General features: G+C 46.5%; 9 protein-coding genes and 1 pseudogene across 13 annotated transcripts in view; 5 read left to right on the top strand and 5 right to left on the bottom strand.

The window, feature by feature from the left end:
• The window catches only part of LOC131269740 (uncharacterized), a 7,277-nt gene extending 5,791 nt beyond the window's left edge, over positions 1–1,486 (bottom strand). Inside the window, exon 1 of the mRNA XM_058272247.1 lies at positions 1,325–1,486. Within this exon, the coding sequence (XP_058128230.1) occupies positions 1,325–1,486 (162 nt within the window). The remainder of the gene's footprint in view (positions 1–1,324) is intronic.
• A 15,569-nt stretch (positions 1,487–17,055) lies between these two features.
• Positions 17,056–24,985, top strand: LOC131268934 (uncharacterized). The gene is made up of 7 exons (XM_058271232.1): positions 17,056–17,427; positions 18,124–18,408; positions 20,069–20,344; positions 20,435–20,500; positions 20,578–20,652; positions 20,766–20,825; positions 24,677–24,985. The coding sequence occupies exons 1-7, from the start codon at positions 17,056–17,058 to the stop codon at positions 24,983–24,985; spliced, it is 1,443 nt and encodes a 480-aa protein (XP_058127215.1).
• Positions 24,986–50,658: 25,673 nt separating this feature from the next.
• On the top strand, positions 50,659–64,720 carry LOC131268933 (uncharacterized). The gene is made up of 7 exons (XM_058271231.1): positions 50,659–50,832; positions 55,039–55,143; positions 57,970–58,446; positions 60,245–60,453; positions 60,804–60,873; positions 63,473–63,643; positions 64,337–64,720. The coding sequence occupies exons 1-7, from the start codon at positions 50,659–50,661 to the stop codon at positions 64,718–64,720; spliced, it is 1,590 nt and encodes a 529-aa protein (XP_058127214.1).
• Positions 64,721–66,911: 2,191 nt separating this feature from the next.
• On the top strand, positions 66,912–68,319 carry LOC131269633 (mitochondrial amidoxime reducing component 2-like). Its single transcript, XM_058272097.1, has 3 exons — positions 66,912–67,053; positions 67,134–67,998; positions 68,080–68,319. Exons 1-3 carry the CDS (start codon positions 67,044–67,046, stop codon positions 68,183–68,185), a joined length of 981 nt encoding a protein of 326 aa, XP_058128080.1. The 5' UTR covers positions 66,912–67,043; the 3' UTR covers positions 68,186–68,319.
• A 190-nt stretch (positions 68,320–68,509) lies between these two features.
• On the bottom strand, positions 68,510–71,088 carry LOC131269632 (mitochondrial amidoxime reducing component 2-like). Of its 4 annotated transcripts, none has more exons than XM_058272094.1 (4): positions 70,810–71,088; positions 70,475–70,518; positions 69,445–70,300; positions 68,510–68,707 (listed from the first exon to the last, which is right to left on the bottom strand). In XM_058272094.1, exons 2-4 carry the CDS (start codon positions 70,482–70,484, stop codon positions 68,527–68,529), a joined length of 1,047 nt encoding a protein of 348 aa, XP_058128077.1. In that variant the 5' UTR covers positions 70,485–70,518; positions 70,810–71,088; the 3' UTR covers positions 68,510–68,526. The 4 variants fall into 4 exon arrangements, with proteins under 4 accessions (XP_058128077.1, XP_058128079.1, XP_058128075.1 ...); XM_058272096.1 differs by having other exon boundaries at positions 69,445–70,279; XM_058272092.1 differs by lacking the exon at positions 70,810–71,088 and having other exon boundaries at positions 70,475–70,553.
• An 11,134-nt stretch (positions 71,089–82,222) lies between these two features.
• Positions 82,223–84,670, bottom strand: LOC131268932 (protein takeout-like). The gene is made up of 5 exons (XM_058271230.1): positions 84,565–84,670; positions 84,377–84,469; positions 83,042–83,192; positions 82,842–82,975; positions 82,223–82,775 (listed from the first exon to the last, which is right to left on the bottom strand). The coding sequence occupies exons 1-5, from the start codon at positions 84,668–84,670 to the stop codon at positions 82,459–82,461; spliced, it is 801 nt and encodes a 266-aa protein (XP_058127213.1). The 3' UTR covers positions 82,223–82,458.
• A 3,779-nt stretch (positions 84,671–88,449) lies between these two features.
• LOC131268858 (muscle-specific protein 20) lies at positions 88,450–90,983 on the bottom strand. The gene is made up of 3 exons (XM_058271143.1): positions 90,799–90,983; positions 89,517–89,837; positions 88,450–89,425 (listed from the first exon to the last, which is right to left on the bottom strand). Exons 1-3 carry the CDS (start codon positions 90,802–90,804, stop codon positions 89,243–89,245), a joined length of 510 nt encoding a protein of 169 aa, XP_058127126.1. The 5' UTR covers positions 90,805–90,983; the 3' UTR covers positions 88,450–89,242.
• Positions 90,984–92,331: 1,348 nt separating this feature from the next.
• On the top strand, positions 92,332–98,125 carry LOC131268928 (muscle-specific protein 20-like; annotated as a pseudogene).
• An 815-nt stretch (positions 98,126–98,940) lies between these two features.
• On the bottom strand, positions 98,941–113,759 carry LOC131269130 (mitogen-activated protein kinase kinase kinase 15). 2 transcript variants are annotated; one of them, XM_058271454.1, is made up of 8 exons: positions 113,563–113,759; positions 111,199–112,218; positions 103,914–106,680; positions 103,655–103,843; positions 101,777–101,926; positions 101,385–101,490; positions 99,953–101,316; positions 98,941–99,527 (listed from the first exon to the last, which is right to left on the bottom strand). In XM_058271454.1, the coding sequence occupies exons 2-8, from the start codon at positions 111,209–111,211 to the stop codon at positions 99,305–99,307; spliced, it is 4,812 nt and encodes a 1,603-aa protein (XP_058127437.1). In that variant the 5' UTR covers positions 111,212–112,218; positions 113,563–113,759; the 3' UTR covers positions 98,941–99,304. The 2 variants fall into 2 exon arrangements, with proteins under 2 accessions (XP_058127437.1, XP_058127439.1); XM_058271456.1 differs by lacking the exon at positions 101,777–101,926.
• A 24,789-nt stretch (positions 113,760–138,548) lies between these two features.
• On the top strand, positions 138,549–140,324 carry LOC131269277 (uncharacterized; the record flags this gene model as incomplete). Its single annotated transcript, XM_058271624.1, has 1 exon — positions 138,549–140,324. A coding segment is annotated over one exon (1,776 nt), but the record flags the coding sequence as incomplete, so codon positions are not given.
• Between the last annotated feature and the right edge of the window lie 2,241 nt (positions 140,325–142,565).

Below are 142,565 nucleotides of genomic sequence, written 5' to 3'. Positions count from 1 at the left end.
TTCCAATTCCCCATTCCCCTGCACGGGGCGCCAACCTACCTCGCGTACTATGCTAAACCGGCTAGCGTGCGAGGGGTTCGGCGCCCCTTAGATCGGACATTAATTTTGCGTCTAAATTGACCCAATCTCCCCCACCGAGATGCGAGATGTGACAAGAGTGGCAAACCGGTTCTCCAGCGGCATTCGATTGCAACAAAATCGACGGTTCGGCACTCGAAGCGAGGCAGCAACACCGTTTGCCACAGATCCGATCTCCTGAGTCGCCCAGCAGGGGCTGACGGATGCTGAGGAGGGGCAGAAGAAACGAGAGGCTCTGGTGACCGTACGACACACCGTGTGTTGGTTGTTGAGCAACTCGATTCGATTCCTAAATCACCGTGGTTGGTCGTTGGTCCTGCTGCATCGAACTACGTTCCTCACGCATGCCTTGTCACCCGTTCCGCTCGGTGTAAGCTTTTTGTCACCTCACGCTGGAATCGTCTCTGGTGTTAGGATAGGTTATGACGATGACCTACTTATTATAAATAGAGGAGTTGTGTGGACATCACGCCTCGCCACGCCGGTTAGCTTCGGGTTGGGGCGATGGCAAAGGTTGGAGGAAGCGTGCTAGACCCCACATCCAGCAAAAGGTTACAGGTGACGCCCGCTTGGTCTTCCTCCAACATGGCTGCATATCAATCATCCATTCGACTAAACACACCACGCTTCGGAAGACAAAGGTCATTCCGGTGACGGTCAAGGGTACACACCCACACACACTCAGTGTCTGATAAGCATCAAAATATGCGCAGGTTGGATGCACCCCTCAGCTCTAAAAGGTGTGAGCCTTCCCAGGGTTCTACTGCCGGAGGTCTCGCGCATGCCTGAGACGCATCAACAATGAGGCAATTATCGCACCATATGGCTTGAAAGAGCCTCCGCCCGTGGGAGAGCCGTACGCACGCACGTACGTCAGAACCTTGCTGGCAAACCTGACCCTGGATTGAGAGTCAGGGTGCGGCCTCTGCAATTCTTGGCTCAATCGAACGTTTCGCCAGCGAGCACTAGGAAGTACCTGGTGCTCGGAGTCGTGTACCATGCACCGTATTAAACCGTATTTCTGATGCCCGCAAACGTTGCAGGTTCCGAACTCTTCAGTTTTTCGCAGTAGCACCAACACCTATTCCTAGTTATGTCGCAATGATACCACACTTCCAGTTCATTCACGTACACTGGCGTTGCACACGGTTCGAGTTCTGACAGATCGCGCACGCACTGGCACGCTTTGCTTCCTAGGGCAAAAATGGCGAATTGGTGAACCCTCCAGGGGACGGTGTGCACTAACCTGAGACTCGAGCGGGTTGACGGCAGACTCGGCGGCCGGGATCACCTCCACCGCATCATCGCCACGCTTGACGCGCGTGCTCGGTGCGGCCAGGGCAACGCCGGCGCACAGCACCAGGGCGACCAGTGTCGTCGCACTACTCCAACTGCTGAACGGCTTCATCGCGACTTCGGGCGCAGCGGGATTGATTGTAGAGGTTTGCGGCTCGCGTTCGTGCAGGCTTCGAATGGCAGATACCTGGACCTGTGCGTGGTACCATCCAGGGGGGATATGTGAAGAGACAGAAAGAGAGATATGGGGAACACGGACACACACGGGAAGGTATTAGAATTTTGGAATCTTTTGGACTAGAGGCGACTAAGTTCTAAGTTCTTGGGAAGTGCAGCTGTAGCTGTTCTATGGTGGATCTCCCTAACGATATCCCTAAAGGCAAAAACCACCCAACGCGTTACCCGGTCGTGGTTGCGTAGCCTGGCGTACTCTACGCGTGTCTGGTGGTCGCTTCTCTGCAGCGGGATGCAAGTGGCTCTAACAGCTCCAAACACTTAAATGATCACCGTTCGATTCGACGGCTGGTGTTTTGCTGGAGCGTTTGCACCGATCGGGGCCCGCTCGCGTCCACCGGGGCCAGGCGAGCCCGAACACGGAGCCCACCCAGCCCACATCACCCTCCCTCCCTCCCCTCCCCCCTCCGCCAACCCGTGGAGGGGGTGTACTTCGGCAGCTTCGGCAAGGGGACCCAGGCCGGGACCGCCGCTTCAGGGCTGCACGGGTATATCCACCACGCCGCGGGGTAGGGCGGTACGGGGGGGGGGGAAACACACACTCGCACACACGATCTCCGACAACCGAGAGGGTGAGAGTTACCAATCGCGCTTGCCCTGCCCCCCAAAAACGGGGAGTCGAGCTCGGGCAGTTCGCGCGCATTCGTGCGCTGTGAAAAGTGCAACCCCACCACGCGCGGGAAAGGGGAGGCTGGATAGGGGCAGAAAGAGACAGATAGCCCGAGTGGAGCGGCCGATGAAGAAAAGCTCCTCATCAAAAAACCGCCTCAGTGACTCCTAGAAAAAAAACAAAAAACAAAACCCGAACTCACGACATTTTCGTGAACCGAACATTTCCTTTCACTCACTCCAAAACCGATTGATCTCACTCACTCTCACTCGCTCCGTTTTCCTTCGCCCTCTCACTCACACTCCCCCTCCCCCTCAGTTCCCCTTTGAGCTACTACTCGCGAGATCCTTGAAGACTCTGCCAGCAGAGGGCGCTGCCTCACTTTGCAACGAGATTGATTTTCCACCCAAACACCCCCCGGACTCGTTCCCTCTTTCGCACCCATTACCCCCTCTCTAGTACTTTTTTCTCACTCAACAACTTCGCGTAACAGCGGTGTGTGTGTGTGTGCGGGTGTGTATGTTGCTAGAGGACTCACAGCTGGCGCTAATTCGATATTTCACCACGAAAATCACCACAAAATTTATCGGCAATCGGGGAGAGGTGGGAGGATTGGGGGAAATGAGTGTGTGGGATGAAAGTATTTTGCTTCCCCCTCCTCTCCCCCCCCCCCCCCCCCCTCCCTCCAACCGTTTTATCCGATGATAACGACTATGGAACTTACGGTGTTGTTCTTGCTTCTATTTCCAAAGAATTGGTTCTTGGTCGCGAATTTCCTCTCGCTGGTTGATTGCTTGAAGTATATGTTGTGTATGTGTGCGAGCGTCGCGCTAACCACTAACTGCAGGTTGTTCGCCGCTGCCGCCCGGACTGGTAAATGGTTACTCTACTAAAGGGGACGCCCGTATTTCTACTCTTTCTCGGCGCGCACAAACCCGCTTGCGATGCGCGATGTGCAAGAGCGGCAGGCATCATCGTGCGACACCGCGCCCGGTCCGGCATAGGGCCGTCCCGCTCGTCTCCTTTTTCCCGCTCCTTTGGCGTTAGGCTAACGATTTTCCCGCGCCGAACGGGGCTGTTAAAGGGGAGAAAAACACAAATTTTGCCGCCACCACCATGCCGATTCGAGAGCAAGTGGTGGCTTTTCCCTGACCAGGCGACAGCTGAGAGGGAAAGAGAGAGAGAGAGACAAGGTGCAGCTTCCGACGATCCGATCGATCTATTTTCGGAGCGATACGCGACGCCATACAGGTGTCGACATGTATTTTCGTCAGCACGTTTTTGTCACGATTGTTAAAGTTCGGCCTTTCGAACCAATTTGTAGCAAGTTGAATAAATTACAGATGCTCAAATATGCTACCTTCCTTATGTTAACTTAATGTTTTAAATCCGTTTTTCCACGAAAAGCTGTGTTTAGATTTCCGTCGTCCATAATTTCGGGGGAAAGGAAATAAGATTAGAAACTCCATCAAACGATCCGCTCAACCGTTTGGTGAAAATTGCATTATCTCTATCGATGTCGGCAAACCGTTGTTTCCTAGTCCGTTTCCTTCCTTTATCGACACCTCTTTGCACGCTGTTGTTTGCAGCAATTCATTTTCATCGTGGCGAACCGGTTTTTTTTCCCTTCTCATTTTCTAACGCATCAAACCCGGACCATTAGGAGCAGCAATTGGCTCGGTTGCTGCAACGCGCTACAATGTTCGGTGGGGGGGAGGGTGGAGGGTTCGGATCGGCCTTGACTACCTCAAGGAAACTTGCATCAAAGGGGCGACGCGCGGAAAGGGCGTCGGTGGCGGGGCGAGTCCAACGTCCGTGGATCAAGTGCTCGCGTACATGATCGCTTCGTACTGACGGGCTGGGTTTAAGATAATTTTCATATTTCCATCGCCAACCGAATGGAAAAAGGGATCGAAATTGAACGACTCAATAAAGAAAACCCTTATTCAATCGACAATAGAGAAAGGAAAAGCCATCCTAAAGCATGTCTGAGTCAGTATAACCTAAAACGGAGAAATACACATTTGCTTATTTTTGATACACTTGATCAAACCATCAAAACTTGATCAAAAACGAAGATAAATGTCCTCCAAATCGAACCGTGCAGATATAAAATTTATTCTGTTTGAAATAATTTGAGAATATACTCATGCATTTTTCATCTACATTTCAAAAATTGTTGAAATGCAGTTACCAAAGAGAAGAATTTGAAATAAGTTCTTGAAAAAATACAAATCGACAGCTTTGATGATGGAAATTTTCATAAGACCAACTTAAAGCTACGAAACGAGCGCAATAGCATAGTTAAATATAACAATAATATCATTTACTCCTTACTTAGCGTAAATAGGCAATTGAAAACAAGCTGACTAGAACAACAAACAAGTTGCGTGAGTAAGTTTCTGCTGGCGAAGTAAAAGATGACCAAAACATCGTAGGTTGGTTGCCTAAATTTAAATGAAAAATATGAAATAAACCAGAATGACAAGAACGAAATATGAAAAAAGTTCTTGAAACATACCCAACGACATATTTGGTGATGGAAACAGTAAAAGTATCTATGCTATGAAAAGAGCGCAAAAGCTGAGTAAAATATGACAATAGGATCATTTTTCGTTTCTAAGCATAAATGGGAAATCAAAAACTAGGCGAATAGAGTTTATAACAATACAAAAACAACATTGAAACCAACCCCAATAGTAAGCTTCTGCTTGCGGAATAAAATATGAACAAAACATCGTCTGCGTGATGCTAAACTTAAATGAAAAATTTGAAATAAAACTGAATAACTTAAACAAACAAATTAAAACTGCAATAAACCGTATAGTAACGATAAATGTTTTTAATTTTTAATTCGTTTAAAAAATTGTATCCGTTCAACAAGTGAAATATTTTGATATGAGGTGAACGTGTTATATAACGTCACTAGAGGCCCTCGGTTTTCTATGTTAAGCAATTTTCACCAACACACCAGGGTTATCTGGATGTCCCAAAATTAAATTACCTCAGTTTTTTTTTTGGTGTCATCAACTTTGGATCAGTTCAAATAGAAATTCATAGAAACTAGTGGGAGACCTAGTTCCCTTTTATAATGGAATGTCCACCCCGCCGTATACTTCCTTATAGCGAAGAGCTTCTTCTACCAACTCCCAGCACATCTGGCTGACGCTCTGCTGAGGCCTCTAACGGCCTCCTCGGGTACGTCAATCATCTCACCGCACTGCGTGTTTGAACGGCCCAAACAAAACAGTTCATGATCGGGCGGCTCAAGATCAGCACGCAACGCCGAAACGCTACTTGCAACACACTTAGCGGTTCCCAAGCGGATGGGCCAGCGCCGATTATGCGTTATGCAACCTCGGGCACCGGTGACATCACAACCGGGCTCCCCCCTCGCCCCCCGAAAGCAAACCCCGAACGACCGAGCGGTCGGATCGTCGAATTGACCGAGAAACCGCAAAAGCGCCTCTGATAAGAGGCACGGGAACGGGAACCGGCGGCCCTGACGTAATCCTGGGCTATCGTCCTCGGTTTCTCGGCACCGAAAAACCAAAGGAAGTCGAGTGCGGCTCCAAAGGAAACCGCATCGTTCGCCGACGCCACACAATGGCGACAATGGCTGCCAGTGCCTTCGTCAACCCATTCGTCATCCGGAGAGGCTTTTGTTGAGGCCGGCTCGTGATTTGTGGCCGACCCAACGCCAACTTCCCAGCTTCCGGCAGCCTAACGATTTCGCTTCTCCGCCATAAAGCACCAGCGTTTTTTTAACGACCGGAGGGATCTTTTGCATTACAGTTTGCGCAACCATTTAGAATCCTTCCGATAGCAACAATTTACATCGATTAGTACGACGTCAGCTTCACTCCAGGTGTGCGCTCCTACTCCGGAACGGATTTGAGAAATGCAACAACGAAAAAACGTCATTTATGTCAACACTTGTGCATAATTTCCGAACGAAAAATGACGTCTTAAGCGTTAACAAAGAGCTGTTTTGGCTTTGCATTGCAGTATCACAGGAAAAGATGTTCATTTTTCCGATCTCTTTGCTGCCACATGTTCATACTGATCATATTTAAACACTTCGGTTCGGCAGGGTTTATACAACACTTATTTACAGAACAAAATGTTATGATTTGTTTTCTCAATCGATATAAATTGTAAAGCATGGTTGGGAAAATTAAAAGTTGACCTTTTGTATTATTAAAATTGTTTATGATTTAATACATAAAAAAATCCAGCAGAACAATTAAAACTGAAAGAAATTACTACACTAATTCAATCTTAATATTCATGCAGAGTTGATGAAAGCTGTTTCAGTTATCTATTTTAAATCTATTTAGCTACTTTGAAAGTGCCTAATTGATTGTACACCGAAGCCATTCCTTGTTATTTAAAGTTGTCTCTGTTTGTTCTAAGCGATGTGAAAACGTTTTTATTTTATATTTAAAATTTTTTGATCTCGATGCAATCAGAGGCGGATCAAAGGGTAAGTGAACTAAGCTTACCTGCCCTAGTGTCTGTCCTTTTGTCCTATCTTTTTTTAAAAAATTCGACTAACTTTTGTTATTTAGTAGCAAAGTTGCTTGTTTCGATAAAAACATGATGCGGTTTTAGATTAAAATGTGAGATTCATGAACCCACGGAAATTAAATTAACGAAGAGAAAAAATCTCAGAACAGTTCAAGGATAATGGACAAAGATTAACAACAATAAAGTCCTGCACATTTTAAAATATAGTAATCTTTATTAGCATTATTTGTGCTTGTTCCTTTTAAAACATTGCACGATTGTCAATTTCAAATCACCTAAAAGAATATTCAATTAACAAGCCACTGAATAAATTGCTTGTCAATTTGGTTGATAGAAAATGATACTCGTGGAAAATGACTCTCTGTGCAAGTTAACTTAGTTAAATAAGTTAACTTATTTAACTTTATATTTGGCAAGTTGATAAATAAAGTAAATAATTATTTATCGTATCAGGCTTTTAATATTGAAAACTTTTCAATGGAATAACATTACGGAAACTTGTAGTTTAATTTAAATTTGATCCCTTATTAAAACTGTTTGGTTTGATCTGCGTTGAAATTTTATAAATTTGAAATGAAATATTGATTGGTGAATGTATTGAATGTTTTTGGGGCCTTCAACTTATAGCTGATTGGGGCCTTTAGAACGCTTAATCCGTCTCCGGATGCAATCCACAACGGATCACCATTTAAATCGACAGTCTGGTAAGCAAGTGATCAACCGTGGAACATATTTTCAAAACAATAGCATAAAGCGGCGCATATGCAAACGCTAACGCCGGGTTTTAGGCCAATGCCATCGGGCGGATCCAGCGTAATTTAATTGGATTCCGCCGAACAAGAGCCGAAAAGGACTAAACCGTTCTCAGGCCGTATCCCAAAACCCGCGCTCGAAGTGCATTAAATAAATCATTTTAAAATCATTATCGACATTGTGGTGGTGTTCCCAAAATGGGGGCGCTTTCGGGGACAAGGCAGTTAAGTTGGGGTCGGCCTTCGACCGTGGACCACGGCTCCACGAAAACCCCCGGCGAGCTGCGCGAGCGGAGAATGTCCGTGCGGGAAGAAACTAAACAAAACAAGCAAAGCGATCGCGCAAAAGGCGGGGAAAACGAACAGGAAAACGACGGGGCAAAGCTCAAGGATGCAAGGATGCATAGAACAATCGCCGTGGCGACGTGGCGTGGGGGGCCAAGGGGGCCGTTGCAATTACACGTGGCCGGGAAGTTTCCTTTCTCTTCCACGCGGCCGAGGTCAGGAAGTTTTTGGCTTTCTTTTGGGGGCTGCTCCGGTTTCCCTTTTTGCATGTTTCTTCCCTCCGCGCTTGCGATGCTAAGCGTCTTACCAGCTACCGCGACGCCCGGTGAAGGGTTTTCGGGTGGCTGTGGTCGTGTTTCATAATTTCTCAAGCGTGGAAACACCAAAAACTTCGGGGGGGAAAAGTGGCGACCATTTTGCATTGCGGGAAAGGGGGGCTGATGCGATGCAGAAAACGGGCGGATCGAAAGCCGGATTGTGACCAGACGAATGTGTCACCGAACGTTGTTGCGAACCGATTGGAAGCGTGACGTGGCCGTCCACAACCACTTTCGCTTTTCCTTTTCATCTCAACCCTAACGTTCTTAACTAAATGTTTTGAAGGACATTGACTAAATCATGAAAATATTTTAAACATGATAAGGAAAGCAAATAGTAAAACCAAACATTAAAAACTATTTCATAAACTCGATATAACCCGAAAAGAGAACATTATAAACAAGGAGTAATGTCTACAAACGAATCCTTTAGCTGTTTTAAATATACCATTAATTCCAGAATGAAGCTTCTAAGTGCACCATCGTTCAACAGGACATCAAAATGGACATAATTTTTTGTATTTCTTTTTAAAATGATTCAATTTTGTTCAAGTTGGAATGTCTTGTTCTTAGAGTTACTTTATTGTCAAGTCTTTTATCTTGTTTTCACGCATCAAAAAGGAAGAAATCGGTATCTTATAGGCAACATTTCGTAGCCTCCTCTTCATCTGCCCTCGTAACCGCCCTTTCAGCTCAATCTAATATCAATTTTTCGTCGTTGAAAAGCCGTTTTTCATTTTATTTTTCGGAACTTCCCCAAACCCCGTTCGCCGAAAGAGAAAATTGACTTCGATTACCTCGTGCACCTTTTTCCTTCGCACTCCACCTCGAAGAGTGCTGCCGCGTTGCTCCGGAAGCGGGTTACTAGGCGCGAAGGGCGCGGAATGTCTGCGTTCGTGCCGACTGGCCTCAAAAAACACTTTGCCACTATCACACGCACTACAACAAGCACACACACACACACACACAAACACTTAAAAGCCCGTAGCGCTAGTTAACAGTTCGTCAAATCAAATTAAAAGGGGCTGTTAATTAAAACAGTAAAAAAACAGAAGTAACAAAATATAATAAAACTGGCCAGTGGAATGGAACGGGACGAGAAGCGACCGATCGCAAACGGGCGGGAATGTAGGAAAGAAAAAAGGAGAAAAAAAACGAAGAAACAACTGAGAAATTTCCCCATCAAATAAAAATAACACGGAAGCACCGAAATGAAAAACAAAACAAAAAAAAACGACAACACAGAGAAAAACCCTGCCATATCAAATCGGTACCGAAACCGAACATAACCGTTTCGGGCCACATCGAAAAGAAGGAAAACAAAATATAAAACATGGAGGGCTGCACAACATAGACACATACACACACATGCATCCCCCTCCCAACCCCTGGCCACGTGTTTCGCTTACTTAAGCGTGGACATTTGGGAACTTGGTACTATTGCATCCTGTTACCATTTTTCGGTTTCATCCTTTTCTTTTCTCCTCAAACCCCGTCCCGTTCGCGCGCCTTTTCCGCTTGGCCAATGCGTTGTCCGTAAAATGTTTACTTGTTGGTGCGTTGGTGCGATTACGCAAATTCGAGCGAAGCCCGGAGGAAAACCGACGTCGCAGAAAAGCGTCTCTATACAGCGTTGATTACAGGAGATTGTTTTCCTTTCTTCTTTTAACTGTTTGTTTTAAGGGTTTGGTTTTCGGTTCGCGGTTCAGCTTAGGATGATTTCGGTGTATTTTTTTTTTACTTTTTGCTCGCGTATTCCTCTTCTCTTTTCCCCCTTTTGGTTGATTGATGGCGTCTGGTGGACGTTGCGCGGTGGCGAAAATTCCAAAACTCCCATCCAACAATCAACAAGCGAGACGTCTAACCTTTTGTTGTCGCTTTTTCGACTTCTAAAATCGCGCGAGCGAGGAAAATCACAACCGGACGAAAATGCGGACAACGGTCACGGACACGACTCGAACACGTCACAGTCCCGACGGACACTGATTACCGGGCGTGTGTCCGCTCGCTGCCGGACTCGTGCGCGGGTGCGCCGATGTGCGTCTCCCAGCCGTCTTTGGACCGTCCCGGATGTCCCTTTTTATTTTTCTTTCTTTCTTTCCTTCTTCCGCGCGGAGTAGAGCCGCGCGCGGGAAAGCATCCGGTGCATCGAGCTTTTTGTTCGTGTGTGTGTGTGTGTGTGAGGGAGAAAGCATACCCACGCGAGGGGAAAGGACAAGCAAAGCGCACGCAACAATAATAATAGTAACAATAATGTGTCCAGTGTGTGACACCGAGGCGTGAAAGTAGGAAAGAAGCTACATGCTGTAAACGGCGGCAGAAACGGGTCGGAGGTGTCGACCAGCGCCAGACGACACGCAGACGACAAGGGGCGGCCAACTCTGCCTCCTCGATAGAAAGCGCCAACGCAAACCTCCAAACCGCGAGTCGAGCATCGGAAAGGGTGAAACAAAAACCAACTCGAAGGAGAACGAGCGGGAAAGGGTGGAGGAGTGGATTCTTGGAACCCTGGTATGAATCATACGACTGTCCTCGCCGGAAATCTCCCGCCAGTGGAGATGCTGGATGACTGGTTTTAGCTCCAACGCTTGCAAACGCAACAGCAAGTGATGCAACACGAGATAACAGTGTTGAAAAACGTAAAGTAAAGTGTTGAAAAACGAATCAATTTACATTTGAACGAACAGAGCTGAAGATGTCAGCAATATATCGTAAAGAGGCTGTTTCTGTTGAAGTTGATCAAGTTGAAAAGAGGAGAAGTTTCATTTTTATTTCCTCTTACTGACGAGGAATAAAGTTTGTTGCAAAAACCGTTATTTTCCAAAAGTTCTAAAAATGGGTTTATTTTCCTTAACCTAAAAGTAAAATGGTAATTTATGTGCGAAAACAAAAAACGCAACCTATAGAAACGTTTGAAATATATATCATAGCAAAGAAAACTGTACGATTTTTCTAAAAACCGAACAATCTAAAATGTAAAATAAACAGCATTGTAAATAAATCACACTTACACAAATCTAAACAGTAATAAAATCAATAAACATGTAAAAAAATGCTACCCTCGTTCCCATTAGTGTCAATGCTGGAAGTAAAATGTAAAAGAAGCTAAATTAAAAATACTTTGATACAATTAATAAAAGAGAAAAAATAAATAAAAAAGACTTTGAATCGTGAAACTTCGTAAACATGCTTTAGTAATAACTGAGATGTTTTAGCTAAACATGAAAAGCTGAAAACAGAACCATAAAATAATAAGATTAGGTTAAAATAAAACCAGATACTATTAAAATTCAATTAAAGCAATTAAATTGCAAAGTCACGGCAAGTCCTTTACTTTAATGTAAAATAAGTAACCTAATGTCCAGAAAACATGTGTACATCAGGTACCCTCAAGTCAGTGCTGTAACGATCTTCCTTATGAATAAACAAAATGATTCGCTTTGAGATTGTTCTGTAGAGAATTAAAACAGGTAAAAAACAGGCTGCTCGATTGAGAGTAAGTAACAATTTACACAAGTACTTCACCTTAAAATTAATGGTTTTCCATATGGTAAAGGTAATGGAAACCACTAAAAGTAAAACAAACGCACTCTGCACGGTCATCGACGGGAATGCGCCGGACGATCGCTTTGGGTCGGAGGAAGGGGGTTAGCTCCAGCCAGACGGGAACTGAGAAAAGAGAAAGCTTCCAGCCCGCATGGATGGCGATCGGCTTTTTCAGGGTGACTTGCAACTCGCCCGCCGGTTCACGCCACACAGTCAAGGTTGCTCAAGACCCCCGGGTGGAACCATTTTTTTCTTTCTTTGTTTCGTTGGTTGTTTCCCTCTTCACTGTTTCCTTTTTTTAATTCCTCAGGCAAGGGACGCCTGACGCGGTTGCCCGAAAATAGATCTGGCTGGCGCACTTTTATGCGCACCACTTTTATGAGATTGATTGCGAGCCATTTGCAGAACGCGGTTTGGTGCCGACGAAAACCGAAAGTGCTCGAGCGGGATAAAATTTTAAGCGCGCAAACACAATTGCGCAAAGGTCGACACCCCGAAGGGTCATAAACGTTTACCGCGCGTTGACTCGAATGCATTCCCCCCCTGGAAGCGATTGCATCTGACATTTGCCGAACACGCTCGATAGAAAGCGGGGACGGGGGCGGAACGCGAGCAGGAGCTTCACTGGCTCCGATCGTAATGCCTTGATTCATGGGTCATTTATTTTATGTTTGAAATTATTAATCGCTACCCAACCGGGCAGCATAGTTTCTCGGGTGAACACCACTGCTTCTTTGTCCCGGATGAAAGATCGTTCTGGAAGGGTCGATACATTAGCGTTATAAGCGAGGAGAAAGTCGCCTCTCGACCATTTCAGCAGATTTGATAAATCACCCCCCATTAGAACCAGCATCGCAGGCTGCATAATCTAATTCAAAGAAGCAGAAAAACACCCACACGAAGATAAGCTGCCATATTAAGCAATCAACGAAAGTGAAAGCGAAGGTGAGAATCTTGAAACGTTGTCGGAATCGTTTCGGGGTGCATCTGAAGATCACGACCATAAAAAAAAACGGAACGGACCGTGAGCCGTGTTGCTCAAGTTCGTTGACCTTTTCTCAAGCCACTTTTGATCAACGTTAGCGGGCGTAGAAAAAAAAGGCCCAGAGAACAAGCTTTTTACGACAACTCTTGTGCATTTATTCTGCCTTTTTTTTCGGCTTCGCATACATTATTTCGACACAAACTGTTTAATATGGCTCACAATCTGTTGTTGTCCAGAAGTGGAGCAAACGCCGCACTCGGGTGCTATTTAGTTTGACATTTCTCTTGATAACGTTGAGATGTTTGTTTGTTTTGAAAGCGTATTTTAATACTTATGAGGAAATTTCTGTTTTCGTAACGAAATTTCTTTGATTTCCACACTACAAAGCAAAGGTACGGGAATATTCGTAGTTGGCGTATAATTTCTTACTTTTATTTAAATAAAGTGGGAGAGTTTAGAACATCATTTATTTTACAAAACGCAATCTCAATTCAACCAAAAATAATGATTAAAAAAGAAATTTAAAATTATTTTAAGAGCGATGGTGGAGGGGGGGGTGGAGGGGGAGGGGAGGGGGTAGAAGGGGAAAGGATGTAATTATTGGATCAGCATAGGAAATTTCGCGAACAATCTCCATTGATGCAAACGTCGCGTATCGGCCTTTGAAACGTACGACGAAACGAAAGACTTCAACGGGTGAGCAAAAGCGACGAACCCCGGATTGAATTCACGCGTGCGGTGTTTTTGTTCCGTTTTAAGCGTTAAGGAAAAGGCAGACTTATTCCATCGCAGCGTCTCCGTTGATGAAATCGATCCGAAAACATTTACTTAACGAATTTCGCACACCTGGAGGAAAGTGTTTGATGATCGGTGAAATACGAATCCCTAGTTTTGATTGCTTTATCGTACTCATTCTAGAGCAATTCACATCAGATCAAATGTTTCTCTTTCTTTACATCTTTTCGCTGACCAAACGAAGCAGAACAACGGTCGCGAGTGGCGTATGATCGTGCTGCACTCCAGTTAGAGTCCGGTTTCGGAAGCGAACCGGTTCGCGGGCTTAGCCTTTCCATTGGCTTTGGACCAGAACCAACCCACCGTAGCGGGTTTTCCACCACGTCCACCAGCCGGGAGATCGAGATCGGAACGGACGATTGTACGCGTCCCACGCACGTGAGTCAGTGGCATGTGTGAGCGTTGTCGGTGTTGTCACGCAACCCTCGGTCACTCATTACAGCATCGAACGGGGCGGGGTTGTTTTTTTCTTCGCCCCGATACCAAAATGTCCCGTCGATTCGGCGGCAGCAAAATTTGCAACAACTCGAGCGTGCATCGCGTTTGTAGCTGTTGGTTCTCCCATGGCAGAGACACCTTTACCCATTGAAGCCCGGTTCAGAGCTTACTAGCACACGGTCGGCAGCGTTTTGGGGCCAACGTATCTTTTCCTCCCTGCTGGGTTTTCAGCACATCGAACGTGGGGCGTTCCGATGACATCTCTTGGCCATCTCAACACCGTTATATCCACCAACATTCCCTAAGTGATGGATACGTGACATGATGAACACAAAATGAGGTAAACAAATTTGGATAAAGAGTTGAAAATAAATTAGATTCATTTTTGTGAAGATAAGAGAAGGCCCCTGTGTTTCGATGTGTTGGTAGCTTCTAGAGAAGACAACTTAATTGACATTTTAAAATTTGTCAAAATGAAGTCTCACCAGTATCACTCAAAGGTTTACATTTCATTTTGTATCAGTTTGACCTAAAACCTCTCTAAAACATCTTTCATCAAAGATGTAACACATACGCGATTAGATGGTAATCTTGTTAGTAAATAATTTGCATTCTACATACACAGTTTATATCTTCATAAATTGTTAAGATGTTTATCAGTTAAGAAGTCACCTTAAAACCAGCCATTTCGGAGTTTAATTTCTGGTTTAATACATATTATTGTCCTATCTGTTGTGGAATCTCATCAATACCATTAGATAAGTGGCAAGATTTTCAAATTTTTGGTACTAAATGATTGATTAAAACATGTTTAAATCAAACTAACGGATAGTTGGAACCATTACATCCCACTATCAAGTTTAACCAATACAACCTATTGTTTTAAGGATGTGCCATATTCTACTTCATTATTTGTTGACCAAGTTTCCGAAATGTAATGAAATATGTCAACATTTCCTTGGTTGTAATACATTATTTAGATTCAAAACTACATAAGATGCATAACCTGAGCATACCCATAAAACTATAGTTTTTTTTTTACTATTAATTTTTCTAAAAAAATCATTCTTTTCAAAATCAGCATATTCACTTCCAGGGAAACATGTTGCGGTACCATTTTGAAACAAAATATGGTTCACAACACTCAAAACTTATAAAAGCTGAGATGTTTTAATAACCGAGTCAGCGAAGTCAGAGAAACTTTGATACGGTAACATGATTTGAGTAAATGATTTAATTGAAATAAAATAAAATACATTTGTTTAAGGTACAGCAAACGAACAATATGCTGAAAAAGTTATGAGCCCCACGAAAATAGGTATCAAAATTAACGATGAGAAGTAAAACTGAAATATTTTATATTATGTTTGGGTTACTTTTCGGAAAAAAAAGAAACATTGATACTCCTTTTAGCATGTTGACTGCCAAGTGTCTTAGCACACTTATTTAGTACACTCTTTTTATATATAATTTGTTTATATACTGTATTAAACCGACGGTGTTCTAAGGCTCGGCAAAGACTTCTCAAAGAATCAATATTAAATATTAGTTTAATTTTTATGTTGCATTTTCATTTATTTATGCGACACAACCTTTTAAGAACTAATGACAGCTGGCTACCAAAAATGATAGCCATGGCAGACAACGTGTTAACCCTTTCACGACCGTAAGCTGTTCAAGCCTAAAATTGGCAACATTGACAACACAATATTTTGGCTATTTGGGGTGTAAAATAAGATAATGTCACCAAAAAACCCTAGCAGTATGTGTAGTGTTTTTATAATTTCATGGGAAATATTTTACCCCATAAACCATAAAAGTAAATAAATGACCAGTATGGTTATGAATCGGGAATTTCTTTTATTTGCTTTCCACTACAAATTACATAATAAAAATGCTAAAAAAAAGCCATTTCTATAAAAAAAATAATAAATTCATCAACTTGCCAAATACTAAGTTTTTGTTGTAGGTTGAACGCACGAATGGTTTGGTTTTTGGGCAATTAATTTTCATAGTTCTTTTTTGTTTATTCGTTCAGAAAGACATTTGAGGCCTTTAACATAATGTTTTCTTTGATGTTTCGTTTCAAAAGTATCGTTTTGATAATAGTTGAACAAACAGTAACGAGTTTTGTAAATGGGAAAAATATTTCCCTTGGTCGTGAAAGGGTTAAAAAGGGTTTGATATCACATTAGAAACATTACATCACATTAAAAACATTAAACGTCGTTTATAGCAGCTAATCCGAGGTTTTAGGTTCTTTTTCATCATGCTTGGGATATTTTCTCCAAATTTTCTGGCCTAAATGATTTTTTTAACAACGAGATTTTGCAAAGATGCAAAGAAAATAGGTATCAAAATTAATTATATTATGTTTGGGGTACTTTTCGGAGAAAAAAAAATTGGTACTCCTTTTAACATGTTGACTGCCAAGTGTTTTAGCACACTTATTTAGTACACTCTTTTTTTATATAATTTGTTTATATACTGTATTAAACCGACGGTGTTCTAAGGCTCAGAAAAGACCTCCCAAAGAATCAATTTTCAAAATTACTATAATTTGTATGTTGTATTTTCATTCATTCATGGGACAAAACCTTTTAAGAACTAATTTTAACAAAAATGATAGCCATGGCAGACAACGTGTTAAATCATATTAAAAACATTTAACGTCGTTTCTGGTAGCTGGCCCGCGGTTTTAAGTTCTTTTTCATCATGTTGCTCTGCTCTAGATACTTTTACAACGAGATTCTGATCGAAGATATCCGAGATCAAACGAAGAAAATCACACTTTATGTATGTTCACTTTTTCGTGATTTTCTTTTGGCAGCGGGAAAGACTTCAAAATCGTCGCAACCACTTCCAGCAGCAACAGTTTGATTATGCAAAATCGCTTTGCGCTTCGGGCTGCAAATGTTGTGCGATTTGCGAGCCCGCCCCGTTTCGATCGATCCCCCTTCGGAATGGGGCAACCGACGGGCGAAGATGTCACCGTGCGTTCGAAACCCATCAATCAGCGTTCCCGGGTGCGTTCAGGCCTATCGGAAAAAAACCCAATTGCGCCACGCCGAAGGGCTCAAGGGAGGGTTTTTGTGGTGGGACTTCGGCGCCGTAAAAAGTCCCCGGCACGGTCAGAACCCTCCGTAGTTCTTTGCCCGATCCGGTGCGGTTTCGATCGTCGAATCGAAGATGGTTTGTCTAGTGCTGGTGCTGCTGTGCGGTGTGCCGTACCTGGTCGCCCACCCGTCCACCGTCGCCTCCAATCAACCCGCGGTCAACCCGGAGCAAAGGCACCTGCTGAGGCAGATCGGTACGCTTGGGCTGCTCGTCGGTGCGGTGGAAGCGGAGGCCGCCATCGAGGCCCGTCTGGAGCAGCTCCTGCGAGAGTTCGAGCGGTCGCGCCCGCAGGATGTCACCCGCCGCCTGGCCAACATCGATCGGACGCTCGAGCGTGCCCAACTTTCGCTGGAAATCCTTGGAGCCGGGCTCGATCTAACGGCTGGCCTCATCCCGACGGCAGCCCCCGCTCAGCTGCGCCGCGAGCTGCAAAAACGTGCGCAGGTGAGGTAACTGCATTCTCCCCCCCCCCCCCCCCCCCCCCCTCCCCCCAAAACGATGGATCCGCACGCAGATCGAAGCTGGCGCGCCTGATGATGATTAATGAGCCGTGCGCTAAATTTTCGCTCAACAAAGCATCGTTGCGTTTTCGTTTGCACTGTTTTGTTGTGAGTGCGTGTGCGTGTGTGTGTGTGCATGTTGTGACAGATCGCACCCGGTTAATCTTCGCCTTGACGACATTGCACAAGCGCCGCGTGTTTCGCTTTTCTACCGTCCGTCCAAAGCCAATTGCAGCTCCCGGTGGTGAAATTCGATAAATCGATTTTCCAGCCAGCTTCATTAGCCGATCGCCGATGAGATTGTACGTTTTCCCTACCCCTAAAATGCTAGTGAAAGATTGCAAAAAAAAAGTGCGCCCGTTTGCGGGAGATTGGCTGGCTGAAGCAATCTCCCCCCTTTTTCAAACCCGGGGTTCGTCGCTTTTGCTTGCTCGCCCGATTGAAGTCTTTCGTTTTACGATTCAAAGCGCATTGTGATGAGCGCCTTTTCTGCGGGAATTCGATTTCGAGAACATGAATGGAAGTGTGTGCTGTTTTTGTATATGCCACTTATCCTCTCTTCCCCCCCCCCCCCCCCCCCTCACCACCTGTGAATGAATATTCGTTACCTTTCTTCCTCTTCGCTAACCGCACGTTGCAGCAAGCAGTCGGGCGGCGGTCCCGGGCCGTGGCTCGCGTCGGAAACGGAACGGCAACGCAGGTGAAGCGGCAGGTCGAGCGGCAGCTGGTGGAAATGCGTCGCCAGTTGGCCCCGCGCCTCGAGCGCACCGTTCGCCAGCTCGAGCGGCAAAAGCAGCAGCAGCCGGGCGGGCTGCAGCTCACCCTTACCGCCACCATCGGCACGGAGGCGGTCCAGCGCCTGCTCGCCCAAACTCTCCCGCAGGCCGGCGCACGCCTGTCGGAGCTGGTGCGCAACGGGCTGCAGGTATGTGCCCTCCTCCGCTATATGTCACTTTCTGCACCCTTGTCACCTGTTCGAATGCGAACGTTAACAAGTGTTATGGGAATGATTTAAATCGTTTTTTGACAGTGACAGCGCGTTGTTGTCTTACAGTCTTCATGTATGTTTGAAAAGATTGAAAACGCACTAACTTCACTGCTGAAGGGAAAGTGAAACAACCATTTTCCCCGAGTGGTGAAATAAGACGGAAAGAAAGCTAGGGAGAGTAAAACATTTTATTTCTAACTCCTAAAAGGTTTAATCAAATTTTGAGGTACCAAAGACCATTTAAATCCTCTTAAAGAAAGCTATAAAACTGATTTTTATAACTCAAATATTATCTTTAATTAACCGTTCCTTTAAGCCAAACAAATTGAATTCGTATTCAAACTATCTAGACCAAATATATGGCTAAATTCGGGCTCGTAAGAACATGTTTGAAGCAAAATATAAATCATTGATTTATTTCTCCATAAAACGGAGCGTTGACATTTTTGTAGAAGGTGTTCAATACCAGACGATATTTTAATATTTTGTTATTAGATTTTCTCGATCGCATTTTATCTTTGGTCATTTAAAAATTTCCCAGCTTCGTGGCAAAATAATATATTTACTTTGCGTTCACAATAACTACATTCAGAGAATACGTTTGTTGATAACTTTGGGAAACAAAATAAGGTTGGTAATATTCACATTTCCCAAAGGTCAGTTATTTAATTGACTGAGAGATCCCTAGTACAACCTGGAACTGCAAGCATTATAAAAGTAACTAGTTTAAATTATAGAGAACGTCCGATGTGTTGAAGAAGTAGAAAAGTCAACAAAAATAAATTGAAAAACTAATTGTTCAATGTCAAAATTTGAAATATTTTAGCTTACTCTTGTATAGTTGTTCAAGATATAAATACAATACTCCATCTAGCCCTCGAATTCGGGTTCTTTATCATCGTCCTTTCATCTAAAGAGCATGCAACAATGTTCAATATTATATCATTAGATGATGTAAATGTATAAAACAAAACTGAAGCATCAAATTCATCATAAAACGTGAAATAGTTTAGCAACATTTAAGAAGCTTGGTTGCCAAAAGTTTTTCAACATTCCTTTATAAGTTATTAAACAAAATCTATTTGTTTTTTGAGCTTTGGCTGTTGAGCTTTCATGTTGTGTTGTGAACGTCATGATAAAACTATTTACATTTGAGTAGTAACACACAGTGCTGAAAGGTTTGCAGGGGGTTTAACACTATTTATTTAATCCCAAACTAGCTGAAAGCATGGTACTGCAATATTTTTAGCAATTAACCTAATGGAATCCATATTTATTGACGTTATTATTCACATTTGTTTTAAGTATATGAAAACATATTGGTTTTGGAAATATTGCTTTGGAAGGTTTTCATCTTTAAATAATATTTTCTTTGTTTTAAATTCATTACAAGTTAATCAAAATTGGATTGTAATTAAACTCTATAAGCAGGTAACTTATATTACCGCAAACAAAAACTGTTAAAATGCAATCCAAGCCAATTGCCAACCATTTCAAATTCAAAACATGACAACACGCTAGAAAATAGATAATCTCCCTTGAAACTAATGAATCGTGGAATTTTCCGTTGATTGTCGAACCACCGCTGCTCGGCCAGACTCACCTCCGGCGAATCGTGCAACGTCGCCAGGGCGAAGAGGACGACGAGGGTGAAGACAGCGATCGGAAGGAAGGCGAAACGAACGAGCTCGCGGTGTCGGTGGACGGTCTCGGGGAGAAGTCCGAGTCGCAGGAATCGGAAGCGTCGGAGTCCTCGGAGGAAGGGCCCGGCGGGTTGGTGGGTCTGATCGCGGGGCTGAGCGGTGGTGACGAAGGGTCCGACGTCGGGGCCCTCATCGGGACGCTGTCCGGGCTGGTGACGAACCTGTTCGGCGTGAGTACAGAGCACGAGGGAGAGATAAAGAACAGCCAGAGCTGAAATTCTGCTTTCCTCTGTTTTTCCGCATGCCCCTTTTTTCTTCAGCCAGGCGGGCTGGACGTGCCGGGACTGCTCGGAACGGGTACGTCGCTGATCGCGGGCCTGCTCGGGGTAAGTGTCCTGTTTCCGCTACTGGAACCCCATGTACCTCTGCTTGCTTCATTCGCCCACCTTTGACCTTTCCGCAGGGTGATGACAATTTCGGCAAGGTGCTCGGCAGCTACGTTGGCATCGCGATCGAGGGCTTATCCGGTGGGGGCGCTGTACGTAAGACTCTTCAGCTTCTTCACCACCCTCAGCGTAACCCTTATCCATTTCTTTCTCTTGGCTCTCTTCTTTTTTCCACCTCTCCCTCCGTCCTTGTTCCCACGCGAAGGACATGAACGGTGCGTTCTTCGGTAACTTCCTCGGAGCGCTGATCGCTGCCCTCAGCTCGGTATGTACCTACCTTAACCTGCCTTAGAAGTGTTGCTCAACTGCTAAGCATGAGTTATATCAAGCCATGAATTCGATACCTCCGTATTTCTTCAACGAGTATCAGTTTTAGTCTTTGTTTTATGTTTTCATAGTAATACTAAACTCCTTCGAATGGAGTATCATTTTTCTACATAGAAAAATTACATAAAAGATACATAGGATAGTTAGAAACTTTATAGTTGAACATCATTTAACATTTTCGTTGAATTTTGGACTTTTTCAACACATAAATGTTGGTTTGTTGTAGCATGTTAATTTATTTACTTGTGCTTGAAATTAACTCTCAATTCAAAGTAAATTGCATTCTGTTGGTTTAACTGGCGTACTCTCAGTAATCAAAATAACTTAGCTTAGAGAAGTTTTCAATATTGTACTTTAGTTATTTTGGATGCAAAGTAAACGATTTACGATAGTGGGAAACTTAGGAACAATCAAAAATCCAAATACGATAGAATGAAGTAAAGCGAAAAGTATACTAGGAAGTCGCCTGGTAATGAACAACTGGGGAAAAATGGGAAAAATCAACCTTGATGTCGTGAAAATGTGCGATAAGAATTGAGATGGGTTTTTCGTGTGAAGCACTAGCACATTTTCTTAAGGGCCGGATAAAATAAGTCGGACTTTGGCGACCCCTGACGTTGACGATAAAAGATTTTAGACGTTTGTAAATCAAGCTACAATTTTTCAGATTGTTTCAACAACGCACAAAACCGTTTGGTCCAATGGTCCAAATGTAGTTTTTTTTGTTACAATCACTCTCAGTTGGGTTTTTAAAAATCCTTTATTATGTTGGTTTTGTTATGAGTAATATATATTTTTTTTTGTTTATTTTCCACTTTCCAAATATAAAATTCTAATATCCTGAAACGATAAGCCCTGACATACCGTTTGAGTGAATTTGACCTTGGCATGTTGACTCTTTACAATGTTATCTTCTAGATAAAATTGTTTTAACTTTCAAAGCGTGATTTAATCTTAAACTTATGTTCTTTCATTTGACTTATCAATCTGTATAACCAACCCATCGTTTGTGTAATAAACATTTAATCAAAGTGAGCTTGTTTTTCGACGATAACTCAACTCACTCCCGAAGAAAAACTTTTCGTCCCGGGAAATTTTTATTTTTTTTTTGACACGCATTGTTTTATTTCATGCTCGGGTTTGATTGCGATTTTTCGGTATCCGTTTCCACTTTCATGCTTCGTTCCACCGTTACGTGGAATGCGTAACTTGTCCAGTGGATTCCTTTTCTGTGAGCAAACTTTGCAAAACAAAAAAAAGCCTACAGTTGCGTCAGTAATTATCAAAAACATAGCATCTTTTCAAATGTTTAAATCATTTATTGTTAAAGTGTATTTATTGTTAAGTGTGTTTTGTATTATACAAAACGAGCTCAAAGTGTCAAATCAACCACTACTGAACTTCGTCAATTGAAAGCTAAACTGTTTTTAGATACTTCTAAAAACGCAAATGTTGGAACCTATGCTTGACCCCTTCCGTGCCGCAAAGCAATCGAGCGTTAGAGCACGCGGAGTGGAGAGGTAAACAATTGGTTGGCAGCACCCAGGAGGGGGGGGGGCATAAACTGTGCATATGCACGGCGCAAAACCTCCTCTAAGTGCTGAACCGAATCGGAAAAGTCCAATCGGCGAACAAAACCGATGCGATTTTCATTCGCCAAACCGAGTGTGGTAATTAAATTTTACCATATCAAACACTGGCCAGCGTTCGCGTTCGTGTGCGCAAATTGTGTGTTGTGTGACCGTGCGCCCCAAACAACCCCCGCCATCAGCAACGCCGATCACCGCCTTCATCATCATCATCATCAGCATTAGCCGCCATCAAACGTATCACCGTCCGTCGTCGACGTCTCGGTAGTGTTTGTGTGCCGCCTCTTCACTCATCAATCAAACCGTGCGCCTATGACCACACACGAGCGCACGCGTCACGGGTCGTCACCGGCGATTTCTGGCGTTTCATAATTCGCTAGCAAATTATATGCAGCCCGAACGTACACCGGGGGTGCGTTTTAACCGGCTGCAATCGGTGCAATCTTTGCAAAGTGGAGGTTGGGACGCCGATGGGGGGGCTGTGAGGGGAGTGCAAGTGCAATCTTAAAAGGCCACCAGGGTTAACAGAGAGAATAGAGGAGGATGGCGGGCTGGATCAGTAACCGAAATCGGCAAAACGATCATCCATTGCCGACGGAAGATTGCATGACAGCTTCTCACGTTCACGGAAGGCAGGAGCTGCAGGATGGGCTCGGTGGTGTGCGGGGTGTGGAGGGGGATAACGCTCAACAACAATGTTGTGCGCCTAGATGTCACGGGGTGCTGCAGGAGGATTATACCATCGAAAGCGACGAGTAACCAAGACCGAGTAGATACAAGAGTCCATGTTTGCCAACAGCAACCTTTGTCATCAGCGATTTGAGCTGCATGGAACACACTCCTCTACTCCTTCGCTTCGCTGTTAGCAGCAGTTTATTGGTTTGTTGCACAGATCGTAGAAGAAATTGCAATTGAGAGCGAGTTTAGTCAAAACTGACATGTTTTGATCCTTGCTTTGACGTGTTCCGAATTGGATTTGAAGGTTAAAAGTTAAAGATTTAAGTTTTAACTTTCATTTGTTCTAAGTTAGAAGCGTGATTATTGTTCTCGTTATGCAAGCTTGACTGTTTATTTTAATCTAACACTTTCTCTCTTGTTTCAACATTAAGAACCTTTGCTCTTAAAGCAGTTAACGCCATCATGTTGACTTGTGTTACAATACCAATATCGGGTAATTGGTTGTTGATTGAACCATTGATAGGAGTTCTCAATTGTGATAAAATGTGTTTTATCTCTTCTTCAAGTTTATCTTTAGAGTTAAGTTTTATTTTGTTTTTCTTTTGATAATTCGATATAACTTACATGTAATTAGATCGAGTTTGTGGTCAGGGGAACGCAAAATTTCCACATATTTCGTCTACTTTATTCGTCCATTTTACACGTACTCGTATTTTTTTGTTTTATATCAAAGGAATATGATTTAAATATCAAAGACTTAAAGTCTTTCTTTTCCTATTCTTTGAGTTTTCGTGGCTTTACTAGTTGAAGTAACAGTAGCATCGACGGGTGTAGGCCAAGATTTTGCATCTTGTTTGTGTCAAAATTTTCTGCTTCTTCTTCAAACAACTTCGAAAAGACTACATTGAGCTCGTTGGAAAAAGCAAACAGTTTTAATTAATTTCATCCTTTTCTCCACCTTTGTTTCCATCACACAACGGTTGTTAGTATTGCACACATTATTTTGGTCAACAAACAAGCTGTTTAGTGACGAAGAGGTTGTTACTTTTGGGTTTCCCATTTATTTAATGAAGATATTTTCTGGTTTTCAGAGAGCACTTGCACAGTTTTTAATAATGTTTAATTTTTTGTTCTCCGATTGCTTATTTTCAATTTAAAACAAAGTAAGAGTAAAGAGTAAAGAGAACTTTACTTTTGAAAAAGAAATGTATTTTTTCAATTGAGAGCTCAGAAAAAGGGTGTTTTTCTGGCACGTTTTACCGTTTTTCGAATTTTGACTGCAAAATACGCTCTTCAAGCGAGTTTTAATTGCAAGGAATTCAACGTACTTTCTTCGAGCGAAAACTTAACACGCATATAAAACAGAAAAAAGTCGTTTTAATTCATAAAAGGTAAGGTTGTGGTGTAATCGAGCAGTTTTACGGTGTTCCACGGCCCGATCGTGGCGGGCCGAAAAAGGCGCTACTTTTAATTAAGCTGTCTTGCCCTCCGCTCGCTTGCAACTTTCTTCCCGCACTTTCAGGATCCGGAGGATGAAAACCTTCCGCTCAAGCCGAAGCTGTTCGTGCAGAACTTCTTCAGCGGGCTGGAGGAGGCGAAGCGCAAGGAAGACCCGAACGCGGACGCCGAGCAGTGCTGCCAGAAGGGTTCCGATCTGTTCGCGTTCCTCGGCAACATCGTGTCGTCGGTGGTCGGTGGCGTCACGAGCCTGGTGCTGAACGCGTCCCTCGGCTCGTCGGGTGGCTCCTCGCAGGGTTCCGCCGACGCGTCCGGCGCGTCCTCCGCCGGTTCCAGCGGTGGCGGTGTCCATCCAACAGCTACCGCCCGCTAAGGGACCGTTTTCGTCACAGGCGGTAGAATTAAGAGCCCACACCAAACACGTAGCCTAGCCTTAGAAGCTCGCAGGAAAAAAAAAAGGCACAACGAATCGAAAATAAGCGCGAGAAAGAGAAAGTCAAGGTAGATCGGTTGGAGACGCCGCCCTGCTGCCTGCCAATGCCAAGAGCTTGGATCTCGGCTCAATCTCAGACGCCCGATTGCTCCTTGGGCAATATCGGACGGCGTGAATGTCCACCGCCGCCGCCGCCGCCGGGCGCATTTTTGCACGTTACGTGTTTTTAAACATTGTGTTTCCATTTTCATGCCGTTCGTGTCATTTTATTTCTTCCATTTTGCCCTGTTTGTGCCCACCCCTTTTTTTCACCGCCCCAAACCGGAGACCAACCGGATCGGAAGGCACACGAACCGACGGAGGGGTGCGGGGCGGGCGAGGATTAGAGGCTGCTAGAAGTGCTGGCCACTCCGTTGAAGTTGGGAGGTGAAAGCGCAGCGCCATCTACGGCAAGGGAAGGCGTGGACATCGGCAGGGAAAGCAAAAGGCCGCTACAGGGCCGGAAGGGGGAGAAGGAAGACACAACAGTAGCAAGAAAGACACAATACCTCTGAGGGGGAATCGCGTCGCGCATCGGTAACACACACCTGTGTCGAAAATCGCCCCTAAAGCTGCAAATATGCGGGCTTAGCGCAGGCTGGGGCCAACACGCTGTTGGATACCTTATCTCAAGCATAGCGAGCTTTTCTACAAACCAAAGAATTACTGTACCAGAAGATAAATGAAATAAAGTAGAGTTAGAAGCGAAAATGTTAGAAGTAGAAAATAAAGAAGAAAATAAAGTCGAGAACAAAGTAGCAAATAAAGTAGAAAATAAAGTAGGAAAAAAGTTTAATTTTAGTTTTCTTTTTATAAACAGAAGAAACAAAACATAACTCGCGAAAGAAATTGAAAAATGTCAATACATTGTCCTGACATAAATAGAAACAACGACGGAAAGAGGCAGCAACAAAGAACAAAAAAAAGGTAAAAACGTATTATTTCTATGCTCGAAGCTTACATAAACTACACGAAAGCAGTTTGAAAAGCTAGAAGCGTCATGTAACGCTTCAATGTTTTTGGTTTATTAAGCGAAAATAAAACGCTCTTTCAAAAAAATAACTTTTATAAACTCTTTCGTGGCAGTTTCTTGTTTTTTTTTCAATTATAGTTTAGTTTGAAACATATCAGCACAATAAAGTGATGGAAAACAAGAAGCCAGATATTACAGAATTCTGTTAGAAATAGTCGAAAATGAGTGTGACTGTGTATGATTATTATTACTTCCAGCAAAAAGAAGAGTCGTTTAGGTTACGTCTACTAAAAGGTTGGACAAATGTGATGTGTACTTTTAAACTAATGTCGTAACTTTTATCACGTCCTTTGTGCATAACTTCATTCCCTTTCCTACGCTCGAAATTAAAGTAAACTAGAATAAAATTGCATTCTTTTGTTTTCTACATCTCTTAATGTAACCAATGATAGTTTTGATGCTTACAGTTTCTTGTTTTACTGACAGGTGTATGATTTTACCCGTTCCGTTATCAGCATCATACTGAATGCACTACTTAACCCGTCATTACACTAGAGGTACACTTCGGGTTTGTTTGTTTTTTAAGGCATTATGTTAAGCGGCGTGTTGTTACCCAGCCAGGCGACCGGGTAGAGGCGGTTATGTGCTACCGTGTGTCATCGTTTAGCCGCGCGGAGTTTGTTGTTGCCTGACCGTTTTTCTTTTTTTTTGTTGTTGCTTTTCTTTTGTCGTTCACTGTGTTTTTTGGCGAATGTGTTGCGGCCGCACCGGGGCGATGCTGTTGATTTAATCGAATGACGTAAGATTGATGGGAATTTCTCGGCCGCTCTTCGCGCGCTCGTTTGGCGCTGTCATTAATTTAGCGCTGCTCGAGTTGCGGCGGTGTCCCGTAATGCTCCCCCCGCAGCCGCGATTGGATGAGACAATTGGTCCGGGCGACATGAGCCGCCCGATGGGCCAGCCCGGGTCATTAATGGACGCAAATGGGCGCAAACATGCAAACACCGCAACCGGGAAGGCATAGGTCGCGACCGAAAAGCTTTTAAGCTAACGCCCCGGCATACATCTCCACTCCTACTGCGGAGCCGGACCAGACGCTCCGTTTCGAGGCGGCCATTTTCGACATTCATTTGAATAACATAAACAAACATAAATGTCACCTACTTTCATACTAACTCAAGCCCACACTTTCCTCCCGCTCTCGCTCTCACACACCCTGGCTGATCGGTGCTTCATCCTTGTTCACTCATAATCACCTCCAGCTCCTCACAAACCCCACCCAAACGAGCAGGGGGAAGAAGAAAAAGACCACTCGCCGCTCGATGGAGGCCGCGCGCTGGAGACGGTTGCTGGAAAGGTGAACGGTAGGTCACTTAGAGTGTGTGTATGCTGCTGCCCGGTAATGATTATGATTAGAGCTGAGGCAAATACGCGCACGAGGCCTTACAGCTGCACGAATGGCCGCCGGTCGGCTCGCCACTCCACGTCACCAATGGCCACGAATCAAAGTTTTGCCGAAACGATTTGCTTCGCATGAAATCGAGTGAATCTTAGGTTGTTCTTTTATTTTTATTTTTTATTATTATTCTTATTATTATGTGTTTTGTTTACTATTTGTCTGGCGTAGGCAACCTTCACAACTTTAAAGTAACTCATGATTATTTTACCATTTTCACTCATTTAAACAAAAAGTTATGCTTAAAATGCGAAGCTGAACCTACTCCGAGAAGTTATTATTTATGATAACACTAAAACTGGTGGCTGTTGTAGAACAGAATTTCATCAGACTTTGTTGTTTTGACAACGATTTCTAAAGCATAGATAATCAAAGCAACCTACAACAACGGCAGAACCACAACAAAACAGATTCAACTAGAAGTTGAAAAGCTTAATAACAGAACGAAACTGATAAACACAGATATCAAATGTACCTAAAATGCTAGAAAACGGTCAAAAACACGCTAAAACAGACAGTTTTAAACAGTCAAAATCATTATGAAAAACTATTCCGGTATCATTTTCGATATTAACCTTTATTGTCTTATGTTTAAAACTAACAACAAACAACCCAAAAGCTATGAGAACTCAACTAAAATTATCAAAATTGCCAGATGAATACAGAATTAAACAAGTATCTTAAAAAGCGAAACAATTCGCCACCTTTTGTTTGATATAAATTGCAACAAAAAAAAATAAAAAATATTCGAAAACAAATTTAAAATAGGTAAAACAGGACAGAAGTACACAGAAGCAACAAATTGAAGCTAAAAAATGTAGTTAAATGTTAAATTGTACTTAACAAAACAATGCATGTGAATTTCACTATACATATCTAAAATGTCACACTAAAATGGCTTAACCTATGGAAAAAGAACGAAGTACTGATATGCATCTATCTATTGATGCAGTTTGTGATTAAAATGGATTCCTTTTTTCATGTTTCGATTAGAACGATTGTGGGAAAACATGTTTACATATTCCAAAGCAAAAAAATGCAAGACTCCAATCAATGAAGGAAAAGTCGGCTCACCTGCATGTGCATCGCATGCTGCACCGTGCGCGCTGTACGTGGCACAAACGCATCAAATCGCGCACGATGCACAATTAACCCCAATCCGTGTGAACACATGGCGCGCAAACCGTTAGCCTTTGCAGTTCCCCCTTGCATCTCCATGCACGTTTCACACGGGAAAAAGGGAAAAATAAATCTTATCTATCGCCGGCGCGCACCGAGCGCGTGTCGCAATCGCACCGCCGATTCGACCTTACACCCTGACCCTTGGCAGGCAGACCCTGGGCCGGCGGAAGCCTCCAAAACGGGCCACCGAGTGCGCCACGAGACGGGTGTCCCTCACCTTCAGCACGCCGGCGGGTGCGTGGGTCGAAGGTTGCCGGCCGGGCCCGGGTTCGGCATGAATGCACATTTGATGCACCGAAACCGCGGCTCCGAAGGCGGGCTGTTTCTGCAAACAACCAGAAAGAACGCAAGCTCGCTACAAACATCGTTATCTAGAAGGTCAATGAGCAGGAAAATAACTTCATTTGTTCTTACATGTTGTGTTGAGTTAATTATTTTGTTATCTTTTAGCATCAGTACACGCTAAAATCCCAGCACGTTGGTAGGAAAAATCTAGCAGTGGTTTCAAAGTCAATATTATTTGTACTGTAATATATCACAATCAAATATTTGTACTATAAATGTTTTTACCTTCTGAAGGCTCACCCTTAGTCCCATTCTAAGGCTCACTAGAGTGAAATATTTGGCATTTTATTTCACCAACAACATTCCTTTTTCCCTTTTTTTTTTATTTATTGGCCGAGAGATACGAAAGTTTACAATTTAAGTACTACTACTTATTTGAAATGAGTTGTGGGAGTTGTTTATAATAACTTGGTAGATGAGTATAATAAAGAAATTGAAAAAGTACTGGGAGTAATTGAAAAATGATTACGTGGAAAAAGGAATGAAAGAAAAACCCAACAGTGGTTGAACTTAAACCAATTAAATTTGAGAAAGAACTAAAACAAAATTCTCCTGACAAGAAACCAAGTTAGTAGAGAAAGAAAGCATCCTTTTTCGATACATTTGCTATGCACTGCTAAATCGTTCCTTGGTTCCTTGAAAAGAATTTTATATTCTTTTTAATTCTGTATTTAAATTATAAGTTTAACATGAATGTAGAAGTGGAATGAGACAAGACAAGTGCTGCGTAAGTTAGTATCGAGCTGACAAATGATATACTAGTATACAAGAGTATCTAACAAGAGTATCTAAAGCCACATTAAGCTTTGAGGTTTTGTTCTATAACAGAAAATGAATGAATTTCGACAATAATTCTTTTATCCAAGATAATTTCAAGATATTTTGCAATATTTACTCATGTCATGTTCTTTCCATCGAGTTTTTGTTTTGAAGATGAACATGGTTTAAAAGTTTGTCTTTTATGCCTGATTGTATAGGAAAGTTCCTCAGTGGGGTTTCTACTTTTTGTTATTAACTTTCTACTTTTTATTACTAAAGAAAATAGCTTACTGTCTTAAGATACTAGGCAACAACTCGGTTAGATGTTCTCGATGCCGTGGAAGCTGGTTTGTGCCGGTGCCGTTTGATAACTCCAGTAGTGATTGGACCCCGTCCGATGGACCGGAACCCAAGCCAGCTGACAACCTGCTACTGCTTATTTTCCCCCGCACTCACCTTCACTTACAGCGGTGTGTAATTACTGTGCTCGATGCGATTTTTATTATTGCTCTTTTTTTACCGCTTCCTCAATCTAGAGGCGTTTCGTTCTCGTTTTCTGCTCCGAACGCGGTCGCAATGCGAACGCACGATGACTCGGAGTAGAACAGATTGGCTTGATCCCGCGACGCCAGTCGGGGCACCGCCTAATTAGTCAACCGATCCCGCCATTTGCTAGGGTCGGGTGTTCATTAAGCGATATATTGCAGGACCTATTAACCGCCCGAGAACGTGCCGTAACGACCGTTCTGCGATCGAGCTAACGGAATACCGCTCGCGAACAGCTTACATTTACTGCACGACGTTAGATAACCCGTCCGGGGGACTCCTTCTATCAGGGGGGTGAGGGCTGTGGGGGAGGCGTAAAACGTCCCTTCTAGCTGCAGCTCGGAGTTTCGTTTTGCCCGGACGACCTTTTTCTCCGCCGCCGATTTCTAGGTCACGGCGAGTGTGACATATGACCTGCTGGAGTGACCACCTGTTGGCGACACCTTGAAGCAAGTCTCCAAATGTCAAACGCTGCGTAACGCTCTATGTTACGAACGTTACGTACGACGGGCCGAGGCAAGCTAAGCTCACTTCTTGCGGACTGCAAGATCGCCAATTGCAATTGCCTTTTTCTTCATCTCATTAACTGTTTGCTCCACAATTTTTCCCTGTGTACTATCGTTCTTCGTTACGTGCATCCGAATGTCAAATGCTTGACAAGTTGGGACTTTTTCTATGACATTTCTTTGACATAACATTTTTCAATATGTTTTTCAAAACTTTCAATTTTGATAAACTCGTTTTGACACATTCGTTTGTCCTGTCTCGAATGAGTTGTTTCCTTTTACGAAGCTATCTTAATTCTTTTTAATCGTTGATCCCACCGTTGGCTTCGTGAAACGAAGGAAACAATGTGATTTTACACAATGTAAAATTTTTGAAGTTTGTTCTTTATCTTATTAAATTTGTTTTAAAAAAACACCCCTCATGAGCTGGTGCTAGCTTATCTTTGTTTGTATGTGTTGTCTCAAATTCGAGGTCAATTGTGAAATGTTTTACTCCTTTTGTTGATCTATTATATCGTTAGTTGTATTAGTTTTTAATATTAAGCAGGTTATTTTTACTTTCTAAATCTATCTGTTTTGTTTGTTCTTTATCTAATGAAATTTGATAGAAAGGCTCTCAGGAGCTAATACTAACTTTGTTTGTATGTTTTGTCTCAAATTCAAGGTCAATTGTGAAATGTTTTATGCTTTTAGTTGACCTATCATAACAATAGTTGTATTAGTTGGTTTTCTAAATCTTTATGAGCTTCTTTTTACTTTCTATAAATGTTTTTGGACATGCGTGTTTCAGCCTTGTATGAACTGTACAATATTGTAAAGATTCAATTTTTCTTATTGGGAAAAGAATCTATTCTAATTAATTTTCAGTTCAAACAGGAGAAATTAGAATGTTTACGATTATGCGTATGAAAATGTATCTTCTTGATTCCTGTTTTATTATTTTGTTTTAACAGACTGCCGGGACTTACCTAAGTTAGCAAGAATGGTATGCACTCAAGTTTATTTTAAAGCAGTCAACTTGTCAAGTTGATTTCGATTAGAGAGAGTATTATTTTTAACGTTTTTCATCTCAAAGCTTTTGAATCTGCAGGATAAATATTTCCCGCGACTGTTGGTTCAAACACAATCGCAACCTGTTGTCGGTAGAATGTGTTTCGCCTCGAAAACAATCATCCTTTTGCCGAAGCAGGTACGCGAAAAGCCTAGGGGTTGCATAAACTGTAGTTAGGAGCAGAGAAAAACGAAACATAAAACACCCCAACACGTCGGGATTAGGCTGTAACACTTTTTAATGGCTAATTAGCGGTAATGTACGGGCACAACCATTGACAACAAACATCATACACACCGTCCGATACCTGTGCGCGCTTTTTCCCTTAGCGCTCCTTCGCGGGCTCGGGCCCGAATGCGTGCCAATTTGGTTACGATGTCGATCGTGCAAGAAAGGACAGGGTTCCACCGTTTCGTGTTGCGCACGGCGACGATCCCTGCTTGATTAGCGCTCGGCAAAACAATTCGCCCCGGTTGCAACCGATGATGATGAGCGCCCGACATAAAATTAACACGAAGCGTTTCGGAAGCGCCAAATTAGGTGGAGATAAACCGGGGGGGCCCCCAACTACACTTCTCCGGACGCGCGCGCGCGTGCAAATGAGCTTGCACATCGCACAAATTGCGCGACACTCACGCTCGATCGAGAGCATCGTGTGTCGAATCGAAGGCTGCCGAACGCCATTTTTTAAGCCACCTGTCGAATTTCGGGTACGATCAGATTTCCTTTTGCCCGCCAGACTTAATTTGAGCAGTACCGATTAGGCAAAGCAGATGACCTCCGATGCCCGAAAACACATATGGCCAGCCGGCCCGGTGAAAGTGAGTCAAGAGCGTGACGAGATGCGGCGGCCCAAACTCGGAATTACGAATTAGGCAGCCCAAAAAATTAAATTTGAACCGATTCGATCGATTTTTCGATTTTTTTCCCCCCATTCGCTCACTTCGCTTCACGGCTTCGGCTTCCTCGGCGTGCTCTTCTTCCCTCCCCTCCCACCCACCGTTTGTCTGGGCTTGCGGCCACTCTAGCACTCCACCGTGTCTGGTCGGACACACTGGCGGGCCATTGAACCGGGCCTGACCTTCGGCTGGCCAGCCCGCGGGCTTCCAAAAACCCGTCAAGAGTGCTTGTTTACTGGCGCGCGCGCGGCTCGTTTGAGCAATATGAAGTGCTGGGCAATCAATTAATCCACTCCGGAGCGGGAAATCGGGTGCCCGGGAGGCGCGTTTGCATTGTCTCTTTGTCTCCCAGCGGAGATGGAAAGTAAATACGCCCCGAACCGGTTACGCCTCACGCTGTACTTTCACCCGTGACGTCTTACGTCAGCGCGTCGCGTTTTGCAGACGGTTCCCGGTAACCTTGAGCGCAGCCTAGAATCTTCGCCTAACTCATCCTACACAGCGTCAGAGGCGGATGAAGCGTTCTAATGATGAGACGAAAGCCCCGAAAACACTCAATTTTATTTCAAATTCATAAAATTTCAATTTTGATTACATCCAACATTTTCAATAAGGGATCAAATGTAAAAGTGATACGTTTTCATTGCCAAAACCCTAATTTGCAAAGCTTTATTTTATGAGAAAACAAAAAATAACTTTCCAAGAGAATCATTTACCACGCATAACTTATTCTATTAACCAATTTGACAAGTAGTTTATTTTTTTACTTTTTGATTCAATATTTTTGTAATCGATTAAAAATTGATAATTGTGAAATGTTTCAAAAAGTTCAACAATTTCAACATAAGTTGCACATAAGTTCATACAATTCAAAGTAAGTGCAAGCAATGAAGCAATAGACAATCTTCCATTCATTTAAAAACTTTTCTATCAAGCAGAACGTTTTGCTTTTCGTCCTAAAAGCAAACATTCAAGGACTATGCGATTTAAAGATGAAAATTTTTCAAACGTATTGTACAAAACATGCACAAAAAATGCTGCTTTTCGCTAGCAAGGAGAACGCTTACTTTTTCATTTCAGGTAGAAGAATACAGGATAAATATTACGAAATTGATTTCGCTATCTTTTTTACTACTCTAATAAAACGATTTCGCTATCTTATTTACTACTCCAATAAAACCTACTTGATTGTTTATTTAAAATCGTCGAAAACTAGTTCGTTCCATCTAATTCTACCCGTTTCTGCATATTTATTACACTAATCTTTTTAGTATACATATTCCTGATTCATATTTACTCAATTATTTTTTTATTACCAAACAATTGTACTTGCGTTTTGCTCTAGAACTTTTTAACTCTTTTTCACATCTTTTGAATTTAAAGTCAATACTTGAAAAATGGCTTCCGGGATATATGTGTTTACTATCTATTATCAATGTTATATAATTTAGGATAAAATAGTAGTGGTTTATAATTGTTCGCTTTGGTAAAAATCAGTGACTAACTTACAAGATTGTGTGATTTCTTAAACAAACCCGTTAAAATACCGTAAAAAGCCTCATTTGAATGCTTAGTACAATCATGTATGAGACAAAACAGGCTACCTCGCGGGTCAAATTGAGTGCCATTTACTCATGATCGCATTTTCAGTGGTTAATTAAGCGTTTGTTAAAAACGCAAATGTGCCAAGCTCGCGGATCGCGATTAGTATTACGCTGTCGCACATCAATTTCTATTTGTGCTGTGGTGTTCCGCTCCTTTCGTCTGGTTTTGCTTCGGTTCCTTGTCTGTTTTCGGTTCGGTTCATCAGCAGGGGCCCCTCTTAAGAGTCCAATCAGAGCGTTTCATCCGAGGCGAACGCGTTGTCGATAGACGACCGCGCCGAATTCGGGCTCGAATTTGATCAATTTCGGGGCCGGCCCGTTTTGCGTCAGTTTCAATTTCTTTCCTTTCCTCTCCTTACCTTTCCTTTCCTTTCCTTTCCTTTCGTTTCGTTTTCGTCCGGTTTGCCTAGGAGCTGGCTTCCCCCTTCTTTGCTGCATATTGATTGGAAAATGTGCACCATTTGAGAGGAAAAGTGGGCTGGCCATATTCTCATTTCACGCCTGCAGCAGACGAAACTTTGGGGTTGGCGAAATTTTCGGCGCCGATGAAAGATGAGGGAAGCAAAACAAAAACCCCCATAACAGCAGCTTCGCTGACACGATTCGATCCGGGCTGGGGATTCAGCGACGTGAGCGACGCACCGTTGCCCAACGGTGCAGAACGCCGCGTCGCAGATGAGCGCCAGGGCGAGCGCCTGCCAGCGAACGGTACGGGTGGGCTCTTGCGCGACCGAATTACGCCAGCCGGGAGCGTGGCCGAAATGGGCGTTTTGTAATGGAAAACCCCCGCAGCATCTCGGTGCGATCTCATGTCCACGAAACCGACGAAGAGGGAGGCTGACGTGCCAGTAATTCGGGCATTTCCTCGTCCGTCTCCGCACTAGACTTAACTGGACAATGTTTTTGGGCAGCTTAACTCGCTGCACAATGGGCCGGTTAAGGATAAATTTATCAACTTTATATTAACATTTTATTTATTACTATTTTACTGTTATTACTATTTTAATTTCGAAGCACGAAATTCGTGAACCAAAAACGACTCATTTTTGTTCGTTTTCATCTACCTTTTGGCCAACACGAATGTCTTCTATGAACGAAAATATTAATTGAATCTATCAGTCGAACTCAAACATTGAAATTCCCGTCGTTTTAAAAAAGACAACAAACTAAAGTCTATTTTAAATTTCCCTGTTCGGTTATCAAAGAGCATTAATAAAAATACATTTTCTTCAAGTTTTTCATTTTCGTTTCCCTTTCTTTGTATGATGCATGTATTTGCTACTTTATAAAATGTATAAAAGCATGAAAAATAAGCTAAGCATCCATCGACGCATAGTTTTCTTTAGCATTTTAGAAATCTAATTGAAACCCTGATCCAAACTTAGAGCAAATAGTAGTAGTTTATTCCGTCTATAAGATTGTAATGGGGATAATATGTTGCTGGTAATTTCTGATTTCTTCTTTCATCAGGAAGAGACTGTTTAACACGTAAACACGCTTTCCAAAGAATTAGTTTCTATAACTACTACACTATTTTTTATTCATTATGGGGTAAAAATGCTAGCAAAAAAGCTGCTTCCATATAAAATGCCCAAATAAACCGACCGGCCGCCGCCCCACTGTGCGATGTGCGATTAGGTGACACTCGTTTCTCGGCCTAAATGTGGACAAATTTAGCGTAACTTGGCACATTCGAGCGGGAAGGGGGCAGCGCCATTTAATTGTCATTTAACTTTCTTTCGGCGTGTTTCGTTTTCGCTTCTGTTTTCTTAACATCGTTTATGTTTTGTTTTTTTTTTTGTTTTTGTTTAGGTTTTCCTCTTCTACTGTTTACTGTCATTGGTCGCTGGACGCTGGATAGTTATATCAAAGTAGTAAGTGCACATCAGGGCGGTAAGCGGGAGAAAAATTGCCCGCCACTAATGGCGGTAATGGACCATTTTGACCGTTTCATAAGGAGGAACTAACAGCTATCAAAAGGCGTCCCCTTGTTTTTTTTTTGACTACTTTGTGGTGCGTTTTGGACACATCACATGTTCCCGAGGAGCGGCCGACCGAAAAGCGGTGACAAAAAAAAACCCACCAAACAAATAGAGAAAAAAAGGGTCGCAGAAGTGAAGGGTGGCGTGGGGGCGGCCGGGTCCGGGTGTACAACAGCAACAACAACAACAACAACAACAACCGCGAAAAACAAAGCACAAAATTGATCGCACGACTTGCGAGTGGCATGACATCATACCGACGAAATTCGTCTCGATTACGAGCGCTCTGCGTAACTGGTCATTTTTTGAACATTATTTTCATTACACACACCGCCGTGCATGTGTTTTATTGCACCGAATGGGGGTTGGGCGCGGGCGGGCGGGGAAAGGGACGGAGAGTGCTCGCGCGGCTAATCACAAACTAAACAACGATGGGGAATTTCACGAGCGCGGCCCCGCGGGGTGGGAAACGGTTACCAGTACGCGCTACAGGGTGGTCCAGGGAGCCGGCAGGACGAGATGGCGAGGTGGGAGTTTAGTAAGATCGTCTACAACAGCAATACACACGCTGATTACTTCCTCAACACTTTGATGATGCGTTTGCTTGCAACCTGATTTTTAACAAACATTGAGGGACACTTGATGATTCATAATAATTTATTATCTATTTTGATTCTAGTCCTAGGTTTAAATAACCATCAGAGATTAATATCAAACCTATGTGATTTATATGTTTATTTATTTTCTTTCACAGTTTATGCAACACCCTGTAACCACAGATAATTAATTTAATTAAATTCAAATGGAACGAAAAATGTATCTATGTTGAAAACGATCCTGCCAGCAGCAAACGACAGTTGCTAGGTGATAAACAGCTCTTTTATTTAACGGCTTAGAAAAAAAAACCTAATCTAACTCATTTGAAGTCAACGTCTTATCTTTCTTCATTTCTCTTTCTTCATTTTCCTCATTTCAGCACCGCATTCATCAAAGCAGAAGTCGTTTTGCACACTTTCAATTCGAGACAGAATGGACGGAGATGTGTTTCCATAATTTTTTCTTTCGTTTTGCAGTTTTTCAATCTTTTATTTACTTTTCGTCTTATCTTTCTACATTTCTCTTTCTTCATTTTCCTCATTTCAGTGCCGCATTCATCAAAGCAGAAGTCGTTTTGCACACTATCGATTCGAGACAGAATGGACGGAGGTGTGTTTCCATCATTTCTTTTGTTTTCCAGTTTTTCAATCTTTTATTTACTATTACTGAGTACTTTTCAAAAATCAATACTAAGACCTAAGGTTGGTTTTTTATCTCTTGTTATACTCCCAAAATTATCTCCTCTGTAGAATGTTGAAAAAGTATAAGTTGCTCTTTAACACCAATTTTAACATGTTTCACAAATTTAAACAAATGATGATGAATGTAACACTTCCGTAACGAAAGATTTATTATTTTGCTCTCACATCAAAACACGGTCCTGCGCGGTTCTAGTGCTAACATAGCAAAGAACTAGCCGAGTTCCGGCAGGCCAAAACATATAAATCACCGCTTGCTAAAGCTGAAACGATCGAATCAAACGGTACGCATTGTACAACGGATTGAATCAAACGGCTCAATTTAAACCGGTTCGCCTTCCGAATCAACGCACAAGACGTGTTGTCTGCGAAACAACAAATTTGGCGAAACGAGCGGTGATTACTTTTACTTTCGGCTATAAAATCCGCTAATCTTCAGGCAGTAAAAGAGGGAAGGGGCTTCACATCGGGTGCTTGACAGACAAAGGAAGAGTAAAATTGTTGTAAAAGAAATAATAAATAAAGTGTTTAATATATCTATTACAGATTTGTTATGCACTTTTGTTGAGTTATTTGTGATTTTGATGTTTTAATTTTTTTCTTATATTTTCTTCTACCTTGTTAAACATCGATTCCTCCATTGTCGAGTGGCAAAGGGTTTGGTTTTGTTCACATTAAAATTCAAACGCCTCCCAGGAAGGACGATCGCTCCACGGCGAACCTAACCTCAGCGGATCGAGTGCGTGCTATCAGCGTGTGCAGACAAAGAGCTGCCTTGCATAAGGCTACGTGAAGACGCACACCGAAAACGGCTCACGCCCTCGCCATTACCCCACCCCCCCCGCTCCTGTCCCCCTCCGGTCCGTCCGTTCCGCCGTGCGCCTGACCGTGGCTTTGTTTCTCCGAAACGGACCGTTCTGGTTTTGGGCCGCGCTCATTGGCGCTTCTCCACCCCTCTACCTCTCGCCTGGCCTAACACATTTTCCACCAGCGGCGCACATTTCCTGGGTCGGAGCTGGGGCGTGCGTAAGCGCGGATTACATACACCTCGCCGTTAACAGGCCCAAACCGGAGCAATGTCGATCTATTTACATCGCGCTTCAGCTAGAGCTAGAGGTGGTGCTCACCCGAAGCCGGTTTACGCTCGTCACACACATCGTTACACACACACACACACACACGCACAAATAACGAGCAATTCCCGGCCAGTTATCCTTGAACGGGTCGCCGAATGGAACGGCTGATCGGAGCGGTGAATAATGAAGTTTTCCGGTAGCGACCAAACAGAACGCACCGCTGATCTGCTTGGGCTGGAGAAGGGGCGGGGGGGCAAGGGATGGTGAAGGGGTTGCGGGGAATTTATTGGTATGAATTCCACGTACCGTCCTACCGTTTCATACAACCCCATTTTTGGCTCCAAAGTATCCGCCTTTGATATAAGTAAAAATGTAAGTATTTGACCCTTCCTTCACTAAGTAATCCCGGCCTCATGCTAACAAGACAAGAAGTCTAAAAAAAAGTTGTAACTAATTAGGAAAGAATGCTCTTCAACAAACGTATCGAAAAATATTAAAACGCCTTAACAAAATGCTAAAAGTTTTATTAAGCTAAACGTAGAAGCGATAAAATTACGTCATTATTGAGAAACACAAAACAAATTAAGTAGCAAAATAAATTCTTGCTAGCAGATCAAACATCATATTGCTGGTACGGAACAAGAACAGCTACTTACCGAAGCGCTTCCATTGTTGTCTACTTTAGTTCCTAACTAAACGTGAACCTTGATCTATTTCTTACTTCGCTACACAATATACACGTATTTTTATTATATTTTGCGCAATCTAATCAAACAGTAAATAATGTGGAAGTTGATTTTTAAACACGAAATACAATTTTTATTTGTTTGTTTGCCTTTCCAACGAGTGTAAATTATATTGTTTGTGGATTAAACCACATTTTGCCTAATGTTAATCTTTTTTTCTTTTTTGGCACACCCTCTTAACATGAAACACATGCTGTGGCTTGTAGATTGTAAACGGATGTTAAAAAGGAGTAAAACATTGATAGCTTGATAGGGCACAACGTAAGTGAGTTGGTGATACGAAAATTTTATGCGAACCGTCAACCGTTTACGGCTGCGAGGTAAAAAAACAAAGGTTGGCTTAGTGGCAAGGACACTCCAGTAGAATGGGGAAGTTTGAAATCTCTTTGTCAACCCCAACCTCTTTGCCTCTTTTGGAAAATTAGAAAAAGGTCTTTTAAAAGTTAATCCTCATTAGCTAACTAGGGTGTTTGAGATAACGAAACGAAGGGAAAAAAACACACAACGATAGGCATACCAATAAACAGGTCGGCCCAGTTTGTAGGACGTTCTAAGAGCCGAGCCAAACCTTGCTCCTAATTGCAGCTAGGCTGATGCGCATTGTTCATTATCTCGCCTCGTTTAGATAGCCAGGGTTTTAGCCGCTTCTCGTGCCGTTCGGTTTGGTTTTTGCCTTCTTCTATTTCCAACCCTACACACTCGGAAGCGCGCCTAACCTTCTGGGACGCTCATATCTAGAGCGGATTAACCCGCAAACAAGCGATCGCCAAACTGCACGCTCGTTCGATGCGCGCGCTCAAGTACGTTCACCATCGCCATGCAAAACCCAGAAACCGAGCTTCGCGAACAAAGTAAGTGATTTTTTTCCCTCCCTCTCTCTCTATCTCTCCCTCTCTTCAGTGAGGTTAACACTAATTATGCAGGCAAGCGTGTTCGGCTCTAATGATTGTGATATGATTTGTTTTTTGTTTGTTTCCCCACTCTCACTGGCTCCTTTTTTTTTTGTTTGCTTGCCTGCGTGGAGCGTGAATCATTGCAGTCGCTTCCAGAAGGGTGACATAAGGATGCAGGCGGTGAACGTTCCCATCTAGAGTCTTCCAAGGCAACGAGTTGACTCGTACGAATCGAAACGTTTAACGAAGAGTTTTTAAGAGCAGAGAAATGGGTTTACAATTTTTCATATAAGTGAATAATGGGTCGACAATAAAAACCATACATTGGAATTACAAACGAAACAGATTGCAAATGTCCTGGATTGTTTGTTAAAATGAATTGTACATAATATTGTACTGAAAAAAATATGCAAAAGCAAAGCCCTAATACTTAATTCAGATGAAGTGCAAAGCAACCATTGCAAACAGTTAAATTACTGTCAATTGGTTATTCAACTGTCAAAAACTGCAAAAATGTGTTTTTCGATCGGTGAGTGCAAAATTAATTTGCAAAAATTTACACACCTAGTATTAAGTACGAGTCATGTGGAATATAGTTGTTTATGGTGATGTGTAATATTTGTAGATAATATTTAGGTAAACACATTATCTCTCTGCTGTTTTTTTTACAGTTAAACACTCAAATCAACGATGAATGTGTTTTTATTTGCATCGGCTCACAAATTTTGACGTTTACACGAATCGAAACAAAGTGATAGCAATAAAAAATAAATAATATGATATATATAAACAAATTAATGGACTGAATGAGATGTAATAAAACATTAATAGAACATAAAAAAATGTGTATCAAACTCGTTAGCGAAAAACAAAAGAGAAAATACAAAAACATGTCAGAAACACGATGAAAGGGAAAACAATTTGAAAATCCACCTGGAACTAAATTAAAGTATGACAAAAACAAATAATCATGTGTTGCGAACATCGCTAAAAAAACATCAATACTGCCGATTTCGATTAACTTGAAGTTCTCGCTGGCGACTCGGTGTTGGATAACGTCAACCTTCATTAAGCGCCCCAAGAAATGTTTTATGAAAACCATCATCGACATCATCCGATTGCGATAAAGTTACTCATCTAAACGTGACATCGGTGTCAGATCGGATGATTGGAAGGGAAAGATCGATGGTAAAAAGAGGACCCAAAAGATGGAGGAGCGAAGGAGATCACGAATTAGGCTACCGATAGGCCATCGGTGATGGAACGAGATCTAGTGGAAGGCAGTTAAAAAAGAAAAAAGGCGCAACTAATAAGCAAATAGAACGCTCGGTCCGCCATCTCGTGCAGCGCCGGCGTAAAATCCCAACACGAACCAGTCGTAAAACAAATCATAACCCGCCGAAGGCCAGCGTCCCGATCTGGGAGCTGCCTGCACTTGCTGCCTGCGTTCGGGCAACGAAGCAGCTGTACAGCGATGTTGACCTTACTCATAAAGTCGCCGGTGCTAATGGGACGCGGTACGGTTTGCAAAGTCAGCCGGTATCGCATGTTTACGAGTGGATGGTTTTGCGCGACACCGAAATCAGAGACTTTGGATCTATCGACTAGTCACACAAGGGTTAAATGTCTCCGATGGCGTTCATTAGATCTGTCGATAGAGGTGTCTCGAACTCTGTAAAACCTCGCCGGTTGCATGTCCGACATGATCGTAATCGATTTCTTAGAACAGTTAGCCACAAATTTTGTCAACATTTTCCTATTCTGTGTTTTTTTTTATTAAACCCATTAACTCCTCAATCTCGTAATTCTTTTTTACTTTTGCACTTTCTTTATTTTCTACTGATTTGATCCTCTCTCGAGCTCGGCAAATTTTCCCACCCGCGTGCCATCGCTCTTTTACTGACATCCAGCCAACAAAAAATCCATACCCATCAACTATAAATGCCAACTACTTTTTTTTACCTTCCACAAACTATGTATTGCAGCAACGCAAGATATCACATTAAAATGTCAAGAGCATTTGTTTTACCCACCAAACGATGTATTGCAATTTCGGATAGGTTTTTCTTTTGTTAGAATTATTTTAATCATAGCGCAGGTTGTGAGCACGTTGAATTTTCGTATGTTGGAACGAATATTCTTATATCAATCAAATAAATTAAGAGCGAAGAATGTGTTTCAGGTCCAGTTTTACTATTCTGGATCTATCTAAGCTATAAATTTTTCTCTCCTAGTCATACTCCGAAACAGTTATAACATTTGTTTTTTTTTAAGTTTTGCTTCAAAATCATCAATGTTCAATACGAAGCAAACGAAAAGTAATAAAAACTGTAAAACAAATTGTAACGCGTAAAATGTAGTGTCAGCTAAATTAAATCGTCGTTAACAATTAATAAGAGTGAATCATCAAGATGTAACACACAACTAAAGATATGTTAAAGGGCGACTCAAATTAATATAATAAAACTGTTGTAATATAAAAAGCAAACCATAAACGGCCGAAAGAGAAAATAGAAAAATAAAGTGTATTTATTGTAATTGACATAACTGAAAAGAAAAATTTGTAACAAATTGCCAAAATTGCAAACCTGTGATGAGCATTAAAAATTATCGACAAGTTTGATAAAACTGTCAGATTCTGCAATACATACCGGACGGAGAATATGCTGTTGATATAGTTTCATCTTGCTTGGCTTTTTGTTTTATTTTATTTTATTTTTAATTTCTTTTTTGCTTTATCAAACTATCAAGTATCAATATAGAACACAACCATTTTTATAAAACTGTACTTCCAGTATTTCTGTTCTTTCTCTAATGCTGTGTTTGATTTTTAGTATCTTTCTGTCTAGAGTGTGCGATATTTAAAATGCCTTATCAACTGTTTACTATCGTATAATAGCACGTACGATTTGCAGTTGCACAAATTGTGTTATTAAAAGTAACTTCACACTGGCAAGGAGTAATTTGTTTTCGCAAGTGATCGTGACAATGATTTTGCTTGAGATGAAAACACATTAAGATGGATTGATATCCAGCAATAATAAAGACATTCATTGGCGCGGTTCGAAACGTGCCTCGGTAGTTGTTCGCTTCCCCTTTTTCACTATTTGGAAGACACCTTTCGCGTGCGCATTGTCTCGCGGGGTGACAAGCGGCCGAGTGTTTGTACCGTTTTCATTTAACGAGCCACTAAAGCCGACACCTTGAGCCCCGGAGCAGCCCGGATCCGCGAAATGTCACACACTTGAGCCAAAAGGCGACTGGTGAACCCATTTCGAAGGTTTTACTTCAACCGCGCAAGGATTAGGACGCCCACATTAGTTGGGTTTCATGCGAGGCTTTCCCAAAAGTGTGCCATTGGCCTGGTTCGGGTTTGCTTTGATGCTTTGAGTTAGCAATCTGCTGTTAAAATTGATTTTTTCTTCATCTTCGTCGCAAGAGGAGGTTCGAGTATTCGTTTCGATTAAACGGTTGTGGGAAGTGAAATTTCAAACCAAAGCAATCCAATGCGCTTAAACGCACGACCCCTTTCCCGCATCCTAACGACGCAATCCCCTCGCCCCTTCGCTCCCGCTTCCCCCGTCGGTTAATTTAATGTGCGATGCGTTTTCGGCATAATTAGCAAAATGAATCCGGCCAAGGGTTTCGTTTATGATTTCGTCCACTACCGTTTAATTTCTAGTCCCCTTCCATGCTTCATACTCACACACACACACACACGCATGCCACACATTGGGAAAACGTGTCGAAGTTTGGGGCTTTCCCTTTCGTCATCCATCCGCTTTCCATCCGCTTATTTAATCCGACTTCGACTTCGAAAAAAAAACAAGTAAACCAAAGCGTCCTCCTTTCCGAGCGTTCGATGCATTCGACAGCGCACTCCCCCCGCTTTCGTTGCGTCCTTCGTCACCATTTTCAACCCGCCGTTTAACACCCCCCTTCGCCCTCCTAAACGAAACCTAAAACTAAACGAGTCAAAGGATGCGATACGAGTGCGGTTTTGGAGTGTGCGCATCCTCGTTCGCATCCAATCTTCATCCCAATCCCTCCCATCCCCCCATACCTCCCCTTCCCACCGTCCCCCTGATTTTTCTCTCACATTCACGTTCGGTTGGCCGGCCTTGTTCGGTGGCGATTGCTGCTTTCTCCTTTTAGTGTCCTCCCTTAGGTCCCCCCCTCCCCTCCTCACCTCCCCCTCATCACGCCATCTCGATCAACGAGTTTGCAGCGAAACAGCACAGCTTCACGCCAGCTTGTCGTTTGGCAAAAGTTTGCCAAAAAAAACACACACACACACGAATCATCTTTTTCAAAGCAGGACGGGATGTGATAATAGGAACTCAGGGGGGGAAGGGGGGTGGAGCAGAGAAGATTACGAAAGCGTGGAGATAAGCGAACGAGGAAGGAGAAGGGGCTGGGGGGGGGGGGGGGAGGAGGTGTGTGATGACGATGGTTTTTGTGGTGAATATATCGCCGACTCCCTTCTCCTCACTTCACCTCACCAATGGTGGAAAACTCGACCGACCACCACCACGAGTCCCCCCCCCCCCCTCTCTTCTCCCGCATCCCCACTTCTCCAGGCAAGTCCCCCGCCAGTCGAAGGAAAAGCGCCACGATCACCGTCATGGGGTGGGGAGGGGGGTGTGTTGGGGTGCTAGCGAAGAGGGGTGGTAGCGAGCCGAAGCGCCCGAACAGCACGAAGCACACCCGAACGCCCCCTCTAGGGCGATCTATACACTATAAAGCGAGCGGGTCCGGCTGTTTACAAAACTATTATTTTCGGACGCTTTGCATTCGTTCCCGACATTCGATAGCGAGGTGCTGGCGAGTGCAGTACACCACACAACGGCGAGAAAAAGCGGCCTCCCGACCCGACAACCACCGGACACCACCCTCCAAACGCTGAGACAGCTGAGAAACGCAGCAGCACTTCGTAAAGCGCTTCGAAACCAACTCAACCCGACGGCGCCAACACGCTCGACACAGGCTCAGGTGCGTGTCCCGTTTGCTTCAACTATCAACCCATTTGAACAACCTCCCGGTGTGTTCGTTCGTTCGGTGTGCGTGCGTGAATATCAGAACCCGGAGATCCTTTTTCGGCTTTGGGGATTTTTTGTTGAGTGCCGGCTTTTCCCTCACGTTCTTCAGCGCAAAACATCCTGGACTGCTCGTGACCGTGTGTGTGTGTGTGTGTGTCACGGTGTTGGTGTGTGCCTGTGTGTGTGTGTGAGTGATTTTTTTTACCGCCACCGCCTTTCACCTGCCGAGAATCGGGCCCTTCCAACGATTCCAAAACCCTGCAGTAGGGCCCTTGCTAGACTAAACCTCCCACCCCTCCGACCATCACCCCCTCTCTCTCCAACCGCTTTCGTCTCTCTCTCTCTCACACATCGATCCCCACCCTTCCTCCCCCCCTCCCCACCTCCTAGGCTGGGGTCGGTAAAGGCTTCGCGACGCGAGCGAACTCCGGTCCGCCAACAGTGCGCTCAAGACAGTGGCCGCAACAGCACGCCTTCCCCCAAAACGAAACGAGTTTGTTTTTCCTTTCGTGCAGTTATCCATCCCCAACCCTCACCCACCCTCGTTCCACCCACACCCACCCCCGGTTGGCAGGGCGCAGCAATCAAGAAGCAAACTTCGTACCGAACCATCCTACGTTAAAAGGTGAGCAGCTCGGAAAAGCGAGTGGGGGGGGGGGGGGAAAGGGAGTGCGTGCGAGAGAGAGAGAGGGAGAGAGAGAAACCCACCACCCACCGACAGGCACACACACACGCACACACAGTTGAGTGGCTAAAAAGGATAAGAAGTGATTCGCGGTGTCATAATTGCAACACGACAAAAACGCGAATACGAAACTGGTTACGCTTGAACTGGATTAGTGGCGGTCGAACACTGCCGCGTGTGTGTATTTGTGTGTCTGTGTGTGTGTACGCGTGTGTACATATTGCGTAGTGAATCCTTTCGAACTGCCGGGAAGCGAAGGGAAAAGGGAGAACAGGGAACAGTGACCCGGTAGTCATCGCCACCCCGCAAAACCCCTTTTGCAGTTCCCCTCAGACGTTGTGTTGTGTGCGAGGAGTTTTCGGGAAAGTTCGAGGAGGACAGTCTGACCTGGTTTATAAATCGGGAAAAAGTTTTTGATTTCCCTTGACCATCTGCAAATGTTGTTTTTTTTTAACCTCTCCTTGGATGTGTTTTGCGTCAGCTTCAGGGCATTTTCCGCCTGCTCCTGTCAAGCCCTTGATGTCCCAGTGGATCGGGGAAATTGATTACCAGTCATAATTCTACCTTTTCTTTTGTAATGTTTTGATTAAACGGAATTTTCGAATTCGTATCTTTCTATCGGTCACTCGCACACACACACACACACGTGCACGGAGGGCGTTGAAAAGAAAGGAAAACATGTCCACCGTGGTCCGAGGGGGAGGGGAGGGAAAACCAGCCCGGCCCGACCAACCCGGTGGTGGTAGTGAATGTGTTGCAATGCAATCGGATGAAAATTTGCAGCGAGCATGAGGGCAGGATTCGGGCGAGGGGAGAAGCAGGCGGGACGGGGGAGGTTGGTATTGAAAGCGAAAATGCGACCATCGCCGCAAAAGGCGTAAAAGCTCTCCAGTTTTGCGACAAGAGGAGTCTTGGTTCGCTCGGAGACATCGCCTCCGGTGTCTGAAAGCAGTGTAAGGGATGGACAGGAGGGGGGGGGGGGGGGGAGGGAGTGGTGTGGCGAGGATCGGCGATCAAAGGTGCGAGATCGTCGTGGCGCTCACGTAATGCCAGCACCACTACATCATCAACATCAACGCGTGGTGAAAAGCCCGCCGTTGTTGGGTGACAGCACTCTCCCCCCCCCTTTTCGGAGGGGAGTCCCGGATTACGCCATGCCGTCAAGGTCGTCTGCTGGAAGAAAGCCCGAGACTGAGCGAAAGTCAGAGGAGCGACAGAGAAAGTACCTCCGAATCATCGGGCGACGTTGACCTTAACGGTTACCGTTTCACCACTTAGGGGAGGGAGGGGGGAGGGGGGAGGAGGGACAAGAAAGATGTTGTGCAAAACGTCAACAGCACCATCGGCGTTCAAGATGGCGTTGGAAGTTGGCTTCCATTTCATTTATTCCCTAAGAGGAATAAATCGGAAGGTTCCTCGCCTGAGTCATTATCACGTTCAAAGGTTTTTGGACGACACGCACGACAATCACCTTCACCAGCGCTACCCACTCCCCCAAATAGGTCATCGCGTTCCGCCTTCGGCACCCTTGGCCAGGTGCTAAGGTCAGGAAGCGACCGAATCGAAACACCGACACCAAGCGACGAACCCCACGCAACGTCGCGTCGGGGTTTCGCACCAACCTGAAGTAACCGTAGCCCTAAACGGAACCGGCCCCGGCTGCCTGGCAACACTGTTTCCACTTTTACTTTTCCACCAGCAAAAAGGAAACGCTGCGCTAGACAGCCTCCCGCAAGCATGCACCCGGAACAGGCACGACTCCAATCGTTGTTACCGACCGAAGGGGAAGGGGGCGAAAATGAAAACGAAGTGCTCAAGAGAGTGCGCACACACTCGGCCGCCGGCTGGATCACCCTTTCGCGCCATCACGCGCGCGCGCACACGACGAAACGGGAGTTGGAATTCCCCCCCCACCCCTTCCTTGCGGTGACTTACGGTTCCTTTCGTTGCGCGCAGACCGGTTCCATTATGCAATCCCCGTGTACTCTCCGAAGGAAGGTGGGGTGAGGTAGAGGTAGAAATCCGAACCGTGCCGTCCAACGTTGCTTTCGGTTTGTCCGATACGATTTTTTTGTTGTTGTTAGTTTTGCTTGTTTTTTGTAATGTGATGCTACGGAAACCTTCTTTTAAAATCGATCGATGCGCACCTTCGAGTGCTTTTTGGTTGACGTTCGTCGCTTGCTTGCGAACCGAAAGACTCAACAAGCGACGAACCCTTCGAAAGTGACCCGCTTGGAAGTGGAAGATCCTAGGAATTCCCTACAACCATCGGCATGTCGGATTCGGTGGCCAGCAATCGTTTCAGTTGAAGTTTGCTAGCTTGCGAACGAAAGACTCAACAAGCGACGAACCCGAATAATACATTTTCTTTTAACTAACCCTAGAATTGCCGGCCCTCGAAGTTGGGTTGTGTAAGGAATAACCCTGGTCTCTCGTGATTGTTCCACTCCTTCCCCTTTCCCATGTTACGTTTAATTTAAGTAAGTCGCTTGCTTGCGAACGAAAGACTCAACAAGAGACGAACCCGAAAAAGGCATCATAGAAGTCCCTAGAATCGCCAGCTCGCGAATTTGGACTACCAGCAGTGTTGGGAACAACCCTGGTCTCTCGTAACTATTCCACCCCTTCCCCTTTCCTATATCCCTTTAGTTTAAGTTCGTCGCTTGCTTGCGAACGAAAGACTCAACAAAGCGACGAACCCTTCGAAAGTGGTTCGCTTGGAAGTCGAAGTTCCTAGGAATTCCCTACAATCATCGGCATGTCGGATTCGGTGGCCAGCAATCGTTTCAATTGAAGTTTGCTAGCTTGCGAACGAAAGACTCAACAAGCGACGAACCCGAAAAATACATTTTCTTTTAACTAACGCTAGAATTGCCGGCACTCGAAGTTGGGTTGTGTAAGGAATAACCCTGGTCTCTCGTGATTGTTCCACTCCTTCCCCTTTCCCATGTCCGTTCAGCTTAAATTCGTCGCTTGCTTGCGAACGAAAGACTCAACAAGAGACGAACCCGAAAAAGGCATCATAGAAATCCCTAGAATCGCCAGCTCGCGAATTGTGTTGGGAACAATCCTGGTCTCTCGTAACTATTCCACCCCTTCCCCTTTCCTATATCCCTTTAGTTTAAGTTCGTCGCTAGCTTGCGAACGAAAGACTCAACAAGCGACGAACCCGAAAAATACATTTTCTTTTAACTAACCCTAGAATTGCCGGCCCTCGAAGTTGGGTTGCGAGCAGTGTAAGGAACAACCCTGGTCTCTCGTGATTGTTCCACTCCTTCCCCTTTCCCATGTTACGTTTAATTTAAGTAAGTCGCTTGCTTGCGAACGAAAGACTCAACAAGCGACGAACCCGAAAAAGGCATCATAGAAGTCCCTAGAATCGCCAGCTCGCGAATTGTGTTGGGAACAATCCTGGTCTCTCGTAACTATTCCACCCCTTCCCCTTTCCTTCATTCCTTTTAGTTTAAGTTCGTCGCTTGCTTGCGAACGAAAGACTCAACAAGCGACGAACCCCAAAATTAAGTAGAGTTTTTTTTTTTAAAGGAACTTTCGCATCCGTTGTCACCCGGAATTCAGTTGCCGCGGCGTATTTTTTCCCCGTATCCTCCCCGGTTGCTCCCCCTCAGCCGAGTTCGGTTGCAATCCTTTCGCTTTCCTCCAATCGCCAAGCCGTACCGTTCGGTGGTTCTAGGAAGGAAGTGGCCTCACCGGCCCAACCTTGATGGCTAGCCTCGAGGAAGTTGGTACTTGCAAACATGCGCGAACAACGTACCACCCCCGGGGCCAAAAGGAAAACCCAGGTCGTTGAACGTTGACGTTCCCGACCGGGTGGACTCCCTTGACTGCACACCCCGACCGCCTTTCGGAAACGCATTCTGCAAAAGCAGGTTCCTTCCAAGGGCGTACAGTGCAGCCCTAGTGCAGTTTTCGATTTTTTCGGCCTCCTTTCTATTCTGCCCGGTCGGTTTGACTCCTTTCTAAAAACAATGGAAATTAAAGAAACAAATAAAAAGGACACTGTGGTCGAGACGTGGCACTCGCTGGACGCTCACGGCTGAGACCTTGTCGGTGTCACCGCCGGAAGAGACTGTCCCGAACGTGGTACGTACAAGGATCGGCTGGTGGACTCGACTCGACACTCGAAGTGACGCGCCATTGATCGCGGTCGACGACAGCTGACGACATTCCCACCCGGGAGGGGGGGGGAAGAGGATCCGATTCAGCAGTTAGATAACGCGCGCTCGCTAGGCCTGATGTGATGAATTTCAATCAAGTGGCGGTTTGACGTCAAAACGCGCCGTCAAACGAAACGACGAAAAAGGAAAACGACGTGCCGAAAAAGGGAAGACGACAAAATTCGGTTCTCCCGAACCGAAGGAAGTTTTGCAACATTCTCCAACAGGGGAGGACTTAGAATCCCTTCCCCCTCCCCCACCCTCTCCCTTCTCATGTTAAATTTAACTGTTTCTAAGACAGCTTTCAATTTGTACAATTAACGTTTGCTACTTTTCCACTCTATTCCGCAGCCTCCAGCAGAATGAAGCTCTTACTAGTGACGGCTGTGATATGCAGTGCCCTCGCGCTGACCCTGGGCGTCCCCGTCCCGTCGGCGAACCCCGACCCAGCGCCCGCCCCCGCCGCCCAGCCGGAGCCGGCGGCGCAACCAAAGACAGACATCGAGCTGATGAAGATCCCACTCGACGGCGATAAGGTAGGAAGTCGCACGTTTTTTTTCAAGAGCTATCCACTCGTGTGCACATGTGTGTGTGTGTGTGTATGTGTGTTACGTCAACCGGAGTGGACGGGCTCGGGCTCGATCCGGCTCCGACGGCTTGACAAAACAAAGCAAATTTTAAGAAAACACACGGATACACACACAGAAAAATCCATTGCCGAAGCATTCCGATGCGCGATGGAAGCGCAAGAGCAGTCTCCTCCCTTCTCTCTACCCCCGAGCCCTTCTTCCCGTACCCCCCCATGTTTCGGACGCTCGTGTTTACGCCGCATGTCCGCGTCAATATTTGCCCGACTTGGTTGTACGGGGAGTTTGCCAACTGGAAACTGGATTCAAGCCACACTCGATTAACAGTGCGGTTGAGAAATTTTCAATTTTGATGCTTCTGCTGTACACACACGTGTGTGTGTGTGTGTGTGTGTGTGTCAATTTTTTCTAAAAGCTTCCCAGTCCCAGGTAGCTAAACAATCGCATAACAAATTAGCTTAACCTTGCCCCGTCAAATCGGTTCACAGTTTGATTGGCTTTCCGACCACATTCACACGTTTACCACATTTTCATTTGGCCCCGAATGGTTCTAGCTTTTTGGAATCTTTCGGCTCATCGCCGGAAAAACCCAATCATCACGCTGAGGTCGTCGAATTAAAAACTTCCGGCATATTTTCAAGCCGTGCGCGTCACAAACAAAATACCAGTTGGTTGACGTAGTTTTAATTTAATTAAATAATTAACAACTTTGCTAAAATCACATCCTTGAAACACGCATTTTATTCCTTAGGACAGATTTGATTTATTTTTTTTATCACCTACAATGATAAATTAAATGGATGGTGTTACAACTCACACAATTTTTGTTCATACCAAATTAAAAATGTTTGTGCCCAAACAAACGGCCATAATGGTTCGTGTCATGTGTTTTATGGTTCATAAAAAAAAAAAAAAAAACACTGCGGTCACGGTAGAAACAACAATTAACCAAATGGTTATTAATTGTGGAAGCGGCTCCATGCCAATCACCTGATGCAACGCCTTTCCTAGCGCGGACAGCTCCGAAAGTGGCTGACATTTGGATCGGCAATCGGCGCACGAATTTTGAATCACAACCCATTGTTTGCTACGAAATGGGGAAGAAACCTCTCCCCCCCCCCCCCCTTGCCACCTGTGGCACACTGTTTGCGCGCCTCAAGGTTAGCGGCTCGATTCCGCGCACGGAATCACAACCGTGCGTTCGGGTTTTGCGTGTGGCGGAAACTGAAGAAACTGGACCCGTGGCCATTTGTGCAACCCTTCACCTTGCGGGGACGAGGGAATAGGCGGTGGGGAGGCACGTGACTGGCGTTCGCAAGTATGGCACGTAGGGGGAAGAGTGTGTACGGTTTCATTTTTTTCCCTCTTCCAAAAATAATTATCCTTCGGTCACATCCGTTCTCGCAAAAGGAAAAGGAAAACCTCCACCGGTCGATCCGGTCGAGGGGGTGGGGGGGGGGGGGGGGTGACATTTCGCCGCTCCGGTTGTTTCCGATTTTATTGCCCAAAACCTTTAAAGATCAAATCCGAACCGCTCCCTCGAAATCGAGATCGAGTCCTTCACATTTACGATGCGCTCGACAATTACTCCGCGGCGGGTGTTTACGAGCGTTCGGAGGTGTTAGGAAAAGTTAAGAGAGAGAAAAAAAACACAATTACCCACACACACACACACACACACTTAGCGACGCACGCCTTCCGAACACGTGACCAATTGGTTGGAGGGTTGGCGCGAAACAATTGTGAGAAAAGCGCACGATGATTAGCATCGCACACGCACCGCTCGCTCAGTTTCGATCAGAACGATTATATCGGAGGCATCACCGTTTACGCCCGAGTCAAGGTCGGACCGTACAAACCAGCCTCCCAAGGGCGAACCGTGTGTTTTTTTTTTCAACCCCCTAAATAGAAGGTTCCTTACTAACACCCGCCCTCTGTGTGGGTCGAACCAGATCATCTCGTGCATGTTTCACAAGGTTTTAACACGAACAAACCGAACCCACAAAAAACCCCGATGGAGGCGCATGGTTGCATTTCGACGCAATTTAAACCTTGGATGTAACACACAAAAAAAGTCAATAGATAGAAACAAAAAACAACCCCCCCTTATCTTGAACACTTTTTTTTTCCACGTAGAAAAATTAAAACCTAAACAGCTCCAATTGTAGCACATAAATCTCACGGAATTAGCGCTGGGAAGCTTTCGAACGGCACAAAAGACTTCAACGCTGCGCCAAGCGACGAACGTGCGTATGAAGCGAGTAATGTTTGTTTTTTTTTACCGTTCCTTTAGACAACAGAAAAACGAACCATTTGATGTTCGGCCGGTGACGAGGAAAACGGGTTTGCTAACCGGGTGGTTAGGTCAAAGCTAGAAGCGAAAAAAAAAACTCACACATGAAATGAAGTTGTAAAATGCAACACAAACCCTTCAATTAAACCTCCTAGTTTCAAGGTCGCGTAAAAACATCGTAGCACCGGTGCGCGAAAGGAAGCGAAACACGTTGGCCAAGCGGTCCGATGCCAATTACCGGCAGTTTGATCCACCACTTTGGCCATTTTTCTTTAAATGGTTCTGGCGAAAAGAAGCAACTAATTTTTTAACAAACAGTGAAAAATTAGCTGCCAGACAGTTTGGGCCTTTTGGCTGTCAACGACGAAAAAAAAAAAACGAAACAAAAAACAACCCCAAAAAGGCCACCCGCGAAGGCCGCCCGGTTCCGAGCGCGAGGTGAAAAACGATTGTAACCGCGTGGCGGCTTCGTTGTGACATTTGAGCCTCGCGCAAGTTGCAACCTTGGGCGGGGTTGGGGGGGGGGGGGGGGGGAGAGCGTGAATTGGTTGCTACATTTGGAAAGTTTCTACACGCTTGCTTTCCACCAGCGGTTGTGTGATTTGCTAGGTTCGGTTTTGCCCGGGTGTTAGTTGCGTTTTTCGTTTATCCTTTCTGATTTGTATTTAATTTTTCCAACCCCCCCGAATCCCACCGTTAAGATCAGAAATGAAGCGAAAAAAAGTAAAAAGTGTTGCTCTATTTCAACGTTTCGCTTGCATCTATGCAAAGCGTGTAACAACCGTTGCACAAGAACGTTGCGAAGATGGACGCGCCGTAAGGCGATTCGTAACGCACTGTTTGTGCAAGTGGCATTTGGTAAATCAGTGGGGCGGCCATTTTCCTTCCATCGCCATTGCATTGGAGGCCGCACGCATGCACGCCTAACGTTGTCCACTGAGAGGAAAGTCTCTCTCTTTCTCGCTCTCTTTTGCTCATCCTGTCCAATTCAATCACGATTCGTAACTCAATTAAAAACCCCGAAAAAAAACGGTCCAATGGGAAAGGGGAAGGGTCTGCCTCTAATGATCGAAAGCCCCATTTCAGCTTCGGAAACATTTCTCCGACCCCCCCCCCCTCGCCCCGTTGTGAGCATTGCCCCCCCCCCCCCCTCATCTTTCCCATTTGGACTCGTTTACTTCTGCGCAAACGGGGTGAAAACAAAACACCACAAGACACACAATCAGTGGGTCAAACCGCGGTAAGCAAACTTTAACGGTGTGATGTCATCGGGGTATGGTCCGCTACCGACCCGCTAACCCGATATGATAATGGGTTGCGAGCCCCCCGAACCCCCCCTGTTGTGTCACGTGAGCTGCCGCCGATTGATAAATTGGAAAAAACGGAATGGAATAAAACGAAACACAACACACACACACACACACACACCAGGCATTTCTGAGGAAGGAGAAAGAGGAGGAGGTAGAGGGCAGGGGCACAAATTTAAGCTTATGTAATCCACGTGCGAGCGCGGGGTGTATATTCCTGGCGCGTACGATGCCGTGCGGGTGATTAAATAACAGCTCCGTGCACAACATTGGGCGCTTCACACAAGAGGCGCAAACGAAAATGGCATCCTTGACAGCAGTAACACACACACACACACACATATCTACACACAAGCGAATCACCAAAAGGCAGAAGGATGACAAATGTTTTGTGCGAGCGATCCATCAAAACATGGCTGACAACCTAAAACCCTGATGATAGAAAAGAAACGAAACGAACACCCCAAAACAAAGCATTGTTTACCACGGTCTAACCACATCTTTATCCTTCTTCCTTTCTGTTATTTTTGTGTGTGTGGGTGTGTTTGCTTCCAGGAACTGGACGTCATTACGCTAATCGACTCGGAGGATCAGAAAATCAACGAGCGCAACAAGCGAACGATCGGAATCCTGCGCGAGCTGTTCCCAACGATCTCTCAGGTATGATTGGACCATGCACAGACACACCAACACCCACCCACACACACACACACACACTCAAAAAGTACAAAGGATACACACCCAGCAAATTGTTTGTAACAGACCCCTCTTTTAAAGGGTCCTCGCTCGACTTCGAGGTTGAAATAACTGAGGAAGAGTTATAAACGGCGAACAATTATAAGAACACACACACACACCAACGCAATCTGCAAGGACGATTTTCAGAAGAGAAAAAACAAAACACACCTAGTAGCATGTAAATTGTACAAAAAAAAAGGGAAAAACATTCCCGCTCCAACCAAACCTTGAATATAGTTCAACTCCCCGCTCAACCTTTCCCGATGCCAAACCCCCCCCCCCCCCCTCCTCCCTTGCCTTTTACCCGGCAAAAGAACGGTCAGGACACTGCTCCAAGGACACGCCCTTACATCCTGCTGCTCCCACCGATAAGCACCATCTGTACTACTCCACCCTCCTACCTTCTTTCTGTTCAACGTCTGTTTCCCCCCCAAATCAGTCATCCATCTTTCGGAACGCCATAAGTCGCCATTTGTTTTTGTTCCAGTCGTTGCACATCCACATCGAAAGGCACTAGCACACATACCCACATACCCACAACACCCACTCGCCCTTTGCACACCAAACCCCGCACGCACGAGTCGTCGTCCATTCGGTTCCCTAACCCAAATCGAGCCCCACGTATCCATCCATCGCACCCACATCTACACACCTCGCCTCACCGGAGCGCGTCGGATCGTGGTTTTAGGTTTAGCACCGAATCCCCGGGGGGGAAAACCCCGACACCGCCAGCACCAACGAAATGCACCGCAAATGGGCCCCCTCCCCCTTTACTCCCAAAAAAACGGATATCGATTCTTACCCATTTCGGTTCAGTTGTTTTGTGAATGATCGAGAACGCTGCGAGACGTCCATTTCGTTGGAAGATCCAACGGTCATATGTGTACATATTTAAGCGATTGACGAATCGAAGCTTTTTGCCCCAACTTCGCACGGTGTTAGCTGATGGTGCTTCGTGGCTCAATTGGTAGAGCGTTCGAGAACGTAACCTCTCAACACAACCCCCGACGTAGGTTCAAATCCCGTTCGCGCGTCGATCCGGAATGGATCTTTTTATCGCACCAAACCAACAGCACATCGCACCTCTTCTATCAAAAGCAACCTTCTCTCTCAGCACACGAGTGGTAAACAAAGCATCCAGAAGTTGTTTGCAGGTAGAGTTCGAAGCGAAACTCCGAAACCGGAGTAACAACAACAAAAGATCAATGGAGCTAGTTCTTCCGTCATGTTTCGTATTGGGCAAACGCGGAAGCCCCCAGGGGAGAGATATAGAGACGATCAAGTGTGTTTCTGTGTGTCCACCATCGCCAAAGGGAAGACCCAAGCCGACAAAAATACTCCGCACGGGGAGAGATCCAGACGAGGAAACCAAGGGCAAAGGTGGGGCTGCTGCTCCAGATAAATCTTATTAGCACTGGCTGCCTATCGCTCTATCCTCTCTCTCTCTCTCACAAACATACACACTATCACTCTATCGCTCGGATTGTGTTGCCTCAACGTTTTCGTTTCCACAAAGTGTCCGCAAAGCGACCCGGTGGGCTTCAGCTGCGAAGGACGGCCGCTTCATGTGTGAAGGCGCGCGGTGGAGAAGGGAGATTGGGGGCCAGGGGGAAACCGATGCAGACGGTACCAAATGGATTCAACAGCGACGGCGGCGGCGGCGGCAGTAAAACTACTTTCATTTTTAAAGTCCACCAGTCACCCCTGAGACTGGGCGTTGCATTAGCGCACAACCGGTCGGAACCGGCTCCGGGGCAGGTCTCCGCCAGCCTAACCTTACCTAACCGGCTCCGGCCAACCCGCCACGCCATGTGACCGATGCGATGCGTGAGAAGCCAGCGGGAGCATTCTGCCGGCGGAACCGGAGGAGCGGAACCTGCCCGGAGTGGACTCGAAACTTCTCGCTCCGGCGCGACGAGCGGATCGAATCGTCAACCTCGCGCTCTGGCTCCATCTGTCATCCGCCATTCTCCCCCCCCCCACATTTGGTAGCCTCTAAACCGGACCCATCCGTAACCAACCGTAGTGCCATCCATCACCTCTTACTATTCTCGTTGGATCACATCTCCCGAAACCTCAAACGCTTCCAAGTTCAATCATTTCCACTCCGCTCCGTTCACCGGGCGGGTGGGGCTCTCAATCGCTCATAAGTCATTCATACGATATGCGACTTACATACATTCGTGAACATCATTTCTGTCAGCCTCTTACTCCCCACCCACCTCTTATTCTCTCTGTCTATCTATTCAAAATCTGATTTCCAATCCTGTTTCAAAAAACACCTCCTCGAGGTCTCTGTAGTAGCGGAGTACAGAAAAGAATGTAAACCGCACTCATGTCTTAGGACAGTGTAGCGGACTTTGGGACCAGTGTCGCTGGAAGCGTGAACCAGTTTGGTTGCATGTGATTTGTTTTGCTTGTCGGTTTACTACACCGTCTTACATACGCTCGATCCAGTTTGGTGCTGGATAGGCGTAGCGTGTTGGAACATTGTTCCGAGATGTACCTTGCCAGATATGACCTTACACCGTGGACCGTGGACCTGAACCAATCGTTCTTGTTTTTCGACACCAGACGGGACGTGACGTGATCCAAACGAAAGATATAATCCTCCAATCGCCAGGTCGATCTGGGGAGGGCATGAACCCAAATGAAGCATTGCAAAGAATTCAAACGTAGAACAACCAATAACCAAGTACCCGCTTGCCAATTGCCGCCACACACGCACACACCCACCCCCTGCTCCAGATTCTGGACCAGAAGATCCAGATGATCACCTCGTACCTGTTCCGCACGATCGGCCCGATACTGCTGCGCAGCGGACTCGGCCTGGGCGGCGGCGGCGGCGCGGGCGGTAACCGCGGCGGCAGCAGCAGCTCGTCCGACGACGACGACGACTTCGATTTCGACGACGACGACGACGACGCGGATAAGAAACCGTCCAGCGGGCCGAAGGTGAGCATCTCGCTGCCGACCTTCCCGCCGTCGGACGACCTCGACGACGACGACAACAACGACGGCGATGCGAAGGGACAGGCAGGCCCGGTCACCGCCACGCCCCTGCCCGAACTGCGGCTCGGCGACAGCGGCGACGACGACAAGAACGAGGTGCGCAAGCGACTCGCCGCCGACGCCGCCACCACGAACAGCGCGATCGACCGGATCGACCTGCTGGCCGGCCTGGAACCGACCAGCACCGTGCCAAGCGAGACCGAGTCCAACCTGGTATGAGCAGCCGGCGTCCGGCGCGCGGCCCGGACACTGCGTACGCTGTAGAACCTTCTTCATTTTCACATCGCCTCGACATCGCCACGTAGCCATCTACCTTCAGCAAGGAACGCCGCGCCTATCCGCTCTCCGGGGCTAAGGCCTGCTTTCGGAACTTCCGCTCCCGGAAGTTGGCTCCATCCATGGCTTTCGGCCTCCGCCTCCTGTCACTGTCTATGTCTTTCTACCTTCTTAGTCTATATAGACTCCTCCTTTGGAGAACTGTGCTCACTCCAGGGATAGGGACGAGCAAGGAATTAGCATCGGCGCTAGTAATAGTAATAGTAGCAGTAGTAATGGTTCAGAGAACGTTACGTACTCTCTTAGTGGTATCTAGCTCATCGTAACTGAAACATGTCACCGTAACCAAAACATGCAAGCCATTTGCGTATGGCTATATACATCGATATACAATCCGTTCCCGAACCTAGTACGCGTGCTCACGGGACTTCTCCAGCTGAGTGCGACGCTCCACAGCCCCTCTGTTTGGGCGAGGTCATTGAACGTTTCCCCCCTCGTCGACCGCTACTCTTTCACGGGGTCGGGGATTGTGTGTGTACCTCGCCAGTACCCATTGTTGTGACCGGATTGCCCCATCGCTGTAATGGCGATCGACCATCTTGCAGCTGAATCAACACGCTTGGTTTCACATTTCACCCATCGGGTTACGAGTGTAGCACTATCTCTTCCTTTCGTTTCCTACCTTCCTCCTACAAACCATTTGCCGAACCCACCGCACAGCATCTCTCATCTCGCATTTCGTGTGCCCTTCCCCCCCACTAGTGGAAGGGCTTCTGCAGTCCTGCAAAACTCATCCTTTCCGGTTGTTGGATCATCTGCTAATGCGCACGGGCGGCGCGAGTGTAGGAGAGTGCAAAGTGAATGGCCCTAGTTGGTAGTTGGATAACAGCTCGTGCGGATGCGTGCGGTTGATCACCTTCTCTATGTCTCTCTCTCTCTCTCCTATCTATTGGTTTGTCTCCTCTGCCGTATCACCTGACACTTACCCACCATGCCTTCTCCAACATTCGTACTTTAGGGTTGTGCTAGTATTCAAACTTCAGGATTGTTTCACCTTCCTTCCTTTTCCCTCTCCTTTCCTACTCATGTTTTGGTACTGTACCGTAATCTGTGCCTCGGACTAACCGCCATACGTAATCCTTCTCTCATCTCTCCACATTGGAATAACGTCGTAGAATAACGTTTCTCTGACTGACGTTTCGATTTCGAACCGATTTCGCTATCAGTAGCGTAGGTTAACATCCATCCGTAGGACATAACCACAGTCATCACTTGCGAGCGTACCCATATCGCTCATCAACACTCGTAGACATCATGATTGCAACTCGTCAGGATATGTCGGATATCCGCTTCAAATTTTGCATCAACCTCTCGTCTTACCACTATGTCATCGAAATCCAAAACAATCCCAAACAAACAACTATATATACCACATCATTAACGCATTTCATCTCTCCATCTCTTCCATCGTGTTCCGTGTGTTCCTTTTTGGTTGGTGGTGTGTTTGTGTGTGTTGCGTGCGCATTTCTCGTCACACCCGGTACAAAACGAAAAAAAAACAAAACCAAACCCCATCGCCCCAATGCGTCCTTTTCTGCTCCAAAAACTCTGGATCGACGGCGCCGGTAACGTGCGTGCGTGTTTGCCAACCAACCCGATTTTCCGATTCCAAACCGAACCAAAATCAAACAACAAAAACCACTCCCGACGAATGATTCGCGCGGCCATTGAGCAGATCACGACCAACGAGAACGCTAACACGCTCGAGACGCTCGACCTTGCCGGCCTTACCGATACGCTGAACGCGATCCGAGTAGCCCGTGCCACCAGCGACGAGAAGGCCGCCTCCTCCAACGACCAGAACGCCGAGTCGTCCGCGAACAGCTCCAGCCTGGACGAGCTAACGCTCGACTCCGAGGGCAACGATGAGGATCGCAACAAGAGGTAAGTGGGAGGAGAACTGGAGTTCTGTCTCTTTGTAGACTTTCGACAAAATGGCAATCTTCTTGACCGTGGCCAGCTTCGTCTACTCCCGCTGATTGGTACAAATCAATCCGGAGTTGAGTTCAATCGCCACGTGGCGGATTCGATCCGATTTCAATGATATCCTACGTCGAAAACTCATATTGGAACCTTGTAAACTAATTCTGAATGCCGAAACAGGCGATCAAAATCAATTGTGAGAATCGGAGCCGGATCATGCGGAAGTCGGCTGGAGTCGGAATCAACTCCGCACCTCATACTCCCCACTCAAACCCAGAATTGCATCCTCTAAAATGTGTGCACTTTTCCAGATTCCTGTCCTTCGGAGGCAGCAGCGGCGGAGGCGGCGGTTCTGGTAACTTCCTGTTCGACATCATCCGCGTAAGTACAGCCCACCGGCGAATGACCGGCTCCAGGATCAGACCACGCTGGTTTCGCTCTCTCTCTCTTTCTCTCTCTCTCTCTTTATTGTTTTCTCTCTCTCCTCTCTCTTTCTATCTCTCTCTCTCTCTATCCTTCACACCTGAAACCGGCTCAGTCGCCCATTTTCGGCCATTTTTGATTTCTTATATTACTCTATTTGAACACAACCATATACCGCTAATGCCTCACTCAAACCCCGGATGTGGAATGGTACGCAAATGGCGGAAAGGGAAGGGAGGGAAAGGGACTGGAGAGTGTGGCTGCAGAAGAGAGGGAGAGGGTGGAGGTGGTGGTGGGAGAAGGATAACACTCGGTCACAATGCAACACCCTAAGATAAACAGTGATACAATCTGATGAGATTTACAAAACCCTCGACAAATAGCTCGACCAGAGGTTTGTTAGAACATCACCGGAACAGTCCCTCCCACTCGTGAAGCCCTTTCCCCACTCTAGTTCCCACCACAAAGTAACCGCCCACCCTCCTCACTCTCTACCCCCTTCTCACATAACCTCTTTCCTTCGCTCAGCCTCTTTCATCCAATCTGCAACGACACTCCTTCCGCTCGTTTTCGTCCAGAGGAAACCCTCCTTTGGAGCAACCAATTACTATTAGCTGCACAATGCACCTCTATCGATCGCACCACCATCACTACCATCACCACCACCACCTATCAAATCCACCAACATCATTTACGTTTACCTTTGTGCCAATGTGCACGACCATTGCGAGACATCCGGAACCGGACTTTTGAGACGATTTTAGGACGATTCTTACATTCCGAACGAAACGGACCGCAGCAAGCGCTCGGAGTTTTCGATTTCCCCTTCGTTTCCCTTCCTTTCCCCCCCTTGCGCATTACGGAGGACGTGAGCAAGCACTTTGCGTTTGAGCTTTTCCGGCTCGAGGTTTACAGTTTCCCCCTAAATCGGTCGGAACCTTCAACCTTCGGACCAAACGAACACCAAAAGTAAACATTTGAAGCCACATGAGCTGCCTTTTCAACGCTGACCAAGCAAAATAGATTTTTTTCCAAAATGAAACAACTACAACAACAACAACGAAAAACCAAAACCTTTGCCTTCCAACCCAAAAACCTCTCTCTTAACCAATATCCCAGCGGGCAGCGGACCGTGCTGCACGTGCCGCCGGCACCGTCTATCGGGTCGTCGCCGGCACCGAATCACTGACGACCGCGCTAGAGAACGACGACAGTAATGACGATGGACATTCCACTTCCTCTTCTGCCACCTCTCATAGCCACTCTGCGGTAATTAGACCCTTCAATTAATACCAAAACCCAACGCAAACATACCCAAAACCAAGCAAAAACCAAACCAGATACAATAGAAAGCCAAACCAACCAACCAAACAAACAAACAAACAAACAAACCCGTACCCAGTCCTATTCCTTACTGTTCCTTTACAAAGCTACAACTCCTTTACAAACACAAGGACATAACTGGAAAAACTGTTTCCCGATTTCCCCAAACCCACGCACGAAGTACAACTGAAGTGTTTCACAAGAGAACGCACTAATCTGTTCTAACCACTCCGAGGAAACGCTTTATCTAACCAAGCAATCGCTTCCGTTTTCATGGGTTCTGTTTCCGGGGAATTATGTTGTACATTTTGTGGAAGATGATTGGAATACGCACAGTACTTTACCGACTAATAAAACATTTACAAAACATTATTCTAACATCACTGTTGATACTGGACTGAGTTTGTACCGTTTATTACAACCCAACTAGCATAAAATGAAATGAAGTGAACGACTTCCAACTTCTCACCAAAGACGCAGCTGGAAGTGGCGAACCGTATCGTGAACATTTGCTAAGTAATGGTTTTCGCTGTAAATGACCATCTGTTCTAACTGAGTAATTTACCGCGTCCTACTGCCTCATCCGTGTTTCCTGAGTACTAAACGATGACAAAATGACAGACGATTAGTACGAAAGTTGTTCACGCTAGTTAGTCACTATTTTCCAAGCGATATAAAGACCTGAACATCTGTACTTGCTGTGTGCATTCGTGGCAACAATCTTACGTCGTAGCTTACAAATTGCCGCTGTTTACAATACAACGAAGTCCTGAGATTGGTAACAATTTAAACCTGATTTCATTGAGATACTCCATGTATTATTACTTTCTTCTATTGTTGCCGGCTTTATCTATTAGTGCTGCTATGATTAGCTCTTCTCACTCCTCACGTCAAAACGAGGTTTGGAACTCGTTCTCCCAGTATAAATAGTATACTATTACTCGACATATTTGTAGATATTATCCTCATGCTCATACTGTGTATGATACTAATTCCTTTGTGTTCCACAGCGAACACCTGTGCGAGGGTATTTTCTGGACATTACTCTTCTTACACACCTGTTGTCATTCACTGTCGCTTATTTGTTTTTGTTAGCTGTATACGTCTCCCATCAAACCATCCTTTCTCGACCTAATCGCCCACCAATACCACCCCCACCCGTTAGTGGCTACCGACGGTATCCGGCATCCTTCCATTTGTTGTAACCGACCTGTTATTAATATCTTTCGTGCAGCTTGTGTCGGGCAGCTCGGGCACGGAGCAGAGCGACGAGAAGGCACACTCGCCCGACGACCACGACCTCGGCAAGGGTGACGGCTACACCGAGGGCATTCCCGGACCAGTGACGCGTCTCTTCGTGCTGGCCAACCGCGGTCTGTCCAACCTGATCCAGGATCTGATTCTGGTGAGTGTCGTTTCGTCGAGACACTTTCGTACCCAACACCGTCCATCCTCGGTCGCAATCTGCATGCAATCACCCGTCGTCGTCACCACACCCCTCGCTCATTGATGCACTCTTCTCTTTCCCTCTCTCTCTCTCCCATTCTCTTCCACAGCGAATCGCACAAACCAGTGAACGAGTGGTCAACTTCAAAGCACGTCTGATCACGTCACTCATCTAAGCGTGTGGCTGAAGAGCATTCTAAAAACAAAACAAAAACAAACAAAAAATTAAGCACAGATCAAATCGCAATCGTTAGACCGAGTTTTGGTACTCACCTTTCCAACCCAATCCCTCCCTCCGTCCGTCCCGGCTCCTCTTCGTGACCTGATCATCATCTGCAACCGTCCTCAAAACGCCGGGTCGCCCATCCCATTGCCACACACATACACATCGCGCGACCGGCAGTATGCGAGAAAGTCGAAAGGCAACACGAAAAGAAAAGATCAAGATCGTATAGATTTCCACCAGTCACCCTCATGGCCCACTAGCTCATCATTCGCAAGCGGAAGTGCATGCGCCGGCGATACACCTCTCTACGCAACGTTACCTCAAGCCGCACGGGATCCATCCTAGCGAAATGCGTTTCCATCTTGGGCGCTCGTGCATGCTTCACACTGCCTTGCCTTGTATGTATCACCCCGTTATCACCTACAGCCGGCGCTGCTCGACGCCAGCAGTCCCGCCCTACCGACGCTGCCGGCCCTACCAGATCTGTCCAACATGACGGCATCGTTCGCGAACGCCATGAACGAGCTGAATCCGCTCAAGGACGCCAACATGAGCCGTGCGCTCAACGATGAGCTGGCGGCCGTGCGTTCACTGGCAACCGCCATCGGGGCCGGGTTGGTCGCCAACCTGCCGACCCTAACACCCAGCTCGCTTACGGCACTGACCGCGGACCTGCCGCCCGCAAGCAAGCTTGCCCCAGCCGCACCGGAAACGAATCCGCCGAAAGAGCTGTCCACTACTACCATCGAGCCGCCGACGACGCCAGCCGAACCGGAGCAAATTTCACTGCCACTGTTTTCCTTCTTCTAGACCATGTTTGTCATTTTCATCCGGCAAAAGCGCACAAGCAATCTCCCAACAAACAAAATTGACTTTCTCCAAAAGCTGACAGACAGATTTCATCATCAAACATACGAGAACCAAAAGGCGTCGTGCCTCTCGGTGGTACTAACCAGGCAAACGGGTTCTACCAACAAACCATCACAATCAGTGGGAATCATCGAATGCACCATAACAGTCATGATCATTTGCTCAATTTAAGTGGTTAAGTGGTTTAGGTATTATTGCACTGTATTCGATAGCGATCCTTCCGCACCTACTTCTTCTACACATCCAACAACCAAGTGTAGTCCGGTTCTCCCACCATCTGACGCACGTATGGACACACACTTCGGGTCCGCTTCTTTGGCGACTCAACGCCCTCGGCTCCCTGCCTGCATCCAGTCAGAAGCCGAGGGTGCCGGTTGTTGCATTCATTTCCAACTTATCGGTTAACCGTTCGGTATCGTTGTGGCATGCCCCAGTTTCTCGGCAGACAGTCCGAAGCGTCCGATCCGCCGGTTGACCAAGGGACGAGCGGCGAAGTCGAGGAACGCCTGGCGAGCGTAAACGGTACCCTGCCGGACTGAAAACTGCCGGTGCTGGACGTGAAACAAGGGTGACCGGAACTTTGAGCAGGAAAATCTAAAAACGAAAACAAGAAAACTTATCAGATTGGGATGGACACTTTGTCTTACACATTTCGTGTCGAATTTTTTTCCCCCCATAAGCCAGGATTGCGGCTTGAGTACCTGTGCGTATTTTGTGCTCTTTTGTAAATAGTCGTCAATTTTCACGTTTCATCTATCCTGTTACATTCTCAGGCTTCCTTTCACTTTCTCTAGCCTTTTTTCTTTATTTCTATATGTTTTTTCTTCCCACTGTTACTGTATTTCACTGCCTTTCTCAAACTTACTGTATTTTTCATCGTTTCCGTGCTCTTCTACTCTTATATATCCTTCTATTTTTTGGTATTCCTTGATTCATCACCACGCACCTTGTCTTAATCTCGGCTGCATTCATATCTTCCGAGCATTAAACTGTACCTCTCTCCCACACTATCCCTTCGAACGCATTCACTCAGCATCATTCGTAAAAGAAAGCAATGGAAAGGATAACTATCGTACTATATGTAACTTTTTTTTTTTGGAGCTCAATAGGAAAGGATTATTATTATGATTTTATTAAACTGTTTTTTTTAGGATGAAGGTGACACTATTATTTAAATGAGATTGTCTAGGTTTCGACTTTCCTTTTCTTACCCTCCTGTTCTGATAGTTTACCCACAACCCCCTTTTCTACCTACGCCCACGTTTCAAACTGCCATGTCATGGGGCATCGGTTTTCTTACAAAACAAAACAAAAACGTTTCTTCTTAGAGTAAAACAAAAAGCAAATTCTATTACACCATCATCGCTGTATCGTAACCGCTGCTCAATAGCAATTGACTACCTTCTGACTAGCTACCACTATTGTTACTACTACTGCTACTTTAACTGCTTAGGAAATGAAGTGATTTTTTTTACTTACGAAAGGAAAAGGAAAATTTAAATGCTAAAAAAACACTATCAATACTATATTATTATGTATATGTTGTAATGGCGGACAATCTTAGAACTATGGAAAATTAGAAAGAAGGAAGTGAACAAATTAAATAAAAATCAACTATTTAAAAAAAACGCAATCTGTTCCAATCATTTTGGGGAGGGACTTGGATGTTGTTTTTGAAGAGAACGAAGAGTGATGTAAGTATGATAATTTTTTTGCCCCGGAACATTACGTCTATCTAAAGCTTTTAGGCGCGGTACAGTGGATGATGATAATTCACGGTTTCGTAAACCTTCGGCTGCCATCACTGCCCTTGGGAACGTACCTTACAAGATGTACAGTGTAAGATGCTCGACGACAGTCCGGTGCGAAACGCTGAAGAAACCAACTCAGGATCCACTAAACGGCCATCGCGCGAGTAATTGAAATCTGCCGTGCGATGATTGCGATGATTGTGTGTTGGTCTAACGCTCGTCGAGACACACACTCGGCCGACAATGATGGACAAACAAAGCTATCAAATGCTTTACAGCTAAAATGTTTTAACTATGCACAAATCAACTCGCTGGTATGATGGTGCGCGAAAAGGTCAGCTGGTCAAACGGCAACAATCAGCACCATCACACGTTACCAGCATTATCAGGGCGAATTGGATTCGATTTATCAGCCAAGGGAGGCCGAGTAGAAGCGAGGGAGAACTGGTGCTGGCGCGTCCGTAGCTGCGTCTCGTCTCGTAACTCGCATCAAATCACGCACTATCCTGGCGATGTTTTCTAGTAAGTAGTTGCACCGGCTCCAAGAGAGCGCAAATGCACAACGCAAGGCTAATAGTTTGTGTGTTTCCCGTGCTGCGCAGAGCTGGTGGATGAGTTTGGTGGGCTGCCTGCCGGCCGTCAGGCGGTTCTGGTGGCGGCTGGAGTCGGCGGGGTGGTGCTGCTGTCGGTCGGAGGCTATCTGCTGAAGCGGCGCATCGACAACACTCCCCCCAAGCAGTGGCGCAAGGCGGGCGAGCTGGCCGAAATCTACGTCTACCCGATCAAATCGTGCGGTCCGCTGGTGATGCAACAGATCGGCTGCTCGTCGCTCGGCCCGCGGCAGCATCTGCTGCGCGACCGCATCTTCATGGTGACGAACGAGGACGGCAAGTTCGTGACGGCGCGCATGAAGCCGAAGATGGTGCTGGTGGAGCCCCGCTTCGACGAGCGCTTCGAGACGATGATCCTGAACGCGCCGGGCATGCCGGAGCTGCGGATCGATGTGGCCCGGCTGGCCGACGGTGCGATCACGGACAGCACGGTGTGGGGCGAGCAGGTGCCGACGGTGGACTGTGGCGATGAGGCGGCCCGCTGGTTCTCGTCCTACCTGCTAGACAAGCCGGTCGGCTACCGGCTGCGGTACAACCCGCGTGACCAAACGACCCGCCGGAAGAACGGCGACGACACCGGGTCGTTCCACGACGAGACGAGCTACATGCTGTTCAACGAGGCGAGCGTGGCCGACCTCAACAAGCGGATCGAGAACAAGGTGACGGCCTTGCAGTTCCGCCCGAACTTTGTCGTGCGCGGCCCGGAGGCGTACGCCGAGGACCGGTGGCGCTGGGTGCGCATCGGCGAGACCGTGTTCCGCTACGAGATGCCCTGTTTGCGCTGCATCTTCACCACGATTGATCCCGCTTCCGGCGTGGCCCACCCGGACAAGGAGCCCTTACGCACGCTCAAGCAGTGAGTGATCACCTGACGCCCTTCCTCCCATCACTCCCACACACACACTCATCCCACCATCTTTCGTATTACTTTTCGCAGATACCGTCAAATTCCGTCGCTGGGAGAATCGCCGGCCCTCGGCATTCACCTGGGGCTGCGTCGGGGTGCCTCAGTCAAGGTCGGCGATCCCGTATACTACGCCTAGAGCAGCCGCAGCAGTCCCACGCATTTTCTTTCCACGTTCGCAATGAATTTTTTGACCGGCTTGTTGATAGTTGTTTGCAAAAGTGTATTGAACAAAAATAAAGCAAAACGCTCTCATGGCAAATGCGGTTTGGGCCCCTCCCGTCGCCCTTCACTATCACACACTTTCCCCCCTCCGACGGACGTTTGACGAGCCGAACAAAACAGAATATTGATTTCGTAAAGCACTATCCGACGCTGCGCTCGTCCTCCTCCACGTCCTCTCGCGGTGAGTTTGTTTGCAAAAGAAGGCCATAAATACGTACGCGGTAAGTTGCTCCTGCGTGGCTCCCAATAGCAGTGCTAGCCCACGTAGACGGGTTCTCCGAGGGCGATCGAGCCGAGCGTTCGGATGCCCATCTGCATGCCCACGACCGGCGACGCACCGAGACCCGGCTTGAGGCGATACTTTCGCAGCGTGGTCAGCGGCTCCTGCTCCGGGCTGCTCACGCCCGTTTCCGGATCAACGTTTGTGAAAAGACATCTAAAAGGAGATAAAAATGACAAAAATTATAATTTTGCACATGTAATGCAATCCTCAAAAGCGCGGTTCTATTTCATTGCAGAACATCAAAACAAACTGATGTCCAATTTCATGGTTTTACATTCTAAATTTGTGTAATCTTTCTGTTTTCTATTTTTATTTATTTAACCAATAAATGGTGTTAGTATCGTTTTCGTTTGTAAATCTTGATTTTGTACCATAAAAAAAAAAAACAGTTGTTTAAACAAATTGAAGTACAACTAAGATTGCTGAAAACCTAATAGAATGTTGTTATAGTAACGCTAATGCAGTACCAAATAAGCGTAACTTCTTAAGTTTTCAAGCTTTTAAAGGTTTATCGCGTTGCAAAACGTATGTAACTTACTGAGGTTACCAAAAAGAAGTAAATAAAAGAAACAAGACTACCGGGCGAGGCAAAGATAAGCGAACAAAAAATATGTCCCAGCGCTTCGTAGGAACAGCACAATGGTAGTCGGTCTCCCGGTAGGTCGAAGATAACGGATGAAAGATACCGGTGATAGCAGAAGCGACGCTCAACAACAAGATGCAGATCGAGTGAATAAAAGTGAAGGAAACAATATATGGTGATAGAAAAAAAACAGCCATCGTTACCCCGTGTCCAATCGTCTGCGAAATGGTGTTGGTGGAAATAAAAAAAACACACAGATAAAAGGTGAAGGCATGACAAATGAGGGCAAATGGAGAAGTAAACATACCTCGTGCACGGTTTGACGTTGCGGTAGACCGTCTCTCCGATGCGGATCCACGTCCAGTCGTCCTCCTCGAAGGCGGTCGGACCTTTGACGAGAATGTTAGCGCGGAACTGCAGGGCCGGCACCGGTTTGTCGAGGCGCGAGTTAACATCGGCCACGGATGCTTCCGAGACGAGCATGTAGCTGGTGGCATCGTGCAACGCGCCGGAGTCACGTGCCGTCAGCAGCGCGTGGATGCGATTCTTTTCGCGCACCGGACGCGTCGGTTGATCGTGCGGGTAGAGGACGAGCCGCAGTCCGAAGTCTTCGCTGAGCAGGAAGCGCGAAAGCCAGCGGGCCGCCTCCTCGCCGCAGTCGACCGCACTGACCGGCTGGTCCCAGACGGAGGCGGCACCTGGTTGGGCCGCCAGCAGCTGGCGCACGTTTACCGTGATGTCCAGCATGCCGGGCGCGGATAGCGTCATCAGCTCGTAGCGTGCGTCGAAGGACGGCTGCACCAGCACCAGCGTCGGGTGCGACCGGCCCGTGATGAACGTGCCGTCCGCGCTCTTCACCACCATGAAGATGCGATCGCGCAGCAGACCGACCTGCGGACCGATCGGCGAGCACTGGAAATTGGAAACCCGCACCGCACCGCACGATTTGATCGGGTAGATCCAAAGGTCGGAAACTTCGCCGACACGTCGCCATTCGGTCGGTGGCCGCTGGGCCGCACGGTACTTTAGCAGACGGTACACGCCATACCCGGTCGCCGTCACGAGCCCAACGCCGGCCGCCACCAGCAGCGCCTTGGCGGCGGTGCTGCCCGTTCCGGAGCCTCCTCCGTGGTCGAGTAGCTCTACATGAAGAAGGGACACTCCTGACGTTAATTACGGATCAAACGGTGTATGTTGGGTGGATGAGCAAAGCGCACGATGAACATTATAGCGGGTGTTAGAACGCCATGGGTTAGAATGGTTAAGCAATGTTAGAGCAATGATAACAGCGGTAGTTTTTGATACACACAAGCAAAACGCACTAGGGTAGCACTTACTGGATAGCATCTCCTTCGTCAGCCCGTCCGCTTCGCGATGGTGTCTGAAAGTGAGGGGAATCGAGCAGAAATCAATCATTAATAATTGGATGTTTTGGACTATCTTCTCGTAGAAGCAGGTTATTATGGTGCGCGCAGCCCTAACTCGAATGGTTCCATACAACGATGGGCACTTGATCCAATCAGAAAACTGTCATTGCATCGCGCCCAGGAAGCGATAAGGCATTCCGCGCTCGGGGATGGGTGCTATTCGGTAACGCGTTGGAATATGATAAGCCGCCTGCTGTCTGCTGCCTCCACTACCTTCAAAGTGTGCCATCATCTCTCAAGCTCACCTTCCAGTTTGTTTGCACGTGTGCCCGGGCACTTGCTAATTAGGCAACGCGCTGGTCCGGTTTCACCTCGGGCACGATGCTGATCAAACAAACAACCAGAACAGGTTTGCTCGCATCGGAACTAGCGGCTCGCACAGAAACTAAACTCGGTGGACGGTTGGCCGAACTGCTTTCGCGCCCCAGAACGTTGTCTGTTGGCTCAGGCTTGTTTCATCGATATTTGCATGCCGCTGGCACTGCCTGCCAATGTTTTCCTACTGCTAATACCGGCCGTCAATCGGACATTTTTGCCTTTTTTGATTTGTTTACCCTCGTTTCGGAATCCAAGATCCTTAAAACAGGCAGGTCGGCTTTGTGCAAGGTCTGAAATTGTTTTCCAACCAAAATGCAGCGTATGCGGCTTCGATAGTCACGTAATGGAAATAATACAATTTCTACCACCAATATATTTACCTTCCATTGGATTCCGTTGGGTTTTTAGCGTGATTAAATTATCCGGAATCAATGGTACAGTGAAAGGTAAATAATATCCAACCTAACTGTCAAAATATCTTTCTCTACCGACCTTGGGTTTTATTGAGCAAACAGGGTAGTGTTGGCATTCGAATATTCGCTCCCTGGATGGACTCAATCCGGACTGGATCGTTTCGGACTAAATTTGAGCGGAGCTCGTCTTAAACAGCTATTTTTACAAGCAAAATCAAACAGCGAGAACATGCTAAATGTGCTCATTAAGCAATGCTTTAATTCACAAGTCAACATTCATTTTTGAAACTTCGAAATATTCGAAGGCTGTTGATTGTAAAAGAAATTACATAATAGGATAGTTTATTATCGTAACAAACAATAATCTGAAGTGAAACCAATTAGTTCCAAGTCAAAATTGAATTCCATTCAAACCGAATCAACGCGTGTACCAATCGACTTGAGTCCGAGTCCGAGTCCGATCGGAATCCTTCAAAGTGGATCCATTCCGACACTAACCCATCTGGTGAGCGTGTTTTCGAGGCTGAAAAAGAAAATTTTGATTCAAATATATAAAATTATTTAAAATACTTATTATTATGCATCTTATGAAAACATTCACTCATTCATACTCAGCTTGCTAGAAATGTCCAGGAAGAAGTTTATCGGCATCAAGCTACTAGGCGCCTCCATCATGTTCTTTGCACGTGCACCTTGTGAAGTAAATGAATTATCTTCTTTTTCTGACACTGCAATACACCTTTAACTAGCTTACAACGGGTTGCGCTGGTTTTGCGATTGCAGCAGGATTAATTTTGGAACGCTTTCTTCTACTCTGCATTTGTTGTGTTGTTGAAGTTCATAATTCTAATTTAATTTTTTTTTTTTGAGGTTGCTATAAGTAGCATTTAATGTTCGTAAGAATAACAATAACGGAACGAATTTTTCGGTTGTGCACCCTTTTGTGCCAACTTTTGTAAGTTGGTGATTTTAAATGGTGTTACTAGAGAGTATATCGGTTTATAAAATTTAATATTTAGCTTTCGCGATGGCAATATTAGTTGATATTGGACAATTATCCCAATGAATCAGACAACCCTCAGGTGAGGTACGTTTCGTTGAAGATGATTTGACGCTTCCCCACCGATTGCCGCGCACGTACCTTCCCACTCCACGTACTTCATTATCCGATGGGCAGCGGTGTGGAATATTTATACATTTCACTTTCTGGCGCGCTGGTATCGCAAAATTCCGAGCGGTCTTCGATGAAATCTTGCCGAAGGCGAAGTTCGAGTGCAATGTGCACCGATCTTGCGAGACGATGCGTGCAATCAGTTGTTTTAAAATGCAAATAAATGTAACCATATACCGAGTTGCCGGGGGGAAATGAGCAGCGAGGGACGGTGGGGGACGGTCCCCTCCGGCCTAAAAGCAAATGGCAGTCAGTCAGACACAGACGGTGATATGTATCGGTCGGTGGAAAACTATTTTTTAATTCACTTTGGCACAACAACCATGATTGATTGCGATATCGTGAAAGATTGATAATCATCATTTGGGAATGTTACTATTTCACATATTTGCAGACCAATCAAGAGCACACATACAGACACACACACACACTCACACACACACGTGCCAAACCAATCAAGACTGCTGCCAATGTTTTGCTGGAAGCATGCGTAAGTGCAATTCGTTCACCATTTCGCACAATGGTGGCTGATAAGGTTTAGTTTTATTTTCCAGCTCCGTTCCTAAGTTCGCTGCAGTTTGCCGAGCATAACAGACACCCTGGAATAGCTCATTTGAATTGCACAAATGTCTTTCATTCATGCTAGGCGAAGCATACTAATATGGAGCCATTTCGATGGATGCATTTTCTTGTTGCCGATTAATTGTTTCGAGTCGTACCTTAATCTTTTTGTCTTAATTTAAGCTAATAATAACGTCAAACTCAATGTTTCTGTGGAAATAACTCTAGCAAGCCCACACCGGTGTTTGGGTGCTTGAATTGTAAACATTCTTCACCTTCCGAAGTATTGTGAAGCCGCCTACTGGTGGGTTTTTAAGACGAATTTGATTCGCAGTCATACATGTTCCACCTACGAAGTGGTTTGAAGCCGCCTACTGATAGTCTTACGACGAATTTCATTTGAAGTCAATGCACATCATTTCACCTGCAGAACGAAGTGTGTTGAAGCTGGTGGGTTTTTAATACGAATTTGATTTAAACGTAAACCATTTGAAAACCGACGGATGTGAGAATCATGTGCCGGATAAAAGCGAAGTTTACGCGGGTGCAGGCAAAGGTACGCACAGCGGAATGCATATATGTGTTCGGGGTTTGGAAAAAGGCAACAAATGCATTTCCCGTGTGCCAAAGCTGGGGTGTTGAGGGCTGAAGTTGAAGACAAACGGTAGGGAACGAAAGAGAAAAGCCAACGTTGCCCGCGTTGAAGGGTTTGGAGAAGGGGGGCCGTTCCGTTGCGCGATTGCAGTAGCAGCAACAACAGCAGCAGCAAAAAAATGATGATGATCGCGATGATGTCGATCTGGATGGCCGCACGATTGTCTATATATATAACACGCCCAGCTTTCCGCAGGTTTACGTATTCGGTTCTCAACTTCTGCCCCGAACGGTTGGAACGAAACTCCCTCTCAGCTCCCCTTGGTCCACAACAGCCCGGCGAGTCCCGGAGTGTAGCGTCCATTCGCGTTTTTTTGTTCAGCGTCCCAGCGTTTTGTTTACCTCATCGGCATTCGGCGATTCGCTTGTGCAGGCGTGTGCGTGCGCGACACCCCCAGCTGGTCGCCATTAGGTTCCGTTTTCGGCGCTAGGTGGGCATCAGGAGTTTTTCTTTCCCTCCTGCCCCGGAAAACCAAAAAACCCCACCGGTGTTGTATGTCAAAATCTCGCCACACTCTTCCAGCATCCGCGAAGCTGAAGTGAATGCGCCGAGCGCTTGGTTCAGTTAGTCGAGTGAGCAGCAGCGCGTTGAGTTGAGTGCAGGTGTAAGCCACAGGAGAGTAGCCAGCCACAGCTTTGTTTGGCAGTACACTAAGCCGACCGGACGCCAGCCAACCACTGCCGTGTGTACCAACGTCGACGCTCGAACGCGTGTGCAACTCGTGTGTTCACCGGGCAACCGTAGCGATCAATCTGCAATCAAACGCGTTCCTGTAGTGGTGCCCAGTGTTCCGATAGTGGTCAAATCCTTTTGTTAGCTTATCGACATCAAAATGCCTGGACGTCCATTGTGGCAGGTAAGTGATAACGAACTAAATGATCCTAAAATTACAAGACAAAGCAGGGTACGTTGTGTAAACCGGTGGTGATTTTCAAGCAGAGCAGACATTTCAAAATACTATCAAATGTTTTTGGGTTCTCTGCCCATAAGCTGCAGCATCGAGGAACGTAATTACGGATCTTGTGTCCAAAAAACAACTTATCTGCATAGTTTCTCACCTTTCACAGCTGAGGCAACTTGATCTTCACAATGAACAATTAGAATGGTTCAACGTTCAAGCAGTGGCTCTAACCTTGTCTTCAACAGAGTTCTAGTTTGCTGGAAGAGTTTATCACTTCCACTTCACCTGACACGTACAATCACCACTAAAGTATTCTGATTTTTGGGAAAAGACAACTACTACAGAACTTCCTACAGAAGTTCTCTTCAGGTTCTCTTTTAGAAACCGGATGTTTTGAAGAATGTATAATTTAGCATGCATATTCCTTGCAGTTTTCTTACATTATTCTATGCTTCTGTGATGGTTCTAAAACCTTATTGATCGCATTCCGATGTTTCATTCGGGTTGACCCAACCGAGGAGGATGTGGCCAAGATTTTCCTCATGTGATTTCCACATGGCCGACTAACAGGTGAAGAGGAAATTCCATACGCAAGAGGAAAACCCCTATTTACGATCGTGTACTTAGTTCGTCTAACTAGTTCTCTCGTACAATCCAGTCACCGGACGACATTAAACGTGGAGAGTGAAAACAACTCCGCGACCAGGCCCGTGAGTAATGAAAAACCCAGGGTTGCTGTCGGGAGGAATGTGATACATGGACGCACCGGGAGTAGAAGTTATTTCGGTCAACAGGTATTGAAGGTCCCGCCCCACTAAAAATAAACCCCGGCCCGGAGAGGAGGCGGCGAGTTGAAGAAATTAGCACTTTTCCCTTCTCCGAAAACGCGGTCCCAGCGGTTGGTTTGGGTGTTATTAATCACGCATTCCATGCACTCTCCCTACCAGCATCCCTGCACTTGCAATTCCTATGGTGGAAAACTGGTACGAAACAAGCGGTTTGGTGTACTCACACCACGTGCAACCGATTTCACAACTCACGTTTGATGAAAGGAGACTAAAGCTAAACGCATGTACAAACGTGGTTTAAAGTTCATTTTTCGAATCTGAGGCAGATTTCGTAAATTTCATCAGCAATTATCTTTATTAAAATTGAAACAGTTTTTATTTCCATCGTTTGAAATGTTCCTTTTTCCCTTTTCCCTTTTTTCATCGTACGTTGGTCAATTTTTATTGGTTTTCTTTTCGTTGTTTGTCGTATTCCAATCATATCATTCACTTTGTCCGTAGTGAACGATGTTGCGCATAATTTTCAAAATTTTAAATGCCCATTGCAACCGCTGACGCTTCTTGTGGTAAAAGATTTTCTCTTTTCCTATCGACACACATCGAGTAAAAAGATTTTAAACATTATTTAACGATCGAAGGACAGGTAAAAGTATTCAGTTTTAATTTAAAATAATCAGTTTCTTAAACCCGATTCAAATTCAGTTTGATATAGAACACTATCGAATTCTTTTAGAATCTTTTTATTTAATCTATGTTATAGAATAATACACTCTTATCATTTTCTGTCAGAAGGCGAATCAGAGCTAGCACATTCCATTAAAAAACTTTGTTTTTAAATAAATAATAAAATCAAATCAATCTTGCCCAATCCCATTCCAACGAGCCTTTTCATATCACTCGCAAGTGCGAATTCATTGCCGCAATCGATCGCTCCGATCGGTAGGCATTTATCTTTAATGTTTTGTTTATCTCTTCGGCGATGGATTCGGTTTCTCAAGCGCACTCCAATAAAAATGGGCGATTCGCTTTTAACGAGAAGATGGAACATTACCATGCTCGCGTGTATGTGTGTTTGTGTATCGATGCATGAATCATTCGACGATGATTTTTCACACCCATTTTCCCGGCCTAATCTAGCACGAGATATCGTTGCCGTGGGCCGTTTCTCCTCCCCTCCCCCATCGGCGGGGTGTGCGCATGCGAGAGCATCTCGTCTCGATGCCGAAACACCGTCCAGGAGCCCGATTGCGATGCACTGATTGCTGCAGCCCGCCCGATTGTACTAAACATTTTCCGACCGATCACCATCGATCGTCTTGGGGCCTTGGGCGGCCCGCTAAAGGAGAGAAAAAAAACAATCATCATTTTTCACACCTTTCGCCGCAAGCGGCTCGTCTGTCGTGTGGTTAATATAGTAGCATTTCGCGCATCACCAGCCGACCGAGAACCGCTAAACGTACCCCCATACACTGCGGTGCGCCTACTCATACCGCTTTTTTTCCGCGTCTTAATTACATCGATTGTGCTGTGTTTTTTTTTTCTTCGTTTTGTTACTTTGAGTGGCACTAAGCTATGATCGGTTCATGCACTTCCATCAACATCGAAATGCGGCACAGATATTGCTCTGCTTTTGCTACCCGCCATTCCCTAATAATGATCAGGTGACACCTTTTCTCTACTGACGCGTAGTTCCTTGTTATCAAGGATTAAACACACGCTACATTTCCCAGCATTCAGGGCTATTGAGATAAAATTATTTTCTAAACAACTTCAAGAGATTTATCGAACACGGCTGAATCAGCATTTCCATATTTACCGCGACCTACCACATCTTTGCTATTGTACGCTAGTAAATCGTTGTTGTCAAACAGGTGCGCAGTGCGTCAAACTGCGACTCTCAAGGCAGCGGTTCTCAAATCGAAATGTTAACATTTCGTCCTGAACAACCCGAACATGATTTGAAAGATTAATTTAAATACGCAAAAGGTTAACACGACAACATCAATGTCGAGATCTACCATCATTCGAACATCTTTGATTAGAAATCTTGGCAAAAGAATTGAGAAACACTGCTTATAAATCATCGTGGTGGTGGCAGAAAAAAAATGATCCTACCCTAACTAGGCCACAACTCGCGTCTCGTGTCGGTGTATTTGCTGGCTGGACGCGATCAAAAAAGGATTGCCCGCCGTTGCCTTCCCCTCACATCCCTCAAGCGTCCGTCGGCGTGTAAACAATCCGGCCCGGAGGGAAAAAAAAACCAAAACCAAACTATTTACTCACTCTTTGCGCTAAATTTAGATCTCAATCGGAGGACGGGATGACGTCGGTGTGTGCGCGTTCCCCTTTTCTCCTTTCTTCCTTCCATCCTTCCGTTCTCCCTTCCGGTCCTCCCCGGTGCTGTCCGCATCCCTGGCGTCGCGTGCCGATCCGTGCGTGGGCGAATCGCGATTGAGTGCGCCGGGCTTGGTGCGCGTGGAAAATATCATTCTCCTTTTTCACACCTTTTTTTGTTGTTTTTTTACTGCCATTTTCACCGAACACCGGTGGGACCACTGGCGGGAGGCGGGGCCCCGAGGCGGAGAAAACCGAGGCAGTGCAACGCGCGTTTCTCGCATCATCGATCGACCGAGAACCGAGTGATCTGCATAAACGCACCGCACAACTGTAAATATTCATCGTGCAAAGTGTTTCTCTATATACACATTTTCCCCCGCCCTCGCTTTCTTCACATCGCTACCCTCACTCACCGCAAGACCCGAACCGAAAGACATGAGATCCACAGCGCTTGAGAGCAGCTGAACGCCCTTTGATTAAGTGGACCATTTCCCATTTCCCGCCACCGGGGCTCCGTTTGCCAGGAAAAGAGTTATCAATTCCCTGCCCAGTGTATTGTTACGCCCGAGAACGCAAACTAATGTCACTGTGCGGAAAGGGTTAGGGAAGCAAGGGAAAATGCGAAGAAAATCCCCAGCGGGTGAGAATTTGATTTTCCATGTGGTACACATCGCCAATGCAAGACGGAAGGCAAGACCTGAAAACCCTGCTTTTAGAGACAAACATCTCCTTACAAGAGTGTCGGAATTGCCAGCCTTTACACAATTACCATTTTATCAACTTAACAATTAACACTGTATTTTCTTTTTAGGGCCTTTTAAAGCATCGTAAAATATGTTATTGTTGGAAAACTCTCGGTTTCTCGGGTTCTCGGAGCGCGTTTTTGCCCCGCCTTAGCGGGCAGGTGCTGAAACTGTTGTGTTTCATTGCGCTAGTCACCAATAGATGTCGCTAATGCACGAAACGCTAGTTCGTCACAATCAAAAGTATCATAATTTATTTTAGAGAAACGTTCCTCTACAATCGACGGTGCGATTCGGGACCATTTTCCAGTCACGAGTTCAGCATCCAATTCGTACCGACAGCCACACGATGGCTACGAGCTGGCATTCCGAAGGCACAATTGTTCCCCGCCTTGTGCATTGAACGTAACAAATCCTCATGTTTTTTTTTGCACGTTTCAATTGGATGCATTCCGATTGCAGATGTGCAGCGCTGAAAAGCGTATGCTGCGTGCGTCCAAGTAATGACGACCGATGCATAATGTTGCCGATGATGATGATGATGATGGTGCTCGCGGCGAAGAGAGTGGATCATTTAACGGTTGGATTAGCTGGGTCAACGCGAATCGGTGTGCATCTCTGTGCAAAGGGGGCGGCATGCAACCAGCCGCGTGTGATTACGCGTAGAGGATGATGATGGTTACGTTACGATGCACGAATGATTCGTTTCACCGAGCCCAATCGTCCGTTCGGAGCAGAAGAGAAAACGAAAAGACAACCCAACTCAATGTCAATGGCGTACGTCAATCGACTCGAGCGACTTGAAACTGTGATCAAATGCAAGCTCCGTCGCTTATACCCTTGCTGACATCTTCTAAAAACCGTCAAGGACATATATTTTTTCTAGCTATCTTGCACAGCCATTACTTTCGATCTTTTATATCGCCACCAAATGTGAATGTAGACAAACGTCTTACAAGCATCAAAGGGGAATACATATAAGAGAATTGTGAACATACAATAATCACACAAATGGGCACGCGTGCTTGTAAAAGCTTTATATGGCACACCGTCAGTTCGATTGTGTCCACAACGAATCATCGGAACGTTTGTTTACATTTTTCCATTCCACTTTCGTTTTACTTATTTATTTCAGTTTAAGATAAAATTATTGCTACGCATAAAACCGTAGAAACGGACACAAAGGCATGTTGATATAAATCTTCGAATACAAAGTCTTATGTCAAATTAGCTTCAACAGGAAACAACCGAAGCAAACCTGCGTTCAGCATTCAAACATTCGAGCCGATCGAAAGGATCTTGTTGAGTTTTTTTTTTGTTTTTTGGAGGTACAATGATCGGTTCATATTTTACCGTTGCGTTCTTTGCCTTTCCTTCTCTATCCCTCTCTGACACCTCTGCTCTATAGATCTTTGCTTTGACGTACAAATTATATAATACAATAACATAACTTGTACAGTCATATTTTGATTTTTTAAGAAAATAAAACTACTAGGAACAATCTTTGTTATGCGGTTCTGGTTTGTTTATAGCTTGTTATACACAGCTGATTGTCGTGAGACAAACAGGTTCAGTGTGGCTTCGCTACCATACAGATAGCTGCTGGTCCCGTGTAGCTGTGTGGTACAAACACCATCCCGTTTCCTACCCCTGTCGGTTACTTTTACATTGGAAACCCTATCCACCTCGATTCTTCCAGTGTAACCGCGCGTTCGCTGTACATACACTGTATAGGGCGAGTTCGTAGCCCGTGGTTTTTACGACCAGCTGATTCAACCGACAAAGCGTCGGTTCGTGCAGGCAATCGCACTCGGGTTTGTGTAGGAAAATGCGGCATAATCTGTGCTAAACAACAGCCAACCGCCGCTACGTACCGGTTTTGAGACCTGTTCACACTACCGGACTGAATGCTGGTATTATAAAGCACCGAAATCGGACAGGAGCGCAGGTCGCGCCAGGAGGATGAACCCAGGTCCGCGGACCCGGTTTGCTCCAGAGGGCGCGCGCTTTTACCTTTAAGCCACAATTCGAGCGCTCGGCCTCGGGAGCTGTTGAGCGATGTGACGATATGCAGCAAACAACTTTCGCAAAGCAACCGCACAGCATCAAGCAACGCAGCAGGAGCGCAGCCTGCCCGAGAAGGCCTACCTCGCTGGACGGTGATTGCACACGGTTTATTCAACAGATGCGAACGGTTTCGAACGCGACAAACCGACCGACGCCGGTTGTCGCCGGAAGTCATCCGAGTTACCTTAGCCCAGTTGGATGGCGCGCAACCAGTTCCCCGGGGTGCAGACACACGCGGAGGTTCGCTTTGCCGACGCAGCTGCTGCACCGCATCAACGTGAAAAAAAAAACCCGCGTCGCAATAGATTTGAAATGGCCGTTGCAAACATTTCTCCTATCCGCTGGAAACGCCTTTGACATCTCACCGGGCGATTTTTAATCAGTTTCCGATGCGAAACTGAATAATTAAAAATATTTCACCATTTTTCAACGGTAAAGAGTTGATTGAATCGAAAAAACGACTGGAGAAAAATGCACAAAGTTTTCGCAAGCAAAATAATATCCCTCCAACCGCCAGTTTGAAACGCTAACAATCGTGCGTTCCGTAGCATTTGCAAACGAGCACACAAAACAAATTTGCTAGTATCGAGTGCGTCTCAGCTACTAGGCGCGAATGCTCGGTCGTCCGTGCATGGGTTGCTAGCGTTCTTGCTCGCCAAAAGTTGGGCAAAATTGTCGGCATTTATCGGTGAATGATCTAGTCCGAAAGATATAATTTTCCTCTCGAAATTCACACCCGTTTTTCCGCTGAAACGATTTATCAAATTAGATGCATGACTGCCCTCGAAAGTGGAAATTGAAACGAACCTGTCGAGCGAACGAGCGTTTTGAAACTCAGCGTTCCGTGCCGGATGGTGCTGCACGCTCTTGCTTCACGGCGAACCGATTCTTAAAGCCGCACTCGCTACCAGGAGCGCAGCCATGACAGCAGGTCGCATCGTAGCCGATGGCGGGAGCGGTCGGCAAGCGCGTACGGGTGATTATCTCTTTCCGTCGCGTTTGACAGAGCAGGACAAGGAGTTTGTGTGTGGGCCTTTCCTGTTCGAAGCGCAGCTGTTATCCTGGTAGCGCACGGCACAGTTTCGACCTGGTCCGGCATCGATTCCGGCATGTGGTTCGCGCATTGTGTTTTTGTGTTCCTGCCGATTTCGCTCGCATCATTCCTTTACCTCAAACCAGGGGTCGCCACACCTTAAAGCAACTTGATCTGTTTCAAACAAGATACGGAAATAAGTCAGAGTTTTTTCTCCAAATAACATTTTATATGTTTACAACTTTGTAAATGCTATTAAAATGTCCTACCTTTTACAAAATAAGGTCAGATTATGCAAAAATACAAAATACGTCTTTCAATTAGCATGAAGAAAAACACATCAACAAAATACGGAATTGTTTCTTATTTTTAATTCGAATTATATTTCATCTGGTGCTTATATTTGTTCTCCATAAGCCCTAATAATAATTATTGATCTACACAATTGAATCTGTTTTCATTGGATTTTCCGAATAAAAATAAAAAAAACAACAAAAAATGAATTATTTCTGCTGTTACATCTTTGCAGTAACGAACCAGCGACGTAACAAAACGTATAAACAAACCAAACAAATTGTAGCTTTTTCGAAGGAACCTTATCTGCAGGTTATCTCAAATGCTGTACTGCCTTCTTTTTATTCCCACGAAGGGGCCATCAGGTCAGGGCCGTTTAACGATCTTTATCTAACTGAAAAACATAATTTGGACCTAAATCGATTTGTTTATCTATATGGTATGCCTTTTTGTGGTTGCTTATTTAAATGATAAACATAAATGATATGTACACTAAGGTGAAAGTAGGCTTTCGAATTGCAGGTGTGGGTTCCGTTGATCCAACATTCCTCTCCGTTGTTCACGACCACTGTTGGGACACTTGTACTGTAACGACCAATGGTGCAATGTTGTTCTAGTTAATCCGCGGTAGATCTTCGACGAAGTAGTCGGCAGGAATTTGGTGGAAGATGTTCTGCATGATCGCGAGCAGGATGTCCTCGATCGTCTTGGCGATGATGGGCTTGAGCGCCTCGGACACGGGACGCCAGTTGTCGTTCAGGTACTGGTTGGTGCTGTCCTCCAGCACCTTCACGCCCTCGAACAGGTTGCCCATGTGCAGCCGGAGACCGGAGATGGTGTAGTCCACCTTGGTGGCGGTGACGTTGTAGAAGACGTGGCCATTCTTCTGGTACAGGGCGGTGGTCGTGCGCATTTTGATGTCCATCCCACCTGCGGAACGTCGGAGCGCGCGTCGGAAGTCAGTGTTCTGTTAGGAGAAGTGCTCCAATTACTTACTTGGCTCGAACCAGCACTTGCCGTGCCCGTTCAGTGGTATCACCAGTATGCGACCCTGCATATGGTAGTTGCCCTCTAGCCGCATCTTCGGCAACCGAATGTGGGTCTCCCAGCCGAAGTCCTTATTGCTGACCCTGGCGCACATGAACGGTTAGACGTTAGGTTTTCGCTTTGTGGCAGTTCACTCGCGCAGTACTTACACGTTGCGTACCACTTTGGTACTGGCGAAGCCGGTCACTATCACCTTCGAGAGTGACGCGTTGACACTGACCGGACCGTCGCCTTGCAAGATGCGGATTTTGCTGATCTTCATCGGATCGATCGTGCCCACGTGCTCAAGCCCTTCGATACCTGCGAGTAGTGGAAACATATTATAGAAATTCGGTCAGCAAGTACGTCCTGCGAGGAATGTGTTCTCTTCGGAGGGCACGTCGATACCAAATCGTTTGCGACCCAATGGCCAAACATGGCGTCCGTGCCCAGAAACTCGTACCAACCCCGCTTGTACGGCACCAATCTGGTGCGTGTTTTCTGTGCCAAATACTCCGCCTCAGTTCAATATCGCATGCGGTAGGCCAACTAAGTTTGCTGATCACCTAGAATCTCCGTGCATCGCTGCCCGCCTGACCTTGGCGCTGGGCGTTCAGCAGCGGTGGACAAGGGCGAGGCGAGAGCGTGCCACACATTGGTCCGAGCGCAGAAGGCGATTACCGAACCGCTTTCTCGGACCCCTTCCCCTCAAAACAAAAAATGGACGCCTTTCGGGCAGCTGGCACATATCTGGCTGTAGAACCTGGCCTGCGTTTCGTCGCCACAACACCTCCGAGCCAGGTGGCTCCGATGTCTCCAGGTGTTTTAAAACATTCCGGTAGGTGTTTGGTCCACGAAACGAGCCGCATCTAACCACGGTAGGCACGCAGCGCACCCAAAGTAAGCAACATTGCAAACCGCGCACGGTTGGGCAACGGACTTGTTCAACCAAAAAAAAAAGAAAACGTACACACACAACCTATCGATCGGAAAACTTGTCTGGCTGCTTGGAAAAGCAAGTGCCGGTTGGGTAGCGGGGGGTTTTTTTTTCTGCATCTTCGATGCACGCATGCAAATACGATGCACGTTGAACCTGATCCACGGATTCTGGCTACGCTTTTAGCTCAAGGCCGTAAGTGCAGCAAAATGGCACCCCGCACACACGGAATGTATTGCTGCACATTTGCTTCTTGAAAGGTTTCTTGGAGGCCGCTCATGGGAAAACTTCGGGTCGGTACGCGAAGAGGGAAAAGAGGTTACGATTGAATATATTTGCAAATCGAATCGAATGCTAAGGCAGGTGTCTGTCCGGTACCTCGCAGTAGAAAGACTGGTGGGGTAGGCTGCTGAGGTGTAGGAGATGTTTGAGTGGTTTAAAGCTCGAGATTTGAGAAAGAATTTAGTAAGAAAACATCCTTACTTTTTTAACGAAACGACTCTTGTGTGAAGCCTCGTGGTTTAATTCTATCGTTATGTCCTATAGAAGAAAGTAATGTATAACCTACCCGTGACGAGTTTATCGAACAATCCCTGAACGGACTCGGTTGAGCAGGGTATGAAATTGCTGTCGTCGAATCGGCACGTCTTGATGAAATCCGCTGTATTTGAGCCGAGAAAGAAACGAGAGTCAATCAGGAACAAGATGGACGTGGTGATTCCTGCCACTCCATTTGAAGGCTACGTTGATTCTTACGTTTACTGTCAAATGGTGTCGCGCCGGAACTGAGCGGCGGTAGGCCGAAAGTGAAGGCTAGGAGCAGGAGCTCCCAGAACGGAAGCTGTGAACGCAGTGAAGACATCGCTGACAAGGTTCTCGGAATGCTCGGTTGATGATGCTGGGAAGGATGTTGACTTCTGCACGGGAACTTCTACCGGAACTCACGTAGAAGAGCGCGTACGAGGTTGATGGAGAGATGGTTATCCTGATCCTGTATTGGTTGCTTCGTTCGCCGTCACTCGCACATATCTTGGCACCGACTTCACAAGAACCGCACCAAAAAGTCTAGAACTGAACTTCGCCTTTGGGGCGCGATTAGATTCTCCACAACCGAGGGCACAATCAGCCGAACGGGGTCTGTCAGCCCGCCAGCGCCTGCGGTACGGTTTATATAAGCTTTGTGCACTTCAAGCTTTGGGTAATTGCCACCCTACCAGACCTCTAGAACGATTCGCACTATGAACTCGCTAGAAATCTATCCCTTCCACTAAGGGGTCTCTGTCTCCACTCTCTCTCTCTTTCCCTCTCCCTCTCCCGCGTGCCGCTCGAGATGGCTTCATGGAAAAGCGCGCGATCATCCACCGACTTGTTGCCAGTTGCCTCCCTCTCTGCCGGCTAGATGCACCGGAGGGAAGTGCTGCTTATGGGAAACGGGGTCTCCGTGCTCGTCACGGAGGTTGGTAGCAGGTGGACATCAGGGAAATCATTAAACGGTCGATGGATGAGCTCTGCGTTGTGCGTTTTTAGCCTGAACACCGCTTTTAATCACACGGCCCATCCCATTCCCCGCCGGCACACATCGTTTTCTGGACCCCACTTTCCCTTACCCTTAAGTCCCATATCCTATATGTGTGTGGGATTGAAAGGAATTCGATGATTGAAGAACATTAACATAGCGCTTTAACAACTTTGTTGTTAATGTGAAGTTAATTAACATATTGTGCTTTAACATTGATAAAGTCGAGCCTTGCCCGTGGGCAAAATCGGTAAAACTTGTACAAAACGTGTCTGTTTCAATATTAGTATTTCACCATTTGCTTCTGTTGACATTACTGCGAATATTTTATCTCATGTTGTACCGATTTTTATTTTCAGTTATTTCACGTATGCTTTTCCACAATTTTTCTCGTTGAATTAAGGAAAAAGGATAATTTACAACATTTATTTCATTTATAGAAGGATGCAACATACTCTTATCATTACTAGTTTCCACTGCTCGATGGTGTTAGACGCTCCGTGGTTTTTATCGTTTTTCTCACAGTTCTTATTCAGTTAAGTTTAAATTTGGAAACTCTTGTTCACTGCAATGAGTTTACAACTATTTGCTTGGTTTTTACATTTTTTTTTTTTAATTTATTATAAATTCTCTCACGTTTTCTTTATTGTGCTACTTTTTTGGATTTTTGGTTTAAAAATTGAACAGATGAAGCAGTTTGCGCTAATTGTTGTAATATTTCACTGTGATTCGTAATCGTTATTAAACTTTACGAAATAATTGATTGTGTTGTAGTTTTGTGCAAGGGTTGTCTGATGGTTTATGTTAAAATAAGAAATTTTGAAAGTTCTTTTCTTAACTCTGTGTACATAGGAACAGCTGCAGAGAACTGTTTAAACTGTGGTAAATGTTGTATTTCGTACATACCCTAAAGCTTATAATTTTAATAGAAAGAAGCCCGAACGTTTGACCCACAAGAGCCGATACGAAAGGTGAACGGCTTCCAAACCGTACCTTGCATACTCGTTAGCAATACGCCTCCGGCCGGACAATGTTCCGCGCGCCGGATGGGGGAACGTGTTCGGGGTGGTCGGAGGCACATCGGTGTCATCCGAGATCCGAGAAGTTTCCGATTTCCGATTCGCCAGGGGTTCGCCGTGTGCGAAATCATGTTGCGGAATTGAATGGAAAAGCCAGTGTTTCGCAATCGCTTGCCATCGAGCATCGGATCGTGTGTGTGTGTGTGTGTGCCGAGCGTGGTTTTCGTCGTTCGTTAGCGCCGTCTTGTCCCGTTCCCGCAACCGGCCGCTTTCCCTTCAGAAGCGCTATGCTCGTCCCTCGGCGGATTGTGGTGACCGACCGAGACACCGTGCTAGAAATTATGCAACACGCTTCATGCGACAATGACAACTTCACGGCCATCGGCAGCATAATCTAGCATCGCACACACGGCGTTCTGCGTGTCGTGGTTCTGCTGTTCGGCTGCCGGTCAGCTCTGGCTCTTCAGTTTGAGAATTAATCTACCAATTAGCAGCGACTGTCGGGGACGTTCCCTTATCGGAAGATCACGATTTATTTATTGTAAACGATCTTTCATACTGTTGCTCTTCTTGAAATTGACAACCAAAAACATGGATATTCACATAGTGTGTTGCAACATTAGAGCTGCAGCGAATTTGTTCTAGGATTTTAAAAAGAAATTTAAGCCGACTCACTTATCGGCGCTAGCAATGGAATACGCTTCGCGTCCATTGGCAGAGAGTCAATTACAGGCCTTCGTTAATATGTCGGGGTCTGATGATTACCGGCTGCGGCGAAGGCGGTAGACTTTTCGAGTCTTTGAAGCGGGGACAAGTTCTCGACCCTCCCCCTGCTTAATTATCCACTATCAGTAGAACCCGCCCTCCGCACAATCCCACCCACCCACCGACCACCGCCGTGGGTAAACACTATCGATCATCAAGACCAAACTTCGACCCACCACAGGTTGCGTAATGGGCGCCACGTACCTGGGGAGAACTGGCGTCGCTGCTAACCGGGGCTAGAATCGGTGCACCGGTGAAAAGATTTGTGGATTACTCCCAGTCCTAAATCCGGACGCACAGCACGCAGCTGATCGGTGCGCAGCTGTTTGCCAGCTTTGTTTTATTGCACTGCCGCAAGGTTGTTTGTGTTGGGGCGGGTTCTGGCCTCTCTGTTCAAGGGTACGTTGACGTCGGCGGCGTAAACACGGGTGGACACACATGTGCTTTTTACAGTGGTCTAAAGCAAATCACAGTAGAAGTTCAGCAAAACTACCTCAGACCTTTGGAACGAGGTTATTGCGACGTGATCCAAAAAATGGACGAAAAGTTAGGTCGACTAACCTGTAACTCCTTCATTTCGATGATGGTCATTTCTAGTTGGCATTTTGTAACATTTGATAGCGACAAACACGAGTCAATGCAGTCCAGGCATTTTAAGAATAGATACCAGTAATGCTATCCAAACTTCAATTAGTACCTCTCTAACAAAACCTCTAGGACTCTTGCTTCTGAGGTAAACAAACAACAGCTTCGTTGAACAACTATTCCAAAACCCAAATCATCCAATGATACGGTTCTGAACCACTTGACAGTAGGCAGAATGTCTGGAGAAACCGGTTGTTCCTAGACAATGACAATTTGATGAAGATTTAGATGTAATTTACACATGACAGGACAGTACACCGTTTAACATGACGTTGCGTATCGGTCAGCAAACGTTAGTTTGTAAAGTCCCATGCCGGCATATTGTTCACACCACGACAGCGTGTGATAAACAACTGAATGAGCTAGCATTTGTCAAATGACACATGATTAATTATTGCCCTGTATGACACTCGCAACGGCTTAGAGCGTCTACTCTATCGTTTTATTTTAGTACTCCGATTTAATATCTGGTGAAAAATTGTTCACGATTCACAACAAAACAAAGTGTGTCCATTTTAAAACTCACAAAAGAGTTGTCTACTCGGTTCCACAAGATAGTCGCAAGTCGGTTTGAACGAAGGGAATCACAGCTGTTCCTACCTCTTAGTTAAATATTTAAATCAGGTGCAGCATCTCTTCTGTGACATTAACTACGAGTAGCGTAAGGCATCACATGACTGAGTCAAAAGATTGGCCAAGTCCTTATCGGTTAATAACACATATAGGTATATATTTTGGTCATATCGTACAATAAACCGCTTCTGAAACGTTTATAAATAAAATAAAGTATATCGATGTGATACGAGGCTAGAGCGAAGGCCGAAAACGAAAAGAAAAACAGAAAACACATTTACACGACGCTCGGCCGGACACTGTTGACTGGTGCTACCTCCAAACTGGAGCGGCCGGGTTTCGGTTCCTTGGCCGCACACATTCAGGTCGTCGGCCAGGGGAGAGAACATTCGGCGAGGAGAAATATACGATGCGCTTAAGAGTAGTGTGCTTGTTTTGGTATATAAATTTGGATACCCTTCGCCACCCTTTTAGACATGCCCTCGGCGCTAGAGGCATCCTTAGTACGAAGGTTTGTTCGGCGCTGAGCGCGTAGGCGGCGAAGGTGTCACGGTGTGGGATGGGTTTTGTGCGACTGAATGGTGACTGATGGTACATGACGGTTAGCACAGCAACAAATGGGACGGGGGTTTTCTTCCTTGCCGTGCTCTTCTCGTAAGAGTTTTCCCTAAAAATAGCAATGATGCACAAAGAGGCCGCGCGTCGTCTGAGACGTGGTTTTTCGTACCATCCACCATCGTGTGGGATGAATAACGACGTGTTTTTGGTTGCCTCCTCCATAGGACAAACAAGAAAGCAAAACCGATTCCGAAAGTCCGAATACTAGCTGCTGCTAAGCTGCTTCGATATTAGTGGCTTGTTGTTTTTCTTTTCATAGGTAGGTGGTCTATGCTACTTCAACTTCATCTGGGTAAAATTACATGTGACGCGTGTTGCCGAACGATCCCTGGCCGGCCTGCGATGCGCCCTTGTTGAAGCCCATCTGCAGGTTCAGCTCGCCATGGTGAGCGCGCAGCTGCTCCTCGGAGAAGTTGCGCTCGTTCTTGTCCGCCATCTTGGGGCCAAGCTGCGGTCCATTGAACTCCGGATGCTTCTGCGTCTGGACGGAGGGTGGGGGGAAGGGGAACCGGGAATGGTCAGTAAACACACCAACACCCACTCATACAGGCAAATGCTGGATAGGTACTTACTATTCGGCCGAGCGAGTACAGACAGAGCGTCACCTGCGGGATGTTGCGGCGCTCGAACAGGTCCGCGGTCTGGAAGATTTCCTCCTCCGGCACGCCGTACTTCTTGATGGCCGCCTGGAAGCGCTGGATGTTCTCCATCAGCTGGAAATTGGTGCCACGCTCCTGGATTTTCTTCACCGAACCGGGGGCCAGCTTGTTGGCCAGCTTGCACAGCACGACGCCATCCTTGAGCACGTCCTCGTAGGCGCCCGGCGGCAGCTTCTCGCCCAGGACATCGCTGATCCACTGCAGCACCTCAGCTTCCTGTTCCTTGTTGCGGGGCTGCAATTTTTCAATCAGACATCAGACATCAGAAACGTGGTTATACGCTAGAGCTAGGCGTTCCGACAGGCAGCTGTTCACCATTATGTGTTTGAAGGTGACCCGCAATCTGTGGCAAAACAAGATACGGCACAGATTTCGCGCAAATGCATACCCTCAACCCATCCTCTCACTCCATCTTCCTCTCCCTTTCTCTTTTGCTTCCAGAGCAAAGAGTTCGGTGTTTCACTGCTGGTGAGCAGTCGCTCCATCAGCAGCCAGAAATTCGTAGCTATAAATAGGACATTCGCCATATCACGTCAGAGTGCGCAGATAGGGGGTTGCGATTTCGCATGGAATAAATTCACCGCCATCTCGCGATGGAAGGAACCGTTTCGACGTTGAGCCGAATTCACCTCACCAACGGCTCGCGGCTCGAGGAACCTCCATTCTGGTACCAGCCAAAATGTGCACATTTCAAACGAAATGTTGATAGCTAAATATATTCTACTTCATGGACCATTAAGCGATACGACGTTGAGGCTAACATTTACTCTGGCGTGCGCCTGTACTTCAGTTCCCTCGCTGGCGATGTTTGGACGAACCGCTCGCATGCGCAACTAGCCTTGACATTAGTCCAACAACAGTCGCTTCAAATCAAGGACCACACCCTTCAGTGTCACGATAGCGAAACACATTAGAAATTAGGAAAACACACGTTAGAGAACAGCCGGACATCGTAGGTTTATGTAGCCAATGTAGGAATTTTGGCGAACTGTTAGTTACTCCAAGAACATGATTCGTTTGGTAAAGAAGTACCAGATTTAGGAACCCAATGTTTGGGGATAGAGTAGTTTTAATTTTCACCCTCGCCAAAGCAGGTGTTTGCCTTGGAACGCATATCTGGACACGGTCTATACGTCGTCGGGAGTTTGGACGGATGTATGCCGGGTATGTATTAACTATTTCCACCTGAACGTACCGCCATTGCGTTGTTGATAGGTTTGTTGATAGAGCCTTTCTGTGTCGGACGAAGGAAGGACTGCTCTGCGGCACGAAAACAAGACACCTCACAAGGACAAACACTCGCACGGGGAGACAGGGAAGCACACCGACACTGACTTGCACTGGCTGACCGAAAACAAAAGTCGGAAGTCGCAAAAGGTGTTCGCCGTGTGCCGCTTTGCAGAAGACTGTGCCAACGCGTCCGGTGTTGGACGAATTTTGTTGCGCCGAGATCCAGAGCCGAATTTTCTCGGCACGCCCGAGCGCCGGTCCCGACGATGACGACAGCCGGTCGTCATACGTTCCACATACACACACACACACTCGTCCCACCATACCTCTACCTCCTCCCTGGGTCCCGGGTCCGGGAGTAGTTCCGCTAAAGTAAACGAACCGCGAAACGGTGAGCGCGCGCGGATTAATATTTTCCTTCCCGGTGCGCAGGCGCTTCCCCCCCGGTCGGCAGGGGTGGAGGATTTTCCGTTGTTCGCTTGATTTTATTTATTAGATGTGGTCTGTGGCCGTTTGTTTTTCGCCCACAACTCTCCCTCAGCACCTTCCCCTTTTGCCCCACGCGGTGTGTGTGCGTGTCCTCCAAAATTCGTCCACTCAAAATCGTCCATTACAACGCCCCGCCACCCCATCCCCTCTCGGGCCCTAAACAAATGCCCAACCAACCTGCCCCACCAACCCACCCACCCTCTACCCCCATTCTGACCATATGGATGACCGTAAATTCGCTGTCGATATTTTCGCTTCAACTAGTATTATTTTTCTCCCGGCCCGACATCTCTCTTTCGCTGCTTGGAGACTAAAGGGGGTGGTGGTGGAACGGAAAAGCTATGGTATGGTGTTTCCTGCTTGTTCCGGGGGCAAAACCCACCCAACCAACCCCAACCCCAGCTGTCACGTCCGGGAAAATCCGGCTGGATTTGCACGCGCACATTTCTCATCCGCGCAGCTCGCTTGTTTCCTCGGTTTTCATGGAACGGTCCGCTTCCACCCTCCCACTCACCCCCCCCCCCCCCCCCCCTCGTGCCCAGCAACCATGACGTCAATCCTGGACGATCGATGATCGAACGTTGCGCCATCGCTCGTCGGACCAGACCACCACTGGCTTCTAATTATAATTCGGGCGGTGTCGCCCGGGTCCTAATCGTCCCCGCTGCAAGGATGTTGTTTTGCTAGAAGCGCACCGTCCCTCGGCGTCCGGGAATGGCAATGGGTAGGCTTAAGTAAACATTTTGGGTGTTTAAAAAGGCGGGAGGGGCAAGGAAAACGACGGAATTTGAGGGCCAACCGACGCAATTCGGTTGTATCGTTTGCCATCCATCCAGCTTGGAATGAGCAAATGTAACACCGTTCACCGATGGCCGTTATTGGAATTAAATACTACGTGTTAAAGTAAAACTGCCAATAAATCTCAATCACCATTTATCGCACAGATTCAACAAACTATCTTTTCAACCAACATGTTCAAGGGACAAACTAAAAACAATTCAGAGTAGACATGGTAATGCAAAATTTGAAAATGCCCTAAAGAGTTCGAGCGGAAGTGGAAGAGAGAACCGTCGCATCGTAAGTAAATGAAATTTAACGAATCTACCAAAAACTAACGCTCAGTTAAAGAAACAATTATCAAAATGTTATCAAAATAAAAAAAAAAAATTACTGTTTAGCTCCAAGAAGATAAAAACTGAGAGAACAAACACAGAAATAGAATAGATATGGTAATGAATCGAGTGGAAACGCCACTCCTTCCACAGTTTGGGATCCAAAAAAAAGGAGAAAACTGTTAGAACAAACATTCGATATTTGCTTCCTTCAATGTTGTTAAAGACAACAAACATTAAAAAAAGGCAAAACAAATTCATTCTCAACTCGTTTATTCGCGACCCAAAGCGTGGAGGCATTGGGAATGGTTAAATCCTGCTTCATTCCCTAAAATGTATCAATTTGGCGTCGGCTGGTACAAGGTGTAGCTGTCAATAGTGTTCTTCAGCGTGTACTATTTTATTTATGACTTCAACAGCTGCCAACCGAGATGGATTTGGAATATTAATGACCTGCACGGAAGGTTAGCCCGTACTCGTCGGTGGTGGAAGTACGCTTGCCAAACGAATTAATTGAAACCTTGATGCAAGTGACATTTGTTTCAGTTTGTAGTTGGAAGCGAAACATCCAACACATGAGTTCACAAAACTCCTTTATTAGTCAATAAGAGGTGATTTTGAAAGACGAGAATTTCTTTCACCGCAATCGCAAACAACAACTCTAAAAGATTGTAGGAAAGAAGAAGTATTCCTCGTACTTTTCAATGAAAATGTTGTGTTTCCTTCGTAGAAGAATTCACAACATTCGTAAAACAGCCAATCCTGATGTCATGGCCTGGTGACCGAACCGCCGCGTTCGGTGGAAAAAGGAAAATGAATGGGGGTGCAAGAAATACGATGGAAATCTACGAGAGATAGAAGAGAGAGAGAGAGAGAAAGATAGAACAAGCGAGGGTCAAATTGGGATGATTTTGCGTGATGGATCTTAAAATAACGAACCGTTAACATGGAGGCGGCACGAAATGTGGGCGCGAAAACGGACTTTTCTCCTCTCTCCTCTCTCTCTCCCCCCCCCCCCCCCCCCCCCGCCCTTGCCAACGTTTCATTCCCGTTGGTAACTCCCACCCCTTCCGCTCAAAACGTTCCGGTTCCAACGAAGAGTTGGAGTTCATACGCCCCAACAGACGACTTTTCTCCATGATGGCTCGGGAAAACCGAACCGTGCACCAGAACGTGGATATTTTTGTTTCTCGTTTTTGCAGATGGATATATATTTTGTTTTTTTCGAACCGAGATGTTTTTATACACCACTTTCCAGCTCATGCACGTACCAAATGCAGCCGGTAGCCATGTGAAACCGTTAGCGCAGAGGTGTCTAATGTCATTCCACTGTTCTTCGTCTATTTCAGTCCTAGAACCAACGTTCTTTTCTTTTTTATTTTCTATTTTTACGTTTTTTTCCTATTTCTCTTCTATGTCTTCTATTTTGATTTATTTATTTATCATGAATAAAGTTTTTTTGTTATTTTGTTGCTTTGTTATTTACAATCAACAGTTTTCATTTTACTTTTGTACTAGTTTTAAACATTTGCCAAACATATTTTTTGTTTTAAATAAAACAGGGCACCTCTGTTTCTGTTTCTGTGCATGTAGACATGTTCCAGTGCAAAGAAACAGCACAGAGATGTTCATCAAACTAACTTGATACATCTGCTGCTCAGCAGAGCGACGATGTTATGTTTCCCGGAGCTAACTGGACCGCGTCCGACCGACGTGTTGCGGAGTCAAGAAACCTAACAGAACCACAGCCCGTATTTGACCACCACCACCGCCACCCTCACCAGCCTTGGGCTACACATGTGTGCACCATCTCCCTTTAATAACTCTTCTCGTTTCTTGTGTCTCACGCACGGCAGGTCGCCGGAAAGCGGGATCGCGACCAGGAGCGGGAGGCCCAGCACTGGATCGAAACGGTCGTCGGTGAGAAGTTCCCCGCCGGATACTCGTACGAGGACTGCCTGCGCGATGGCATCCTCCTCTGCCGGCTGATGAACCGTCTGTCGCCCGGCATCGTGCCGAAGATTAACACTTCCGGCGGTGACTACAAGATGATGGACAACATCAATCAGTAAGTACAATGCGGGGTGGGACAATGCTGACTCCTGATTTCCCTTTACCTTTGAAAATCGACCATTCATTTAAGTGTTTGTGAGTGTGAAAATATTAATTCACTAATTCACTGCCTTGAACTGTCGGGAATCTATTTTAAATAGTTTTACATATCATAATTTTATAATCATATATTTTACATATTTAAAAAGACATCATTTCAGCAGAAGCTGTAAGGTGAAACCAGCTTAACTAATTTTAAAGAGGGCGAATATCGTTTTAAGATATGTGAAATGCATTCCAATTGGTTGAAAATAAGGCGCTTTAAAAACGAGCGGTCAAATTACCTTCGCCTAAGCGCACGTGGTCGGGGAAGTAGACGCTGTAAAATGAAATACAGATAACCATATATCAAATAAGAAATCATCGAATGATCAAAACTTTTATTAAAATCTAACAAAAAGAGCTCCAAATGATGTCCAATTCGCGAGTAAATTATTAAATGAAACGCGTGAAATCGCCTAGAGCGAACCTAGACACATTTTTCGCAGCGCAAGTCGCACCGGCGGGCTAACGCCACCAGGCGAGCAGCCCGCCGATCCCGCCCGGTCGTTGACTAGATGCCGCGCCCAGTGAAAAACGCAAACGCAACCGTACCGGACGATTGGCCGCATTCGCTCGTAGATTGCGAACACGGTGCGCATTCGCATCCGGAGAGCAGGAACGCCAGGAGGAGATGCTGCCCACGATTTTCGTAGCTGCATTTGAAGCGAACGTTGGCACAGCGCGGACAAATCTTACAATTTTGTTGTTAGGCTGTACGGTTGATTCCACTGAACAGTTTCATCGTACACTTGTTCGGTTTTAATTTTTAAAGGTACTACAAGCGTGTAAAACTCTTTAATAATATGTTTATACTGGATTTGTTGCAGAACATTAAAACAAACATTGATGGGTAACGAATATTTTTCTGCTGTTAATATTAAATACGTTATGTTCGGTGGTTTCCGCTTCTCTTTTTTTTTCTTCCATTATTTTCCCGCTTCTTCTGAGGCGTTTTTTTCTGTTCCACTGTGAACTCATCGATTTTTTTCGCTTGTCTTTGCGGCAAACAGTTTCGCAAGGAAAAATGGTAGTTACAGAACCTGACAAACAAAGATGTGTTCCAACGAAAACAAACGAGAAGAAACTAGTTAATTAAAATACATAACTGCATCGGAGGCAATTTCGTTTTATTTTCTGCCAACCTAAACAACCGTTCACGAGATGACATAAGTACAAATGTTTGCCAAACGGAAGCGGGCCCGGCCCGGCGAAAAACGCAACCAAAAACGCAGCGACCGAGCGCGAGCGCGTTCGCTCGGAGATTGCGAACTTGGTGCGCATTCGCATGCGGAGAGCAGGAGCACCAGGAGGATGCTGCCCACGCTTTTCATCGCAGGCAGGAGGCGAACACCGCGGGACAAATCCAGCAATGTTTGTTGGTTGAGTTGTTTAATTGATTTGAAACGTTCACTACAGATACTATTTAGTCAGTTGATTTTGCTTCTGCTTTGCGATGATTTTACTGCTTTTTGTGTGTTTTTGTTTTCTGTCCTACTGTATCAGTGTTGGATACAGTTAAGTCCTTTCGGCAATAAAAACGATCAAAATGAGAAAGAAAAAACAAGCAAAACTATCATTTAACTTGGTAAACAACTTTTATTAGGAAACTTAGAACATTTGAAGTTTTTTTCCTGTTATGCCAAATTAACCCACGACAACTGTAACAAATCGGTTTAAGTAAAATTTTTGTTCACAACTTACGTCTAAATCCAAACAAAACATTAACCTTAACCTTGCCTTAAACTTAAATAAATAAGCTAGAACCTCAAACCAATCAAAACAAATATTTGCATTGCTTCAAAAGCAAATGTTCCACGCGAGCGGTTGCCGACCCCTGCCTTTACACTGCAGCAGTGTTGGTTGCGTCGCGGCCGCTTGACGCGCCATAGCACAAGGGGGCGCGAAAGTCTCCAACCGATTCAACCTGCCGGCGTTCCTGCGCGCCTGGTACAAACTGATGTTTCGCGTGCAAGTGATACTTTTCGAGATTGGGGTTTTTGCCGGAACCCCATTTTGCTCGTGCGGCCACTGACAGTTCGTTCAGCACGAGCGCGGTGGACATGCGTTCCCTGCCGCCTTTTCGATCTGGTCGGGGTCAGGGTGGACACCTTCCGGCGGTGCTGTTGCCCTGGCCGAAAACCTAGGTAAATGTACAACCCGTTACAGGAAGGCAAACCGGCATCGCAATCCGGGCATCGGAACCGTAATTCGGACATTTTCAACGCTGGCAGAATGGTGTGCTACCTGCAAACAAACATTCCCTTTTGCTACACCATGTTCCAGCGGGCGAAAATATGTTATAAACACCTTCGGAAACATTCACGAACGTGATGAAAATAATTCCTCACTCCCGAGTGGTTCCAGCAAAAGGCGACATTGAGATTTGTTTCCATGTTTGTACCAACATTGCCGCCGTCCAGATGTCAGTAAATGGCTGGCGCCCAAAAACGGAGCGAAATGTGCAGCGGCTTTAAGCGATGGAACCTCCTGCAGCGTCATGCGCTCCTGCTCCAACCGAAATCGATTGATCACATTGATGTTGTTGAGCGGATTTCTTTCTTGCTGTGCCGGGGATCGTGCGTTTTCTTTCGTTGCATCGTTTCTTGCTAACCACCGGTTTGGTTTTCTTCTCCTCCATTCGGTTTTGTCAGGTTCCAGAAAGCCTGCATCAAGTACGGCGTGACCGATGTGGACCTCTTCCAAACGACCGACCTGTGGGATCGCAAAAACATCGCACTCGTCACGACGACCATCTTCGCCGTTGGCCGAGCGGTAAGTGAATAGAATAAAAACGTAAAAAACTGAAACCAAAAACGATAAATGTTTATCATTTGAAACCCACAATTAAAATATATCGAAGAAAATAAAAACGCTATACCCTGCCCTGTACAAGTGTACGGAAATGGTTACATTTTATACCCGGGGTTTTTGTATGCTCTTGTACAGCGTATAAAACCCTGCTGTGGGTGTTGTGGACGCTGGAGCAAGACGAATAGACGATTTTCGAGTCGTTATTAGATTGGTTTGTTTTGATCCGCAGTGAACATGGAAACACACTTTGGAATGAACACTCTAAAAATATTTAACATGTTCGTAGTTCCCCTTTTAAACATCACAATATCGTGTCGAGTTTTAAATGTGTATAAGTAAAGGTACAAAACTTATTGTAAAAAAATGTGAAACAGATGCAGGTGTCGTAAAAGCACTTTGTTGTATACTTTGAGGTACATCTTAAAATTAATTACTTTTATTTTGATAATGAAAAGATGCATTACAACCCCGAAAGGAAGCTGTCCCCTTATCTTATATCTGTTCGTATCTTTCTTATCTTTCCGTCGATAACAGTGCTACAGGCATCCGGAGTTCCGAGGCCCGTACCTGGGACCGCGCCCGGCGGAGGAAAATCGCCGCGAGTTCACCGAGGAGCAGCTGCGTGCCGGCGAAGGACTGATCGGTCTGCAGGCCGGCTCGAACAAGGGCGCCACCCAGGCGGGTTTAAACTTCGGCGCTACCCGGAAAATCCTGCTCGGCAAGTAGGGTTTCCCGAAGGCTGGCTGGAGAGCGGGAAGGGGGATGGCGTGCAAGGGAGCAGGAGACCGCAGTTTGCTGCATCGAGGTCCGGAAGAGCTTAGGAGAAGCTTAAAAAGTATTGGAAAGTCAAGAAACTGTCACGAACTAATAGGGGAGTAACAACAAACAAATGCGAACAACACAACGCCATCGATGCTACTAAACGCAAGCGTATCGATGCGTCGAGAAGGACGGCGACGTGTGCTTTTAAACTATCCTTTTGCCCTCCACGTCTTTGAACCCGCAAAGGCTGCGCTTCTACTAATGAAGAACAACGAATTCCAAACTCCACTACTCCGGGCAGCTTTTGGAACCGCACTTCGGATGGCTTAACTTATGTCCCTATTTATTGTTCATCGATCCGGCGTCGGAGTTTCCAATCGCAACGCCCAAACTGCAGCCGGACATTATAATCTAGCTATTGTGAAATCGTGTTCGTACTAAAACAAATATATATGCTGGAAGTAAAGAGGAACATTAACTAACGGATTAACAATCAACAACATCGAGCACTTACCGCTGCGACGGGTTTCAATACGTTGAAACTGCGTTTGCCAATACTTCTTTTCAATACACTACACCGTAATCGTCAAGTTACACATGGTGTAACACTTGTGTGCTTCTTATCGCTTCGTCTATGAACTAAATGTTTGTGTTTTGATCTGAAAAATAAAGTACAATTTTGCGTAACAAAACGAAAGTGCCCCACAATCAATGCAAAAATGCATTGCTGATAATATCACCCCCCGAGCTCGAAGTGATGGAAAAGGTCGGTCTGTTATCGAAGCTACGTTATGCTTTATTTCAATTGTTAATAATTTAATGTTATGTTTAACTGCCAGTAAAGATTTTTGCTTATAAATAAAAAAACCAATGGCAACCGTAATATCTGCTTTTAGCTTTGTGCGTGCTTGCTTCGTGTTTCTCGATTACGTCAAACCTGCATCTTTTAGACAACAAACGATGTTCTGCTCAATATCGCAGCGAGATTGAGCAGGATGTGAATGGACATGGACGCCGGCACAAACCGAAATCCGTGCCCGACGCGTATTTACAGTACATCTTTCCCTAAGGACACTTGTGCTCGTTAACTGGTTCATTGCTTTGCTTTGAGGAGACATTTGTAGGAGGAGGGCTTTGTAGCGATTATCGCACACCGAGCCGGACGGTGGTGGTACGCTCGTTTCCGTCCTGCACCGGCTCCACCGCGCAGCTGTTGTGGTTCAGGTAGTACTTCCCGTTGTTCGGCGCATCGCTGTCGCTGTCGTTTCCGTCGTCGTCGTCGTCGTCGTTCGAGTGCGACCGTTTGAGCGGGTGCAGCTTCCGGTGCCGTTTCAGCGCGCTCCAGATGCGAAGTTCTTCTCCCATCCTGGAACAAACAACAAACAGGAAGATTAGCAGAGGTTGGCAAAGCGGTCGTGGTGTAATCATTTACTATTGACAAACACATGAAAGCGTTTATGTTTCAAATATCATCTGATATAAATATACTGAACAATTGGAAGCATTAAACGCCAAAAATTGTAGATAGAAAATATACCGAGAAAGGATAAATAAAAGGAGTCATTTTATGCAAAAAATCTGAAAATTGATTGAATCGCACAATGTTTACAGTTAGCTGTAATCTAGTAATTTCATCTTTCGATCATTGACTAATTTTGAGCAACTTTTCTATTGCAATTTTGTACAGTCCCAACTATTGTAACACTACTCTTCAAATAAAAAATATTGTACTGCATAAATAAAATAATAATATGCATTAACAAAGTATATTACAAAACATTTAAATCTTACTTCAGTCCTAGGCGACGCAGGTCGCTCCGTTCCAGATCGTAGAGGAAATCGTCGTAGCGAAAGCCTTCGCGCAGGATCCGCTGGCGGCAGGCGAGCCGGTCGATGCCTTGCGCCGTCAGCCACCCGGCCAGCCGCCGATCGCCAGTCGCATCGTTGTCGAACGCCGGCCGGTTCTCGGGCAGCGTTTGGTCGGCCAGGTCGGCCTCGTCCTTCGCTGGCCGCGGCCCGACACCCTCGTTCGGTGCATCCGGTGGGCGCTCGTTGAGGCAGCGTTCCATCAGCGCCGAGAGCTGATCGGTGAGGCAGCGGGCGAACGAGCCGCTCTCCAGCACTGCCCGGAACGCCCGGTGGTATGAGTTTTGAGATTCGATGATGTATTCCTTCAGTCTTGAGTTTTCCGCGCGCAGTAGCGCTAGCTGGTCGCGGAGTGTCGGCCGCCGGTTCGCGGAAGTCGCCGCGCTGGCGGACGGTTTTAAGTTTGCATTTGGTAGCCGGCACCGGCCGGCATCGTAGTAGCACGCGCCCTTCCGGCCGCCAACGATTGTACTGTGGTGCGGGGCCCCCTGGTTCGCCCTCTCACCGGCCCGAACCGTGCCGCAGCCCTTCTCCTGCCCAAAATCGGCCTCCTCGCCTTCTTCCCCCGCGTCATAGTCGTCACCGAGGTCGAGCTCGTAGTTGTCGCACTCGTCATAACCGGCGCCGTAGTAGGGACGCCCGCGGGGGGCGAGACCACCGGGACCACAACCAGCCAGGTTGCCACCGGCACCAGGGCCTCCCCCGACACCGCCGAGAGGACCACCACCTCCACCGAGACCACCGCCACCTCCTCCACCCCCGTCGAGACAGTCCCGTTCTTCGTCGTCGTTCACCGCCTGGCCGGCAAGATTGGCGCCGAGCTCCGGGGACAGGATCATGATGCCCGCCTGCACCGCACTCTTCACCAGATTGTCCAGCGCGAACATCCAGTGTGGCTTGATGTTGTGCGACCGCAGCACGGTGATGACCGCGTCCTGGAACGAGTACAGCGCCAGATGCAGGTGGTCGATCGCGGTCGAGTCGAAGTCGAGCTGCTCCTTCAGCTGCGCGATCGCCTGCTCGAGCGTCTCCTTGCGCTGCTCGGCGATGTACTTGCGCAGCGCAACGAGCAGCGTCTCGAGGTGGGCGCGCGTTATCACCACCTTCTCCTTCCGGTCGTACTCGATGCGCCCGAGCCACACCTCGCAGATCTTGGCCACGTCGTGCGACAGCACCTTGTCGAGCGTGGTGCGCCGCTGCGAGTCCTTCTTCAGCAGGTAAAAGCCGTCGCTTTCGCTCGCATCACCCACCAGCGGCGACTTGCTCGAGGTCGACGTCGCCAGGTCAACCTGCAAAGAACCGGAACCTCGTTAGCGAACGCTTCTTGAAACCTCCAACGAGACAAACGTTTGCGAACCTCCGGTGACAGCAGCCCGCCCGATGAGCTGCGGCGGTTTAGCTGGAATGCCGTCGGCGTCTGCTCCGCTGCTTCGATCTCCAACGACGGTGTTTCCGCCAGGTTCCTAAAACAAAATAAACAAAACAAACAATTACATATGAGCGGGTGCTAGAGGGTCATTTGTCGACAAACACACACACACACAACGCAAGGAAGTGCATCAAGAATGTCCTCTCCTAGCAAAGGAATGGATGCGAGCCGAAATACAAGCACCGTACCGACACACATATGCTAGCGACCAGCGTTCTTAATGTGGCATGGAATGACTGGAAAACGGGTCGGAACTCGGTGTCGGGAGGGTTGCAGCGGGGGGGTCGACGGGGCCACCGGTGCCACACATCATCACTTACCCGATGCTGTTGAGACCTTGCTTCGGCATTTTGATTGGCGTCAGCGAGAACGGCTGCTTGCTCTTCCGTAGCGCAACCGACCGGTGGGTGGCGGTGAAGGTGAGGGTGGATGTGGTTGCGGCTTTCCCAACTGGCGACGAGCTAGCAGTACTGTTGGTGTGCGTATGTGTGTATATTTGGTACGCATGTGTGTTTGTAATTGTTTATTGTTTCAGGATGAGCATTACACGGTGCATTGTAGCGTACAATGTAATTCGATATTCGATTGCAAATGCCGTTTGTTGCGATGTTGCCGGGATCGGGTCCGAATTGGGTTTTGCAGTTTGCATATCCCATGGAGTTTCGGAGTCGGGTCATTGTCGGCGAGATGCAAAATGTTGGTTTGCAAAAAAAACATAGTAAAAGCAACATCGAACATCGAGGCGAAATTGTCACGCAAAACGATAGAACGAATCAATCAAATCAAATACACATACACACACACACACAGACACGCAGCGAGTAAATACAATTGTGGCGCGCGAACGCAGATAATTGATTGCGATCAAACAATGAGCCGTTCAATGTTGTTGTTTGTTGTGTGTTTGTATGTATGTATGTGTGTTTTTTTTTCGTGTGAGTGTTTATCATATTCAGATGCAACAACGGAAACGGGTCGATAGGAACACAAAAAGGTGGCAGCGGCAATGAAGAAAACATGTAACGACATAAAATAAGAACAGAGAAAAAGAAGAGAAAAAAAACAAACGGAAGCAGGGATTAATTGAAATGAAGATACAATGGCGGAATTGAGTAACGCAAGAGAAAAAAAACATATCCTGGGCGGCTAAAGCAAGCAAATGGTTGATGGCGCTAGGACCATTAATTGGAATCGTTCAGACCGTTTAGTATTGATTCGACGAAACGACGATAATTAAATGAAACATATTAGTTTAAAAGCTTCAAACGACATTGGATGGTTTGTAATAATGTTAAGATTCTATAGAAGCACACAAAATACGCATCGGCAACGAAAAAGATTGAGATATGAACCTTTCTTCATCGATGCCTAAAGCCTTCATATATATGTAAACAACTTTAAAAGTAGGCAGAAAATCTTTCACGGGTATGAAGTTACATCGAGAGTGAGACTAACGGAACTATTTGTAACGTAAACAGGATAATGTAAATGTAATGATCAATTTGAGCTGACAGTTCTTTAAAGGATGTGTGCTTGATATTAATGTTGATAAATTCTGAATTGCTATCGAGTTTTTCCACAATACCACCTATTCCAATTGACTTTTCATTTCTCTAGCAAAGCAAATATTACGAACTAATTCTAATTCGTTCGAATGGTCAAACATTGTTTAGAATGTGAGAGAAAGTTCTAACCACTTAAAAACAATTCTTTTCACTCCTTTTCGTTTGCAGAGAGTATTTTGTATCATGTCCTGTCTTAGCGATATAAAAACAATAGGATATATACTTTACACCATCCATATTTCTTGATCTGATCTGTTCAATCGATTCGAAAAGGTTCCTAGCTACGGTATTGTTATTTCCTTTCTAAGAACTCTGAACAAAAATCACGTTAAGCATCGTGCAAAGGATACTTTTCGCTGACTAATTGATAATTAGCTAATAATTTAGACAGTAAACTTACTATGATGAATGACTACACTTAAGAGAATGATATATTGAAGGCTTTCAGTGGAATATCATGGTTTCAAATTGGTTTAATCGAATGACAAGTGAAGAACATGTTCCCTGAGATCTCAGATTTAAGGTTCAGAAATGTTAAAGAAACAGAAATGACGTAGAAAGAAATCAAACAAGCAAATACGGCGCTAGCATCGTCGGACGAACGTTTAGTTTTATCCCCGGCATCGCACTTACTCTGTTTCCGAGCTAATTGTCGGCGTATTGCAGCTGGCCGAGCTCTGCTGCGAGGTGAGCGTTTTCGTGACGAGCCGGTCGGCGGGCATGCTGACGCTGCGGGCAAACTCGCCGACGGCCGTCACCGGCGGCGGGAGGCCACTGATGGTGCTAGTGCTGCTGAACGATGGTCGCATCTTTTTGTGCTTCCTAAAACGAAGAGGAGGAAAGACGTGAGACACGTTGGTTTTGGGCACGGGGAAAAGGGTCGTCGACGTACTCGCAGATGAAAGGATCGTCGAGCAGCTCGCTGGCGGTGGCCCGCTTGTCCACGTTCACCTCGAAGCAGCGCAGGATGAAGTTTTTCGCCACCGTAGAGAGCTCCTCCGGGATGTTGGGGTGCGACTTGTAGAAGCCCACCTTGAACATGGCCGCCTGCGGGCAGCCGAGCTCGATGAAGGGCGGCTTGCCGGTCGCCATCTCGACGACGGTGCAACCGAACGACCAGATGTCGGCCGCCGGCCCGTACCCGCGCACGCCCTGGTCGATCACCTCCGGCGCCATGTACTGCAGCGTGCCGGTGAACGTTTCCGTCGCCGGATTGATGCCGGCCAGCCGCTTCGACGTGCCAAAGTCGGAGATCTTCACCACGCCGCTGTACGTGTTCACCAGCACGTTGTCGCCCTTGATGTCGCGGTGGACGATCTTCTGGTCGTGCAGGTACTTGAGGCCCTCGAGTATCTGGCGCGAATAGAACGCGATGGTGGTTTCGTTGTCCTTGAGCGGGCCCCACTTGGAGCGCAGCAGTGCCGACAGCGACCCGCCCGGCACCTGCTCCATGAAGATCTTGAAAAAGTTGTCCTCCGACTTGGAGCCCCAGTACTGGACGATGTTGCGGTGGCGCAGCTGCGAGTGCAGCTTGATCTCCTCGTGCAGCGGCTGCACGTCGTGTGTGTTGCGCTCGGGCACCTCCTTTACGGCGATCTTCACTTGCGTGGTGAGGTCGCGGGCCGCATACACCACACCGTACGTGCCCTTGCCGAGGATAATGCGCCGCGACTGGTCGTCCGTCTCGTACTCGTACTTCAGCTCGTCCGCCGTCGTCTCGGCCGACGAAAGGTCGATGAAGCCCGAACCCTGGTCGGCCGTCATCTGCAGGATGAGGTCGTAGAACGTCTGCCGGCACTGCACCGACGGGAAGAACATCTGGAAGTCGTCCGAGTTCTGGTGCACGTACAGGTAGGCGCACCGCTCGTCCCGCTTGTACAGGCTGACCGACTTGATCTGGCTGGCGAGGAAGTTGAAGTCGTGCAGCTTCAGGCAGTGGCCCTTCGCGTGCAGCTGGCAGATGTTGGTGATGTCGATCGACTTCTGCTCCGCGTCCATGTGGATCGACACGTAGCTCGGCATGTAGATCTTCTGCGGCTCGAGAATGAGTATCGGGAAGCGCACCGTGCTGGACGGTTCCGCTGCCGTCGCCTCGAAGAAGAACTCCATCCAGAACTGGAAGATCTGCCGCTCGATGCTCGCCCCACCGCCACCCCCACCCCCGCCCGCCTCGTCGGTGCGCTTGCGGGCAATGTCGATGAGCGTGATGTTGCCGATGGTCGACTTCAGGTACCACTTGGGCGGGCGCAGCTTGAACATGCACTCCGCCGCCTGGATCGCCTTGGCGTAGTTCTCCGCCAGCACCGAGATCTCGAAGAACGTCGCCACGTTCCAGTAGTCCTTGATCTGCGCCAGCGAGCCCTTCTTGCCGATCAGATTGTTCAGCTTCATGCCGATGTACTGCAGCTCGCTGTCGCCGAAGTCCTTGCCGTCGATCACGAGCAGCGTCGCCAGGTTGATGCCGGCGAACTCGTTCGGCTGCACCTCGAACGACTTCCGGTACCAGATGATGGCGTTCTTCAGGCTCTCCCGGTCCTGGTGCGCCGACTCGACGAACATGTCCTTGTAGATGCGCCCGTACAGGCACAGCATGTCCGGGAAGTGGTTCTCCTTCTTCTCGAGCGCCTTCGTGCACGTGCTGAGCGCCCGATCCCGGTCGCCCTTCTTATTGCGCCGGTTGAGCGCGAACGCGTACAGGTAGTGCATATGCCCGGTGTTGATGTAGTTCTGCTTGTTCGGCACCGTCTGCAGGTCGTCGACCAGCTGCACCATCGCGTCGTAGTCCTGCACGTCCCGCAGCGACAGCATGTACGTCTGCACGATCTCCTTCGACAGCACGTGCGGGTCGTCGAGCCGTTTGCGCATGTTGCGTAGCGTGCGCTGCAGCTCCTCCACGTTGCCGGCGTGCTGGTCCCGGGCGCTCCGCAGGTCCGCCAGAAACTTCTCGCGCAGGTGCGCCTTCGACTGGATCTCCACGTCCTGGAACAGCTTGCGCAGTGCCGTCAGCAGCGTGATGGCAGTCGTGTGCTGCGGTGCCGGCGGTGCGCCCATGCCCCCCTGCTGCTGCTGCTGACCTGGTGCCAGCTGTGGCGCCGCCACCGTCAGATGCTGTCCCGCCAGATCCTCGCTGATGCCCTTCAGCGGGCTGGTGATGATCACGTTGCCGCTCTCGTGCAACCGGTACGACACGAACTGATAGTTGCCGCACGAGATCTTCATCCGCAGCGTCGCCTCGTTCTCGGTGTCGTTGTAGATGACGATGTTCTCGTTCATCTCGAAGCTCTCGCGCACGCCCAGCTGGTAGCAGAGCGTACTCTGCTGCGTCCGCACGCTCAGATCGACCACCACGACGTCGGCGTTGTAGAACGTCGCCAGCGTCTCCAGGTGGCCAAAGTCCAACACCTCGAACTGCAGCAGCTGCAGGTTGGCGCCGACCTGCCCGCACGCCTGCCGCACCTCCTCCAGCGCCGCCTTCCGGTGGCTAAGGAACGCACTCTGCTCGCAGTCGATCACGACCGCGATGTCCATGCGGGGCCGGGAAGGGTGGCCACCGTGGCCCGACGCCGCCGCCGCCACCGCCGTGCTGCCAGAAATATCGCTCAGGTTCGACATGCTGCCCCCGGTTTTGATGCCCGGTGCCACCACCGTTACATGGGTGTCTGAAACGCAACAAACGAAACCAGTTAGAAATTCGATCGCCTCTTGTAAACAAAAGAAAATCCCTTAATTATTTACGGCCAAAATAACTGTCCGAGTTATCTCTCACATCAAAAACGGTCTTGTGTGTGTTTTTGTACTTCATTTGTTCACTTTCATATCTACGTTTTAGATTCACCTTCGGAGTGTTGGTGTGTGTGTATCCTAAAATAGTTTAAAACACTCCAATTGTTGCATTTGATCTGTTTACTTGTTATTGTTTTGTTTAGGGTCGTGGGTTCAGTTCCACTGCAAATAACAGATAAAGATTTGATTAAGGTCATGGACGCATGCCTGGAAAAAAGCCACCAGGGATTTTCAATTGACTCATTCCGGGAAACGTAAAACAAAAAGCGGGAGAGTATCGCTTTCAAAAACACATCCACAAATTATGGGATAACGTGGAGGGTTAAAAACTGTTTATCTAATTAAGTAAAACGTACAATCACACACGAACCAAATCGAAAACTTGGGAAGCTGGATTATGCGAAAGAGTATATTGTTATCTTCCAGAATTTGCAGTGGGAAAAGCCTATGAATCACATCACGGATAAGTAAACGTAAATATATCTTTTAAGCTTGTGCTTCTGTGCACCAAGAACGGTTTATGTGAAAATCAACATAAACTAAAATTGACATTGTGTAACAAAATTGTTCTAATAACAAGATTTACGAAAGGATTCAATATTCTTCTGGATCGAATATAAAAACAAGCTCTATCTTAGCGATTGATACAATATTTAGGTAACTGTTGCGCTGATTGTAAATTTATTTACGCAGCACATTCTATCCAAAAATTCAGCAACATGAGGTGATCATGAAACTCTTTCTTCATTGAAAAATTGATATTTTAATGATGCTGTTTTGGAATGTATAAACAAAAATAAGATGAGATGGTCACAAGAAATTCACTTGTAAAACATTATATTGGTTGTGGAAGTTTTTTGGACGAGTTTTGTAAATCATTATATTGGTTACGGAAAAGGGACAGTATGAGTGCTATATTAGAAAACATAAATTCGGTGGAATTTGTTTGCCAATATTTCGCTTCCGAGAGACGTTTGCCGACCACTGGCTCGGTTTGCTTGCCAGTGACAAACGATATGATTAACCACCACCACCACCACTATATCGCATGAGCTGACATAATTTTGCGCCCGGGATTCACTTGACGTACCGTCTGGAGTATAGAGATTTTACCTAGAAGTACCTACGACCCGTTGATTCGTAAATAATTCCCGAGCGCTGCGGACGGTCGTTCACGCAAATTTGTCGCCACTGTCAACTGTGTATGCAAATATGCTGCACTGGGGATGATGGTTCGAACGTTGGTCCAGCGCGCCGCAGCCAGATCCGTGCTCCTTTATCAGTTGTAAAACATATACAGCACAATGAATACACACTGGTTCCCAACGCCAGGGATGGTCGTCCGATTTCGGCAAGAGTTATCGCACCACTAACGGGCAGCCGGGTGCGAAGGAGGCTGTGTTGACGGCTTGGGCGAGTACAGTCATGGTCCCTCGCAATGAGCCAGTGTTTTTTTTTTTTATTCGCCTGCTCGCCAATTCCCTGCGTCAGTTCTTCTTCCTCCAGGACTGCTTGCCGATTGCTGCCTCCGTCGACTTCCAGATTAGGACGCACGCACACACACAACCAACCCAACTGGGCTGCGTGCTGTGCGTGAGAGAGTGTTGTGTTCCGTGCGCGAAACGGAAGTAAATCAATCCAGTGACACCGAATGACATCGATATTCCGATAGCGAGGTGCGATAAGCAAACAGTGAGGTAGGTGTAGAGGCACAACGCAAGGAAGATAGCCCCCATCCAGCTGCTTATCTGCTGCAGCCCAAACCATTGCGCCCAAAAATGCAGCCCGGCTTCGAAGGCTCCACCTGTGATAACACTAGAAGCGCGCGAGTGGTCCATTTTGCCATGTTTGTTTTCCCGTGTGTTGTCAAAGCCGGAAACCGAAACAAGGCTTTTCCACTGCACCGGCAAGACAACGGCAACCTTTTGGCGCGAATGCTTTTGGAGGGGTCAATTTGACCACCGCGATTTTCAAAGCGCTACAACTTGGTCAGTTTTGAAGATTTTTCTCAGCTGTAAAAGCCCGCTGTTTTGTACATTTGTTCACTCTCTTTTGGCGTTTCGCGTTTTCGGGGGAAACTGATGGAAATGTTTTTGCACATTCAATATTTTAGCCACCGGAAAAGTTTAGACCAAAACGAAAGTGTGCCATTAGAACTGAAGTCAAGTAACGCTTTACACCGAATTTGAGAATCATGAATCGTAGAAAAACAAATTCCGAAGCAGAAAAACTCACAAAGAATGTTAAAGAAAGAACCCAATTTTTGTTTGCACGTCCAAGAGTTATTTACATACATGAAAGATTCATGAAAATTTCGAAAGATCAATGTTATAAGGTTAGAATATTCAAAGATTCAAAGAAAACTGTAGCGTTTTGCCAATCGGTGGTCAAATTGAACAGTCAAAAGCCTTCTGAGCAATTATCCCGAAGCAACAATGCATTCCAGTATCGATATGGCACCGATTCGCACCTGTGTGTCGGGCAAACACGTTGCACGGTGGACCACTTCGAGTGGACTTGTAGGTGACCTAGACCGTACGTCGGGTTTGGTCGAATGAATGTTATCGGGGCCGTTTTGCGGGAAGAAAAAAAAACAGGGGGGGGGGGGGGGGGAGAAACGCCCTACGCAAAGTAACGTGCACTAATGCCGCACTCCGGCGTACGGCGTGTTTTTCGCCACAGATAATTGCTGGAGTGATATCAGTGGAGGCGAGCGCGCGCCCGCGCGCAGCTATTTGACGTTTGAGTGCGACCCCGCCATCAGCGGTTCTTGAACGAATCGGACACTAATTGGCCGCTTGATTCGAAGCGAAGGAGAAAAAAAAGGGCTGATGGCGGACGGGTGCGGGAACAATTACATCGGACCTCGGTGTCGAACAGCACACAAATCGAGCGACGGTTAGCAAAAATCGAAGGTCCTGGAAGGTGGTCTTTACCTCCTTTACCTGCGGTGTCACCTTTGTCTCTGTGCAATGTAAAATGTTAATGCGTATTTTCGCTTTTGATCCGATCACGGATAAAGGTACGTTTCTGTCAAGAAGCTTTTGCAAAACATACGAACTGCATCCACTCTCGTGAAATTGCCTTATTCCCGTGATATTTCACACCCTACAAGTGTATCGCCATTGACAATTGCAAACTTACAGGAGGGTACATATAATTGCTGCGCAAAAAAAAACGGGGTAACTCCAGACATTAGTCTAACGGGTTGGAGCTGCGTCCGAATGATCGTTATCAACATTTGCCGCGCCGCTCGAACGGGTCCAAGAAAACTTATTCGACCCGATGCACAATTTCCCAACCCTCCTTTGCTTCACATTTCTTCCAATGCAGTGTGCCCTTTTCGCCAAAGCAGATGGTAAGAAAAGAAATGTACACCTGGAGCATTTGCAAAGATAAGGTAAACAAAATTAATATGAAACATTTTACTAGGATTGATTGTTTATTTGCTGGTGCACCCACGTGTTGGAGAGAAAATTCCTAACTTACGACGGAAGCAGAAGGGCGTTTCTAGAAGCTGCTCCACTCGAAAGCGAGATTTTTTAAAAGCATCACCAATTTGCGATTTGACAAACATATTTTGGATTATAAACTTTAATCCATTTGAGCGGAAGAAAAGGCTTTCGAAACGAGTAACGAAATAAATCGAAATTAAAAACTTTATAAATCATATCAGCATGTTTTCCATTTTGCAAAAAATATGTGTTCACCATGACTAATATGACAAGGTTTACTTTGATTTAATTGTTTGTTGGTAAATTATTGTTTTGTTTATATTTTCTTCGATTTGTGGTTTCTTCTTTTGCAAAGGCGAAGCATCATTGATATACATCAATTGATACATTTGTTATAGGATTAATGTTATTATTGTCGTTGTAATCAGAAATCCCCTGGCAACATAATCACACCCTTAAGGGCAACAATGACGCTGTGTGACATGTCAGGTGGAGGTGGTTGTAAAACTCTCAAACTCCTTTGCTCCCAACTTCTATAGTTTCTGGAACAAATTCTGGAATTCGGTAAGGATACCGTTGTTAGCAGTACAAGGTTCTTGTCGGAGACCTAGGAAAAAATCCTGAGAGGGCATTTCCCTACAAGAAACTACTCTGAATGTTCCATACCGTTTACAAAACATTCTATCTCGTATTCGTATCCTTCATAGCAGATAACACGAGGGTAACGCGCAACATCACGTTCTAAAAGAGCTGTTTATCAAACTTATTCGAATCTAAAACAGGGATTCCAATCGCATAAGAGTAGGTAACAAGGAAAGCTTCCAGTCGGCTGGTTCCAGCGAATTGATTGGAGTTAACGAATCTTATGGGCCTTAACATATATCGGAGGGAAGGATTTTTTGATAGTTTTCTCCATCGTTTCCGCTTCAATCGACCCACCTGATTCGTCCATGTTGCCGTCCGGAGTGACGATAGCTGCCAGGGCTGGTGAAGCTGGTGATAAATCCGGCGCTCGGAAGATGGGCGGCCTTAGTGGAGACGTTCGCGTTGGCAAGTGGTGGTTCCGCCTGCTTGATACATTTTGCGAAATCGAACGTAGAGACCGGACGGGCTGGACGGACTGTTTCCCCCGCGGTTTTGTTTTTGGAGCGATCGCTCAGCCCAAGCTTTGCGTCAGCCACCGACCGACACGACGACGATTTGATTGAATGTGCGTTTGAGTGGTGATTTTGATATTGACTGGCGGCGGCTGGTCGTGGTCGATATTGTTCGCCTCAAAAAACTTGCCTCCGCTGTCGTGTGCTTGTGCCGCCTTCCCGCGCACGGCCGCTCCCTCTACTCCCACGCGCTGTATTTCCGTGCAAGGCGATCCGCGTCGTCGCGACTGCTGCAAACACACACACCCGCCGCACCGCCTTTTGACGCACACGCGCACGCGATGTGATCGCTGTCAAAGCCGATCGACCCACAGCCTCCGTTCGGAACGGTCGGTGACAAGTCGGCGCCACAAGATTAGCATCCGCCGAGGGAAATCGACTAAAACCGTCGTCCACTAAATACGTCGGGCACAAGAATTCCCCACCAAACACACACACACACGCAAACACACGCTGGGGAGTTCTAAATCGTATCTGTTACTGGTTCGAAGACATATGGTGTTGGCGCGATCGGCAAACACGTTTTGGGGAGCGATGTTTTACGATCGACATACACGACGATACACCCGCTTCACAGGCACGTTCCGGTCGCGTCGGTGGCCATCGGGGCCATCCGCTCGATCCCCCGGAAGGGGGCACACCGCCGTTTGCTGGACGTGCTTTTTTTTAATTAAAATCTTCTGGTTCACCACTTCTCGCCCGCTGCCTCTGTCTGCCTGGTTTTCTAAGGTTCAGTCCCGCGCCGTCCGCCGGTTTGGTGTCAAATTTCCTCGTCCGTTGTTCTCAAGACTGTGTCTGGTCGCTGCAAATGGAGGAAAAGGAGCAGAGCGGAGAGATGTTAGGTAAAACAGTTTTAAAACTAAATTAAACCATTTGCCAACCGGTGGGGCTACATAACGCGGGGCACAGACACACACGCGCGCGCGAGCATAGGGACCGCCAGCACGCGCGTGGGACGTGTGCGTGTGTGTGTCGGTTGGATGCTGCCAGCACGCGCACATTTTGCACGCGGTTCAAAGGCACTTGATATAAACAAAAATAACCCAGTCCTAAAATATGTGACAACCGGTCCCGAACCCCAAGAACGAGGAGGAAGAAAAAGGAAATGGAAACCCTTTTCCTCTCACCCCCCCAACCATGCGTCCCCACCCAGGAAGAAGGATGCTGTCTAATGAACAAAATCAAACCTCGTTAACCAACGAGCGCCAACAACGATAACAGAAAACAACAGCAAACCATGTGGAAGGCAAAACAAAATGAGCAAACTGTTGAGTCCCGCGCCTGCCTGCTGCTGATGTTGCTGGCATACATATAAACAAGACATGCGAACGAGGGGGATGTGAAACCAAAGCAATGAAAAACGGCGCCAGTGTTCTAATGTTTGACACATATATTGTTGTCCCCCTTTCCTGGGGTGGTTTTCTATTAGAAAATCGAATTACGCGAATTGCTTCGACAAAGAAGGCCATCGTTATACGAAATAGAAAACAAAATAGCAACGCATACTAGACCGCATTGGTCTAATAGAAGTACACTTGTCGGAGTGGGGATTTCCATTTCGATTCGCTTCGATCACGGAAACGACCGTGTGGACAAATGGCCGTACAATTACCATAACTAGATGGGGCCACGGAAGAAAGGGTGTACGGGGGTGACTCGGGGTGCCGAACGACGTTGTTGCATAGTTGCATCGGCAAGACGCTTCGCGCCCCCGATCATCGAGCCGAGATGTCACTGAAGGAGCGATCGAAACGAAATCTCAGGTTATGTCACACTCGGATCACATGCAAGCAAGGAAAGGGAACCGAGATGGAAGGTGCGGGGACCCGGTTCGACTAGGCAATAAATTGGTTTGCTCGTGGGAAGGTCATCGCCACTCGGGGCAAAGCAGGAGGGGGCGAGCGGGGTTTGTTTGTATTTCGTGTGTCTGTTTGATGCTCAAGGTCGGCGGTTGCCGCAAAGGAGCATGCATGCATGCTGGAAGCCATCGTCCTATCCGAGAATCGAATCTTGCTTCAGTGTATCTTCACAAAGATCTCATCTATGATTAAATAAAACTGCCTCCCCCCCGCACCACCAGGCTTCCACGGTCCGGCGCCGTTGACAGGCGGTTGGGAACCGCAACCACTTTCCTGGCGCCATTTACCTTCGCTGACCATGATGTTCCCCACCGCCCGTGCCCGGGATGGGTTTGCCGTTGCCACTGCGCTATCCTCGGTCCACCTTAGAGGTGCCGATCGCAGGGTACATGACTTCCGGGGTGAGAAACCCAAAACACTTGCTGTACACCTTCCACTGCCTGCGGTAAAAAGTTCACACAACACACAACAACGTCCGCCACTTTGCGACTCTATTGACTGACTGACACTGATGGAGCATTTGCGGCTTGACGTACGCGAACTGTCAGATGGTACAGCGTTTCACTTTCCCGTGTCACCGTTGTGGTCCAAAAAAGAAAACAATCTTCAACGTGCTGCGACGTTTCCTTTGCTCAAGAATGGTGAGAATACGACGCGCCAAATCTTTATGTTTCGTGGGGAAACTAAGTTAGCACGATTTGCTACGAGAAAAACTGCAATCCATTGAAATGCCTCAGCAACGCTACCATCTACGTCAAAGTATTCAACTAGACCGTTTAACCCATTGCCAACCTCTCAAGCTCCGACAGTGCACTTGCGCTTTGAGCGACATCTAGCGGATATGAGTGTAAGATGCCAGAACAAGCTCCTTTAGAAACTTTAAAAAGTTTTTCGGTTCTTTTACAGTTAAACAGAGTTTTCCAGTTTTGAATTTTGTAACATTTTGTTTAAGTACAATAATGCATGGATGCTGGCCTTTGTAATTTCAAAAAAACTCAAAAAATAAATACCATGTAGAGGTAAGTTTGCCAGTTAACCACTTATATTTAATTTATTAAGCAGCATCATTGGAAATACAATACAAGGAAAATCGAAAAGTAATTACCAACTGAAATGACAAGACAAGTGTTATTACTTAAAACTGTGCGATCATATTGATATCGTATGTTGGTTATAATTGGCAACATAGCGTTCTCAGCGATCGGTGTAAAAGTGAAGATTCTTTCCTTGTGAGGTATCTTCACAACTTCAGCTTAACAATTAGGATGTTCTACGTTTCGAACGTTTTCTTTCTTCTCGTCACTTCACACGTTGACTGCCCAGCGTTTTTGGCACACTTTTTTATACAACTATTTTAGAAATAATTTGTTATCAACATGTCTTAAACCGACGGTTTTCGAACATCAAGCAAGGACAAAGTTTCCCACAGGGTTAGTTTTTTAATAATTATTTGTTAGCTCTTAATTGCATTTTCATTTATTTATAGGTCAAAAGCTAATAACAGCTGGCTGTCAAAAATGATACCCATGCTTATTGCTTAATGATTTGCTTATCTCTTCAACAACTTCCTCGTTAGCATGAACTGCCGTTCATCGGTGTCAGTTTGCTGTCGATGCGCTTGTTCCACATTCGTCAAAATTCGGTCGATTGCAGTTTAAATTGGAATCTTCGTGCCACATTCAAAGTATCTCGCAATGCGCTCTCATATCTGTACACCCCCGGCGGTGCAACAATTATCGTGGATGCCGCATTATGGAAGAAAGCAAAACAAGCAAACCACCTCTTATATCACACCCCCATGCGCAGGCGATTGCATTGCACGGCTCCATCAATGGAATTTTGTCGAAAGGGAGAAATGAAGCAGAGAAATAAAAGGGTAACACATCTTTCACCTGTAATGGGCCGGTTACGCGCTTTTGACCCACAAACGGATTAAAAAAAAAAGCAAGAGTGCTATCAAAATCGGACCAAATTCAGAGCCGGCGAGTGCAGGACATTTTGCCGGGCGGCTGCTGGTTGCATGGCCACCGACCGATCATGCCCGATTTGATGGAGTGTAGTATAATTCAGGGCAGGCCAGGCAGGCAATCAGGTTTACGCAGCACTTTGCAGCCTAATTAAACGTCGTAGTATTCAGCTCGTTCTGCTCGAAAGCCTGATTTAAAGTCGTATTGAACATAATATTATCGTCGCTACAGTTTCAGCACCTAGGTTGAGGAGCAACACCTTTATGAGGCAGTTTAAAATTAAACATATCTAATACTTTTGCGTCTTCTGTTTTACAAAACACAGTTTCAAAGTGTTCCAAACACGTAAAACAGGTAGAGTGAAGACAGGCGAAAACATTTCAGCAATAAAATACTTTAAAACCAGAAATCATAATCTTTAAGTCATCAGTTTTACAACGTATGTTGTATATTTTCGTCCGATATAAAATAGAATTGATGTACGCAAACTGCCAAGTATAGTAAACCCTTAATGCCAACGAAGAAGATACCTGTCATGGATATCTCGTGCACAGCGTCCCTATATAGCACGATCGGAGATTCGGAGCGCAGTTGTGCAAAGAACTGAAGAAGAGAAGTGAGAACTGCTTCAGATAAAAGAAGGCGAAGGGCACCGAAGGGGGGGGGGGCACGGGTTTCGGTGCAAGCGGAGAAAGTATATACACTATCCAAGCCGAGCCGGGGCGGCAATTTCGTGCAACGTTTCACACGACGATCCGGTTTGGAGTAAAATTCAAAATTCGATTGCGCGTTCGCGCGCGTGCTATCAATGTTGCGTGAACCTGTTTGCGCTCGCACGTGGTGCTGTCCACCGTGCAGAGCGTCGTGCACCCGATCCCTCCATCGCTGCAGATCGAGTGAAAATAGAAATCGAAATCGAAAGTGCTCGACTCAGCGCTCGACCCGGGGCCCCGGCCCACATTTCCCACTTGTGAAGGCAGTGCACGGTTTGCGCCGTCGTTATCGGAACGTGCGCCGTCCATCGCGTCCTAGGGCCATCCCTGAAGGCCACGTCAGCCACGTAACGTGGTTATTGTGCGACATCACACCCCTGCAATATGGACGGGCGAATCCGTCTTCCACTACTTGGTGTGATGGATACCCTGGGGATGGATCGACTTCTTCGACTTCAAACCTAGTGCAAGCATTCGAACTCCTTATTCTGGTAGATAAATTAGTTAACAACCAGTTACCATACATCTTTTCCCCCTGTTTTTTTGGTGTTACGAATGTCCTGGCCATAATTCCCTCACTAGATTTTAATCTGTGTGTTCTTGGGTTGTCAGTTCTCTCGTACAGCTCAAGGTCCGGTCTCGCTTGGGTTGGGCTCTGAAGATCTGAACTAAGAATGAATCGAGTCTCTATTTGTAGGTCTAAGTTCAAAGCTGTCTAGACTACACCCTTTATTCCTATAAGAAACTTGATAACTGATGATATCAAGATACCCATTCTCCAAAGTGTCTATCAAATAAACCCTCTAGTCTCTGGACCAGTACTAAGTTCGTCTATCAGGTCTATCTTTAGGACACCCTTTATTCCTATAAGAAACTTGATAACTGATTATATCAAGATACCCATTCTCCAAAGTGTCTATCAAACAAACCCTCTAGTCTCTGGACCAGTACTAAGTTCGTCTATCAGGTCTATCTTTAGGAGTTAGTAGTCATTGGGTTTCCGAAGGTCCTCTTCAGTGGTTCAGAAATGATTTCATGGAGTCAACATCCAACTCCTAGGCCTAGTTCCTTAGGTAGGAATTGGAATTGGATCATGAGTGATATCCGTTTTTCGTTTTGGCCTTTTTCATATCCTTTTCCGCTTGGGAATACAGGGCTTCATTGACGCTCGGAATTTGGTGGTGTGTATAATACCAGCCCGTCGCCGAAATTCTTCGGGTCACAAATCCATCACCGCGGATCCAGTCCACGGCCTTGGAGCGGTATTGGAGCCGCAGCCTGGGAAACCCCTCGGTGCGCCATGTGTCAACGCCGAACCTTGGTTCGATTAGACCGGGCACCGGGGGATTGCGACATCCGTTGACACCGAGACCGATATTCATGACACACGGTACGCACGGAGAGGTAAACAGAGCGAGCACGCACGGCGCACATGCACAAGGGCCAGGTTGCACCGGTCACATCCAATTTCGTTTCGATCGGACAACAACAACAACAACCGCGGCGGCAGCATCGCAAACCAGCAACAATGAGCCTGCCACGCTTGTGTGTCAATCTGTCGTGCGTGTTAACGGTGCGCGTGCGTGCAGAGGTAAGCGTACACTAAGGGAACAAAAAAAAAAACAACACATTTCTAGTCAAGGGCACGCTATACAACGAATTTTTAAAGGTTGCCCCAGGTGCCTGTGACAAATGACCTATCTTCTTGCTGCGTTTCCTTTAGCCTAAGCTTCGAAATTAAAACCCGTAAATAACGGCTCGCAATCCGCAAGTTGATCGAATTCTTCGCTTGAAGCGAGCGCCATTTTCAGCAGTAATAAACATTAACCTTCTTCTTCGTGCAGCGTTTTGCATACGACTTCATGTGGCATTAATGAAAAATTTAACCGCAAAGCATTACTTTGACACATTGTACACCCTTTGAAAGGTATGTTTAATATTTATTAGAAAAATTGTACATTAAATCATGTTCTTCGTTTTCAAATATGACAATTAGAGGTTTTAAATCGAGCTGTGGGAATTTGACTACGTTTTCTTTGTATTGGTATTGAGATTTTGAAAAACTTTAATTTATTAAAAGATCCTATGTTTTGTTGATAGTTTTTTCTGGAAGAACCAAACTTTGTAATTTATTTCCGCTAAAAAGTTATAGGAGGCATAGTACCCCTCGCTCCCTTATATTGAATTTAGCATTCTAGTGTCTGGTGTTTTGTTACCATGTTGCTGTCCTTGTTACTGATGTTTGCGTTGCTTTATAGAGTGATGCAGCCCATTTTTATCTCTAGCTTAGCGAACTCACGCGTGAACTAAACATACAAAGCCCTTTTCACCCACAGAGAACCTTCCAAATGTCACCCACCCAGGTCCAGGACCAATACGACTATTTTATTTGCATTGGTTTCTGTTTTCGCTTTTCCCGAATCGCGTCGAAATTGTCCAACTATTTGCGTACCGATAGATCCATTGATCTAGGCACGTTCAGGTTGTCTGGTTGGTCAGAAGGAGGGAGGGGGGGAGGGGGGGGGGCTGTTTGTTGTTTTGTTTTGGAGTGCTTTGGTACTACTTGTCTGTTGGCGAAAAACGCACGCCCGGTTTTCCATTTGCGGCCTGGTTTGTTACTTAACTCGAGCCAGGCCGGTCTAGGTACCCTCCACCTACCTCCCACGCTTGCGCAAGGCACACACACACACACACACACACACGCGTGCATGCATGCCCCAGTCCCCCCCCCCCCCCCCCCCCCCCTGTGCGAAATGCGAACACGGATGCGCGCGATTTTTCGGTTGTTGCGATAAGCGTGCCTGCGTCGCCGACGATAAGGTTGCGGTTTTTCCTTCGCCCGCCTTCGAACGGAGGGGGGGACGAGGACGCGGGACGCGGCTGACCGGGTCCGATGGTCGATATTTTCTTCGTTACACAATTTCGCTGCACCAAGCCAACCAAAACAACTCCTTCTGCTCGTACGCTCGTAACACGCAGTTCTCTTCGCTGAACTTTGCCGGGGGTTTTCCGTCCATTTTGCTCGGAATGTTACGCTCGGAGGGTTGCGCCAATTCCTGTGAAAAGACCGAAAGGACAACCAGGAAAAGCGCCACGCCCGGCCGTATGATTTTCTCGCGAAAAACTAAATGAGTTGTAAAGGTGGGTCCAGCCGTCACCGTGAGGTAATGGTAATGAAGCAAAAGTTTGTTTAGTTTTCCCCGAGTAGAAGACACGTGTTTCAGCGCATCCGAGCGTGGATAAAAGCTGTTCCGTTCACTCCGAAACTATGGTTAGACAACGGAGAGAAGCGAACAAACATAACCAAATACAACAAATCACATCCATAAATCACTAACATAACTATTAATTCTAGTATCAAAGAGCATAAACTTAATTCTAGCATAATTTTTATAGTACAAAAGTCTTTTAGAGGTAACTGGACACCTTAGACCATATAGTGTTTCTCATTTGTCCGAATAATATATTTTTATTTAATTTTAATTTTGATCCTTCTTGTGTAAATAGTTTTCACACTGATTGTTGTTCACACATCCCCTTTGAATAATACGTCATTCGTGTTTTTAAAAATATATTTTCAGTATACGATAAAGCAAATAAAATGTATGAAATACTGACACATGGGAGTGCTTCTGTAAGCTGATTGATCTGAGCTGATTTCACGGTTTGAAGGTTTGTGAAAATCTAATAGAAGTTTTCAAATGTAAGTGTCAAGTACCGTTGACAAACCGGGGCACTATTTTGACTCGATTTAGATCGTTTTCATTTTACTACGCATCCATTTGCGGGGACAACGTGTTAATCTATCAATTGAAGGCAATACAACGATCAACCAACCCGGCCGATTGCAATGGCGGCATGCTTACTGCGATTGGTGCAAAGCGCTGCAGAGCGATGGCCGCCCGTTTGCAAGCAACAGAACAAATGACGAGCAGCTTTTGTGTCATTTGGTAACAAAAAAAACTGAGCGCAATTGATTTGCAAACGGCTCACGAACTGTGTTTTATCTAGTGACAGGAACCTAAAAATACCAACCTTCTCATCAAATCTAGCTTGGCAATATGATCACTGATCATCGGTATAATATAAAATTGTCGAGTTGAGGATATGTATCCAGCACCGACAAATCACTAAGATAAAAATATTGTAGAAACATTATCTTAAATAAAACAAACTGCAAACTGAAAACTGAAAACTGAAGCTAAAAATACCGAATTAAACATTATATGATAGGAGGTTCATTAGAAAATGTTTCTAATATAATGGCCATAAAAAGGAATGGTCAAACTGACTCCAACGTCACCACTGTACTAAGTTGTATTCTCCGAAGTAAGTTGTTGATGGAAATAAAAAAAAAGAACTGTAACATGAAAAACGTTGTGTTGACATTTCTCCAAACAAAATCCGCCATTACATGTCCAAATATCGCAACGGTACGTTTAGTGTTAAACCAGTTCGCATGTTCTAACAATGAAGCGGTTAATTTTGGGGAGATTGTTAGCTTGGGAAGAGATAACGAACAACATATGCTCGTAGGACATGCCGCTGATGGGTTTATTAGTGCGCTTTCGATTGGTGTGTTTTCTCCTGCCCCCTCGTTCCCCTGCCGGTCGCTTCCGTGGGGCGTCCTATGGGGCTTACTCAAAACCCTAGTGAGAGTGTTTCACGGAAAGCGACTACTTTCTAACTCGTCACGCTCGCTTCCCTCTATTTTTTTTTTATTTTTTAAAAGCGCAACTAACAATGGTTCGTGCAGCGTGCATGTGACGAAAGGAAGACGCCACGGCGACATCTTGCTTCGGGCGTTCGGCAGGAGGCAAATATGTATGGCGGGCTGCTCGTGCGACCGAGACGTGCACGTGAAATCGAAATCAAACTCGAAAAACGGGTGGCCCGGGCCCGGGACACCTTCCGCTTCGGAGCCGGCCGTTCGCGCGGCATCCGTTATGATGATAGTAATAATAAAAATAATAAAAGAGCCATCTTCATTTCTCTTCCACGCCCCCGCCCTCGTTTGAACAGCAACCGACCCCACCCAACGCCGTTTCCGGAACAGGTAGGTGCTTAGCCGAGCGGAGCCGGAGCCATCAACAAGCCCGAACAACCATCAACCCCGGGCACAACAACGTTTCGACGCACGGATCGTTAAAGCGAAGCAATCATCATCGATTCACAATAAAACCCAAGGGGGTGAGGAGGAGGAGGGGGGAGGCTGGCGGAAGAGGGTTTCGCCCTCGAACGGGGGGACGCGAGCGGGGCGCGTATGGTCGTATAATGGAGGAAGAAAATGAATGTCCCATCAATCGCGCAGCCCTGAGACACTTTTCCATCGGATGGGAGGGGAAGGGGGAGGGGGGGAGGAGGTGCTTTATCAAAAGTGTGGCATATAAAATGTTCGTCCCGGCGATGGAAGCCCGCTGGACCGTGACAGGCGACAGACCTCGGAAAAACGGAAAAACTAAACCCCCCCCCCCCCCCCCCTCCTCCCCCAAAGGAAGCTGAAAGAAAGGCAAAGCGGGAAAATCAGTGGAAGGAAAAACGGTGGGTGAGTGAAGTGCAGCGAAAGGTGAAATGGCCTGTGTGCTCCGCAAGGATACGCTTTTCTGCTTTCCCGAATAAGATGCACTTGAGGTGAACGAACGAACTAACTGAAAAAAAAGAACAGGAAAGAAAATTAAAAAACAAACAACCAAAAAATTCATAACATAATTTAAAAAAAAGTCCGAAATTCCTTGCGTAGAGTTATTTTTATTTATTTATCGTTTTGTGACCCCAGTGAAAAACACTATAAATCGTATGAAACGTACCTTAGGAGCGTTAAAACAAACAAAACGCACACGTAAAGACCGTTCAAGACCAGGGAAGCTGACATTGAAGAAGAGAAGAGGAAGAGAGAGAGAAAGAGAGACAAAGATAAAACTAAATAACTCATCGCACAGAGAAGAAAACGAAAGTGCGGCGGCAGGGGAAGATAATGTGAGGCTAATAAAATTGAGAAAATTGGAGGATGGAAAAGCGAAGGTGAACGTGGCCGCGAACAAAGGGTTCGGAAAAGCGCTCGATCACCGACTTTGTGGTCTCGTTAGAAGGACGTACACACTTACACACATCAGTCCGTTACGTTCGCTGGACGACATAATTCGTACAGATTACATGATATTTATTTTAAACATTAAGTTTGTAATGGTTCGATGAACACTTCAAGTATCAGAAATTATGTGTTTACATTCGGGGTGACTTCATCTACTTTCATTCTTGTGTAACACTTTTAGTTTTGAGATATGTTTAGAGATATCGTTTTATGTTTCCATCATGTGAGCATTTTTATTTCGTTTTGAACTGTTTCCAGGACTTTCACAAATGACTGAAAGATTGTGAAGCTCTTACATGTGCCTCCATTCTTTTGCCTAACATTGGGAAATTCTAAACTAGTTATTCTTCATCAAACATTTTGGGGCGCATCATCACCACTCAGGATTCCCGATCAATTTGGAGCGTCTTGAAATGACTCGTTAGATTTACGAAAAACAAAACAAAAAACCCGATGTTCGAATTCCGTTACGCGCAACAGGCCGCCTGGAAAGATTAATCGAGCGATCGTCGCGAGCGTAAGCCTGCGCGCGAATCAAACCAAGCGTGAACGATGCAGACATTCAACTATTTCGGGCAAAACCCGGAAGGGGGCAATCTAATGAGGTTCGAACTTGTTGGCATCCGGCGAACGCTACGTTCACTTCGTTGCGCCTCGACGTTGATCAGTTTATTTTACGTGTTATCTGTTTACCGGCTTACCAACCTCCTGTTCCTTCGTACACCTGAAACGAGATTCTTGTTGTTTACTATTTAAATTAACAAAAAAAAAACAATAAGTCGCTATGTAAACCGGAACCTTAATTCAACATCTCAATGTCTTAAACATTTGTTGGATACTTTATTTACTCAAGTTCTTAAGAAAAGGGAAAGAAAAATAATACATTACAACAACGATTAAATGGTGGGAAAATTAATCAACATTTTTTTACACTTTGTCAAAATGCATCGGTATCTGAATCCGGGTTGGATGAACACAACACGACTGTGAAAACGGAGAAGAGTGGTCCGGGTCAAGCTGTAATTCCAAATATGTGGTAGTTTGTGGAAGATACACCGCGCAAAGCAGGGGAAGCCGAGGTGGAGTAAGAACGCTATAAAACCTTTCAAAAAACTAACAAGCTCGAATGTGACCTCCGAGGGGGGGTGGGGGGGAGGGGGGGCGATTCATCAGACAGTTGACTTGAGGCGTTGCTTGACCATGAAAATAATCCTGGTGAAGTTGCGTCGCTCCTCGGACGTTTAAAGGCGCAGGTGACGTGTGTGAGGTTTGGGTCTAACATTGGGCTGGTTGTTGGCAAAACGAAAGAAACGTTATTACAATCCGACCATAAAACGTTGCCATGTCTGGAGGCGTTTGCGGGTCGCGAAGGTACGAGCCCCGGGGCGATTTGACTAATTAATCGTTGTTTTGGCGTGCAGAACATTTAAATCTGCTTAGCTTCTCAACCGGTAGCCACACGGAGCGGATCGTTTTATTTACATTTCTACATCCGTATGGTACGGCACGCATTCCTTAAATCTTGGGAGTCGGTAGAATCAGTATATAGAGAGACATAGCACAACGATATAGCACAAGCGCAGATCTACCTAGATTCGCTAACAGGCATTAGAAGATGTCAATCTGGTTTGACATTTGTGAATGAGTTGTGATTGTCGAGGTCGATTTTAGCCTCAATCTCTGATAGGCAACGTAAAGGTGAAATGATCCGAAAAACTAAACCTACTAAATCTAAAGCTCGATGCAATAAGTCCGTATAAATAACGGCCCGATGGAATGTAAACATCGAAAGAAAGTGAAACCAAGTGGAGCTTTGAAGGGGCCGTTCTGCGTTGAACTCTACAGCATTCAGTTGCCTTGGTCTAGCTCGTTCGTCGACGAACTCCAACATCCAGCAGGGATGAGTGTTTGAGTTACAATGGTCGCACACAGAATTCAGCCAGAATTAATTCACACTGCAGCACGTTTGGCGTAGTGCACTCGGGCTTCACCAAAGTGACCTAGGGTACCGTTGACGCCATGCTCCTACGAACACTGCTGCAGCTTCGTACCTCACATGGCTGCGTCCTCGGAGGGATCACCGCCGTTGCATGGATTCCCAGCTCCAAGCCCGGCCCAGCTGGCCAGCAATCGATCAGTCGTGGGAACGGAGCTGCGTGCCGATTCCCTGTTCGCGGTTTCCTCCGGTACGCTTGTTCCACGATCTGTTCACTGGTTCCATCTCCTTCGCACGCTCCAAAGCTCGCGCCCGCGCTGCAATACCGGTTGCGCCCGCGCTGCAATACCGATACCCCCTTTAGACCTTTTCTTAGACACCCTTCCCCCCCCCCCCCCCCCCAGGCCGCGTTCCATTCCCTTTTCGTCCCGGAGTTTGCAGAGTGCCGCTAAAATTCCGCGCCGATTGGAGTGAATGTCGTCTCACGAAACTATTAGTTTCATCCGACAGCGACGAACGGGCTGTCGTTGCTCCGAACTGCCATTTCGAGCACGCCGAATCGATCGCGAGAGGTTTGAACTGTTCGGCTGGGTGCGTTGAAAAGTTGCCATCGCTCCGCCGTAGAATGCAGCTCTAGTCCTTTAGGTTTCAACGGTAGCAAGCAAATGTTAGATACATATTGTAGTTGCAGCTGTATACTTGGGGGTAAATTGGCAAATTAAATGGAATCAAGAGGGATTGACGCCTCAAATGAGGTAGAAAGTGATAGGTGCTTCATACTTTCAATTCTGGAAAAAGGCATTTTAATTGGAACGATGACATACCAGGTATGGTGGAATGGAAGGTTCCTGTAGTAGCCGTTTGAGAAGTTCCAGAAGTATTCGTCAGGATCGCGAATAGTTACTGCAGATGTCAATTACTTCCAGGAGATCAATCCCTACGACTGGATTAAGATTTACGCTCAGGTGAAGCCGTACAAAATTGCAACCGGAAACTTTTCACCAAACCTAGATGCTCCAAAACTTGTGGGCATCACCGCCAGCCTGTGTGTGTGTGAGTGTGTTTGTGGCTGTTTGGTGTCCGTTTCTTTCGTCTTCCACTATCACCCGGCCGCCCCAGTCAACAATGTCGTAAGTCACCAAACCGCTCGAAACGGTGTCTTAGGCAGCCTCTCCTTTCCTTGAGATCGGACTATTTTTACCCTACCAATCCTCCCCTCTCCCCTTGCCTCCTCTCACGCTCGCACACGCACACACATACATAATAGCGTCTTTGTATCTCCTTTGCCCTCCTGTAGTTGGGGTCCCAAACCCTTCCCCCGTTTTGGGGGGATTGATATTGTTTCGATCGCTCTTTTGCCCTCACCGTGCACACAACCGGACGCTCTTTCTCTTTCCTCCCCTTCCCCATGCCCCTCCACCCGGACCGCTTTTTTAGCGAGTGTTGGTGATCGTTACCGAGCGTTACTCCCCTCCTTCGCCGCGGAGGCCGGGGCTCTACGACGGCGGAGGAGGGGGACCGGTGACGGTGAAATGTTATAAAACACGGTGCCGATAGTACCGTCCAACACATTTTGCACGGAACCGTTCCCCAGCGAACAGCTGTCCAACCCGTTGTTGACGTTGTTTTTTTTGTATTGTCGAAAGAAACATTCGCGGCCATTCCGGCGTGCAGTGTAAGTGCAGCGTCCAGCCTTTTGCGGTGCGGTGGTTTTTCCGCTTTTCCTACACACGGGAATTGCCAGACGCCGACGGGCTGCTGGCTTGAAGTGACTAGAGACCGAGGCGGGAATCTCCCAAACAATTTCACTGCTTTCCCCGCTAGAACTGCATACGTGAGTGTGTGTGTGTGTGCGTGCGCGTGTTTGTCGGTGTGGAGTACTTCCGGCTGGGTACCTCCATAGTGAATCGGCGAGTGATGCTGGGTGCTTGTGTGAATAGACACTTCCTGGAGGCGGTTCTCAGTTCAGCATTCAATAGTCCAAAATACTCATTCTCTAGGAACTCTATCATTCGAAAGCGGTGATTCGCAGATTAAATTAGGCACGTCTTTCCCTACAAATAGGTTTAGCGTGAGGCTTCAATGTAGTATTTTTATAAAAAAAAATCCATCGAGATGAAGCGACATTTAATTGTACCGTCACGTCCGCACTGTGTGGTATAGTCTTATGCATCTTGCGCCAAATTCTGTACCTTCGACACGTTGCGCATCCTTCAAGCCCCACAGGGGACCCTTAGTGACACCTTTGCAAAGATTTTATTTAGTTGTTCGTGCCTGTTGGGTGTCTGTGTGTGTGTTCGTAGGTTTATTGTTTCCTGTTGGACGGAAATGGATTCAAAAGCCCCATGTAAAATCACAGCTCAACCGAAACCGAAGCAGCTATTTTCCATCAACACACACACACACACACACGCCCCCACACGGGTTTGTTGAGAACGTGTATGACGTACGGTTGAGTAGCACGAACCAGGATTCATACTTAACCACGTTGAGCACTTGAACCGACACGACTAAACCCCTGGTCACAGCTTTGCGCAACCGCATGCGGTTGCGTTTTTTCCCATGGGAGAGATAGGAGCTGTCATGGGCTGTCACCGCAGACGCAAGACCTTGCGGTTGCTGTACTAAAAAATCAAACGAGTTTGATTCTTGCCGCAGACTCTTGCGTTTTTATATGTCAACAGTAAATTTTGTTCCTAGTAGACTTTAATGAGATTGTATGCTCATATAAGTGGTATATTCAAACATTAAAGTATTATTTTTGGCAAAAAGCTGTGCTCGTTTGACAGATCAAAAACGCAACCGCATGCGGTTGCGGAAAGCTGTGACCACAGGTTAACCCCGGGAGAAAGTAAAAGTAGTGCGGACTAAGCCGTCGATTTTCAGGAGGCATCTACTACTAGCGCGTACACACACCGACACACGGTGGCGCGTGTCCGGAATCGCTGAAACGGAGCACCGTTTGCGGTGGTAAAATGTCGTGCATTGACATCGTCTTGTCGGAGCGACGGCACTACGGAGCGCTCGGGTGACCTTATGGACGCGAACAGTGAACCCGTTTTGGCGGCTGTGCTTGCTTGTGGGCGCTCTGAAGCCATCGATTTCGTGCCATTATGGTTGGCCTAGGCACTTAATAGCGCAAGCTATTCTCCTCTCGCCTGCTTCGGTGGGATTTTGCGAGATTTTATCGACTTCTAGAAGCCTCCAAATTCAGCAGGTGTCAGTCAAGAAAGGCTTTCAGGAGTAGCTGATTAGCATAATTCCGTTTTGAGAAATACCTGTAGGATAGGAGTGAAGGAACTCAAACTCTGGATCGGTGAGGTTTACGAATAGAGCTCCAAAAATGCTCAAAATGACAACTGTTGTATTCGTGAAGGACTGAGGTGCTGAGACATTGGAGAACCTCATAGCTTCGGTTGAAACCCGCTCTGGTCACGCCAATCTTATTTCCACATAAAGCTATTGATAAGAGCTCCTACAGAATGCTCGATCCCACTGAGTCCCGTTTGTACTGTCAATGTTTCATCCTTACACCCATTTCTCTTCCTCAAATCTTTAGTGTCACTGCGTGCATCTGCCTCGATTGTGAGTGCATCGTATCTGTGCACCGTAGAATAGGTCCTTAGACAAGGTTGTGTTGTTTGGTGTGCGCGCCAACGAAAGGGTGAGAGTGTCCCAATCGGTGCCTGGGCGGAAGTTCGCAACCGTTGTGTTGCGTGACGGGCTAGTGGTGGGAGTAACGGACACTAACGTCGAGAGTACGTCGCTACGATCAAACGAGCTTGGCCAACCCAACCGAGGCAACTGTCAACCATCAACTCAGTGCTGCATCGGGCAAACGAGAGGAAGCAACTGCACAATGCGTTTTCAAAGAACGGTAAGTCCCAGGGAGGGTCAGGGCGTTACAGGACGATTCGGTCCGGGGTTTACTGTTGGGAGCCGGGTACCTTCGTAGGACCGGTTTGCGCGAGCGATATACATATAGTGGATTGCCAAGGACGGCGAATGCAGGCCACATTGTTGGTCGCAAACCAGTTCAGCGCTCTCGGCGCGACCTGCCTTTCACTGGCCGTTTGGAAGTGGTCCAAATAGTCAGACCCCGCAAACCAGACCGCAGGCCAGCCGGGATCACATAATCCGCGTCGAAGAAAACAATGTTTGTTTTTGAAAATAACATCGATGATAGCATAAATACGGCTAATAGGTCTCCCAACCCTATCTCCCAGCCGTCACGCGATGACACTTTCCGCGTAACGCGACTCAAGTACCGCCGTTTATGCACGGTAGGGTAGGCTGGCAAACGGAGAAAAAGGCTGCAGGCGACAGGCGAACCGGAGTGGAACGGGTTCATACCGGGCCCTTGCACGCCTTGCGGCCGCGATGTGTGTGATACAAAAACGTAGTGCGTCCTTACGTCAATTAAAGGTATTGATTTATGTAACACTCCACCGCTTCATTTCACAAGCAGGTTGAGAAGGTGTACACCAGCACCAGCCTGGCCGCGGTCCAAGCGTTAATTGCATCATACCACGCCGGACGGACACCGATACGGTGTGACGCAATTGGATTAGCTGCGCTGCCATTTTTTCCTTCATTTTTGCGCCCACAGTTTGGTATCACTGCAATCGAAAACATTTGATACAATTGAATGGTGGATAAAAACTGCGTAGAGCATACGCCGCGCGATTCCGGACGCAAGGAGAAGGAAACCCTTCGGTTACTCACGAAAAAGCATTCGCCCCAGACCCTCTTCTGCAGCTGCGTAGTTGGTAACTGGGAAGCTGAAGTTCTTTTTGTGAAAAACCTACTTCCTATTCCAATTATTTTGGGGAATTTTAGCGAAGAGTAAGGTCTCTATATTGAAATTCAACTAGGTAGACTAGACCTATTACTAAGGAACGGATAGTTCTTGCATTTCTCCATTTAATACCGACAACACAACGTTCTTGTAGCATAGATAGAGCTTTCTGAGTAGATTATTAGATACCTGATCCCTAGTGTTATGTATTTTATACCTATTTTATATTATTTGGATAGCTTTTGTTACTTGCTGGCATTTGTTACGTCTCTTGGACATGAAATTTTACAGCGATCTCAGAAACACTATCGTTGTTGTGTTTGCTTTTGGAGGAAAAGGATGAAACCAATTATTCTACGCAAAATGGCTCCAGATTCGTGGCAACATGAGCTACCGAATGGCGCTTCCTTGAACCGTTAGGTTGTGAGCTGCTTAGGCGACACACTAGATCGCACTCTTGGACGCGTTACCGTCGTGCGAAACGATCGAACTGGACGCCACCGTAACCTTTGACCTACCTTGCGCTTGGAGGTATGCCGGTCGGTCGGTCGTGACTCGCTCTGCTGAGTCGTTCTTATTTCTTTTTTTTTTCGTACAACGCATCGAACACATCACTGCTGAGTGCACTTCATCGTGAGAAATGTTTCCCTGTAGCGCACACACACACACATACAGGTGATGGTGCCCTTTCGAAGGGGAGGTTTTTTTTTTTTGTAGCGCAAGTTATGATGAGTCTCGGACTGAAATGTAGGCGATCGGATGAGGTACGTAGATAGGGGAATAGAAACTAGTTATTTTTTGCTGAGAAGATCCTGAGAAGAAGGCGTTACATAAGCGGTTTAGCAGAGTAACGCGTTCTCGAGCAAGAAGCGTTACTGTGGATAGGCGATAACTGATAACTGTCACCGATAAATGCTGTAAGGGAAGCAATCAAACAAACTAACCAACTCTTGCAAAAAATCAAACCAATAGATGCAGAACCAAATGAACAGTCACCGAAAAATGGTCGAATTAGAAAATGGATGACAAGAGAGAGAAATTGATGGTGGAATTCTTCAAAAGATTAAAGCATAATTCAATGAGTGCCAATTTCAAAACGGGAAATTAATTTCATTACATGAAATACACGTGCCTGTTGGAGTCGGGACTTCAGCTACATACCAGTATGCCACATATGTTCGGTTTTGTTTTCTTCAATGATATTTGCCAGAACTCATGGGAATAGACAAATGGTACTGATGGTTTCAAAAGGCGAACTTCCCTCTACCGAGACACGTACTACCGTACGTACCAATACTTGCCGGTGGGACAGAGAAATGAAACCGAAACTGCACGAAACCCGTGAGAATATGTTGCTCCCTCCCCCAACCCTCCCATCATCTCGTCCGCCTTCCTTTCCATTTCTATTTCGTCTACAAGTTGCCTCCGGGCAATCAGTCGAGATGTCTGGCGGTGCACAGCATAATTTGGAAGGAAGTGAAGGGCTGGCACTCGGTGGCGGTGGCGATCGGAGCTGGGAACGACCCGTTCGCCACCTTGACGCGCATCTTCACCTTCAGCGCCAGGCCGGGGTGACGGTGGCTGTGGGCCGTTTTTGTTTGTGTTTTTTTTATTTGTTGTTGTTGTCTTTTCTCTCATACCGTGAGTCAAGTTTGCGGAGATGGGATTCGTCTTGGTTTGCTTTTTTCATTAGTTTTGTTTTGTTTCCAACCCTCCGGCAGTCGAAATACATCGCATTGGCAGTTGGAGGGTAGCTGGATCACCCACCCCCTCCTCCGGGAGACCTCAGGCGATATAGCTTCATTCTGTTGTTTTTTGTGTGTTTGTTGCTGTTGTCGTTTTGATCCTTTCCAAAAGGAAGGTTTTTTCCTCCTGTCTACGCGCCATTTTGTTTTTGTCTTTCCACCCACCGGTCCCGGTTTCGCCCGCGGCTTGTGCCTGCTTCTTTGCATAGTCATTTCACCCCAGGTGCGAGATTGATGCATTTTGTGCGCATCACCCTCAGATGCCCTTACCTCGAGCCATCGACGAGTGCTGGCGCCAGCTGGCTGCACATTACGTCATAGATTGAGCTCAAATTTTTGTAGGGTAGAAAAACAATATACAGAAACAAAAGCTAACGAGTCATCAATGCAACTCAACGGGAGCTTTGCAAATGTTCTGCCTTCAAGTGAATAAAACAAAGTCAAAATAAGGTCGTTTTTATTGACAAGTAGGCAAAGAGCATAGAAGAAGCAAATGTAAGAGAAGAAAAATGTATTAAAACTTATTTGCTTTCTTCTATACATGCAATATTTACTTAAATAAATATCTTACTAAGATAAAAACATTGAAACACAAGAAGTTTGTCACAACGAAACTTATCCATTTTTAATGGTGCTCAATGAAGAGAAACTCATTCAAAACATCAAAAGAGACATTCAGTGAGTCGGACAGCAGAAGAATGACGTTTGAAGCAATTACAATTAACCATTAAGCAAACAAGTGAGTTATAGTTCAAACCTGTTTAGTATGTGAACCGACCGATCCATTACCTGAGCCGACGCATCTGTCCAACGATCGATGTTCGATTTCGCGCGGGTCGGGAGTACGTACACTTACGGAGCCCAGAGGTGTAGGTGTAGGTTCGTGCGCTTTGTGGTAACGACGAAGACCGGGGAGTGGAAAAGGGGGAACGCGAACGCGAGCATGAGAGCAGTCGATAGATAGAGATCGATGCATTATGTAACCGGGCTGGAGGTACATCTGCGTGTGGCTCGCGGAGTACCGAACCTTCTGTTCCTTCAGGGGATGGAAGCGTTTTTCCGGCTTCGTGCAGGGCGAATCGTGCCTTAATTCCACACGTCGGGGTGGAATGAGACGCAGGGTAGGACGTCATCTTTGCAAGCGGCAGGACGTCATCAGCGACATATAAGCAGGAGGTATGCATCCGGGCCTCGCTATGTTTGCGTTTGTTTTCTTCGACATCTTCTCTCTGGATTGTTTTTTATTATAACAAGCAACAAAACTAAACAAAGCTATATAAAAAGTTGTTCAAATCAATTTGAAAATCATTATCAAAGAAAATAAAGCAAAATTCCTGTCCCGACTTTAAAACAATACCTATTAAGATCCTTAGAAATGTTGTCAAATTAACGAAAACCTTTTTAAAAAAGTAAACAAACTCACCATGAACATTAGAAAAAAGTATACAAAGGTAAATAGATTGGTAAAACAATAAATCAATCTGAACAAAACATGTGTCAAAAGTGAAAAGAAATAAATGGTAGCGAGTGAAAGTTTATTGAAAAACAACTGTTAGTTGTTTGTTCAAACATCAAAACATTGTTCACTTTGACATTTTTTTGTACTTTTGCATACTTTGTGTATTATTGATTGTGTTTTTTGTTATACTTTCACAGTATTCAACATGAAAAGTAGGAGTCAACAATTTACTACTTGTTTTAAATAGTGAGGTTATTTTCTATTCAAAACAATTTACACAGTATATATGGTGACAACTAGTCTTTTCGCCTGTTTTTAATGTTATGGCTTAACTACACAGCGATCCGTTAAAGCAATAACATTACTCTGGTGTTGTAAAAATGTTCCGAGGATGTTGAAATTTTCCCTTCTAGTAAAAATGAATTGATTACGAGCAGAAACCGAAGGAAGACGTGGTCGCAGGAGTAATTAAATGCCAATTTCACTACAATGCGCTTCTTCAGACCTATTCGCAAAAGATGTGATGCTTCCTAAATGTGTCACCAGCGGAACGACCAAACCGGCTCGGGACCACCTACCAAGGCTGCGCGGTACTATTTCTCATAGTGGCCCACTGTGGCGATGTGCGACGTGTCACCGCTGCCCGAACAAATGTTGCGATGTGCTCGGTGCACTTACAAGAAGGGTGTGTTAATAGCGCACCCGCAGCCTGCGCGTTGTTTATCTAAATCTTATCGGTCCGCGGCGTGCAGCGTACATCTCCGCGCGGGTAATTGCCAAAACGGCGATGGTTGGTGAGTCTGATTGTCGTGGCTGAAGGTTGCTGCAAGTTAAGTCGGTTCGGAAAAACCGTCACCTTCCCGAGCAGGAGTTGGACGCCCCCCCCGGGGGAGAGGGGGGGGAAGTGGATGGCAGGGAATTCTCACCCAACAAAGAGCAGCAACCTACAGCAGTGCGTGCGACGGCTGGCCTTGCCTCGGACTCGGTGGGTTCCTCTCATCAGACCCACCAGCGTGCAATTGTAGTCCGGTCTCGTCGGTTTTGCGTACGGCACGGACTTCGCGATGCCGCCAAGCAATCAGCGGTCCGTAGTGGTGAGAGATTTTTCACGCCCAACATCCCGCAACACCTGCCAGCACCATCGCCTGCCGCTGTTGGCGGTAGAAAACGGAGCGCGGATAATTCGCACCCTCTAATGTCATGCGAGTGTTCCAACTACGGTGGAAATTACTCAACACTCGGTAGTTGCGAAACAAATGTATGTATGTGTGTGTGTGTATGTGTGTACAAAAGGTAAAGAGAGTGCGAGGGGCACCTGGGGCTTGGAGGATTGGCTAGATTATGAAGAACGAACGAATTAGGCACTTGCCTTTTGGCCAACTGCGCCGTTGCTCAACGGCTTAAAACAGACGTCAAATCGTCTACCAGCGTCCGCTTGAAGGTTCGCTGAAATTTAGCACCGTGAGAACCGCCGTGAGGTCCCCAGCGCGCTGTGGGGGACAATGACACCCGGGCACCGTTTTCGCACACTAACGAACCGTGGTGCACGAGTTGGAGCCAAACAGGTGCGATACCTCGGGAACTCCACCGCGATGACCGTGATTGGGCTGTGAAAAGTGTACGTCAGAAAGCCAAGTTCAGAGCTTTCTCCCATTGCATAACGCTTAAGACAACAGGCCAAGGTGAAAGGGATCACTCAACTCCAAATGTCTACCACCTCAAACTCTTCTGAAGATCATTGTACATGGGCAAAGATCCATCCTAGGCTATAGCTCTACACTTTAAATGTCTATAGCCGTAGCTTCTAGAGATCTATAATAGTATTACCGTTTTCCAACTTTTACTTCCTCTTTTTCTGTTGGAGTTCACATCAAGGTATTGAAGTTTTTGGCATCGACTGAAGCTTCACTCGAGTAAAATTGCATTCAAACATAAATATAACTCTTTTTAATCCAACCAAACACGCTAAGTCTCATCCACCGAGCGACTAAATGTCAAGGTTTTCGCGGTTTCGTGGTATCGAAAAATCGTGCACCATGTTGCAGTTTGAGTTCGCCAAAAATTTGGAAACGACCAGGAATGGCCACCAACCAACCTGGTGAGCGGGATTCGGAACTGGATCTTCATTTTCTATTTTTATGGCCCACTGGGCCCAGGGCCGAACCGAAGAGCTAATTTATGGCTGCCATTCGAATTGGTGAATGCCGTTTTTTTTTATATTTCCCTGCAGAAGACTGGCAGAGGGAGATTGATTTAATATCGTTGGTCTCGGAACGCGCGGTGGTTGAGCCGTTTTATAACTCTTCCGGTGCGTGCCTTCTAACTGAACTCACAGTGGGCAGCCTAATTTTCGATCGCACACCGTGGTTGGCAGCGATATTCGGGGGCTAACATTTATGTGATCATATTAAAGATATTACCTGAGCGAATAACAATGGATTTGGGAAGCCATTTTCGAAAAAGTCCAAGTTCCAAGTTGGACTAAAACAAAAAGTCACTTGCTTCACATTTTGTCCACCGAGTGCGCCCGAGTGTTCCGAGAGGCTGCACAAAGAATTAACAGTGAGACTTCGGAACGACACCGGCGGGATATTTACGAAAAATCAATTTTAATATGTCTTTTACTCCGTGAGCCGACCACCCTAGCCAGCCGCAATCGGGTCATGGGAAAACGCCGGTGGCTCTGATTAGCGCTAGTGGAAGCGTACACACACACACACCTAAAATCCCCCCAGGTGGAGCTAATTTAAATGGCTCCGATGTTGCCCCGGGGCTCGTAAAAATCTCACTGACGCCATACCGGGTCTGATTGTATCATTGTCCCAAAAATCGTAAAATCACCCGCGTCTAATGTCCGCCTGCTGGCATTTCCGTTCGCCATCGAAACGTCGACGGGCGGGGAGAGATTCTGCAGCACTAGCTGTGCAGGCGAGCACTGGAAGCCTTTTTTATGAGGGTTCGCTAGTACGATGGCTAAAAATATCTCTAGATATAGAGGAAATTTTAAGGAGCACGTTTTCGCAGCCGGTGATTATAGAGAAGAACCCATCGCTAGGTACGAAAGAAGGGTGCATGATACCTACGCATGTTCCAATATTAAATACTTTAATTTTGGGGAAGTACTCCAAGGTACTGGTAAAGTTCTTCTTTGACGTCGCTCACGAGAAATGTAACTCCCATTGTCTATTGTGCCAATAACTACTAGAGTCAATTATATCAGAATGAAATACTTTATTTTGGGAGAAGTACTCAGAGATGCTGGTAAAGTTTATTTATCTAATTGCCTAAAAGTTAGTAAAATTTAATTTTAAACAGAAATATTAAGGCTGTAATAAATCTGAACCGGTTATTAGACATCGATCGGACTGTGAAACGCTTTATTTGAGGACAGGCTGTAGAGAGTGTCTATGTGAGGGCGTGGGGCGCTTGATTCCCCAGAGACGATTGGGATTAGGTTGGCAAACCATCGACACCGCGGCGGGATATGTGTGCTGCTGGTGATAAATGGTTTCGAAGCGCGGGGTTCTTCCGTTAATCAGCCTCTCCTAGTGTCCAATTTTCGAACGTGTTGTTTACCCGCTCAAAATACCACAGACGAACGTGTGGCTGGCGGGAGAGGAGTTCCGACGGTGGCCGGGTAATTCAACTAGAAACTGGGGCAAATCCTTCAGGCCATCCCAAATCGGATGGAACAGAGACGCTGCATCGGGATGAATGGAATTCCGGTTTGGAGAACAATTTCCCGCTAAAGGAGCGGAAGGGTGATACTGGAACGAGAGGGGGGAAAAGCTTAATAGCTTTCCATCGGCAGGTGGTGCCAGCCAGAGATTGTTGGAACGTGTAATTGCCCGTTCATTTACCTGTCCCCCATCCCAACTTCCCCGGCCCCGACAAATCCCGTGAGTGGCGAAGTTCGGAATTGAAAATTGCGGAAAAAGGAACTGTTACTGATTTCCGTTTCCACTTCCACTCCGCCAGGACCGGGAGCCAACCGGAGGTCACTCCTGCCCCTCGGGGAGGTTGGAGGAAATCGATCGGAATAGTTGAATGGATTTTCGTGTGCCATTGCAAAATGGTTGCCGCCTCGGGGAAATTGCAACCTATAGCCGTACAGCCGCCTGCAGCAGCTAAATGGCACTTCATGCCAACGGGTCTACGATTCACTGCCACTGTGAACTTGGCGTACTGTATAGCGCCAGGAAGTCGTTTCGTTGTAGTCCGGTCCGGAGGCAATGGAATGGGAGGATTTCTGGTGAAAGTAATCTCATACCTGACGAATCGGTGCATTTCTGAAGTGAAGCGAAGGAAACAGGCATCATTCGATCAGACTAGCCACATTCTACTGGTTCTAGAGAACGTCATGTTCATGTCCACGAGTCGAGATAAACGCCTTTCTCTAGGGCTTCCTACACCTAGCGCAACACAGCTCCAAGAGCGTAATTGCACGCTGAAGCAACGGCAGTTCTCGTCACCGGTAGATGACGCTGAGAGCAATTATCAAGGCCGCCGTTGGAGCAAAAAGAAACACGACTGTACACTCTTGACCACCAGGCAAAACATCACCAGCCCCCGTTCGGTTGGCCAACCGGCTTACAGTCTCAGTTCTCAGCTACCAGCTGTTCTGTAGCACTTGGCGATGACGTACAACTGCTTCCACGCCGCTGGACCCATTAAGACATTGTGTCATTAACGTACACCTCCTCTGCGGAACCTCCTCGGCTGGCACTCGATGCATAAAATCAATCTGCATCGAGGTTGTCCACGACAGGATTAATATTCACATACCCGGGCCCATTACGCGGTGCTTACGATACCTGCATAAACGCCTATGGAGTAACGGCACTACATGCCGGACCGGCTGACACTTGACGTTGCTCACCGTGGCGTTCGTCGAGAAACGTTCGCGCGCGTGTGTGTGCCTGTGTTTGATTTATTAATGAAGACCAATTACCACATCAAAACAACTGCTTGCCGATGGGAAACAGCAGGCCGCAAGGTAGGCGGCAAGGGAATCGTGCGGTGGGTATGCTTCCTTGTTATTCGATTAGAGCAAGAGTGCTCCAGTAGCAATCACTCCCAGCAGCTAATTGACCCCTGTTTTGAGAGCTCCACCATCTCGGAAGTAGGTTCCTCAAGACATCAAAGGAACCAGCAATAAAGAGGGTGCGCAAACCAGACAAGCGGTTATATTATACATTTACCTCCGTGTGAAATATGCACCACTTCCTACACTAGGTTGGTTCCGTTTGTTCCACGTAGGTCTTCCCTTTTCCTGCTAATAGTGATATGTTTTCTTTCCGTATAAGCAGGGTTCCGGAACAGTAGATTGTTTGTTTATTTTTAATTAGACACCTTTCTTATGGATTTAATATTCTACAGTGTCTTAAATCGTATCTTTCTACTTCTCGTTTATAGCCTGAGCTAGAGTCTAACGTCTCCGATGTTCTTAAAGAGTTTTCAAAGTTGTCTTTACCTCTGCAAGACAGATACCAAATCAATTCGAAATTGTTATAACCATAAATATCGGTCATTTCAGGTCGTACAACTTTGGTGTACTCATTTTGTGTCATCTGTGGATATTTTGAAGCTCAACACTCGTTAGTAAGCTGGTCCACTCGAATACTACCGGGCCAGCTCAGGATAAGCTGAATTTTAATTATGTTACGGTGTGTTTGGCTTAAGCGATTCTCACCGCAACGGAATAAAGCAGATCCTTATCAAAAATCCCCTGTACATTTACTCCATCATTGTGGTTGTGTGCAAGGTAGGGTAAATCCAAGCAAGGGTGGATGATAATTATGATTTATTCTACAGTCCAGGTTTTTTTATCCACGTGGCGAATGAAATTTATGCCATCGTAAGAAGAGCCAGATGGATACGAATAATGCAAGTTCTGAGAAGTGTATCATGAACGACTAACGCGTACTGATAGGGATAGGTTGGGAACAATGAAGGTAACCACTTTCTGAAATAACTCCGCACATTACTTCCAAGATACTGTGAATGTCAAAACCGTTTAAAATATGCAAACCTATTAAGCTTGTTCATGGAAAATGAATTGTTATATTCCTGCTACCTTACGGCACTTGCATACTTAGTTAGTTCATTATATCCAGTATTTAAATTCAGTGTCAATCCATCGAAAACGGTTACTTTACGGGCCCGAGTGCGCATAACCCTACACTGCGCTACCTTATAATGGCGAGAAGCAATTAATCATCGGCACTAATTGCTGCCGGAACGACGAACTGCTGGTGACTTCAGGTGAAAGCCGACCGGAGCGGGAAAAGGGCTAACGCCTAGGTCTCAGACATTGAAATAAATTACACCACAGAGTGCCTTGGGGTTTTTAAATGGATGAAAGGAAGCACCCGGGTTTTACATGCTTTAATCGTTTTGTGAGAGTAATACATTTCAACTTCTCCCTCATTAAGAGCTCCCGTAAGCTTGTCGCAAGTTGCTGTAAGCGAAGTACCAGAGTTCTGAAATGTTCTGAACTATATCTTTATCCATAAATGAAGGATTCTAGGCCGCAGTTTGTTTTAATTGTGCAATTTCGTTTCTTTGCAGTGGTTCACGTTGGCGGTGGGAGTGGTACTGATAGCGACCGTGCAGCTCAGTGAGGCCCAGCGTCGGTTGCGTCCCCGACCGCGAGTGCTGAACAGCGCGGAATACGCGGACAGCGCCGAGGAGCAGCAGCAGGACAGCCGCCCGCAAGCCCAGGCCCTTCCGCAGTACTACCGAGCTCAGGAGCGCCTGGGCGGCCCGGAAGGTGGTCAGCAGCTGGTGCTGGTGGCGGCCTCCGAGGAGGACTACAACGGCCAGTACGGTACGCCGACGCCGCGCGCCCGCGCCGACACCCAGCAGCAGTACCAGCGTCCGGCGGCTAAGAGCACCACCGTTCAGCCGGCGGCCGCCCGCCAGAAGGCTCCGGCGAGCGAGTCCCGCGCGCCGCCAGTACAGACGATCCGCAACTACAGCAAGGTGAACGACGACGGCTCGTTCACGTTCGGCTACGAGGCGGCCGACGGGTCGTTCAAGGAGGAAACGCGCGGTACCGACTGCGTGGTGCGCGGCAAGTACGGCTACGTCGACCCGGACGGCAACAAGCGTGAGTTCACCTACGTCTCGGGCAACCCGTGCGACCCGAACAACCCGGACGGCAGCGAGGAGGAGGAGGCGGCTGACGACGCACCGGAGGACTCGAACGAGAACGTGCCCCAGAACTACCCGCGCCGTCCTCCGGTTGCCCGCCCCACCCCGGCCGCCCCCGTCCGGCCCACGCAGGCTCCGGTCCGCCAGACCACGACCGTGTTCCAGAACGACTACCAGGATCGTCGTCAGCCGTCGGTCCAGGCTCCTGAGTCGGACGAACAGGAGGTTCAGATTGGACAGCGCGGAGGCCAGCGTCCGGCCGCCCGCCCCTTCGCCGGTGTGCCATCGCCAACTCCCACGCAGCGCCCGCGAGTTCAGGTCCTGAACACGACGCCCAGCCCGACGCCATCCGTCCTCTACCAGACGTCGACGCCCGCTCAAACCGTCGTGCCGGTCAACATAACGCCCAAACCGGTGTACCGCGTGTCGCCTCTGCCTACGCAGCCTAACCTCGCCCCCACCACCTACCGGCCGGCGTCGCCCTCGAGCACCCGCGGACCGTCAATCGACTTCGAGGCGGAGTTCAAGCGCTTCCAGCAGGACAACAAGCTCCCGAGCCCGGCGTCCGCGCCCGCCACCGCCAGCACCCCCTCCAAGCCGACCGGCTCACCCTTCGGACGGCCGCAGATTGCCAACGGCAACCCGATCTACCAGTCGCAGCTCATCTTCGATCCCGCCTCCGGCCAGTACGACACCGCCCTCTACCAGCAGCTGCCGCAGAGCGACGGCGACTTCCAGCTGAACCACCGCATCCAGCCGTACGTGCAGGCCGGCCCCGCCCCGCATCCCGCCTCTGGGCAGCTCGTCTCGCTCGAGCAGCTCCAGCAGCAGTCGCCGCTGTACCGCGCTCAGCCGCCGCAGCCGTCGCCGCCGGTCGCCCGCCCGCCGCCACCGCCGACGGTGCAGATCCCGCAGCAGCTCTACCAGAAGCAGCAGAACGAGCTGCAGTTCGTCAACAGCCAGCAGCTGTTCGCCCAGCAGCTCGAGCTCCAGCAGAGCCAGCTGCGGGCCGATCGGCTCGAGGCCGCCAAGAAGCAGGTAGCCGCCCCGGGCCCGCTGCACCGCTTCCAGCCGCAGCCGCAGCAGCAGCAGTACTACTTCATCCAGCCGCAGGGTCCCTCGCCGGGCGGAGCCGCCCCCGGGCAGATTGACGCCTTCCTGAGGGGTCACAACATCGACTACTAACCTGAGCCGCCGCTACCCCGGCTCTCTGTACACTCACCCATACACCGTTTCCCCGTGTTCCCGTGTATTCTTTCCGCTCTCTAGTTTGTGGTTTGTTTGTCTTTTGTTTTCCTCTCCTATCACTTGTGTCGTATGTTCGTTTTTATGATTTCTTAGCTAACGCGCTTTCCCTTTCTCTCATCTCCCATTTATTTATTCTGTTTTGGTTTCTTACTCATGTAGCTTTGTTGTTTACTCGGGTTTACCTGCTCTATTTAAACTTATGTTTTTCTTTTCCTGTCACGCACTTAATTGTTTATTTGCTATCCACTGTTGCATTTGTCCCATTTCATTTCGTCTCTTATTGCGAATCCGTTTGCAAAGTTATCCACCTGTAAGCTCCCTCCTTCTCCCCCACACCCCCTGTCTCCTCTTTCTCATCTCTATGCACAAGAAACTACGTTAAGACTTTTTTTTTTGTTATTCATTAAGGACACATTACTCGTAAGCATGTTCTCATACTCTCACACGCAAAGGCGAGCGTTTGGCACAAGGTTTTGGTGCATTCGGTAACACCAACCAACAGCTGGAAACGATTTTGGCATGCGAAAGCGTACGACAAGTGCGTGCGAGTGCCCCCGACTCCTTCTCTTGCAAATGTAAATAGTATACAGTGAAGGTTTGCTGTATTTTTCGTGAAAAAGAAAAAAACAAAAAATACTCATCACTTCCGCGAATATAGCGATCAGGATCCACAAAGCTAGCGCTCACCCACCCTTCCCCCTTTGCATGACCGTCTTTGTAAAAGAAAAAAAGGCGGCACAAAAAGGGATGCACCAAAACGACGAACCATTAACAGCGAACGCACTGCAATCTTGCTGCAGCGGGAACCTTGTAAGAGATGTAAGTAAATGACAGGCGAACAAGAAGAAGAAGAAGATAAAGAAAAGAAAGAAAGAAGAAGAAGACGAAAACGAAGCAGAAGAAGGAGAAGAAAACGAATAAATTAATTAACAATAAAGAAAATCGTTCGAAACAAACTAAAATGTGTGGGTGCGAGTGTTATTTCGCTTTCCTTCTCGCTTGCCGAGATGTTTTGCTGACCGGCCAGCGCAAGGCCAATGGGGTGGGGTTCTTTTTTGTTGTTAAATTTTAAAATGGAAGCGCGAAGTTGAAAGAAAAGAAAGAGAAAGAAAAAGGCAAACACAATACGCCCTTAAAGGTTACGCCCGATGGCGCGCCCGAATGCCAACGGTATTCGACCTGGCGGCCTTCGAAACCGCGCGGTTCCTTTCGTTTTCTTTGGCGCTTGGGAATTGCAGTTGTTGTGCTTGCAATTTTTCCAACGCCCATCTCGCCACGAGAGTAAGTATGGCTGTATCTGTATTCCACCACAGGTTTAATTTGTTACCGTCTACCAAACGGTAGGAAGGCATGCGCTTTCCCGGAAGTTGTAAGTTTATTTAGAAATTACTATTTTTTAAATAGAATATGGTTGGTTGGAACGCTTTCAACAGACTCAAGATCGAAAAGAAACATAAAACACATAAAACCGAGCTGGAACTTTCCTTGCTAGTGATGTTGGGTTGCTTTGATTTTGTTGAAACTGGTAAGTAGCAAACGTTTAGTAGTTGTATGTTTTTTTATAATATCAGTTTTCCAGAAGCTTATAAATAAAAGAATAAACATAAGCTCTTTATAATTAGATTTGGTGAAACTAGATCCTATGAAGATGAATAAACTTTTTTTAAATTCTATAAACATAAGCTCTTTATAACTAGAATTGGTGAAACTAGATCCTTTGAAGATGAATAAACTTTTTTTAAATTCTTTAACATTTGGTACATTTGACTTTTTTTCTAACTTTGTTGCTCAAGTGTTTTTTTTTTCAATTCAATTATTTAATTTGCAGCTGTTTTTGTTTTATTGCGAGACCTCTTTTAATTTCAACAGATAAAACTCAATCGAAACTTTACTTCTTTTGAAGTTTTGATACATAAAAGTACCTTAGTATTCGTATGTGACATTTCATTTAAAAACAACAAATAAATATATTATTTTTAAATCCTTAAGTAATATTTAAGATGATGAAATATTTAAAGGAATTAAACATGGCCAGTGTCACTTTTTCAGGCCATTACGACGTGTCAAAAAGGAGCAGGAGGCCCCGAGTTGGACAACCGTGTTCGCTGGAGTCGTATATGACCCTTCACCATGGTGACCTCGAGCATTTGGGCGTTGGCGGTTGGTTCGCAAACTACA

This window comes from Anopheles coustani, chromosome X, assembly GCF_943734705.1.
Source record: "Anopheles coustani chromosome X, idAnoCousDA_361_x.2, whole genome shotgun sequence".
In the NCBI taxonomy this organism is placed as follows: Eukaryota; Metazoa; Arthropoda; class Insecta; order Diptera; family Culicidae; genus Anopheles; species Anopheles coustani.
The sequence above is the reverse complement of the archived record's forward strand: the minus strand, read 5'-3'. Positions and strand labels throughout refer to the sequence as shown.

What these genes read in the sequence shown, in the direction of transcription:
- LOC131269632 (XM_058272092.1), bottom strand. Translation starts at nt 70,553, where the DNA reads ATGATTGATTTCTGCTCGATTCCCCTCACTTTCAGACACCATCGCGAA. An exon ending in GACGAAGGAGATGCTATCCA is followed by an intron (nt 70,301 to 70,474) that starts GTAAGTGCTACC and finishes AATTAACGTCAG; the next exon opens with GAGTGTCCCTTCTTCATGTA. An exon ending in AACGTCAAACCGTGCACGAG is followed by an intron (nt 68,708 to 69,444) that starts GTATGTTTACTT and finishes ATCTCCTTTTAG; the next exon opens with ATGTCTTTTCACAAACGTTG.
- LOC131268932 (XM_058271230.1), bottom strand. Translation starts at nt 84,670, where the DNA reads ATGTCTTCACTGCGTTCACAGCTTCCGTTCTGGGAGCTCCTGCTCCTA. An exon ending in GACACCATTTGACAGTAAAC is followed by an intron (nt 84,470 to 84,564) that starts GTAAGAATCAAC and finishes GCTCAAATACAG; the next exon opens with CGGATTTCATCAAGACGTGC. An exon ending in CAAGTGCTGGTTCGAGCCAA is followed by an intron (nt 82,776 to 82,841) that starts GTAAGTAATTGG and finishes GACGTTCCGCAG; the next exon opens with GTGGGATGGACATCAAAATG.
- LOC131268934 (XM_058271232.1), top strand. Translation starts at nt 17,056, where the DNA reads ATGGTTTGTCTAGTGCTGGTGCTGCTGTGCGGTGTGCCGTACCTGGTC. An exon ending in AGCTGCAAAAACGTGCGCAG is followed by an intron (nt 17,428 to 18,123) that starts GTGAGGTAACTG and finishes CGCACGTTGCAG; the next exon opens with CAAGCAGTCGGGCGGCGGTC. An exon ending in TGATCGCTGCCCTCAGCTCG is followed by an intron (nt 20,826 to 24,676) that starts GTATGTACCTAC and finishes CCGCACTTTCAG; the next exon opens with GATCCGGAGGATGAAAACCT.
- LOC131269633 (XM_058272097.1), top strand. An exon ending in CCCTTACGCACGCTCAAGCA is followed by an intron (nt 67,999 to 68,079) that starts GTGAGTGATCAC and finishes TACTTTTCGCAG; the next exon opens with ATACCGTCAAATTCCGTCGC.
- LOC131268858 (XM_058271143.1), bottom strand. An exon ending in TGTACTCGCTCGGCCGAATA is followed by an intron (nt 89,426 to 89,516) that starts GTAAGTACCTAT and finishes CCCTCCGTCCAG; the next exon opens with ACGCAGAAGCATCCGGAGTT.
- LOC131269130 (XM_058271454.1), bottom strand. An exon ending in ACAATTAGCTCGGAAACAGA is followed by an intron (nt 101,927 to 103,654) that starts GTAAGTGCGATG and finishes GCACACCAACAG; the next exon opens with TACTGCTAGCTCGTCGCCAG. An exon ending in CAAGGTCTCAACAGCATCGG is followed by an intron (nt 101,491 to 101,776) that starts GTAAGTGATGAT and finishes ATTTTGTTTTAG; the next exon opens with GAACCTGGCGGAAACACCGT.
- LOC131268933 (XM_058271231.1), top strand. Translation starts at nt 50,659, where the DNA reads ATGAAGCTCTTACTAGTGACGGCTGTGATATGCAGTGCCCTCGCGCTG. An exon ending in GCGAGACCGAGTCCAACCTG is followed by an intron (nt 58,447 to 60,244) that starts GTATGAGCAGCC and finishes GCCATTGAGCAG; the next exon opens with ATCACGACCAACGAGAACGC. An exon ending in TGATCCAGGATCTGATTCTG is followed by an intron (nt 63,644 to 64,336) that starts GTGAGTGTCGTT and finishes TATCACCTACAG; the next exon opens with CCGGCGCTGCTCGACGCCAG.